Source organism: Balaenoptera ricei, chromosome 3 (genome assembly GCF_028023285.1).
Source record: "Balaenoptera ricei isolate mBalRic1 chromosome 3, mBalRic1.hap2, whole genome shotgun sequence".
NCBI classification, from domain to species: domain Eukaryota; kingdom Metazoa; phylum Chordata; class Mammalia; order Artiodactyla; family Balaenopteridae; genus Balaenoptera; species Balaenoptera ricei.
In genome coordinates, this window is record NC_082641.1 from 130,924,590 (window position 1) to 131,068,768 (window position 144,179).

General features: G+C 42.1%; 2 protein-coding genes, 1 long non-coding RNA gene and 1 pseudogene across 9 annotated transcripts; 2 read left to right on the top strand and 2 right to left on the bottom strand.

The window, feature by feature from the left end:
- Nucleotides 1-1,826: 1,826 nt before the first annotated feature.
- Nucleotides 1,827-40,069, bottom strand: FAM114A2 (family with sequence similarity 114 member A2). Of its 6 annotated transcripts, none has more exons than XM_059917556.1 (14): nucleotides 40,016-40,069; nucleotides 36,498-36,742; nucleotides 36,054-36,153; nucleotides 35,549-35,641; nucleotides 32,156-32,247; nucleotides 30,850-30,984; nucleotides 30,209-30,367; nucleotides 29,473-29,596; nucleotides 25,844-25,923; nucleotides 18,439-18,561; nucleotides 17,809-17,948; nucleotides 14,707-14,779; nucleotides 5,429-5,482; nucleotides 1,827-3,159 (listed from the first exon to the last, which is right to left on the bottom strand). In XM_059917556.1, the coding sequence occupies exons 2-14, from the start codon at nucleotides 36,726-36,728 to the stop codon at nucleotides 3,058-3,060; spliced, it is 1,506 nt and encodes a 501-aa protein (XP_059773539.1). In that variant the 5' UTR covers nucleotides 36,729-36,742; nucleotides 40,016-40,069; the 3' UTR covers nucleotides 1,827-3,057. The 6 variants fall into 6 exon arrangements, with proteins under 6 accessions (XP_059773539.1, XP_059773543.1, XP_059773540.1 ...); XM_059917560.1 differs by having other exon boundaries at nucleotides 36,659-36,742; nucleotides 40,016-40,028; XM_059917557.1 differs by having other exon boundaries at nucleotides 39,995-40,019.
- A 26-nt stretch (nucleotides 40,070-40,095) lies between these two features.
- On the top strand, nucleotides 40,096-59,832 carry MFAP3 (microfibril associated protein 3). The gene is made up of 3 exons (XM_059917563.1): nucleotides 40,096-40,150; nucleotides 49,872-50,335; nucleotides 53,226-59,832. The coding sequence occupies exons 2-3, from the start codon at nucleotides 50,041-50,043 to the stop codon at nucleotides 54,017-54,019; spliced, it is 1,089 nt and encodes a 362-aa protein (XP_059773546.1). The 5' UTR covers nucleotides 40,096-40,150; nucleotides 49,872-50,040; the 3' UTR covers nucleotides 54,020-59,832.
- LOC132363874 (large ribosomal subunit protein uL30-like) lies at nucleotides 46,796-47,547 on the bottom strand (annotated as a pseudogene).
- Nucleotides 59,833-62,855: 3,023 nt separating the features above from the next.
- Nucleotides 62,856-111,453, top strand: LOC132363876 (uncharacterized). 2 transcript variants are annotated; one of them, XR_009502667.1, is made up of 5 exons: nucleotides 62,856-62,969; nucleotides 72,627-72,688; nucleotides 106,058-106,286; nucleotides 106,712-106,830; nucleotides 111,313-111,453. It is a non-coding gene; the product is annotated as an uncharacterized LOC132363876 (long non-coding RNA). The 2 variants fall into 2 exon arrangements; XR_009502668.1 differs by lacking the exon at nucleotides 72,627-72,688.
- The last annotated feature ends 32,726 nt before the right edge of the window (nucleotides 111,454-144,179 follow it).

Here is a 144,179-nt window from a genome sequence, read left to right on the forward strand (position 1 = left end):
TTTTCAAAATTCTCCTCATGTATTAGCCAGAGAACTTGATGACACATTAATTAAGAGGTTTGTTATTTTTAGAACTTCCTCATTTCTCAAATGCTTCATTCTAAATCATTTATGAAAATGAGCTTCACATTGTAAAAACATAATAAGCGATTTCAACCTTTGACATTTATGAAGAAATATCATGCTTACTGAGAGCCCACTGTGGGTACAATTTTATTCTGGGTTTTTCCAACCTGAAGAGTATATTCGCCTTTAAATTCAGAAAACATCTAAAAGTATAGAAAAATGTCTATTTCTCAACTGATGACATCAATAGCAACTACTTATAAAACATCTCTCCCTGAAATAGGTCTTTATATAAAAACAAATTCAAAAGAGAGGGTCCTCATTCAAGCAGAGGAACCCACAAAATCTTGTTTCCTGATTGTAGGACTGGAAAATTTACATTTGCACACATCAGCCCTGATTTCAGATTTGTGGTAATGCCACCGATATGAATTACAAATTCACATTTCAGAGACCTGTCAATCTAGGCGTCTATACCTTAAAAAAAAAAAAGAACAACCTATCAAAATCAAGTAAGGAAAAAGTAGCTTGTCCTTAACATGTTCCCAAGGTACTGTATAAAGGAAAAAAGAACAAGAATTAGTTCATGGACATTTCTATTTCTTTTAGATCAAATTAATAAAGTCTCTTTAATCACAGCCTTTAAAGATCCCAATAGTAGGAAGAGAAACATTTAATCCAGTAATAACTGAACATTTAACCTATCAAGGTGTTAAGTGAATTGGGAAGGGGAGGTAGCACATACTATGACACAGCAGTAAATCGTAGGTACCACCAAAAGAGTAGGTATCATCAAGAAACTACATCATGTACTCACCCCAAATGGAATAATGAAGCAAGCACCATCCAAAAACCATCACCATAATCCAACAGGTTCCAATGAGTCCCCTGAATCTACCTATTCCACCTATCAATGAACGTTTATGCTCTTATTTCCCTAACTCTACTGAATCAAGGAACTTTCATTCTTTTTCATTATATTCTAGGTGAAAGGTAGGCAACTGTTACTCAGAATTCATTGGTCCTTTCATCATTTCATTGGTGGTCTCCTAAATCCACTAAAACACATGTGGGTGGGTGGGCAAAGCTGATGAGAGGGATGAGAGAGAAAGAAGGGGCAGTGACTCACATTGGCCTTTTGTAAGGTCTAATCTAAAACAGGTGAAACTGAGGGCTGCAATCTGGACAGGCATAAAAAGTCACTGTTCTATCCCCCACATCTATACCCCTCTTCTTAAAAGAAAAACCTTAGATGTGTTTCCAGATCAAAGAGTAAAAACTGCAAACTGCCCTTATATAAGAATCTGAACAGGTAGTAGGTAGTGTGGCCAGTTTCTAAACCTTGCTCAAGAAATACCACCCTCAGGGATCCAGGTTCAGACACAGCAACTGGGCCTGAGGCACAAATTAGGGCTGGGGACACCTGCTTTACTTACCACAACACACTGCTTTTCTGAAATTACAGAATTACTCACTTTGGGAAGGGTTAAATGTTTCTATAAAAAGAAATATTCAAAAACTTTTCTCATCATGTTAGAACAGAATATAAGCAGAGTAACATTTTAGGGATGTTGGTGTATCTTTTTAGTCCAAATCTACTTATTTTCCTCCTTGCTAACAAACTGCCCCCTACCCCAAATAAGGTGATCACATAGAAATAGTCTTGATATCAACCTGTTATAGGTTCGCTTTGCTAATTCTGTGGTCTGAGAAGATATCAGGGCTCACATTTGCAAAAGTAAATAAAAGGATCAACTGACACGATTATTATATTTTATTTAAAGGTTTTAAAAGATAAGGGGCAGAGCTCACAAAAGTTTCCTGAATCATTAAAAACCACAAAGTTGGAGAACTTTTTTTTAAAAGAGTGGATACCAAAATAGCTTTTAGGAAGAAGATAACCTATAAGTCTTTTAAATTGTTGAGGAAAGCAAAAGAAGGCTTAAGATATGAAAGATTAAAGTTATATTTATAAACATGCTAAAGAATACATTAAAAGAAACAAAAAAGAATGAGGAAGAATAAACTGTCTTAATCCTGTTATACATGAACATCGTTTCTATGGGACTCTACAGTCCACTTCAACAATATTCAAACAACAAAATCCTCATCACTGAAAGAGCTTCAACACTCCTTTGGAGTTGGCTATTACAGAATTTATCCTGCATATAGGGTATGCATGAAAAACATCCTGGAGACTCAGAATATCTGCAAACATGAAACTGTTTCTCTAAATTGCACTTGTTGGTCTTGAATCCCATAAAGGGGGGGTCAACTACAACTTGAAGCTTGTCATCTTGCGGTGGGAAAGCAATTTGAAGCCAAAGGGAACTTTGCTACAGTTCATTCATGTGGCTCTAAGTATATTCTATAAGCTTCTCCTCAATGCCAAATATCTACTGAGAATTAAAGAGGAGATGAAACTTTCTAACCAATTCCAAGAATTCATGTAATAAAGGGTAATCATTACAGAGTTTATATATACTCAGTTTTCTTAAAGCCATAGATTTTATTATAGAGAGGAGAAAGAAAATGGCATTAATAGATCAAGCACATGAATTCCAGGATACTGAATTCCTTTTCCTCTTGCTTAACAACCAATTACATCCATGGACTGCAAAATTACAGCCATTGCAAAATTTTTAGTGTTTTGCATCTTGTCAAAGAAAGACCAATATTTTTGCCTGAGTGTCCCCTTAACCTTATGAGCTATTATTTTTTAACTTTCTATAAAATTTCTTTTCAAATAATTTATTAATTATAACAACTGGGAAGAGCAGTGTGAGGACCTGAATACTTCAGCCAAGCAGTGAAGGCAACAAACTTCCTTAAACCTGCTCTCCTGCCTGGATTTTTATATACTAAAATAACCTTTCTCCCTCACTTCTCCAGGGGTACCCAGAAGACAGTGGCATTTCTTGGCCATCACAAGTCTCAGGTAGAATCTTCTCTGTTCTTCAGTGTTCTGACAAAGGCCTCTGGGCCTGTAGCTCATGCCTCTGGTAATTCAGTCTTGTTCTCAATAAGAGAGATCTCCAGCACAGGTAAAAGTAGCTGAAAGGCATCCTGAATGTAGGAAGCACTGTTTGATGCCTATAAGGATAAGGATTGAAAAATAAGAAAAAGAAAATATTGCAGTCACTTAAAAGAGAAAATATATTATAAGACAACAAAAAAACAAATTAATTTTTACAATCTAACTGACTCTGTAGCCTGGCAAATAAGAACACAGACTTAACCATTTCACTAAACTTAAAGGGGAAAGAATGATCTAGCTCTTAAAACGATATGACAGCACCAAAAAAGAATGTCACCATTTTTGTCCAACTTGCCCATTAGAATGATAGCCATTCTTTGGCATCTTGCTCAAATTCGGCATTCAAAGCTTATTTATTCCTTGATTGAATGGGTAGATCCTGTCACAGCATTTTAGTCAATTACTCAAAGAGGATTTCAGAAGGCTATGAATCCTACATCAATAGGATTTCTAGTCCATTGTGATTGTTCTTCTTCCATGGACTCAACATAATCAATCAGTGAACATGCGACAGGTGCTCACAAAGATAAACAAGGAATACTGCTTTTAAAGATGATAAATTACAGATATGTTTCTGTCTACTACAAGAGACATATGAAAAACTTGGAATCATTATGCTCAGAGTTTGCCAGACTTCATTTATATCTGACAAGTTCTGACTTTCCAGAAGAATAAGAGTTCATTACATTAAAATAAAAATATATAATTTCAAGGACAAGAGTGTTTCAAATCTGAAAGCAAGAACAACCAACTCAGAATAGCAAAAGGGTATCCATATCAAGTGAGTTTACCTTTTTTTGATTTATCAATGGCAAGAACCCCTATTTAAACTTCAGTGTGACGTTTGATACCAAATTTTGCAGCCAAAAGAGACCTCACAGCACATCTAGTTAAATCTCTTATTTTGTATATAAAGATAACAAGATTGTCAAGAAGGTAAACACCTGGTCCATGGTCATAGTGCAAATCAGGGGAGGCCTAGGACAGGACTGGGCTCCTGGTTTGCAAACTTCTTTCATCTCTACCACTCTGCCATCTATTAAATCATAAACTTATTTTTTTTAAATTGCTTAAGTGATCAGAATAATTTCCCTATTAACGGAAACTATGCAGTTAAGGAATGAAAGGCATTTCTTCATCGGTAATTTTAAAAGAATCTAAAACTAAAGAAGTAACACTCTAGTGGCAAAAATATTTTTTTCAATTCATATTTAAAACCTAACTGATTATTGAATATATTTTCTCCCCTCAGACTTAGATAAATATGTTTTAAACAAATCATCAAACATCTAAATTTTTGCACAATTAATTTACAAGATAGTTTTTTTTTTTGATCTTTCACTTTTTCTGCCTTCTGTGGTTTTCTCTTTTTTTTAATATAAATTTATTTATTTATTTATTTATTTATTTTTGGCTGCGTTGGGTCTTCATTGCTGTACGCAGGCTTTCTCTAGTTGCGGCGAGCAGGGGCTACTCTTCATTGTGGTGTGCGGGCTTCTCATTGCGGTGGCTTTTCTTGTTGTGGAACATGGGCTCTAGGCATCCAGGTTTCAGTAGTTGTGGCACACAGTCTCAGTAGTTGTGGCTGATGGGCTCTAGAGCACAGCTCAGTAATTGTGGCGCACGGGCTTAGTTGCTCTGCTTCCCGGACCAGGGCTCGAACCCATGTCCCCTGCATTGGACCAGGGCTCAGACCTGTGTCCCCTGCATTGGCAGGTGGATTCGTAACCAATGCGTCACCAAGGAAGTCCCAAGATAGAGTTCTTAAATCATGGAATCCAGACAGCATCATACATGGCGGCAATATAATCCACCCATGGACTTAAACCACCTACTTTCTTAAATCTAATGAACTGACACGGATTACGTAAACACAGGTGGCTTTTTGACATAATAAAGCAAATTTCTGGGTAAGGAAAATGACAAAATGTTTTGTTTTCTTTTGTTTTGTTTTGTAACTAATCTCCTCTGCATAAACCTTAGTCCTTTAAGGAGCAGTGCTAGCCTATTTGTAATTTTCAGCACATCATGTTTACTAGCTAGTCTCCAGAAGATGTTTCATTAATGAGAATTGTCCATTAATTACAAAGGGGTAGTACTAAGTAATGACAGCCTACCGTTTCTTCCTCTGCACTTTACCTGGCACCTTCATCTTTATGGTTTGTAATTAATGAACAGGAAATATGATAAAATATACACCATTTTGGTCATATCTGCATCAACACAGCTAAACTAGTGAAAAAACCAAAAAATAAAAACTTAAAGAGTTATTAATACATAATGAGCTAGAAGTTAGAGACTTAAAAAACAATTAGTACTACTAACCTCTAGAAATACTGCAGTGATTAATGGATTAAGGACATCTGCCTTTTCCTTGACCTGAAACAAAGGATAATGCGTTAAGTGAGCATAGCACATTAAAAAAACAATAGGTAAAGTATGATGATGGGTTCAAGATGGCGGAGTAGAAGGACATGCTCTCACTCCCCCTTGCGAGAGCACCGGAATCACAACTAACTGCTGAACAATCATCGAAAGGAAGACACTGGAACTCATCAAAACAGATACCTCACATCCAAAGACAAAGGAGAAGCCACAATGAGAGAGTAGGAGGGGCACAATCACAATAAAATCAAATCCCATAACTGCTGGGTGGCTGACTCACAAACCAGAGAACACGTAACCACAGAAGTCAACCCACTGGAGTGAAGGTTCTGAGCCCCACGTCAGGCTTCCCAACCTGGGAGTCCAGCAACGGGAAGAGGAATTCCTAGAGAATCACACTTTGAAGGCTAGCGGGATTTGATTGCAGGACTTCGACAGGACTGGGGGAAACAGAGACTCCACTCTTGAAGGGCAGACACAAAGTAGTGTGTGCATCGGGACCCAGGGGAAGGAGCAGTGACCCCATAGAAGACTGAACCAGACCTACCTGCTAGTGTTGGAGGGTCTCCTGCAGAGACAGGGGTGGCTGTGTCTCACCGTGAGGACAAAGACACTGGCAGCAGAAGTTCTGGGAAGTACTCCTTGGCGTGAGCCCTCCCAGAGCCCACCATTAGCCCCATCAAAGAGCCCGGGTAGGCTCCAGTGTTGGGTCGCCTCAGGCTAAACAACCAACAGGGAGGGAACCCAGCCCCACCCATCAGCAGACAAGCATAGTAAAGTTTTACTGAGCTCTGCCCACCAGAGCAACAGCCAGCTCTACCCACCACCAGTCCCTCCCGTCAAGAAACTTGCACAAGCCTCTTAGATAGCCTCATCCACCAGAGGGCAGACAGCAGAAGCAAGAATAACTACCATCCTGCAGCCTGTGGAACAAAAACCACATTCACAGAAAGACAGACAAGATGAAAAGTCAGAGGGCTATGTACCAGATGAAGGAACAAGATAAAACCCAAGAAAAACAACTAAATGAAGTGGAGATAGGCACCCTTCCAGAAAAAGAATTCAGAATAATGATAGTGAAGATGATCCAGGACCTTGGAAAAAGAATGGAGGCAAAGATAGGGAAGATGTAAGAAATGTTTAACAAAGACCTAGAAGAATTAAAGAACGAACAAACAGAGGTGAACAATATAATAACTGAAATGAAAAATACACTAGAAGGAATCAATAGCAGAATAACTGAGGCAGAAGAACGAATAAGTGACCTGGAAGACGGAATGGTGGAATTCACTGCTGCGGAACAGAATAAAGAAAAAAGAATGAAAAGAAATGAAGACAGCCTAAGAGACCTCTGGGACAACATTAAAAGCAACAACACTCACATTATAGGGGTCCCAGAAGAAGAGAGGGAGAAAGGACCAGAGAAAATATTTTAAGAGATTATAGTTGAAAACTTCCCTAACATGGGAAAGGAAATAGCCACCCAAGTCCAGGAAGTGCAGAGAGTCCCATACAGGATAAATCCAAGGAGAAACATGCCGAGACACATAGTAATCAAATGGGCAAAAAATAAAGACAAAGAAAAATTACTGAAAGCGGCAAGGGAAAAATGAAAAATAACATACAAGGGAACTCCCATAAGGTTAGCAGCTAATTTCTCAGCAGAAACTCTACAAGCCAGAAGGGAGTGGCATGATATACTTAAAGTGATGAAAGGGAAGAACCTACAACCAAGATTACTCTACCTGGCAAGGAACTCATTCAGATTTGATGGAGAAATCAAAAGCTTTACAGACAAGCAAAAGCTAAGAGAATTCAGCACCACCAAACCAGCTCTACAACAAATGCTAAAGGAACTTCTCTAAGTGGGAAACACAAGAGAAGAAAAGGACCTACAAAAACAAACCCAAAACAATTAAGAAATGGTAATAGGAACATACATATTGATAATTACCTTAAATGTGTGAATGGATTAAATGCTCCAAACAAAAGACACAGGCTGGCTGAATGGATACAAAAACAAGACCCATATATATGCTGTCTACAAGAGACCCACTTCAGACCTAGGGACACATACAGACTGAAAGTGAGGGGATAGAAAAAGATATTCCATGCAAATGGAAATCAAAAGAAAGCTGGAGTAGCGATACTCATATTAGATAAAATAGACTTTAAAATAAAGAATGTTACAAGAGACAAGGAAGGACACTACATAATGATCAAGGGATCAATCCAAGAAGAAGATATAACAATTATAAATATATATGCACCAAACATAGGAGCACCTCAATACATAAGGCAACTTCTAACAGCTATAAAAGAGGAAATCGACAGTTAACACAGTAATAGTGGGGGACTTTAACACCTCACTTACACCAATGGACAGATCATCCAAGCAGAAAATTAATAAGGAAACACAAGCTTTAAATGATACAAGAGACCAAATAGATTTAATTGATATTTATAGGACATTCATTCCTAAAACAGCAGATTACATTTCTCAACTGCGCATGGAACATTCTCCAGGATAGATCACATCTTGGGTCACAAATCAAGGCTCAGTAAATTTAAGAAAATTGAAATCATATCAAGCATCTTTTCTGACCACAACGCTATAAGATTAGAAATGAATTACAGGGAAAAAAACGTAAAAAACACAAACACATGGAGGCTGAACAATACGTTACTAAATAACCAAGAGATCACTGAAGAAATCAGAGGAAATCAAAAAATACCTAGAGACAAATGACAATGAAAACACGACAATCCAAAATCTATGGGATACAGCAAAAGCAGTTCTAAGAGGGAAGTTTATAGCTATACAAGCCTACCTCAAGAAACAAGAAAAATCTCAAGTAAATAATCTAACCTTACACCTAAAGGAACTAGAGAAAGAAGAACAAACAAAACCCAAAGTTAGCAGAAGGAAAGAAATCATAAAGATCAGAGCAGAAATAAATGAAATAGAAACAAAGAAAACAATAGCAAATATCAATAAAACTAAAAGTTGGTTCTTTGAGAAGATAAACAAAATTGATAAACAATAGCCAGACTCATCAAGAAAAAGAGGGAGAGGACTCAAATCAATAAACTTAGAAATGAAAAAGGAGAAGTTACAACAGACACTGCACAAATACAAAGCATCCTAAGAGGCTACTACGAGCAACTTTATGCCAATAAAATGGACAACCTGGAAGAAATGGACAAATTCTTAGAAAGGTATAACCTTCCAAGACTGAACCAGGAGGAAATAGAAAATATGAACAGACCAATCACAAGTAATGAAATTGAAACTGTGATTAAAAATCTTCCAACAAACAAAAGTCCAGGACCAGATGGCTTCACAGGTGAATTCTATCAAACATTTAGAGAAGAGCTAACACCCATCCTTCTCAAACTCTTCCAAAAAATTGCAGAGGAAGGAACACTCCCAAACTCATTCTATGAGGCAACCATCACCCTGATACCAAAACCAGACAAAAATACTACAAAAAAAGAAAATTATAGACCAATATCACTCATGAATACAGATGCAAAAATCCTCAACAAAATACTAGCAAACAGAATCCAACAACACACTAAAAAGATCATACACCATGATCAAGTGGGACTTATCCCAGGGATGCAAGGATTCTTCAATATATGCAAATCGATCAGTGCAATACACTATATTAACAAACTGAAGAATAAAAACCATATGATCATCTCAATAGATGCAGAAAAAGCTTTTCACAAAATTCAACACCCATATATGACAAAAACTCTCCAGAAATTGGGCATAGGGGAAACTACCTCAACATAATAAAGGCCATATACGACAAACCCACAGCAAACATCATTCTCAATGGTGAAAAACTGAAAGCATTTCCTCTAAGATCAGGAACAAGACAAGGATGTCCACTCTCACCACTATTATTCAACATCGTTTTGGAAGTCCTAGCCACGGCAATCAGAGAAGAAAAAGAAATAAAAGGAATACAAATTGGAAAAGAAGAAGTAAAACTGTCACTGTTTGCAGATGACGTGATACTATACATAGAGAATCCTAAACATGCCACCAGAAAACTACTAGAGCTAATCAATCATTTTGGTAAAGTTGCAGGATACAAAATTAATGCACAGAAATCTCTTGCATTCCTATACACTAATGATGAAAAATCTGAAAGAAAATTAAGGAAACACTCCCATTTACCACTGCAACAAAAAGAATAAAATACCTAGGAATAAACCTACCTAGGGAGACAAAAGACCTGTTTGCAGAAAACTATAAGACACTGATGAAAGAAATTAAACATGATACAAACAGATGGAGAGGTATACCATGTTCTTGGACTGGAAGAATCAACATTGTGAAAATGACTATACTACCCAAAGCAATCTTCAGTTCAATTAATCCCTATCAAATTACCAATGGCATTTTTTACAGAACTAGAACAAAAAATATTATAATTTGTATGGAGACACAAAAGACCCCGAATAGCCAAAGCAGTCTTGAGGGAAAAAAATCGGAGCTGGGGGAATCAGGCTCCCTGACCTCACACTCTACTACAAAGCTACAGTAATCAAGACAATATGGTACTGGCACAGAAACAGAAATATAGATCAATGGAACAGGATAGAAAGCCCAGAGATAAACCCACGCACCTATGGTCAACTAATCTATCACAAAGGAGGCAAGGATATACAATGGAGAAGACAGTCTCTTCAATAAGTGGTGGAGGGAAAACTGAACAGCTACATGTAAAAGAATGAAATTAGAACACTCTTTAACACCATACACAAAAATAAACTCAAAATGGGTTAGAGACCTAAATGTAAGACCTGACACTATAAAACTCTTAGAGGAAAACATAGGAAGAACAAATCTTTGACATAAATCACAGCAAGATCCTTTTTGATCCACCTCCTAGAGTAATGGAAATGAAAACAAAAATAAACAAATGGGACCTAAAGAAACTTAAAAGCTTTTGCAAAGAAAGCTACAAACAAGACGAAAAGACAAACCTCAGAGTGGGAGAAAATATTTCCAAATGAATCAACGGACAAAGGATTAATCTCCAAAATATATAAACAGCTCATGTAGGTCAATATTTAAAAAAAAAACAACCCAATCCAAAAATGGGCAGAAGACCTAAATAGACATTTCTCCAAAGAAGACATACAGATGGTGAAGAAGCACATGAAAAGCTGCTCAATATCACTGATTATTAGAGAAATGCAAATCAAAACTACAATGACGTATCACCTCACACCAGTTAGAATGGGCATCATCAGAAAATCTACAAACTACAAATGCTGGAGAGGGTGTGGAGAAAAGGGAACCCTCTTGCACTGTTGGTGGGAATGTAAATTGATATAGCCACTATGCAGAACGGTATGGAGGTTCCTTAAAAAACTAAAAATAGAATTACCATATGACCCAGCAATCCCACTACTGGGCATATACCCAGGATAACCATAATTCAGAAAGAGTTATGCACCCCAATGTTCATTGCAGCACTATTTACAATAGCCAGGTCATGGAAGCAACCTAAATGCCCATCGACAGACGAATGGATAAAGAAGATGTGGTATATATATATACAATGGAATATCAGCCATAAAAAGGAACTAAATTGGGTCATTTGTAGAGACGTGGATGAATCTAGAGACTGTCATACAGAGTGAAGTAAGTCAGAAAGAGAAAAACAAATATCGTATATTAATGCATATATGTGGAACCTAGAAAAATGGTACAGATGAACTGGTTTGTAGGGCAGAAATTGAGACACAGATGTAGAGAACAAACGTATGGACACCAAGGGGGGAAAGTGGCAGTGGTGTGATGAACTGGGAGATTGGGATTGACATATATACACTAATATGTATAAAATGGATAACTAATAAGAACCTGCTGTATAAAAAAATAAGTTAAACAGAATCCAAAAATTCAAAAAAATATAAAGTATGATCCCACTTTGAAACACACCACACACACCCAAATATAAATATAAGCATAGACAAAGTCTGGATGAGACTCAGGAAGGGTTTTAAATTTCCTTCTTTATTTCCTTCTATCCAATTTGACAGTGTATGCCTTTGTAGTTTTTACTGACTTTAAAAAGTATATTTATTTTGGAAGGGAGATAGAAATGGTATATTTGACCACAAAAACTTTAGAAAAATTTTAAAACAAAATATACAGATATGAAACATGTGCTGAAAATACTCAACTGGTTTTTAAGATGGGCTGTTTGGAAAATGTGGAAACAAATAATGCAAATTTAATACTCGCATGTGTTAGCACCTTAGAGTTGACTTGCTGGGTTAAAGTATCTTTATGAAACACATGGAAAACTTTAGCCTCCGAAGATTAACTTCAGGAAACCCAGAAGCTCTTTTAAAGAAAATACTAAGAGGAAAAGAGAAGCTATATCATAGAATTATCCCTTATAGGAATAATCTAAACTCAAAGTGAGAAGAATTAATTTGGGCCATGCTCTTAACTAAAATAAATTTAAGGGCCCAGAATAATTTTGCTGCCACACTGACCCTTACACACTTAACTATGAGCTGATTTTTTTTAATTGAGGTATAATTGACATACAGCACTATACTAATTGCATATGTACAACCTTATGATCGTTATCTGCATACATGGCAAAATGATGATAATAAGACTAGTCAACATCCATCACTATACAGAGTGAAATAATTTTTTTTCTCATGATGACAACTTTTAAGATCTACTCTCTTAGCAACTTTCAAATATGCAATACAGTATTATTAACTATAGGCATCATGCCGTACATGACATCCCCAATGCTGTACATGCTGTACATTATTTACTTTATAACTGGAAATTTGTACCTTTTGATCCCCTTCACCCATTTCACCCAGCCCCCACCCTTTGCCTCTGGCAACCACCTATCTGTTCTCTGTATGTATGAGTTTCGTGTACTACAAAGTGATTTTTATTTGTCCATTTAAAATGCCCTTGATTTTATGCCAATTCATGATTACTGATGTCTGAATCGTCTTCCATAGTTCACACACCTTCAGTAAATTTTTACAATTCCTTAAAACAAAACAAAAAAACTTTAGCTTTAATCATAACTCTCCTACTGGCTGGCAACTGCAAAATATGAGAGTTGCCATAGTCTAAGTAAGGCGCTGCCCCTTAAAACTAGAATCCAACTTTGGGATTTTTATCTTATCAAGGTCTACATTCTCAGTACAGGTCTCAAGAGAGAGCAGCACAAAATATACTGAAGACTGTATAAAAAAGAACAACAATGAGTTGCAAAATTCAGTTAGACATAGACAAACTGATCCTAAAATCCATACAGAAATGCATAGGGCCCCAAATAGACAAAAAAATCTTGAAAAAGAAGAACAAAGTTGGAAGACTTACACTTCTTGATTTCAAAACTTACTACAAAGCTACAGAAATCAAGACAGTATGGCACTGGCATAGGATACACACAGATCAATGGAACTGAAATAAGAGCCCAGAAACAAATCCCTATGACTATGGTCAATTGATTTTAGACAAAAAGGGCCAAGACAATTCAAAAAGGGGAAACTTTTCAACAAATGGTGCTGGGACAACTGGATATCCACATGCAAAAAAAAATGTTGGGCCCCTACCTCACACCATACACAAAAATTAACTCAAAATATATAATAGACATAGAGAGCTGCAACATAAAACTCTTAGAAAAAAACATGAGTAAATCCTCATGATCTTGGGTGATGCAATGATTCTTTAGATACAATACCAAAAGAACAAGTGATAAAAGAGAATATTGACAAGTTGGACTCTATCACTATTCACTATGAAGAAAGTGAAAGGACCGCCCATGGACTGGGAGAAAATATGTGCGTATCATATATCTAGTAAGGAACTTGTATCCAGAGAAAATAAAGAACTTCTATAACTCAATAATAAATAGTAAATAATAAAAAGACAAATAATTAAAATCAGAATAAATAATAAAATAAATAACCCAATTTATAAAATAATAAAAAAAAGACAACCCAATTTAAAAATAGGCAAAGGACTGGAAAAGACATTTCTCTAAAGAAGACATACAAATGGCTAACAAGCACATGAAAAGATGCTCAACATCATTAGCCATCAGGGAAATGCAAATAAAACCCATAATGAGATAACACTTCCTACCTACTAGGTCTGGTAAAATTTTAAAAAACAAAAACAAAAACACAAAAACAGACAATAGCAAGTGTCAACAAGGATGTGGAGAAACTGGAACCCTCATACATTGCTGGCAGGGATGTAAAATGGTGCAACTACTTTGGAAAACAGTCTGACAGTTCCTTAATGGTCCATATTACCCATATGACCCAGAAATTCCACTCCTAGCTATCCACCCAAGAGAAATAAAAACATACATGCATGCTCATAGTAACATTATTCATTACAACCAAAAAGAGTAAACAATCCAAATGTCTATCAACTGATGAATAGATAAATGTCATATATATCCATATGATAGAATGTTATTAGGTAATAAAATGAAATACTGATACAATGTGGATGAACGTCAAAAACATTATGCTAAGTGAAAGAAACCAGACACAAAATATCATAATATTGTATGATCCCATTTATATTAGATGTCCAGAATAGGCAAATCTATAGACAGAAAGTAGATTAGTGTTGCTTAAGGCTAGAAGAATGTGGAGGGGAAGAGAATGGTAAGTGACTGCCAGTGGTATGAGGTTTTCTGGGAGATGATGAAAACGATCTAAAATTAGATTTTGGTGACTGCTGCATGGCTCTGTAAATATATTAAAAACCATTGAAACGTACACTTAAATGGGCAAATTTTATGATATGTAAACTATATCTTAATAAAGCTATTCTAAAAACAAAACAAAACAGACATTAGCCCAATAAAAATAATGAGGGGCTTCCCTGGTGGCGCAGTGGTTGAGAATCTGCCTGCCAATGCAGGGGACACGGGTTCGAGCCCTGGTCTGGGAAGATCCCACATGCCGCGGAGCAACTAGGCCCGTGAGCCACAATTGCTGAGCCTGCGCGACTGGAGCCTTTGCTCTGCAACAAGAGAGGCCGCGATCGTGAGAGGCCCGCGCACCGCGATGAAGAGTGGCCCCCACTTGCCGCAACTAGAGAAAGCCCTCGCACAGAAACGAAGACCCAACACGGCCATAAATAAATAAATTAATTTAAAAAAAAAATTATGAATTCTTACCCCAGCAGTTGTTAGGCAGGTGGTGAACTCTTTAGACAGAGAGGACAACTCTTTACACAACACAACTGTCATCCTAGGAAAGAAGGGAAAAAAGGAGAGTTCTTTTTCTTTTCTCTTTTTTTCTTTTCTCTTTTTCTTTCTTTTATTTTTTTCCTCTCTTTTTTTTCCATAAAGCTACTATCAGAAGAAAACAAATCACTCCTGGTACTAAATGTAAAAGAAGGCAGCTTTTAAAGCCACTAAACACGCCTAAATCAACTACATATTTGGGGACCCATGCTATAGGAAGAGAAGGTTCAGTCCTTAGAGAAATACTTTTCTACAAAATTCTCTATAAAATACTATGCTTTCAAATTAAATCAAAGGAAATAACTAAGATACATTTTAAGGAGACAAGGTAGTACTTAAAAGATCCTACATTCCATTTAGAAATATAGTTAAATTAAATATTTATTCATTCATTCATTTGACAAATACTTACTGAAAGGCTTCTATGTACCAGGTACTTCTGAGCACTGGGGATATATTAGTAAACAAGCAAAGCACCAGTTTTCATGAATACTAACTTACTTGCTGATTAACAGGGATACTATAAATATAGAAAGAGATGGATGTTTGTATATGTTTATAGTTATATATGTATACATTTATACACACACAAAAGTATACATATATTTATATATATAATATGTACTAGATGGTGATATGAAAGCAAGTAAAGAATTCGAAAATGTAACAGGGAAATGCAAATCAAAGCCACATGAGGCAGCAACATGGATGGACCTAGAGATCGTCATACTGAGTGAAGTAAGTCAGACACAGAATGACAAATATCATATAATATCGCTTATATGTGGAATCTTAAAAAAAAAAAGAGTATAAATGAACTTATTTACAAAACAGAAGTAGAGTCATGGAGGTAGAAAACACACTTATGGTTACCAGGGGATGTGGGGCGGGGAGGGGGGGGCGGTGAGGGATAAATTGGGAGGTTGGGACTGACATATACACACTACTATATATAAAATAGATAACTAATAATAACCTGCTCTATAGCACAGGGAACTCTACTCAATACTCTGCGATAGCCTACATGGGAAAAGAATCTCCAAAAAAAAGAGTGGATGTATGTATATGTATAACTGATTTAGTTTGCTGTACACCTGAAACTAGCACAACATTGTAAATCAACTATACACCAACAAAAATTTAAAAAACAAACAAAAAAAACACACAAAGAGATATCATCTCACACCTGTCAGAATGGCTATCAACAAAAAGAAGACAAATAACAAATGTTGGTGAGGATGTGGAAAAAAGGGAACCCTTGTACACTGTTGGTGGGAACGTAAATTGGTGCAGCCACTGTGGAAAACAGTATGGAGGTTTCTCAAAAAACTAAAAATAGAACTACCATATGACCCAGGAATTCCACTCCTGGGTATATATCAAAAAAACAAAAACACTAATTCAAAAAGATACATGCGCTCCAATGTTCATAGCAGTATTATTCACAATCGCCAAGATATGGAAGTAACCTAAGTGTCCATCAACAGATGAATGGATAAAGAAGATGTGGTATATATACAATGGAATACTACTCAGCCATAAAAGAGAACGAAATTTTGCCATCTGCAGCAACATGGATGGACTTGGAGGGCATTTATGCTAAGTGAAATAAGTCAGACAGAGAAAGACAAATACTGTATGAAATCACTTATATGAGGAATGTAAAAAATACAACAAACCAGTGAGTATACCAAAAAAGAAGCAGACTCACAGATATGGAGAACAAACTAGTGGTTACCAGTGGGGAGAGGGAGGGAGGGGCAATATAGGGGTGGGGAAGTGGGAGGTACAAACTACTGGGTGTAAGACAAGCTCAAGGATGGGGAATATAGCCAATATTTTGTAATAACAACATAGGGAATATAACCAATATTTTGTAATAACTGTGAATGGAAGGTAACCTTCAAAAATTTTATAAGACTTTTTTTTATTTAAAAAAAAATTAAAAAATAAAACAAAATAAAAATCCTACCCTTGAGGAGGTTAAACTGATCAATGTAATAGTGAATTACAGTTAGAGAAAAAAAAAAAAGAATGAGAAAATGGTAGAAGATAGTATTAGATAGGGTGGTGAAAAAAGGACCCTCTAAGAAGTAAAGGAAATTCAGTGAAGGAAAGAGCCATGACTGGAAGAGCATTCCAAGCAGTGGAAATAGGTAGTTTTCCAAAGAATAGGCTGCTTTGGGATTGTGAATCCCTCATCCTAAGGATGTTTAAGACAAAACTAGGCCCCTTCTTATGGGATGTTGTAGAGGGGCAGTGAAACCGTAGGCAAAGAAATGGCCCAGAGAACTTCAAGGGTCCCTTCCAAACCTAACACACTAGACACTCTCACTCATGTTTTTTTCTCCAATGAAAATTCTCATTATTTAATTAGGAGATTTATTTAGAAAACAGTAGGGGTTTTTTTCCTCCTGTGACTACCTACATTCTATCATTTTTCAAATTTTTGTTCAAAACCAGCAATATACTGGAAAAAAAGGGTTTGAAACTTAGACAGACCTGGGTTTAAATACCAGTCTGCACAACCTGGGCCTAATTTACTTAACTTCTCTTATGTTTGTGTTTCCTCATTTTTAAAGCTGGACTGATCATTTATCTTGAGGGTTGTTTTTAAAGATTAGAAATGATACACATAAATCCCTTAGCATGGTACCTGGCATATAATTAGCACTCAATAACCAACAACTGTTATTAAGAACTGAGGTTATTAGAACTATTTTCTGTTTTCACTTATGCAAAACTCTACTTCAATTAAGGTCAGTGATCTGAAAAAAAAAAAACTAGTTTTCCGAGTATGAGTTGGTTAATAAAAAAAGGGCAGATTTATAATATAGATTTATGGCTCAATGAAAATAAACAACACCCTTGGCTACTTATTAACTAAAACCCAAAATGAACAAACCTCTAAGATGTGAATGGTACAATGTGAACAGCATCTTACTGTGAGGAAAGTTTCTAAAACTTTGGGAAAAAACTGAGAAAACCCTTTCAGCAAACTGTATCATTTAGAGGGATACTCATTACACTTACTGGGAAAGGGCTCTGCTCCTTTCTATGGCTGTTACTTCCTGCTTCCTGCCATGCAGAACCAGAGCCGCTGTTTTGTGAAACAGTTCAATTGAGCAGGCAGTCAATTCTGCTAGGCTCCGGATTGCAAATGCATGGATATCCTGGATGGAAAAACAAAACAAAGCATAACAAAACAGAGCATTGTTTTTTTTTTATACAAGAGGAAATGACACCACCCTGCTTCTCCCATACTGAAGTATACAATATCTTGAAAGCAACAGAGACTAATACCTGCCCTTCAATAAACCTCCTCTTCTTCCATAGTAGTTATATAATTTTATAACTGGGCTCATAGCCATAAAAACAGAGGCTCCCCTGAAGTCAGGTGTGACCATGTGACTAAGTTTTAGCCAAAAGATTTGAATAAAAAGTGTCATGTGCAGCTTCTGGGAACCTTCTCATGATGCCACATACATGCACCCTTTGTCTCTTTTTCTTCACTCCTTGCATCCTATAGTCTAGAACTAAGATGTTGCGATCTTGGATCACAAGGTAGAAATTATGGATAGCAGTACAACAAAATAGAAGGCACTTAGGTCCCTAATTGTGATACCACATTGAAAAAAAAAAAGCCTTAGTTGTTTTCATTACCTCTATTGAATTGTTATTGATTTGCTCAATTTTTTCTGCTTCCAACTGTTTTTTTCCTTCTTCCTTCTCTTCTAATGGTTTGGCCAGAGGTGTCCTGATCCATTCACAGGCTGTATTTCTTGCCTAAATAAGAAAAAGATTATAGTTGGCCCTCCATCTACACAGGTTCCACATCTTCGGATTCAACCAACTACGGATTGAAAATATTCAGAAAAAAAAAAAAAATCCAGAAAGTTCCAAAAAGCAAAACCTAAATTTGCCAAGTGCTGGCAACTTAAATAGCATTTACATTGTATGTACAACTATTTGCACAGCATTTACACTGTACTAGGTATTATAAGCAATCAAGAGATGATTTAACATATACCAGAGGATGTATGTAGGTTATAAACAAATACTACACCATTTTATATCAGGGACTTGAGCATCCCTCAATTTTGGTATCAACAGGGGGCCCTGGAACCAGGATACCTCTGAGGATATCAAGGGATGACTGTACAGTCCATCAGCAATTCGATTCAGTTCACCAAGATTACTGTGCACCCACCAGGAACATTTTAGCATCATGGAAGTCACTGTTCTTGTTCTCACCCAAACAAACATACCATCTAGCTTTTCAGTACTTAACTTACTAGATCTCCTTACAACACTTAACATTTGTGACCACACATTCCCTCTAATCCTTTGGCTTTTTTTAAACTGAGGTGTACCTTACACACAGTAAAGTGAACAAATCTTCAGAGCATGACAGGTTACATGTGTATATGCCTGTGTAACTGTTACCCAGATCAGGATACAGAACTTTCCCATCACTCTAGGAAGTCCCCCATACCCCTTCTTAGTCCCGAATAGCAGCCTTGGCTCTCTACTTATCTCACCCTACCCCCTCCCCTCTCCATCGATCCTATTTCAGTAATTTTAACTATTCCCTACCTGCTGCTGACTCCTGAATCCTTATTTCCAGCACTAACTTCTGAAAACAACATATTCCGACTCTCTTCTGGACATATGCATCAGGATGTCCTATAGGCATCTGTCTCACATATAACATGTGCAAAATTTAAATTCATCATCTTTCTCTCCCTATCCCTAAGTTTTTCATCCTCTCTTATTCCCCTGAGCTTTAGAAGAACCACCATATACCAGTCATCCAAGCCAAAATACACGAGCCATCCTAGATTCTTCCTTTCCAATCACCAAGATAGTCTGATTTTACCGTACGTATTTCTCCACTTTGCTCTTCCTCTCTATTACCACCACTTGAGTTCAAATCTACTCTATGGCAAGAGCACTCTGATTGGTCTCCCTGCTTCTGATATGGCTCCTCTTAAACCCATCTTCCATAATGGTACCAGTGATCTATCTAAGCCCACAGCTGATCACTCTGCTTTTCTTCAATGGCTCTCCATCCACTAGATCATACTCTTTGACATGATCTAAAAAGTGCCCATGACCTACTCTACCTACTTCTCTAGTTTCATCTCTTACCACTTCCCACTTTATGATCTGATAATAATGACCTGTAATATGCCTGTTCTTTGTTCATGGTATTCCCTTAGTCCAAAGTGTCATTTCCATTTTTTTTTTTTTCCCTAAATCAAGGCAACTCAATTTTCTTTCAATCCTCCACCCAAACACTGTCTGCTCCAAGTAACTTTCAAAGGCATCCCAGGAGATTGGGCACCTCAACAACCCTTTTCTGTACGCCCACAGTCCCCTAAGTACACCTTCAACTTAGTACTTACCAAAATACACTGAAGTTAACTATATGTTATCTCCTAAATAAACTACACTATTACAGAACAGTGGTAGTATCTTATTTGGATTAGTGCACCCAGATGTTCCCTATAGTGTTGAGAGATATCTACTGTTTTTACCTAGCTGGCATGTATATCTCCTTTCTTTTGGTAGTAAGTTTTAGATTTTTCTCAGTTCATGTGGTTTGGATGGGGTTACTTTCATCCTCTGACTCCAAGGCTTGGCAAATGATTCAGGTTTAGCTACCAAGAAATTAATCCCCCTGTCTATACAGTGATTAGTTCATGGATGTAAAAGTGACCCAAGCTAGGTCAATAGGCATCAGCCTCAGGACATCTCATAAAATTACTGGGAAAGGGAAGTCCTCTTTCTGTTGGAGTTACTCAACTGGAAAAAGTCTCCTGAAGCTGCCAGTAATCATCTTACCACCATGTGGAAAAGCATCCTAAGAATGAACAGAAGAAAGCAGAGTCAAGAGATGGAGAGAGGACAAGTTTCTGGGTGGAGAGCCATGCCTGAAGCCAGTGTTGCCCCTTAGTTTTCTAGTTTCGTGAGCTAATAAATGTGCCTTTTTCTTAAGCCAGTCTGACTTGAGTTTCTGTCATTTGCAACTGAGAAGAGTCCTGGTTTCTAATGAAATGTTTACTGTCATTAAATTAAGTCATCCACTTGAGTAACTTTATATACACAGAATGTGCTCAGAGCTGTAACCAGGCAATAGGAATCCAGAGAAGACGTTGAGAGTCATTCCAACTGAAAACTGAGAGAATCACAGGCTTTATTACAGACATAGTATTGGGGCTGAGCCTTTAAGGATCAATAAGTGGGGCTACACCCAAGGATACAACATGAATGAGCTAGAGCAGAACCTGTGAACCCAGACAAAAAACAGACATTGATTTATGTGAGATGGAAAAAAGAAGAAAAATAGAGAGATATAAGGCCACATAAAACAAAAAGAAATCTGATACTATAAATTTAATTTACTTGGAGATATTTTAGTAGGCATAATACATACTCAAAATAACCTCTCTAATAAATACATTAAGTTATTATAACCTATTGTGCCAACTCAATGTAATTGATCATCCCTTTCAAAAAATACCAATGCTTGGGACTTCCCTGGTGGTGAAATGGTTAAGAATTTGCCTGCCAATGCAAGGGACACAGGTTCGATCCCTGGTCTGGGAAGATCACACATGACGCAGAGCAACTAAGCCAATGCACCACAACTACTGAGCCTGCGCTCTACAGCCCACGAGCCACAACTACTGAGCCCGTGTGCCACAACTACTGAAGCCCACGCACCTAGAGCCTGTGCTACATAACAAGAGAAGCCACTGCAATGAGAAGCCCACACACCGCAATGAAGAGGAGCCCCCACTCGCCGCAACTAGAGAAAGCCTGCACACAGCGACAAAGACCCAACGCAGCCAAAAAATAAATAAATAAAATAAATTTTTTAAAAAACCAAACCAGGGCTTCCCTGGTGGCACAGTGGTTGAGAATCTGCCTGCTAATGCAGGGGACACAGGTTCGAGCCCTGGTCTGGGAAGATCCTACATGCCGCGGAGCAACTAGGCCCATGAGCCACAACTACTGAGCCTGCGCGTCTGGAGCCTGTGCTCCGCAACAAGAGAGGCCATGATAGTGAGAGGCCCGCGCACCGCGATGAAGAGTGGTCCCTGCTTGCCACAACTAGAGAAAGCCCTCGCACAGAAACGAAGACCCAACACAGCCAAAAAAAAAAAAAAAAAACCCAAACCAATGCTAGCCACCCTCCACACCCAGAATTCAGTCTGGAACGTCCCACTGATGAGATCTAGAGACTTAGGAATTAAAAGGCACCTTTGACCTTAGCTTCTCCAACAACTTATTTTTTTTTCCAGCTGAAAAAAATGAGGCCTGGAGAACGAATGGGATTTGCCTTCATCACATGTGAGAGTCAGAATAAGAATCAGAACTGTGTTCTCAGACTTTTGCTTCATTGCTTTTCCCCTGCATCATACAGACTCTCATATAAATTCCTGGAAATAATCAGGCCCTGATCCTTAATCATTCCACATCTTAAGTCTCAACACCCAAAATATAAACAATACAAAGATTGCTTTTAGAGAATGACTAGGACTACCAGATAGGTAAGGGGTTACTTTTTAAAAACAATTTCTTTATTATGATGATCTATTTGAGCAGAGAAACTATGTCTCTTTCATTACTGTTTCCCTAGCACCTAGCAAAATAAAGGTTTATTGTATATATGTTTATCGAACATCTAAATGTATAACATACTGAGCTAGCTTCTTTAGGACCATAAACAGTGAGTATTTACTATGGGCCAGGCACTTTTAAGAGCTCTGTGTGTATTAACACATTAAATCCTCACAGGAACCCTACATTATCCCTACCTCACAGACAGAAAAGCTGAGGCACAGAGAGGTTAAGCAACTTGCTTAAGACCGCACAGAAAGTAAAAGATGGCAAAGCTGGGATTTTAAGAACTGATAAAGCACAGATCCAGCCTTGAAGAAATTTAAGTTTTAGAATGGGAGGTAAGATACACACATTTAAAAACAAACAAACAAACAAAAACCAATGATAATTTTATGAAAATACATTTGCACACAGTTAAGTGAATAAAGTGCTAAAGAATACATATATCAATAGTATGTTAACTTTTACATAAGAAGGAGATAAGAAAATATATCTGCTTGTCTTTAAAATATATCTGCTTATCTAAAAAAGAAACACAGGAAGGATATGCTGGAAAACAAGAAAGTTTAATATCTAAAAGGAGAGGGGAGAGTGAAGTGGGTGGGAATTGAGAGGGAGTGACACTTCTGAATATATTTTTTGTACAGTTTTGACTTTTGAAAACATATTAATACTCTATATATTCAAAGATGAAATTAAATTAACATGGGGAGACAATAAATAAATCATAAATTTTTTTATAGTTTGGTTTTACAGTAGTATGGGCAAAGCAAGGAAAACATTTCAGATGCATTACAGGACTGGGGAAATTAGGAAATGCAGTAATGTTGTTGGGAGACAGAGTTCTTACTATGAAAGAGAGATACAAATGTATAATGGGGAGAGGCAAGGAGGAACCTGTAAGAATGGACTGAAACTGGAGTTATCAGTGTGAACTCATGATCTCTAAAATATGAATGTGAGCATACACATGGACACACACACACACACACACACACACACACAGGTGCACGTATGTGTACTTGAATACATTTCCTAGGCCAACAGGGCCTAGAAGCAAAGATACCCCAAGCAAAGAGCACACCTAGCATCCAGGTTTTGGCCTGTAATATCAAAAAGGAACCATGGCTCCTTGAAGAAAAGGTTCATTCTGGAGAGAAATATGGAAGGTACAAGATCTCGTTATGCCAGAAAGTAAGGAAATACTCAAACAATAATGGGGGTATGTCACACAGGAGTCAGCTTGAAGGACAATTTGAACAGCAAAATAATTAAGGACAGTAATGAATTACAAACCAATGGGGAAAAAAACAGAAACCCATGAGACCATATCAATAACAAACAGATAATAAAGAGATAAGGGGAAAAGGGAGAGCTCTTAATTCTAAGTAGAATGCCGAGAGCTCACTGGTAAATGTGGAGCATGTACTGGGATTGAAACAAATCATCATTCAGCAACCATCACAGTAAAAACTGGTGCAGCAAGAATCATGAATAGTTGCTAAATCTAGGACGCTAAATTATGAGGAGCAGGATATTTGTATGGTCTTAAAATGTCTCCCCACAGAAAGCTCATTAGTAGCACAGGAACAAAATCATAACTATGCAGTGAAAAATCAAACAACACATCATCATGTGCCTCTAGATATGATACCCTGTGCAGGATACAACATCACTTACAAGAATGCATAACCTGATTTTAATCATGAGAAAACATCAGACAACACTCAAATGAGGAATACTGTACCTTTATAAAGGGGGAAGGGACTTGTATTTCTCAAAAATGTCAAAATCATAAAAGACAAAGAAAAGCTAAGGAACTATTCCAGATTAAAAGAGACTAAAACAAACAAAAAAACAAAACAAAGCAAATACAGATTAAAAGAGACAAAGTACGTGACAACTAAATACAATTCGCAATCATGTACTGGCTCCAACATTAGAGGAAAAAATTGGATATGAAGGACATTATCAGGTCAATTGACAAAACTGGAATGTGGACAACAGATTAAATAAAGTATGGTATCAATGTTAAATTTATTGCAGTTGATAATTAGTGTGGTTATAGAAGGGAATATCCATATTCTTAGGAGATACATATTGAAATATTTAGGAGTACAGGGCTATAATGCTTACATTTTACTCTCAAAAAATAGTCCCAGGGACTTCCCTGCTGGTCCAGTGGTTAAGACACCACACTTCCAGTGCGGGGGGGCATGGGTTCTATCCCTGGTTGGGGAACTAAAGATCCCCCATGCTGCACGGTATGACCAAAAAGAAAGTCCCAATAATAGTAGTAACTTGTGTGTGTGTGTCTATGGGGGAGGTGGAGAGGAAGGGATAGGAAGAGGGAAAGAGAGAACACATTTGCAAGCACAAATGATGAAGCAAATGCAGTGAAATGTTAATAGGTGTGTCTGCATAAAAGCTATATAAATGTTGTTTGTACTTTTCTTGCAACTTTTTTCTAAGTTTGCTATTACTTCCAAAACAAAAAACACTATGACACAAGCTAGAAAGTGCCGTAAAGTGCTACAGACAAGACAAGGGAGAGGAGCTGCTGAGGCAAGGTTCTGAAAAGCTTTCGTGGAGAATGCAGTGTTTTTAGTGGGCATGGGGAGGAGGGTAACTTCCCTTAAGCATCCTATTCCTTACCGTGGGGTACGCAAGAGGTGACTCTGATGACTAAACAATGGCTATCAGCTCTCCCTGGCCAGGAAGCAATGTGTGCTGCTGCAAACCGATCCTAAGATATTTCTCGAGAAGAGGGTGAAGAAGCAGCAAGCAGCCCAAGACCCAGAGAATACTGTCGCAAGAGCTGGCACTGGCGTATATGTTAGGCGGGTACTACCCTGGAAACAGTATCTCCCGACCCACTCTGAGCTTTGACTGAAGTCCCTCCATGCTCCAGATGGGTGAAGACAGCTCAGGCATCACTACCAAAGACCAAGGCTCAGGCCATGGCCTCTCTCATTTCCACAAGCTAAGTGGTCATTATCTGAGTTACTGGGCTCTGGGAAATGGCAAACTCCAGCTACCTAAAGGCAGGGGCCACATCTCATCATCTCGGAATCACTCAGAGCCCTGAGAACAGTGAGTCCTCAGTAGAGAACTAGCCCATTGGTATCATGATGGCTGGTGAGTGCTGCCAACTTTAACTGACCAATGCTATGGCCTAATTTAAGCTTTCAGACAAGCAAGCATTCCAAATGGAAACAGGTGAGGATGGCAGATGTGTTGGGGGACTGGGGGTAAGGGGGTGCAGTGTGAGTTTAGCACACTAACCTGCGAGACCAAGAGGGAGACAGGAGGTATGGAACTCAGAATATACCCTCGGTTTTGGTGACATCCTTGCCAGGAATTTACAACCTTACATTCTTTATTCACTAAATATATGTATGTAAAAAATTGAAAATCAGCAAGAAGGAAAACTTACCCTAGTAAGTTTCTCCGGTTTGGAGGAGACATGCAGCTGGGAAAATAGCTCTGTTATCTCTCTGGTAAAGTCTTCATCCCCTAGAAAAACAAGTCCCACATAAAACACTGCAGAAAGACTGGCGAGGATCATTGCAGGGGGAGAGAAGAGGAATGATAGTAGCAGCTGTGGCAGTAACAACAGCAGAAGCAAATTATATGAGCAAGGTGCTTTAGTGCTTACAGAATCCTTTTATGTATATTTTACTGATGAATTCTTCCAATAGGCTTCTAAAAAAAATGCGTCATTATCCCATTTTAGAGATGAAGAAACTAGGGCTTGAAGAGGTTAATTTATATCCCCAAATCTCATAACAAATTAGGAGTCAAACCTTGGGCTTCCCACCCCCAGTCCACAGCCTATGCTCTTTGTATTACATCCTACAAGTATGAATGGAAAAGTGATGAAAGCAGAGTACTAAGCGGGTACCAGGCATGTGCTTCCAAAGAAATGGAAATTTAAGCTGGGACATAAAAAACAAGTACAAGTTAGCCAGGAGAATGGAAGAGTTTCAGGCAGAGAAAACAAGTACAAAGATCCAGAGGTGAAAGAAAGCGTGGAAAGAAGTTTAACATGGTTGGGAGTGTCCTAATGGAAGAAACAGAAGAGGGGTAGAATGAAGCTAGGAGAGTAAGCAGGATCCAGGTAATAAAGGGCATCATAAACCATGATGAAGAATTCAAACTTTTATTAAGAGAATGAGGAGCTGCTGAATGGTTTTATACAGAGACAGGTAGGTCCAATTACAATTTTAGAAAGATCACTTTAGCTCCTGGGTGGGAATGAAATAAAAAGAGAAACATGAAGGGAGGCAGGAAGCCTGAGGCAATATTCCAGGATCCAGATAAGAATAAGGGTAGATAATAAGAAAGGAAGAGGATTCCAGAATGTTGGAAGGATAGTAAGGAAGCTGTTGGAATGAGCTTGATGAGCGATGATGTGGAACATGGAATACTTAATACCTGAGAAACATGCAAACAAACAGGTGAGTCAAGATCAAAAACAATCAACACATCCAAACAAACGACAGGAAATGGCTCTTTTCCTCTCTATTCATCTAAATCCTATCCAATCTCCTCTTTGAAGCCCAGCCCAAGTTTTCTCTCCACCAAAGAGTACAGAGAGAAATCCTGTACACAGAAATCTCTTAGCACTTACAATCTATATGAGTATTTCTTAGTCACCAGTTCGTGGTTACCAGGGCAAATTAGTACTGCTTCATACATGTTTTCTCCCCAGAATCCTTAGGAAAAAAATCTGTCTTGGTTCTTCTCTCTCCATCTGCTCTTTTGTCCTCTCTTGGCATTCAAGGCAGAGAATTCAAAGGGTTTAGTGATCCCAGGTATAACATAGTTTGGGAAAAGCTCATCTCACTAAATGATACAACTGTGACCTATATAACTCATGTAAACAACTCCTAAATCATATTCTACTAAAAACCTGACTCTCAGGAAGGCATTTTGCTTTCCCAGCTAAGCTCTAAGTTATTTGAGACAAGGGATGGATCTGAATCCAAGTGGGATGCAAGCACCTCAAAGGGTTCACAAAAAATAGAGTGCAGGAGGAAAAAAATGCAACTTTTACTTATAGTCATTTATCTCATTCTTCAAGAAGTACTTTTTTAGGATGTACTTTAGAATGTAAATAATATATTACTATGGTAGTATATGTGTATAATTTATACACATTCAAATACACACATATTGGGTCTAAGTGCTCAAAAACCTTTTACTGCTAAGGGTTGATCAAAAAATGTTTGCATTTGCAACATGTATAGACCTGGAGGGTATTATGCTTAGAGAAATAAGTCAGATAGAGAAAGACAAAAACTATGTTATCACTTATATGTGGAATCTAAAAAATAAAACAAATTAATATTAAAAAAAATAATAAGGTAAAATAAAATACAGGGGGAAAAAATGGAGACCCTTGTCGTGTAATCCCCACAGACTTGAGCATAAAAACCAGTTGTTGCATTAGAATAAAGTATGTAAGGATGGAAGGGAGACAGGGTTAGTGCTTTGGAGGGACTCAGGAGAGAGGCTGGCACCTCAAGCAGGAAGTCTCCTAAAAAAGTGAAGGCATTGAGTATATAAGATAGAGGGACAAGGGCTAAGGATGCTGATAGAAACTGAAGATGATCAACAGCACCAGAACTAGGTTCTGTGGTTTTCTCTCCCCTCTGCTACTACTTTTTTAAAAAAAACTTCATTGAGATATAATTAAATACCAAGGTCAGTGTTGCATTCTCAACCAAAATCACTGGGGAGGGCCACTGGGAAGGGTGGCATGCAGCACTCCAGTGCTATCTTTGCAGAATCCTGATCTCAGGCAAACAGTTAGGGAATAAAAATATTATAGACACAAATCCATCTGTTTAGAAATTCCCTTAGAGTCCTCTGAATGGTATTTAAAGATCAGGATTTCTGATCACTATGTGAAGCCAGATGTCGACTAAATTAAACAAACCCTGTTAATGGCACTATGTACAAATAACCTTAATTAAGTTCATAAATAACCAGGGATTGTCACACCAGGGCTTAGTTACGAACAATGGAGCAACTTAAGCAAATCAAAATTAATTTATGGGTTTCCTGCTAAGTGAGACTTTGAAAATGCAGATCTTTATTTATTCACTTATGCCATCCTAATAATGAAAATAATAGCCACCATTTGTTGAGTGTTTACTATGAGCCACACATTAAACATAATATTTCATTTAGTCCTTAAAACAAACTGAGAGGAATTAGCTACCTCTGCTTACAGTTGAGGAAACAGACACTCAGGGTTAAGTAATTGCACAAAGTTGCATGGCTTAATAAATGGCAGATCTTGATTTAGAACCCAGGTGTAACTCCAAAACCCATCCTTTTATCCATCATGCTTATTGCCTTCTCAATACCTCAAGACAGCTTTAAAAACTCATATTCAAGGACCATTTCATATCAGGACTCTTTATATAGAGTAAGATACCATTTAGCAAGATATTACATAACCAGACAACTGGTTTAAGAAGATGTGGTATATATACACAGAAGGGACTACTACTCAGCCATAAAAAGAATGAAATATTGCCATTTGCACCAACATGGATGGACATAGAGATTATCATACTAAGTGAAGTAAGTCAGAGAGACAAACACAAATACTGTATGATATCACTTTTATGTGGAATCTTTAAAAAAATAGTACAAATGAATCTATATACAAAACAGAAACAGACTCATAGACACAGAAAACAAACTTACGGTTACCAAAGGGGAAAGGGGAAGGGGGGATAAATTAGGAGTATGGGATTAACAGATACAAACTACTATACATAAAACAGATAAGCAACAAGGATTTACTGTATAGCACAGGGAATTATATTCAATATCTTGTAATAACCTATAATAGAAAACAATCTGAAAAATATATGTATATAATTGAATTACTTTGTTATACACCTGAAACTAACACAATACTGTGAATCAACTACACTTCAATTTTAAAAAAAGAGTTAATGTAATTGGAGAGATTTATTTCAAGGACAATCACTGCATATAAACACACTACATCCCTCCCACTCAGATGCTGGATTTCCATGTTACCTTTCTTCTCTTCCTCCTCTTCCTCACAGAACTCTGCTAGGGAAAATGCTTCTTTGAGTTGCTCCAATTCAAATTTTAGAGTCTCTAATTCTTCTCCACTTAGAGAATTAAGAATAGATTTCACCTGAATTGATATAAAATAGCAAGTGGGAGTATGAGAGAAAAAGAAAAACATTCTCAAATGGAGAAGAGGCTATGGATCATATTAAAATTAAAACTATGAGTTCACAAGCTCTTCCTTAAGAACCTTAACACAAGAGGCAGGTCATCACAGAAAGGTGTGGAGAATTGTGCTTCCAAAAATAATATAAGCCAGAAATGTCTGGAAATTATTAGTGCTTAACAACAGCTTAGAAATTAGGAGGAAATGAAATAGTCTTGAATCAATTAAATGCTAACAGGTAACTGTATCCAAATTGGCAGCTTAAGCCAAAGAAACTTATAAAAAGAAAAAAAAAGAACAAGATGAAGGAAAAATAATAGATGTGCTATTAAGACCTCTTTGTTAATCTGTCCATTTTTGTTTAAATTTAGAGAAACAACACTTGACTCATTCTATTTCTAGCAATTAGTTCAAATATTAGTTTTTTTGTTTATTTTGGTATAGTATTTTCAGAGAGTCTCAAGCCTCTACCTGACATACATTTCATCTTCCAACTGCACAAAAGGAAAAGAGACTATGCAGTGTGCTTCTGCTTAAAGACTACTCCAGTTGAAATTTTTGGTTTGGAATTACCTTTATTTCACTTTCTCGGGAGAGCATCTCCAGAGCTTCTAGATGTGAAAGGCCTTGAAATTCATCAAAGAGTAGCCCATAATGAGTTTTCTTGTCTGTTTCCATGGTAACCTCATTGGCAGTCCATAGCTCTTCTTTCTCCTTTGCCTCTCGCAAAACCTGAAAGAGATCGAGGCATTACACTGCAACAAGTAACAAGAGCTGAAGGGTGAGTTTTGAAAGTTGAGGGAAGCAAACTGAGATGGGTAACACTGCCCTTTCATTCTTGGAATTGTGATTCAAATCGGATAGGCTCAGGAGCTGCAGGGAAAATATGATCACATAATTTGTTCCTAGACAGGGTAAATAACACCCCAGAAACCAGGTGTTTCTGTGACAGTGGTTTTACCATTAATCTAATAAAAACCCTGAAAGGGCTTGGCATCTTATATTGCACTGACAAGAGGCTCCTGCAGAAAGGAAAGAGGAGGAAAAAAAAAAGAACTGGGCATTTTTCTAAGCATTAGAGCTGTGCATCCCCTTACCAAAAGCAAAACAAAACAAAAAACACTGAAAAGTCCTCAAAAGGAAATAATAACAAGGTCCCAAATTACCAAAGGCAAAAATACAGATCAAAATACAAACAGGAATGCAAACAGTACCTGAGACAGTGTGGAAGTCCGGTTCATCAGACCCTTGGTTCTTTTAAATCCAGGATCCCCTTCTGCTATTACATCCATTGTCTTTTTCCCAATGAATTCTAAGGCATCCAAACCCCCACTGATAACACTCTTTCCCTAGGAAACACATGCAACCTCATTACAATAATACTGAAAAAAGACACCTGCATGTTTTGATTTCATAAAATAGTGGCTAACAATAGCAACCACTGGCAAGAACAAGGAGCAATTAAAACAATCATACAGTGCTTGTGGGAATGTAAAGCAGTATACCCACTTTGGAATATTATTTGTCAGTATCTACTATAGCTGAACATATGACTATCCTATGACCCAGCAACTCCACGCATGGTTAAATACTCAAAAAAATGTGTACAGGTTCATCAAAAGACATACAAGAACACTCACAGCAGTACTATTATAAAAGCTAAAAGCTGGAAACTACCCCAATACTTACCAACTCTGGAATGAGTAAATGTTACATAGTCACTCGATGGAATACAACAAAGAAAATGGAATACACCACACAAACTATACCGTGGATAAATTATACAAACATAATAATGAGTGAAAGAAACTAGATACACTAGGGTACATTCTGTATGATTCTGTTCATACAGCAGGGAAAATTAATCTATGATGGCAGAACACTGGATTGTGGTTATCTTAGACGGCAAGAGGGGGAGGCACAGAAGACTGGGAGACGGCACAGGGGAGACATCTGATATACCACCCTGCTGTTGCTTAGTCTGAATGTGCTCATGTCGTGAAAATTAAAACTGAACACTTATGATTTCACTTGTCTGTATACAGATTATACTTCAATAAAAAGTTAAAATTAAAAAGTACTAGCTATCTATCCTCATGTAGGAAAGATATTAAGCTTCCTATTTAATCCTTTCAAAAATGTTTCTAATCATCTATAGTTTTATAAGTATTTATCATAAACATCTCATTTTCCCTTTGCCTAAAAGATATAATTATGACAAAAATATTTCTGTAAAGCAGAGATGTTTTTCTAGGGCCACCAAACTAAGAATTCTTAGTCCATAAAATATTATGTACATTGCCTCTCTACTACTCTTCATTTCCTGCTCCCTCTTTTACTTCTTTTAAGTTTTCAAGTTAGCTCTCACTCTACCCTAAGATCAAAGTGAATGATCTTCAGCAATTTGAACTCCCATAAGAGGAATCAGTCCCCATGACTCTTCAAGGAAAAGAAAGAGAAAGAGACAAAAACCCATTATAATCATGGAAGGAAGCAGGCCACCTTGCAATTTTTACTCACTGTGCTCTGAACAGCAGTAGAGATGGTTGAGAATACCCCAAATGGCCCACTCATTGGAGAGGAGTTTTCATTCTCTTTGGCATTTGTCTCTCCTATAGGGGGGAAGGGATGTGTAAATATGAAGAGATAGTCCATAAATAGTTTTGCTTTATTAGCATCTATATGAATTTTTAAAAATTAGACCTTATTTCCAACACACAAGGCCTTAGTACTTTTTGTTTTATTATTTTAAAACCATTTGCCTATTTTAAAATAAAAGTTAAGGCAGTTTTTTTTTTTTTTTTTTTTTTTTTTTTAAAGACTATTTTTCGAGGGGATGATTTTTTTTTTTTAATAGCTACTTTATTATTTATTTATTTATTTTTGTTTGTGTTTGGGTCTTCGGTTCGTGCGAGGGCTTTCTCTAGTTGCGGCAAGCGGGGGCCACTCTTCATCGCGGTGCGGGGACCGCTCTTCATTGCGGTGCGCGGGCCTTTTCACTATCGCGGCCCCTCCCGTTGCGGGGCACAGGCTCCAGACGCGCAGGCTCAGTAGTTGTGGCTCACGGGTCCAGCTGCTCCGTGGCATGTGGGATCCTCCCAGACCAGGGCTCGAACCCGTGTCCCCTGCATTAGCAGGCAGATTCTCAACCACTGCGCCACCAGGGAAGCCCAAGGCAGTTTTTCATTTTCATTTCAAAAACAAAATCCAGTCTTTTGAAAAACCTACTGACATATATAACAGACTATATACTGTGTGATTCCATTCATATGATCTTCTGCACAGGTAAAACCACAGGGTCAGAAAACAGATCAGTGGTTGCCAAGAGATAAGAATAGGTGGAGGGGAGTGATTACAAAGGGGCATGAGGGGATTTTTTTTTTTGGTGGGGGGTAGGAATGAAAATATTCTTGTCTATACAAATATAAGAAATATTCTATATCTGTATAATCACAATGGACTGTGATTACACAGCATAAACAGGACGGTATGTTTGTTAAGATATGTAAAACTATATACAGTTGGCCCTCTGTTCTATGGATGCTGAACCCGTGAATACTCATTTTATATAAAGAACTTGAGCATCTGAGGATTTTGGTATCCACGGGGGGCTCCGGGAACCAATCCTCCCATGGATATCAAGGGATGATTGTATCTAAAAAGAGTGAACTTTACGTAAATTATAACTCAATAAATGTGACTTTTTAAAAATCCGGTCTACTTTAAACTTTATCCTGGAAAATTATGCTTCTTCACAGGATTCAGACATGCATTACAAAGATTTTTTTAAAATCTGTTCTATTTTATTAACACTAAAATCTCTTACAGGAGATCAACAAATAATCTATTGTAGGGAGGACTTCTGCTTCCAACTATGATGGATTATCTGGTGTCAGACTTGCCCTTCTACCATAGCATCTAGAAAACTGGACAAAATATAAGAAACAATTATCTCCAGACATTGGACTACAGACCGTACTGTACTATGGTTCAGGAGAGAAGAGAAACAAACGATGAGAACTCTATGATTGGCTTGCTTTCCAGACCACAGCACAGGGAGGGGAAACCCAAGCAGAGCACGGCAGTCTTATTAAGTAGAAGAGACAGAGACTGGAATCTAGGAAAGCTGAAGCACCTGGAATTTGCAGGTCGGAGTACAAGCATACCTCATTCTATTGCACTTTATTGTGCTCTGCAGATACTGCTTTTTTTTTTTTTTTCTACAAACTGAAGGTTTGTGCAACCCTCTGCTGTCAGATAATGGTTAGTATTTTTCAGCAATTAGGTATTTTTTTTTTTTTTTTTTTTTATTTATTCATTTATTCATGGCTGTGCCGGATCTTCGTTTCTGCGCGAGGGCTTCCCCCAGTTGCGGCGAGCGGGGGCCACTCCTCATTGCGGTGCGCGGGCCCCTTGTTATCGCGGCCTCTCTTGTTGCGGAGCACAGACTCCAGACGCGCAGGCTCAGCAATTGTGGCCCACGGGCCCAGTCGCTCCGCGGCACGCGGGATCTTCCCAGACCAGGGCTCGAACCCGTGTCCCCTGCACCGGCAGGCAGATTCTCAACCACTGCGCCACCAGGGAAGCCCCAGCAATTAGGTATTTTTTAATTAAGGTATGTACATTATATTTTTGACATAATGCTACTGCACACTTAATAGCCTACAATATAGTATAAATTTTTATATGCACTGTAAAACCCAAAAAAGAATTTGTGAGACTCGTTTTTTGCGATATTCACTTTATTGCAGTGGTCTGAAACTGAATCCACAATATCTCCAAGGTATGCCTGTACTGGAGAGGAGGGAGATACAGAGGTAAAGAGTTCCAACTATCTACAAAGGAGTGCCCTTGAGTCTTTGGCTGAATACTAAGCTGTTCCTGCACTGGAAAACTCCACGATACTGGGCAAAGAACTGCCATGGGGCTATAAACTAAACAATGCCCAAAGCTCATGCTAGGCTGAGAGACATCTGACTTGCAACCAATCAAGTAGAGAGACATAGTTAAACACCTGGAAATTAGGTAGAGACCTCAGAAGGGTCAGAGACTTAGTAGTTGAGCTAAACTAGCATTTAACAATAAAGGCTACTCTAGAATCACCCTCAAGAAGTTTAAAATCGAGACCAAAAGATCAATCTAAGCTACAAATATCTTAACTGCCTTCCAAACAAAACTCACACCCTTTAAAGGACTACAAAATCCACTCAGCAAGGTAACATTTCTAATGTCCAGCATCCAATCAATGAAATGAAAATGTTATCTATATGCAAGACAAAAAATTGGTCAATAGAAACAGATTCAAATGACAGAGATGATAGTCAAGGACACTAAAATATATACATAAGGAGGTGAGAAATGGAAGACAAAAAAAGAAACAAATGGAATTTCTAGAGTTGAAAATATATCTAAAATTTAAAAGTCACTGAATGGACTTAACAGTATTAGACACAGCAGAAGAAAAGATCAGTAAACCTGAAGCCACAACAAAAACTATCCAAACCGAAGCACAGAGAAAAAAGGCTTAAAAAAATGAACCATGGAATAGCACCAAAACTAACACATTAAAACATTTTTTCATGCCACAGTAGATTCAAATTCAGCTAACTCTTACTGGGCTCTTACTCAATTGTGCCAAGCACAAAGCTAGGCAATTTTTACAATCTACATTCATGGCTTTACTTATTTAATGTTTGTAACAGTCCTCTGCAATATAAAATATTATCCCATTTCATAGATAAGGAAAGTAAAGAGACACCTAAGTGGTTAAAGCCAAAGATTCCAAATCCCATTTCTCATCAGCCCCATGATGCCCTGAATATCAGACAGTCAAAAAACATCTACTGAATAAAATGAACTTAACTATTCCATTTCAGTTTATAATTCTAGGCCTTAATGTTTCCATATACTGACCTGTTGCATATTGGACTTCAGATGAAATTTCACTGGGACTAGGGATTCCAAGGGAAGTCTCTGCCTTCTCAATAACATTTGAAATACCTTGTCCTAATAAGAAAAAATAACATTTTTATATTTGAATTTATTTGCTACTAGTCACCAAAACTGAAGAAACAAACTGAAAATTAAAACCACAGATTTTCAAATTCATTACAACCACAAGACATGTTATTTTGACCATATATAACTAATCTTTGGGAGTGTATCCTTACCAAAGGGAAAAAAAAATTGATTCATTATCACCAAAGAATAGTTTTATATTAATTCCTAAATGTCAACCTTCTAATGAAAAATGTTACCAATTCTAATGGCAGTATAAATCAGCGCATCATTACTAATGTATCTTCAAACAATAAAGCCTTTGAGTAATCATGGAAGAAGAATGATTAACAAAGTCGTTTTGAACACAGATCCGTAGCAAAATGCACACAAAAATTAATAAAATGACTGATGACCTTACCTACTGTGGCTACTGTAGCTGAGGCTGAGGAGAGCAAAGACTTGCCCCAACTGCCCCAATAGCCCCAGCCGGTCTGGGGTACATCTTTGGAAACAGTCTCCTATTTTTCCCAGTAGCCAGAAAAACAAAGGCAAAGAAAAATGGAAAAATTAGAGGAAAATAAGAGTGTATATACAAGGTAGCTAATTATTGGCCAAAAGTATGGGTGAACAAATACATATTATTTGGCTCAAGAAGTGTATTGCTTGACTGACAGATGTATGTTACCTGCAATGTAAGCATCACATAGCAAAGGCAACTACTCATAAAAGCATTTATAGAACTGAGAAAATTGTTTTATGGTTATAAAAGGAAAGAAATGGGTGCAATCCCAATTTGGTATTGATTCCATATTCCTTTTAACCCTAATACTTTTTAATCTCAGTGTTTTAATAGATACTCTACTTTGCCTGCAGCCTGTGATATCTGAACAGGGAGAACGTCTGAAGTCTCAAGGTCACTGGAAGGTTTGGACTCTGGTCTTTTCCGAGTAGAAGCTACAGGTTCTGATTTACTCTCTGACTTGGCACTTTGGTCAACTGACTCAAAATTCTTGCTTGGCTCACAGTTCTCATCTTCAAGGATGGAGGTTGCTTCAGTTATCACCTCAGTCTCAATATCATCTTTATCCGACATGATTAGATCATTGCCTGGTAAAATAAAAGTCCCCCACCCCAAAAAAGTTAATTATATAAGCTTGTTTTTGGTAAAAGTTACTTGAATAAACTTTTTGAGATTATCGAGTCACATGCAGGTGTAAGAAATAATACAGAGAGATCTAATATACCCTTCACCCAGTTTCCCCCAAGGGAACAATTTGTGTAACTATAGCATATCACAACCAGGATACTGATAGATACAATCTCCCAACATTACTCAGATTTCACCAGTTTTACACGTACTCATTTGTGTGCGTGTAATTAGTTCTATGAAATTTTATCACATGCACAGATTCATGTGATACAGAATAGGATTACCACAGTCAGGATTCAGAATAATTCAATTACCAAAGTCAGGATACAGAATAATTCAATTACAAGGATCCCTTGTGTTATCTATTTTTAGCCACGTCCCACCCTCCTCCTAACCCACAGCAACCACTGATATTCCCCATCTCTATAATTTTGTCATTTCAAGATGTTATATAAATGCAATCACACAGTACGTAACCTATTGAGATTTACTTTTTTCACTCAGCATAAGTCCCTCAAGATTCATCCAAGTTGTTGTACCACTAGTTTCTCCCTTTTTATTGCTGAGTAGTGTTCCTTGGTATGGATGTATCTCAGTTGTTTCACCATTTACCTGTTGAAGGATGTCTGGGCTGTTTCCAGTTTAGGGCTATTACAAATAAAATGGCTATGAACATTTATATACAGGTTTTTATGGGAATATAAGCTTTCATTTCCCTGGAATAAATGACCAGAGTGCAATCGACAGTACTTGCTTAATTTTGTAAGAAGCTGCCATACTCTTTTCCAAAGTAGCCGTACCATTTTACATTCCCACCAGCAATGTATGAGTAATCAAGTTTCTCTTCATTCTCACCAGCATTTGGCAGTGTTATTTTTTATTTGAACCATTCTGATATAGGTGCACTATGACAGCTTAATATGGCTTTAAGCTTTAAGTTGCATTTCTCTAATGGCTAATAATATTGAACATCTTTTCATGTGTTTATTTGCCATCTGTATATCCTCTTCAGTGAAACAGCTATTTTTATCTTTTGCTCATTTTCTAATTGGATTTTTTTTTACTGTTAAGTTTTGAGAGCTCTTTTTATATTCTAGATTCAAGTCCTTTGTCAGATATGTGGCTTGTAAACATTTTATCTCAGTTTGTAGCTTACCTTTTCATCCTCTTCATAGAGTTTTTCACAGAGCAAGTTTTTAATTTCAATTTATCAACTTTTCCTTTTGTTGACATTTTTAAAAAATCTTATAACTTATTAATCATTCATACCTCAATTTTTCAGAGAGAAGATTATGAAATTTAGGCTACCAGAATAAGATTTACATCAGACCAGCTTTTGAATAGCAATGTTAACAAATTCAATTCCTTCCAGAAGTACGGCTCTTTGACAATTAAACCCAAGATATTACTGGTGGTTTTACAAGGAGGATATGCTGGTTTCCAGGATAACCAAGTATTATCAGGGGAGAAACAAACGTGTCTCACACATACATACACACACAAACACACACCCAGACCTCGGTATGTATAAGCACACGTTTTTACCAATGTATACTAACCACAGAATTAGACCCAATCCATCAATGCCATCAAAACATTTCTAACATACTAAAAAAGAGAGACATACTAACAACTAAGGCAGCCTGGAAGTAGCACTATAACTGAGGTACACACAAAATGTTAAAAGAACAGAGAGCAAGAAAAAGTATGCTAGGATCAGGAAATAACACTCATGAACTTTAAATACTTGAAAAAAGCATAGAATAGTGATCACAGACTGGGATGTTGAGTCCCAAATCCAGCCTACAGATTTTTTCGTTTGGCCTGCACAGTGCTTAAACTTTTTTCTATACTAATTGGCAACATTTAAAAATCAGAGTTCGTTTACAAATAGAAATTTCCAACTTCCCTTGTAAAACTGAAAGATGTGGCGACACTGGGCCCACATTCGACTTGTTAATAACTAGCTCATGCCAGATATTTGCTGGGGATCTTTTAGACAGGGTAGAGTAGTGTTCTCTAGTTCCCCATAATCTCCACCCAAATGCACTTGACTCGTTTATGTTACCTGATTAGCCCCTGTAGGCATCTGAACTTGTAATACCTGCCTTAAAGGGCACTTAGGATTCTGACAGATGAAGATGCCAATGAGAGAATTCAAGGGTGTGTAAACAACACAGGGGAAATCTCAAAGGTCTGAGGTATGACAGCGTGGAATACAGACAGATACCACGAGTAGTTAATACGGCAAAGAGAATGATGGGGAGGTGTAAGGCTAGAAAGGCAGATTTATATAACATCCTTGATCCTAGACCATATGGTATATGATATACATATGTTTCCAAAACACATAGAAAAAAACAATCTAGATACAACTATCCATAGACATAAAAACCAACTGTGAAACACTCATTCGTTTACTTGCAAACATTTTTTTTGACTACCTGTTGCATGCCAAGCTCTGGAGGCTGAGAACTAATTTAAGACACAATTTCTGCCCTACTTACTCCAGGGGCCTAATAGGAAAGGCTACACAGTTCTTGCACAAAGTTCCATCAATGTTTTGTGTAGCTGAAACATTGATGGAATATCTTTTTGCTCTCCTTATGCTCTCTCCAAGCTACAACACACGGTAATATGCATGTAACATACACATTATATACTATATATAATATGTAGTTAGGCTGACACTCTTCCAACTCTGTACTTTAGTGACTGTGGGAAGTTAGTTCACCTATCTGAGTCTCCGTTTCTTCATCTGTAAAAGGGGGAGTACTACCTACTTGCCAGGATTCCTAGAAAGACGAAATGACCCGGTGGATGTGAGGGATTCGGAACAGAGCCTGGCCCGTAACCCGTCACGGGTAAAAGCTGCTGTTAGTACCTGGTGGTTGTCTGGAGGAAGCATTACTATTTTTACTAATATAACGATTTGTCTCGAGATGTACAAAATCCGCTCTCCCTTCTTCCTAATTACAATAACAGGTGCCAAACCAGAGTTCTGGTGTAAGCCTGCGCTCCTAAGTTCTCCGACGCTGACAACGACGAGAATTCCTCACCCAAGCGGAGCGCTTCAATGACCAGAGCGCTTCCGCAGCCTCAGCGTCCACCGCGAGGCGCCCGCCGCCCAGCCCCAGGCCGCTTCCTTCCCTTCCGCGGCGACCCCGAGACCCCGCACCCGGCCCGCCTCCTCCCAAGAAGCCCCGTACCCAGCCCGCCGCCACCCTCACCGCCTCCTCAGCCGCAGAGAAGCCGCTCCCTACTGCCCCGGAAGTCCTCCTTCAGGACGGAGAAGGCCTTGCCTACCCGAGAGAACTTCCGGGCCAAGCAGCCGCTCCAGCCGGAAGAAGCTCGGCGAGGGTCTGGTGAGTGAGGGTTAGTTCGCGGTCGTTGTCGAGGGCTGGGGTGGGGCGGGGGTGGGTTACTAGCGGTGCCGAGGCGTGGATTTGAGCCGGTGGGTTGGGGTACGAGGTGAAGGACGGTGGGGTATCCGCTGCCCTTTTGCAAGCCTGGCCTGGGCTGCAGGAGTTCGGTCATCGTATATTTATGGAGCTCCACATACCTGCCAGGCACTCCTCTGGGCGTTTGGGACACACTGGTTTACGAGCGACTGTGGCTTTGCTCACAAGTAGTTGACAGCCTAGCGGAGGAGACCGACTATAAACAACAAACAAACACGATTATCTAAGACTGTAGTGAGTGCTTTAAAGAAAATTAAGCAGAATAAAGTGACGGAACGAAGCGAGGGAGTAAACCTTTTGAAGATCTGGTGAAGAGTATTAGAAGCAGAAGGAATAGCAAGTGCAAACGCCTTATTGTGGGAACAAACCGAGCCAGGTCAAGGAAGAAGAAAAAGGCTACTGTGCGTGGAGCAAAAAGAGGAAGATGAGAGCAGAGACTTAAACTGGCCAACCCTTGTAGGGGCTATGACCCAGGACAAGGATTTTGACTTTTATTTGGAAAGCAATGGAAAAGCACTGAAGGTTTCTGTGCCCAAGAGTGACATGCTGTGATTTATGACTTTAGGTTACTCCTGACCCTTCATCAGAAAGATGCACCTCTTCAGTTGCCCTTGGACAGTGGAATGCATGAAACCCAAACTGACAGCCAGAAAAGCATTAGAGACACCCTCCCTGTAGAGATGTGAAAAACTAAGTCCCAGAGAGGTGACGGCACCTGGCCTTTTAAGAACCCACGTCTTCCAACTCCATTTAATGCTTTCAGAATGACCATTTTAATGTCTCTACATAATAATTGTCACTTCCTAAAACTCTTCAGATGGTTCCTTTTGCTTTGATGGTGCTTCTCTAAATTTAGGGGCATCAGTATCACCTGGGAGCATGTTAAAAATGCCTATTCCCAAAAAAAACTAGAACACTTTAAGTATAAAATAGGTGTTTTCCTCTGATTTTCTGTTGTAATGGAAATGCATAGAATTGGGGGTTTAAGAATAGAACCTTGGTAAGCCACTTAACTGTCTTATCCTTAAAATACTGCTGATAATAATTATAATAAAAAGTGTTCAAACTTTTTGGTCTTAGGATCCCTTGACACTTTTAAAACTTATTGAGAACGTCAAAGAGTTTTTGTTTGTGTGCTTATATCTATCAATATGCCATTTTTCCCCCTCACCCCTTCCCTCGCCCAGAGTTCCCTCATACCCACCCTCACCCAGCACTCCCTGACACCCTCCCTCACCCAGAGTTCCTCAGTATGCCATTTTATATATCAAAACAGCTTTTCAAAAAGCTGTTAATTTATTTAAAATGATATGTTCATTACATGTTAACATAAATAGCATTTGTATGAAGAATATTTTCCAAAAAAAAATTATTGAAAAGAATGGCATTGTTTTACATTGTTACAAGCTTTTTTTAAATATCTGGCTTAATAGAAGACAACTAGATTCTCATATCTCTTCTGCATTCACTCTCTTGTGATAGCATTCATTATGTAGCCTCTGGAAAACTGCACCATATTGTGTGAGAATGAGAGTGAAAAGAGCAAATAATTTTCTAGTATTAATACGAAAATCATTTTGAAAAAGTCTCAGGGACCCCCAGAGGCCCCTGCACCACACTTTGAGAATCGCTGAATTACAGTAAGGTTATGAAAATCAAAAGATACATGGGCTTGATTTGTAAGTCATTAAAACTACATGCACAGCAAAGATGCAGATGCCCAAGAAATCTGCATCTTTATTTTATTTTATACATTTATTTTATTTATTTATTTTTGGCTGTGTTGGGTCTTCGTTGCTGCGCGCGGGCTTTCTCTAGTTGCAGTGAGCGGGGCTACTCTTCGTTGCGGTGCGCGGACTTATTGCGGTGGCTTCTCTTGTTGTGGAGCACGGGCTCTAGGCGCGCGGGCGCCTAGTAGTTGTGGCTCGCAGGCTCTAGAGCGCAGGCTCAGTAGTTGTGGTGCACGGGCTTAGTTGCTCCGAGGCACGTGAGATCCTCCCGGACCAGGGATCGAACCGGTGTCCCCTGCACTGGCAGGCGGATTCTTAACCACTGCACCACCAGGGAAGTTCCGCATCAGGCACTCTAACGCCAGAGTCCGTGCTGCTGACCACATAGCCATGATGACACTGTAACTTTGATCTTGCAAAACTGGAAGAATTGTATTGTGTGGCTATCATTCAAACTATGTATATACTGGACAGGTAGACCTGAAGGTGAGAGTGAGGAGTTCTTTTTTAGTTACACTGAGTTTGAGATACTGGGAGGGTGGGGGCAGGGGGAGGTTCAGACTATAGAGAAAAAAAATGGGCAAGGAGATCATAAGCCTAAGCTTGTCATATCAATGTCTTTGTGTAGCTTCATAAGCAAATGCTTATGGCAAAAATGATCAAAGTCAAGGGCATAACAAATAACCATGGTTTGAAGCACAGCTTCAGCAAATACAGAAGGTGTTCCTCAGTGTGCCAGAAAATACGCTGACGTTTGAGCCAAGTGCCCAAAGGCCAGTGATGAGGTGTGTGATGGCTCTAAGATACTGTCGGGAGCATAAGGGCTATTCAGAAGCTTTTTGGAAAATGGCCCTCAAAATGATGATTTCTGCTTGCGTATTACTAACCTTTTTATGTTATCTGTAGCAGTGGTCAAGTGTAAGCACAACAGCTTTACGTTTGTTCTCTGAAAGGATAGAGGAGTGCTAACAGTCTGCTCTTCATTTCCTTTTTCTCCCCTCTGCCAATTCAGAATGCCACTCTGACCATTTGTGTGCCTCATGTAGGGAGCTTCTCCATTTTTCAAGTGTAACAGTGCAGGCTGAGGAGAGTGGATGAGCTGTAAATACAGCCTTGAACGCAGTTAACTATGGAGAATGAACCGTTAACATCCCAGTATACTTGGAGCAAAAACCAGTACCATCTGGGCATCAGTGTTTTTCCTTCCTTTGAATTATCCCAGAACTATTTCTGCAAACAGCTGTTTCCTCAGCCAACTTAATATTGAGCCACAAGAATGGAAGTCAGCCACATTACTTCCTTATTTACTTCTGTTGAGAATTGGAAGAGAATGGAAATATTTCTTCTCTCAGAATTTGGCAGGAACAGCAGCAAGGCAATCTGTTAGGGATGATAGCTTAGGCACTTTTCTTTTCTTTCTTTTTCTTTTTTAATGATATAGCCAATATCCAGAATGATTCTGGAGGGTAAAATCATCTACATTTCTGATTATTCATGATCCTAGAAAAGCTAACATTTTACTGTACCTAGAAGATGAAAAAGGAGTTAGATTAAACTTAAATATCACACTTTTCAGTTATCCTATTCATGCTGAAGAAAGGTAATAAAACATTCTACCAAGTAACTTCATCCACAAGCATAGCGTAGCCCTTTTTAACTGTTTACAGGAAGGTGGCACTTTGGTTTTCCTTTTTGAACTCTTTCTTCTTGCCCTCCAAATGTCAGCTGCTCCATTGAGAACAGCAGGCATGATATTATGCAAAGCCCCAAACTTTTAAGTGAGTTGCATTTCTAAAATTCATGAAGTCCTCCTTTCTCTTTTGTGTTCACAGCACAATTACACTTCTCTTCAGTACTTCTCTTGTATATAGTTAGCTGTTTCTGCCCCTGCCTTCCAGGTTTTGCTGAACTCAATCTTTTTTCTCCCACCTGACCGTTTCTCCATTTCCTTCATTGTTTGCACAGTCAGTCTTCATTTTTGTGGTTTTAATTTTGAATAAAAGTAGATAAAGATGTTTATTTCTTTTTTAAAAAACATCTTTATTGGAGTATAATTGCTTTACAATAGTGTGTTAGTTTCTGCTGTATAACAAAATGACTCAACTATACATATACATATATCCCCATATCTCCAAGATGTTTATTTCTTTAAAAAAAAAAAAAAAAAAAAAAAAAGTCATATTGAAGCCAGGAAGTAGAATTCTGTCAGGAGCCGGAGCAGCACGTGTGAGTCCCTCTTTCTCTTCCCCTCTGCAGCTCTTCCCACCACCAGCAGCCCCCATCTCCTGTCTCCTCTCTCTTTCCCTTCTCCACCACTGTTGTCCTTTCTCTAACCTGATTGCCTCAGCTCCCTATAAGGCTTCTCTTCCTCAGATGGCCCTAACCCACGGTGTCTCAATCCAAATTCCAATAACAAGATTCTTCTTAGCCAGTGGGTTGACTTCCTCCTGGGCCCAAGAAGGCAGGGCTCCAAAAAGGGAAACACGGGCTAGGTAGATCACAACAAAAACTCTCTACCACAAGCTCAGGACACATTAAAAACAATGTAATATAATGGTTGGGCTCCAAGGTCAGTTTACAATTCCTGTTTGATCCATATCATTGTAAAATTTTTTTTTGCAATGAGAAAAAGAGGAGTGTGAAATTTAAAGACTGAAATTACCTAGTGGTGGTTCCCCTCCCCGCTCCATGTTTTTTAAATGGTTGCATGGTATTCCAAGTAAAAGTGTTTTATTTATCTTAAATAATGGCTTTGCTGTAAGGTGTAGATTTTAGCACCTGAAAGGACCATCAACAATAATAATATCTAGAGCTTATTCAGTGATTACTATTACCAGACTCTGTGTTTTTTATATACTGTCTCATTCAGACCTTGCAATAGTCCTATGAAAATAGATGCTATTATTTTCCCTGTTTTAAAGTTGAGGGGACTGAGGCACAGAGAGATTAAATCATTAACAGAAATCGTAAGGCTGGTTAGAGTCAGAGCCAGGATTCAAGCCCAGGAAACCTGGTTCCAGAGTCTGTACTCTGAACTTCTCTGCTACCCTGCCTTTATCAGAGGCCTGCAAGTATGATGTTCCAGGGTAAACAATCCAGAATGTAATCTGAGTAATAGTTCTGTCGTATTGGAAGTGTTCAGACAGTCTGGAGCAGGGCTGTTGTAGAGGAAATGAGGAAGTATATTAGTGCTTGCTAGTCCATGGACCCTCTGCCTCAGAATCACCCGGGGAGCTGGTTAAAAACCATGAATTCCAAGGTCCAAACCCAGAGGTTCTTATTCACAAGGTCAGTAGGTCTGGGGTGGAACCCAGTAATCTATATTTTTAACAAGTTCTCTAGGTGATTGTGATATTCAGCCTGGTTTGGAAACTCTGGACTTGGTAATCTTTTATTCCCACCATTATCTCCTAGGACAAGATGGTAAATGAAGACTTTGAGGGTTAGTGGTTGGTTCAAGGACTGCATTTAGGCATTATGCCTTTAGGATCTTTCGAGATTACAACATTGGCTCTTTTTGTCTCAGAGAATATAACAAGTGCTAGTAAATGCATGTGGGCCTGAATAATTATGATCCCTGTCGTATAACATCCTTCAATTTACAAAGATCCGTAACATACTTGATCATATTCAGACTATTCTCTATCAGTGAGTATTTACTGAACATGTGCTAGTTACGAAACATAGCATTAAAAAAATACAGTCCCTGTGCTTAAAGGGCTCATAGGTGAGATGGTGTAGACTGTCTGGCAGTACAGAGCAGCGTGTACCTGAGCCAGGTGAGTAGTGTAGTGGCGAGGGCTACAGGGGTCAGGGAATAGCCATCCTGCATCCAGGTATACTCTGGATCCACGTGGGAGGAAGAGCCAGGCCTTGAGGGGAGGCTCAGGGAAGCTGCATGAAGAAGGGATTCCATACAGCAGTAACACTGCCAGGACACTGTTGCCCCACAGCCCTGTCACGTGGAGGCTGTTCATTCCCCTGAAGCTCCTGCATCTCAGAGCAGGGAGAGTGAGTCCATTTCTTCTATTTCCAATGTCTTCTACCTTAGCTGCCTTGATCCTGGGGGGACATCAGCACCCCCATACGTGATCTGCCCCACTTTTTGAGCCTCTCAGTTCTTTGACTGCTTCACCTTGGACAGTTATCTCTTTCACGCACTTCAACCTGCCACTCCAGTTTCCAAAGTCTACCTCCAGTTTTGCTGTTGGTCGAAACTGCTCCCCTCCAGAATCAGGAATCAGACCCGTTACTCTCTGGCCACAACTTGTAGCTCTTTTTCCTGAACACCTTCTAACCAGTGACCCCTCTGCTTTTCCCCTGCCCCCTGTCCCTTTACCTAGATGGCTCTCTTGCATTCTCGATTCCCATTTATCCTCAGGTCCTATTGCACACCTTAGTTTCTCAGGGAGGCTTTCTGCGACATGGTTAGCTGTCCATGTTGGGTGCTCCTGTAGCATCCTGTACTTTCCCTTGGGTAGCATTTAGTGTATTTTGTATGTACTTAGTGTCTATGTCCTCTACCCGACTGAGCTCCATGAAGGCAGAGATAGTGTCTGTGGTAGAGTAGGTTGGCACAAAGTAGGTGCTCAGTAGACGCTGTTGAATAGATGAAAATGTATACCTCTGGTCTAAAATAGTAGGTTCTAAACGCTGTAGTAGGAAGCGGTGGGGAGGAAAGGAATGGCAGAATAAGAAATGAGGTGGTATTAGAATAAAGTGGAGTTCTGGGAGGTTTGTTTTGTTTTGTTTTTTTCAGTTTGAAAGCAGTCACTGTTTATTAACTGACCAGATTACAAAAATAATCATGGTAGATACCTTAGTTCATCCTTCAAATAAGCCTGTTGATCTGGTCTTCCCTGTTGCCAGCATCTCCACCTTCTACAAAATGGGTGGTCTTTTTCTTCATTCCACCTCGTGGAGAAGACAATTTGAAGAGCCACAGGAAGTTGTTTGCTTCTTTGAAACGTTTTCCAACAGTATAGATCTCATGAATCAGACCCTCCATGCAGATAATACCATATTCGCCGAGAGATCGAGCAATCAACACGTTATCCGTCAGGGCAATTCGCTTCTTGTTGATTTTGCCATAAACACGCTTGTAGATCAGTTCATTTACTGACTTCAGGTTTGGGTACCCCCATGCAATGTACGGTTCCACAATTCTCAGCATGTTAATTGAAGCCTTGTCGTGCTTTTAATGGCAAAGGTGCCATTGAAAATCTGACGGAGGCGAAGAACCTGCAACACCTTTCGAACCTTTGGGCTCACACCATTGATACCTCTGATCCTGATGACAAATGCCAATTTGGGTTCCGCGGGTACGTGGAAGTTGTCAGCTTTTCTTGCCATCCCAGCCATTCGAATTTCAGTTCTGTACATCTGCCGGTATTCCCTGTGATAGTGCTTAGCGTTTTCATAGATAAGCTTCCTCCTTGCCTTTCGAAGCATCTTTTGGGCAAATTTCTTCCTCAGGCACTTGATCTTAAGCTCTGCGAAATTCTTTCACTTTTTCTTAAGGGTTTCTGGCACAGCAGGAACCTCCTTTTTCTTCTCTTCTGCACTCTCCATGGTTCCAGCCGGGAAAGAGCTGTTTTGTTTTGTTTTTGTTTTCTCCACAGAGAGCAGGCCTCCAACTCAGAGCCTTCAACAGATGGCAGTATCTCTAGAAGTTAATAATATGACTTTGTTGGCATTGTGCTTATGTGTATAGTTACTTTTATCTACAGATGTGATACAGACTTTCCTTTTAACAAAATGTATGAAAGAAAAATGAGTTTTTTAAAGAAAAGCATAAATAATAATTTGGTTCATGGATATAGCAAAAAAAAAAATCATAACAGTAGAAGAGATGAATGAAATTTGGGAAATGCCAACTTGGATGAAGCCACAGATACTCCTTATGGAAGTCCTGGGGAAAACTTGGAGCACTTTTTCAGCACACTCATTTCCTGTCGCTGTTGAGAGCCACGAGTCTAGAATAAAGGACAAAAATCACATCTGCCAATTGTAGTGAAAAAGTTGGGAGCTTACATATATCAAGCCCTAGCACAGTGCCTGGCTTACTTCAGTCATTTAATAAATGTTATTTCCATTGTTTCCACCCTCTACTCCCTCCTAATAGAGACCAGGATTCTCCTGCTAACATATAGTATACTCTTAAAGAGCAAGTCACAGTGAAGAGGTTAGATCAGATCACTTCTATAATCCCCTCCTATGCCGAAGTGCTTTGTTTCCTTTAGTGTCATTTTAGTGGGGTTTTGGAAAGAAATGGAAACAAGCACATGTGTTCATCTGTTATGTATAGCAAACTCTGAAGTTCTTTGTTTTACTCTAAATAGTCCATCCTTAAATTTGAAAGAGAAAATTATTGTCATCATCCAACCATCCTTTCAAGGTCTAATGAAGATTAAATGATATTTACAACTTAATGTAATTTAGACTTTGAGTAGTTTAACGGCAACAATGATCAATTGCTTTTTATGTTGTATGATCAAGCAGCTTTCACGTGAGTGAAACAGGGGAGTAAATGTCATTTCCAAAACTAATTATTTTGGGCCCTTATAAGAAATAAAGCTAGGTGTATCATCCCATATTTTATAGAAATAGAATTTGAAATATTTCTTTAAGAGTCACTGATTTTAGGGGCTTCCCTGGTGGCACAGTGGTTAAGAATCCGCCTGCCAATGCAGGGGACACGGGTTCGAGCCCTGGTCCGGGAAGATCCCACATGCTGCAGAGCAACTAAGCCCGTGCGCCACAACTACTGAGCCTGCGCTCTGGAGCCCACGAGACACAACTACTGAGCCCACGTGACACAGCTACTGAAGCCCGTGCACTGCAATGAAGAGTAGCCCCTGCTCGCTGCAACTAGAGAAAGCCCGCGTGCAGCAACGAAGACCCAACGCAGCCAAAAATAAATAAATAAAATAAATTTGTAAAAAAAGAGTCTGATTTTAAAAGAGGAATCAAATTACCAGGAAGTTCATCATAATCACATAGATTCTTAGACTGGGATATCATTTTGCTTTTATTTATGATATTTTACTCTTCTTTTAAATGGGTCTGACAATCTTCCCTGTAGTTTACATCTGTATTTCTACCAACCAGACATTTAAGGTGTCAGTTCCTCCCTTAGCTAATTTTATAGACTTTGAGCTAGAAATCTGGTGTTTTACAAACTTAAACATACTGAATTTTGTTTCTTGATATTGAAGAAATTATTAAAGGAAAATTCTTTTGTCTAACATTCTTGACCAAGAGGGAGGTTCTATAGTCTCAGAAGTCAGTAACTATTTATGTACATGTAGTAGTGCAGTTTTCTTTCTAATGTTAAAACAAAAAAACTACTTCAAGGAGCCCTGTATTATTTATATCTTATATGTCTGTGTACTTGAATTACTCAAATTTTGAGCTCCATAGTTATGATTATAATGTACCAGTTGATTTAAATTATTGATATAACAGCAGATGGTAATGGGGCAGGTTGGAATAAAAGATCATTAAGCTAAATATTTTAACCTTCATTGGCTCCCTGTTGCATGGAGTTTGTCAGAGTGAAATAGAATCACAGCAGTTCAGAAGTAGAAGAGCCCTTAGAGATTGTCTCATCCAGTCCCTCATTTGACACATGAGAGAACAAGCCCAGCTATTTGCCAAGGACCTACAGCTAGTTAGTAGCAAAGCTAGTACCAGAATCTAGGTCTTTCCTTTCCCAATTCAGTGCTCTTTCTACCGATTCTGTTGGGATTTTTAGATGGCGTTCTCTCTATTTCACTCCCTAATGTTGATGCCAATTATTCTAATCAGTATCACATCTATTTATTTTTAGGACATAGAGTTTCACCCCATTATGAGTCTTTCTTGGTTAAACTTTATATCTGGCTTTCTTTTAGGTTGGTCTCCACTCATCTCTTTTAATCTTGAAGACTTCAAAATATACCTGGATCTACCATTTTTTTTGAAATCTCCAATACCAAGCAATCAATGACCCACCGTGCTCTTGTTATAATATAGAAGCTTTTCAATTCTTCAACTCTAATCAAGATTTTCTCCCATTTTCTCATGAAGCCACATTGTTGTCTATTCACTTTAGTGGTGAGTGTTACTGTGCCAGCTGCTTTTGCTTTGGAAGATGTAGGCTTCAACCAAATGACCCCACTGGGAGCAAATCATAGTTCTTTCAATGCATCATTTCTCCCAAGTTTTGAACTCTCAGCAGATTCCCACTCAGGTGATGATGTCATCATAGCCAGAGAGGGAACTAGTGTTTCAATCGAGTGTCTTCTCACAGTCGACCACTATGAAGGCGTCTATTGGTACAACTCAAAAGGACAGCAGCTGGATAACAGAGACAGAGGTAACTATGCCGAGTATAATTAATCAAGGTTACTCATTTCCTATTACTTCTTTCTTCTTGGTTTTAAGGCATATTCAACAAGAAATCTCTAAGATAAGGTACTACAGTAAATAGTTAAAACTTTGGAAGGCCTGGAGTATTATACCTATCAGAAAAAGCAAAATAATGGTAATTACTTAACCAGAAGAAAATAAATAGAGAATAGTTATAAATTTAAAAGATGTTCACATAATGATGGTGAGCTATTTTCTCTCCTCTTGGTGAGCTGGTTTCCTTCTTCATTCAAGGTAGACTCCATCAGGGTTGCTGCATACAGCTGTGCAGGCTACGCACTGCACAACTCCAGGGGCACCATTCACCTAGACTGTAATGTGAGTAGTACAGTGTGCTGGCCCTGTGTGAATACAGCAAGAAGGATTTGGGTTAGACTTAGAGTCATAAGTAAAAATTTTTTGCTCAGAAATGAGTTACTAAAAATGTTGGAGGAAATCCAGGATGTTTTTTAAAAATAGTTATAAAGATCTGTGCATAAAACTTTGTCCCTCAGAATCAGAAGGGCACCGAGGAGGAACTCTATAAGCCCTTTCTATTCTATACCTTAATTTACATGAAAACAGGAGAGTTTCCCTTGTATTTTTTTTTGTCTGTCAGTCTTAAAAGATCACACAAACATCATAATAATGTGACCAAGGTCTACTTTTTGACAGGTTTTTATTTGATTTTGCTGTTTATGAACCCGTAAACACATCTTAATCAGAACACTATTTCCTTTAATTAGTGTTCTGTTAGAAAGATTTTTTTTTGAAGACTACTTGTGTTAAAACACCTTAGGAAGAAATCTCCATGAAATATCAATGGCATAAAGATTAAATTCTGGGATCCTCACAAGCTACACTTTTTGGAAAAGGCCCGTTTATATTTTTTGCTAGAAAGATAGTCTAATCTCTTGGAATATAAGAATATTTGGCTATTCATATTAGAGTGGAAAACAGAAAAGGAGACAGATGGTGCTTCCTTCTAAAGTATACGCTAAACATTTTAACCTTCTACAAACTGAGTAACTGGCCACCAAGGGATTGAAGAGTTTGGATGTTAGAAAGAACAGAGCTTCTTAAGAATATAGACCTATTAAATCAGAATCTCTAGAGTGGTGCCCAGAACATGTATTTTGAACGTGATTTGGGGTTCCCTGTTTGGATCCACTGAACTAGACTCTTATCTCCTTTGGCTCTAGGGTCCTAACAAACCCATCTAAGATGTGAATTAATCAATGTGATTATTACAGACTGACTGTATAGACAAAGCTTAGGTTAGGATGAGACCAGCCAAGTGGAATGGCAGTTTTATTTTCCTATTTTGCCCTTACTTTGAAAACCACTAACATCTGTCATTGATGCTTTCAGCAGCAGCTCTGGAAATTATATTAAATTTTATGAATCTCAAGTGAGAAGTTTAAAGAGCATCTTAGTCTAGTATAAGGTTCATAAATCTTGAGCTATTATCAGCAAGTGAGCTAGAGAGTTTAGATTGTGGTTATAGTGGTTGATGAATGGAGTCTATGTAGTTCATCATACCGTGGATTCACAGGGTATCCTTTTCATAGCTCCAAGTTTATAGAACAGAAGCATATAAAATAATGACTATATTCATAACTACATGTTTTCCTCTTTTTACTTTAGTAAAAATATAACTATAGAATTTAGATAAATTTTGATGATGTTAAGAATGGGCACAATCCACAGTACTTACTAATTGATGTGCCACCCAAATAATCCCGAACCATAGAATCTCAGGGATGAAAGAGATCTGGAAGATTAGACATTGAAATGGTGCTTAACAAGCAGTCACCCAGCCTCCTCTGGGACACCACCTCTAGGCATTGGGACTCATACCTACACCGCACATTAGCCCATCTATCCCATCTTTGAATGGCTTTCATAGTTAAAGCCCAGAGTACACTGAGAACTTACCACAAAGGTGAGAATTGTGCAGGCAGAGCCAAGTTGTTGTTTTTTTCCAGGTTATTAAAGGATGTTGAATCACGGTGGGTGGTCAGTGTGCTTTGTTTTTCATACTCATGTGCTTTTGTATACGCGTTCCCTGAATGAAGATACCTTCATGTATGGAAGAGAGGCAGCATGTTTTAGGTTTAAAACAAGCCTAGACATCTTAAGGGCAACTTTTTTCTCTCTCCCAAGCTGGTCATTTAGCCTCGCTTGTGAAACATATCTTTTGGCTTGTGCTTCATTTACTCTTGCCAGAAAAACAAGATATTATCATCAACCAACCTTTTCTAACAAGACAAATTAACATGTGCAAGGCATGCCAGATTAGCCAGTTAGTAATTGAACAAATGCATTAAATTGGTAGGGTTTTTTAAAAATAGTTTTTGTCTTAAATAAATAAGTTCATTATTGAAAGTAAACAGTTTAAAAGGAAGTAAAAATTACTCATAACCCGTTATATAAATAACCATTGTTTTATATTTCCGAGGCACATCCTTCTAGTTTATGAGAAAGTCTCGGTAGAGACTGTGATACAGACACACACACACACATACATATTTCTTTTTAAGTTTAGTCATTTAGCATTATGTCGACACACCTGTCTCCCTGAAAGGCTTCTTACATCTAGCGGTGAAAAGGTAGTTATGATAATCATTCGTGTCAGGAAGATCTTGATTCCCTTTTTTAAGTTCCAGGCTGTTTAAATTCTGACTCTGAACATAAAAAGTCTGCCCTTTCTTACATCTTTTAAGGAAATAGCAGAACCTAATAGAAGAGTTGACTTAAAGTACTCTCATGAAGAGGTGGAATATTGATAAGGCAGTTGGCATATTTAGTAATAGTATTCTTTATGCTGTAATTTTTTATTTCTGTTGGGTTATCAGGTGGAAAATGGTTGGTTTCTGATAACTTCCTGAATATCACCAACGTAGCCTTTGCTGACCGTGGGCTCTATACATGTTTTATCACCTCTCCGATCCGTGCCTCCTACTCGGTCACCTTGCGTGTTATCTTCACCTCGGGAGACATGAGTGTCTACTACATGGTTGTTTGCCTGATTGCCTTTACAATCACTCTCATCTTGAATGTCACACGGCTGTGCATGATGAGCAGCCATCTTCGTAAAACTGAGAAAGCCATCAATGAATTCTTCCGAACTGAAGGGGCAGAGAAACTTCAGAAGGCCTTTGAGATCGCAAAACGCATCCCCATCATCACCTCAGCCAAGACTCTGGAGCTCGCCAAAGTCACACAGTTTAAAACCATGGAGTTTGCTCGTTATATTGAAGAACTGGCAAGAAGCGTCCCTCTGCCACCCCTTATTCTAAACTGTCGGGCCTTTGTAGAGGAGATGTTTGAGGCTGTGCGAGTGGATGACCCTGATGACGTGGGAGAAAGAATTAAAGAGAGACCTGCCTTGAATGCTCAAGATGGCATCTTTGTCATTAACCCAGAGGTGGGCCGGAGTAATTCACCAGGAGGAGATTCGGATGATGGTTCCCTGAGTGAACAAGGCCAGGAGATAGCAGTTCAGGTTTCTGTCCACCTTCAGTCAGAGACCAAAAGTATTGACACAGATTCTCAAGACAGCAGTCATTTCAGCCAGCCTGATGATACAGGATCTGCTGACTTGAACTCTAACTACAAAGATGGGGCATATGAAAGCTGCCAGCTGTGAGCTACCCCAGTACCCACAAAAATGGCTCTCAGAAAAGGAACCTGTTTCATGCAGGAAATCACATTTTTACCAAAAGATAAGTAGGACTTTCCCCTTGCTAACATTAAGCACATCAGAACATGAATTATTACCAGAATCTTTCTAAAAATTCAGTGTTTTCCCTATCTGATCTTTCTCAATCATTTACCGTGAGCTTGATTAAATGACACATGTTGAGATTTAAAGGGGCCCGAGACATCAGCGTGATGGGGAAAGTACCACACCCAGAATCACATGGCTTCTCTTCTGGTCATGGTTCTTCCATTGTTAGGGCTGACACTTATCTTTAGGCCTCAGTTTTCCCACTAACAAGATGAGGGATTTGCACTGTATGATTCCTAAAGTCATTTCTGGCCCTCTAACTTCTTACCTACCACCTTTAAACCAAAAGAATCTTCATCCCATTTCTGAATAAACCCTTCCCTAGACTTTGAGTCCCTTTTTATGGAAAGGACCAAGCTGAAACTTCTTTCTGTGATTTGGATTCCCACACCAATGCTAGGCATAGAGGTGTGGGTGTTTTTCAGATGTCTTGCTGGTGGAGCATACAGTTGTATATGCTAGGTTGAATGTCTCCAGTGTAGCCCATGTCTGTATTATACAGATATCAGGGAGCTAACTGCTCATTAGTAAGCTACTTTCCATGAGTAAATTGGAACTTGTGGGGGTGTATCATGTCCTTTTAACTTACTGAGGCATCATTTAGCTCGTTGAGCAGGCAGTGATTTCCCAACTGCTCTCCAAAAGTGAACAGTTCGTTCCTAAAGAATAATGTCTTCATTGTTTTTAGAATAAGAAACAATGTCAAATCATCTGTGTCTGGTAAATTAATGGATTTTGACGTTTCTGTTCATAGAATTTCTCAGGCTTTCCCTTTTTAAAAGTACTGGACTCTATGAGATGGTTCTGTGTTTGGGATCCCGTTCCAGGAGAAAACCCACAGCTGAATTCCTCTTTAGACCTCTGTCAACACTCTTGCCTTCCGTGGTCTTAAATACGGTGCTAAAGGTTGCATGCCTCCTTATCTTGTTCGTCTTGTTTATATTTTATTGTTGAGGTTTTTATTTTTGTGTACTTCAGGTGTAGAATTTTGAGCTAGGGCTGCTTTTGTGGCCTTTCCAAGAAGCACTAACCTGAAATAAGATTAGATAATGGTGTGTGGTGTGTGTTACTATATTAAATATATAGATACTAATACAGATGGATATATATACACACACATACAGGTGATCTAGACATAAAGAGGGAGAAAAATTATGAGGGATGCCACCTGATTCAACTGTGTATAATAAACACTTAGGACAGTATTTCTTGCCTGGCTGAGATCTGATATAATGGAATTGTACATACTCTTCAGAATAATTTCTTCAGCTACAGTAAGCTTGGCATCATATAATTTTAAGAACTTGGCAGTGGAACTCCATGTGCTTCACGTTTCTTCATTTGGCTTCTGATTACTGAAGCATTACTTGAACAGAGGTTCCTGAGGGAAATGTTCGGGGGAGGTTTTTATCAGGATTTTAATTCAAGGTTTCAAATGGAGGAAGGCAGGAAATTCAAAGTGTGACCAGATAGAACTCCTTTCTCCTTTGTGAAGGCTTATCAGAAGTAATACATCTGCTCTGGATAGCATGAATGAATCGATGTGCAGTTTTATCGGATGGTATTACAGATAATGATAATGCTGCCTTTTCTGTCTCTCAGGCTGTTTCCATGGAAACCTCCAGAGCCAAACAAAAGCTACCCGTCATTTAGCCGAAGCTTGTCTTGGCTCATAGACCTGTATTTCTTTAAAGAACACTGTTTTCATACATTTGGGTATGAGAGCAAGGGCTCTTGAACATGCCCTAGATTATAGAACACTTTTTCCCTTCCCAGAATGTTTCTCTTGAAAATGTAAAAAATTTTAAAATCCCTTGTCTGAGGTCTGTTCCCTGAATGCCCCTCAGATCTTTAGATAGCACCTTGCAACCTGTCCCAATATAGCAGGTTTGGGGTCATTTTTAGAATGTAGCTTGTCACATTAAAGAGAATGGATTTACCCCACATGTTCTCATAACAGACATGGGCGTTTGGGACCTTAATGTAGACATATTTAATGATCAAAGTCCTGAGAAACAGGGCGTTGGAAAAATACAAGAAATATTGGGAAAAAAATAAGTTTGCACAATACTATATAACAATTAAGTATAGGCTACTCCAGTGTATCCTAGATAAATCACTTTAGAAATGTAATGGTGACTTAATTTGGTGGCCAAAGTAACTGGATTACTTTGAGTATTCCAGGTTAAGGTGCCACTGATAAGGAATTAAAGTAGGTCAGAATTTAAGTGGAGCTGATATTACTTTCTAAATCTAGTTGTTCAGAGGAAGAAAACCACACTCACTAACATTTTCTGTAGCTAATCAAATACTCTTCGTATATAATTAATACTCATGTTATCTTTTTGTAAAATCCTTAACCTTTTGAACTTAGACTCCAGTCTAACAGTCTTTTGACAATAGTGGTAGTGTAATTATCCTTCTGTCTTGCTAGATTTTATGGTTAGTAAAAATGCCTTTACTCAACAAACTATATTTGAAATAGTTATCATCTTATTTACAAATTTTGTCTTGTATTGTGATTTAATGAACCTTACTGTCCTTATGAAATGAAATGGTGGCTTTGTGAAATAAATTTACCAAAAATAGACATGTGAACATTTTTAGAGATTCCTTACCAGCTGAAATCAGACAGACAGGCATCTTTTGAGCTGATAACGCAACTAGTTTATAGGCAGTTTGATAAGCCTGTCCTCAAAGTCACATCTGTTCTGATAGTTTAGTTCTTGAGTCTGGCCCAGTGAGCGTTTATATTTCCTACCAACTACCTTGATATAAATATCTTGGGAGTCGCTGACCTGGAATGGTTGTGAGAAGGCTCCCGGCTCCTTCACCTCACTTACCACGTATTTTAAAGTCGAAATACCCAGCTTCCCTTTTGTCCTCCAGCCACAGTGAACCCCTTGGCACAGTCCTCTCCACGCCCTGCATGTAGTTACACCCTAAATCAGACTTTGTATTCTGTGTCACAGAGCAGCATGGGAGCGTGAATGCTCGTTTTCCAGGGCCCGGCCAGTCATGGGTGCTAGCCTTGCCTCCGCGCACCAGCTACGGTAGCACAAGTATATCAGATTTCCTGAATCACCATTAAGAGAACACAGTCTTTTGTCACCTAGGCCAGCAATGTTAAAAGTGCTAAGCCTTATGCATAAAATCCTAGGTTCTCAACACATTTCATAAAAGTAAATGAGTTGTTTAATATGGTTCAGATGATGTTTAAATGGTTACCATGTTAATGAATACTTACGTTATAATTTTGTCCTTTTTTTAAAAAAAGTTGTACTTGAATGTAATGTATTAAATATTCAATGGAGTATATTTCATTTGTCTAAAGTCTTCTATAGAGATACATTCATTTTTATGTGTCATGGAATTTGATGTTAATGATTTTAAACAGGAGTAAATTTGAAGTCTATTTGGTTTCTACTATGGCTACCCATTTGATTTTACAAATATTTACTAAGCATCTATATGTTTTTGGTGCTATAAGCCATACTGAGATGGGTGTCCTGCCCACAGTTTACCGTGAGAATGTAGTTACCAGACCATCCTCACTAGGCCTAAATACAACAGTTTCCCACTTCTGAGGTAAAGTATTCCTAGGAAAGGGAGAGCTTGAGCAAAGCCTAGAGATAGGAAGATTTAGCACATGTTTTAGGGAATCTGTGATTAGTTTGTAAAGTTTGTGATGAGGTGTGGCATTGGGAGGAATAGCAGTGGTAGAAGCAAATGTCTGCAGTCCCATGGGTGTGAAAGCAGGCATGGAAAAGCACAGGCTCTCAGGAGACAGGCAAAGAGAACAAGTAGAGGTGCAACTCATTACTTAATTGCCACAGGCTCCTTAGAATGAACACCAACCCCTGTCTCCCTGTGGCAGAAGAGCACTGGACTTGGAATCCTGACTCCACCAACTAGCCATGTAACATTGGAACTCAGCCTCTCTGGACTTAAGTAAAGTGGAGTTGATAACACCTACCTCACAAAATGTGAGGATTAAATATAGTGACATGTAAGCAAACACTGTGCAAGCTGTAACGTGCAATAGCATGAGGGGCTGGTAATCACGTAGCCATGGTGTTATCTTTGTTAGCAGCCATGTCCAGCTGATGACTGGTTGCATTTGGACTCAACTAAAACTTCCTCCAGATCTCTCCCAGTTACAACTGCATTTGGCTGCATGCCCTGGAAACCCGATTGTGGTGGCCTACCCAAATAAGAGGTTTATTTTTCTCAAATAACAAGTCCAGAGAAAGTCAGTCTGAGGCTGATGCAGGGGCCCAAGATTGGCATCAGGGGCTCCATTCAAGTCTTTTTCATCAAAGGACTTCTAGATTCCTTTCCACCCTTAGCATGTGGACTTCATCTGCATAGTTGCAAGATGTCTTAGATTCGGTTCCCCCAGGAGTCCCTGAGACAAGAAATCATGTGCAAGCAGTTTATTTGGAAGGTGAACCCAGGTGGGTAGGAGAGTAGGGAAGTGAGATGGAAAAGAAAGCCAATACAGGGTGCATTAAGGAGTGGGTTATTGCTGTGGGCAGCTGGGGCTCAGTCCCTCTGGGGACCTCAGGGCACTCTGTCTGCCCTCAGTGTCTATAGCTCATGCCTCAAAGTTGTCCCACCCGAAGGCCAAGGAGCACAGATGTTTATGCACCAACTTCCATCTGTCATGGAGGGCTGCTTCCAGGGTCACTAACTCTCTGGCACTTCTGACTGCCACATACATACACACAGGTTAAGCATGATCCTGTAGCCAGCAGAAGCCCTCTGCTAGAGTCACAGGAGCTTTCAGTAGGAAGCCTGTGATGAATATAGCAATGGTGAGTGTCAAGGGATTATGGGCAGAGCACTGACGGCACCTGCTACACAGGACAGCTGCTTCCCCTTCAGCATCATGTCTACATTCCAGGCAGGGAGACAGGTAGACAGTCAAAGGGCAAAAGACATAGCAGCTGAGTCTGTACCTTTTTATCAAGAAAGCGATAGCTTTCCAGAAGCCTCACCTGACTTCCACTATACAGCTGCCAGAACTAGGTTACATGACTACCTGCAGTAACTGTAAGAAAGCTTGGGAAGATGAAATTGTATATTTTTTCACTGGACACATTGCACCCAAGTGTTTTATTATTAAGAAAGTGAAGAATGGAAGTTGTAGGCAACTGGTAATGTGCAACAAGGTCAACTTCACTTGAATTACAGGAGCAAAATGTGGTTGTGTGGTGGATATAGTTGCAAACCATGTTCCTTGAAGATACTCACAAGTGTGGACGAAGAATGTTGTGTACCATATCAGTAAACAAAGGATGTTGCAGCCATCAAGCCATCAGCCATTACAGCCACCCTGACTGTTCACCCTGAGGGGATCCAGGATGGAGAAAAACAGGATACCGGCCTAGATAGTTAAGGTGCGCATCAAAGGAATGGTTTCGATGAGCCCAGGCTCTTACATCTTCCCATACATAGAGAAGTATTAAGTTCATTAACTTGAGATGTCTGGTTTTTCTTTCATTAACAGTAATCTTTTGCTGTTCTGACTACCTGTTTTTTGTTGCAAAAATTCATGTATATCCTGGCTACTCCCTTACCTCTTCAGAACAGTCCCTCAGAACTATCTGAAAGGCTGCCTCCCAGGCTTAAGTCCTCAGTATGTCCACCGAATAAAACATAATTCTCAACTTTTAGGTTGTGCATTTTTTTCAGTCCACACATGCATGAACAAAGCAAGAATCAGAAGCATTAAACCTTAGGTTAAATCTTCAAGCCATCACTTATATAGTCTCCAATACACGAGGCTCAAACAGCAGACAGACAAGTTATGGGATTCTGCTGGGGCAGAATTGGCTTATCTTAACCTATTTATTCATTATCAGATATGTACTGGCCACCTGCTATGAGCAAGCAATAACAAAGTTCCTAGGGGACAACAAGGTTGGCCTATTGGAGAAAGAGAAGAAATAAGCCTGTGTGGCTGTGAGGGGAGAATGTCAGAGAAGCAGGCAGGGGCCGGGAATAAGGTTAAAAGATTTCAAAGCTCTTTTTGGCTGCCCCCAGAAGTGTGTTTCTTAGAAGAAATGCTAGCAGTGCCTAATTTGGAAGAGGAGATTTACCAATTTAGGGAGGGAAGTTTGATCATTCAGTAGTACTATTCGTTTTGTCCTGAAATCATCTGCAGCTAAAAAAACAAAACAAAACTCGACTGTCCTAATTTTCTTTAAGGAATCAAACTCCTTCAGAGCCCCTTAAATTCCAGTCATGTCCTTGAGTTTTCATGTTTTCACTGGAACCTATTGATTAGGAAATATATATGTAAATATACATATGTTGCTCCATCTGCCTGGATGATCGTGGCTGCTGCCAGCGTGCTGCTTCTTCCTGACAGTTGGAAACACTCTGCTTTGCCTCCGGCTTAGCTGTGTGAGAAGGAGGACTCAAGTGTCCTAAGTGATGATAAATCAGCCTTCAGGGGGGCCTCCTCACCATAGAAGAGCCACCCCCTGGGAAAGAGTTTGTCCCTAAGCAGAAGGGAAGTTTATCAGGAGGAACTCCCTCTGAGGGGTAGTTTTGCCATGTGAATTTCATTGCTCTTTCAGAAACTACAGGCAGTTGGACCTTGCCTGAGTCTACTCTGCTCAAGTCCCTTGACCCTTTGAACACCTAAGGCTATGCCTATTCAATTTTTCAACAGATGTTTGTTGCACATAAACGAGGGACACTATCCTGAGCAAAATCAGAGGTGGTCCCTGCTCTTTGGGAACTGACAGCCTATGGGAAGACAGATCCTATTCAAAAAGTCACATGTAGGGTAGATAATTAAAAACTGAGAAGTGTGCTAGAAAATGATTCTCTGAGAGCTTGGAACAAAGGAATCCGATCTCATCAGAGGTCAGAGAAGAATCCCCTGAAGAAGTGACACTAGCAACAGCAGGCATTGCTTGAGGGCTTATTATGTTTCTGTCCTGAGCCAGGGACAGAAACATAATTGAATGCTGCTTAGAAGGAATTTATAGACCTGTTGAAAAAGTAAGATGTTCCTACAAATAAACCATCTGAAAGAGACAGTGTGGCATCAAGTGCTAAATGGATTAGCACTAGATAATAAAAGCTTAAGGAGTTAAAGATGAAAAGTGAGTGGTAGCAGAGGGTGGACAATACCTTGTGGATTGGGTGAGATTTGAGCCAGACCAGGAGGATGAATAAGCCTTGGACAGGGAAGGAAAGGTGTTAATCTGGTCATGGAACTCAGAAATCTTCAATGGTGTCCTGCTGTCTTAGCAGTAAAAAAAAAAAAATAAATCCAATTTCTTGACCCTCCATGATCTGCTCCCAGCCTATCTTCCCAAGTTTACCTTTTAAAGACCCCTCCACTCTCTTGGAAATACACTAACATTCTACCTTTTATATTATAGTTACTCCTTCCTTACAAGTTTATGAGCAACTTGAGAGATGGCATCATGTACTAGTCACCTGTATTTCTAGCCCCTTATTCCTTAGGGTAACACCTTTTGTATAGAAGAGACAGTAAATGTTTGTTTAATGGGATGGGAGGGGGGACGAAACTGTTGTGCTGTGGTATATGACCACATTGGTTAATGTGGGACTTGGGGGTGAGGGCTCGGGAGGTGTGGTTGCCCCTTTTCCAACAGCACTCTCTTCCTTGGAGACATCACTGACTTTTAAATTTAAAACTTTTAAAAAGTTTTAAATACCATCTTCACGCTGGTGACTCCAAATTGATATTTCCAGCTCTAAATACTCTCTTCCAGACCTGTGGATCTAACACCTCCCTACTTGCCATCACCACTTGGCCAGGCATCTCTAAAAGGCATCTCAAAATTAATATATCCGAAACAGAATTTTTGATTCCCTGACCTGATAACAAAAGCGTACATCAGTTTCTATCTCCACCATCTTCTCTCAGTAAATGGCACCACCAGCTAGTCATTCGCTCAAGACAAAAATCAGTTTCATCCTGGATTCAATTTACCTTACTCTCAATGTCCAATAGATCAGCAAGTTCTCTTGTTTCGCTTCAAAAACCATATATCTAATCCATCCACTACTCTCTTCCTCCATTGATGTCATCCTGTTTCAAGACACCATCATCTCTTGCTTGTACTATTTGATGTTCCCCGCTATTGTCCCCAGGTGATCCATTCTTCGCAGTGCAACCAGAGTGAACTTTCAAAAGCATGTCACCTCCTGCTTATGTTCTATAGTGTCTCCCGTCACTAGAAGAAAATTCTAGAAGAAAATCCATACGCCCCACCATAGCCTATAAGACTCCCTATGAGCTGCTCCTTCCTGTGTCCACGCTCATCACCCACCACCCACCTCACTCTACCTCCCAGCCACCCTGACCTCCATGCTGTTCCTCAAACACACCAAGCTTGCTCCCACCTCAAAACCTTTGGTCTTGTTCTTCCTTCTGCCTAGAATATCTTCCCCCAGATGTTCCCTTCACTGGTTTCTTCTTGGCATTCAGATCTCAGCTAAGCTGTCACCATTTCAGAGAGGCCTCCCTGACCATACAACAGCAGGTGCCCCCAGGGTTGGGGTTAGAGTCAGGGCTAAATAACTCTAATAATAACTGTTAATTTTACCATAGTGCTTGTCACTATTTGTCTTAGTCCACTGGGGCTACTGTAACAGAATACCATCAGCTGGGTGGATTAAAAAACGGAAATTTCTCTCTCACAGTTCAAGAGGCTGGGAAGTCCAAGATCAAGGTGCCAGCAGATTTGGTATATGGTGAGAACCAGCATCCTGGCTTGCAGATGGCTGTCTTTGCTGTGTCCTCACGTGGTGGAAAAGGGTGAGAGAGCTCTCTGGGGTCTCTTTTATAAGGGCACTAATCTCATTCATGAGGGCCCACCCCCATGACCTAATCACCTCCCAAAGACCCCCACCTCCTAATACTGTAACACTGGGAATTAGATTTCAGCATATGAATTTGGGGGAACACAAATTCAGTCTATCACTCTATTAGATATTGGTTATTTATTATTTATTTACTTGTTTATTGTATTATTTCCCCCATCTACAATATCAGCTACATGAAAATAAGGACATTACTTTATTTCCTATTATATTATCAGCAACTAAACAGAGCTTGACACCTCTAAATTGACAATCACTAAATATTTGTTGCATCACTGATATAGATAGATGGGTGAATACTGGTTAACTGTGTAAACTTAAAGAAATCATTTAGCATCTTTGCCTCAATTTACCTCCTTCCCTGATGTAGATGGAAGGTAATATACTACTTATCTTTTCTGGAACACAAAGAATGTGGTTAAGATAAATGAGAAGGCTGAAGGCTTTACCACTTATTATGAGAAAAATATTGGAGTGTATGGGCAAGGAGCCATTTGAAAGTGGCGATGACAGGCTAATGGAGAAGAAATTCATTTGTTTTATTACCCGTGAACCTCCTGGGGATTGAGTAAGATGGAGGAAAATGAAATGTACCCATTTGTAATATAAAAATTCATAAATACAGCTTTTATTAATTCAAAGTAGGGTAATGCTTTGTTTTTCTGGCATCAATAGGTATTTTGCTAAGTGTTTTGTTTTTTCAGATAGTTAATGTTCCCATTGTAAGAAGATTTTTTTCAATTTGACTGTTTTAATGGAAATAGTTTTCAAATGAATTTCAGTGACACTTTCTCTGGCAGCACACTGAGCAGAGCCTTTTGTCAATAACTTGGGAATATCATTACAAGCTTACATTGCATACTTGGGTATAAAATAGTGATAAACTCTGAAATCACAGATGTGTAGACCTTTTATACTTCCTGAGATCTTTTATGTATATTGCATAGTTTGTTTGTTTTTTTCTCTTCTCTCATTTATTTAATCAATAAGTAAGACACATAGTACTTGCAGGCTGGCCACTAAGAACTCTGCCCAGAGTGATAAACAAGAGAAATGTGATTTCTGCCCTCTTGAAGCTCACAATCTGCTGGGAAAGATTACAGTGACCAAGGAAGTACAAGTGTGACAAGAATCTCAAAGGCCTACCCTGGGGCTTGGGAAACACCTCCCCAAGGAAATGGCCTTTAAGCTGATTCCTACAAATTGCTCCGGGGAAGAATGTTCCAGGCAGATGGAAAAGCATGTTCAGAGGGTGTGAATGGTGGGGCAAAGGTGCATTTGAGCAGAAAAATTAAGACCAGCAAGTCTCCTGATGATGCTGTAGTGTCAGGGGACCAGATTGCAGACCCCACCTCCCATAAGCCCAGGCTAGGAATCTGAGACTTCATTCTAAAAACAAATGAAATGCTTCTTTTAAAGAGGGGAGTAACACGATCAGCATTACCCTTCAAAATATGTGTTAGAAGAAAATAACCACTAAACCTATGCTTTCACACATATTTTTGGTTTAAATGAAGTTAAGTGATGCCACAGTTATCAACCTTCCACAAAGTATGGAATTGACAGGTGATGCTCAGGGCCATAGGAACAGTGCAAAAATCGAGAAGAGGATGTTCAAGTTTGGGAAAGTGTGGGTTTCAGAAAGGAACCTCATTATTGGAGGCCTCTTACAGTACGGTATATGTAAGAGCCTGATTTAATTCGGTTCGACATTATCTGAAATACCCGCCATATACCCAAGAGCTTAAGGAAAAGTTTGTTCAGTGGATGAACATGCATTAGGAGCAGATGCCTGAGTTTCAGGCCTTCCTTGGCCACTACCAGGATGGACCCTGGCCTTCGGCAAGTCTCTTCCCCCATGGACCTTAGGTTCCTCTCCTGCAGAATAAGATGATGCCTGTGCAAGCCACTCCGCCTGGAATGCTGAGATGTGCATAGCTTAGCAGGCAGGAAGCTCAACGGGGGGCTCCATCACCTACTCACCAAGTGACTTTGGACAGGTTACTTAACTTCTTTGAATATCGGTTTACCTATTTGTGAATGCCCTACCTCACAGATGATTGTGAGGGCTAAAACACCTGGCACAGACAATGCAGTCAGGAAATATTAGGATCACTCTGTAATTTTACAGCTTAATATCTGCTGGCTCACATATTAGCCCACTAAAGCAGGAAAAAGAATTTGGAAATGAATGTTTCCTTCAGGAAAAAAGTGGCCCCTTATGAATTAAGAACTCATTCCACATATTTCATTTTTCTGTATCCTTTTGAGACTTAGTAACATTTTGGGAAGCATCTTGCACCACCCATCTGTCCAACATTTGTGCTCTGGAATATCTTTCCTCTAACAGCTTGGCCAAACTCTGTTTTGAATGTGTTCAGTGCCACTGTCCCTAGCCTATCTATTCCGAGCATGTTATTAACCTGAGCTTGCATGTATCAGTATAAATTCTGCTAAGAGCCAACATTTCCTTAATTTCTGAGCATCCATGCAGAAATAAGCTTGCATGGTTTCTTTGTGGTCTCCTTGTAGACCCCAAGGGTATTAATAGCAAGTCATACACCCTCCATTTTTCTTATTATTTTTAAACAACTCGGTTTTAAATGAGTTTAATATATGCACATTGTTTAAAAATATGAACAGTATAGAAAGGTTTTAGGTTAAAAAATCTTTTCTTTGCTTCCCGCCCCCTGATCCCTAGTTATGCTCCCCATATATGAACAGTGTTTTATACATTCTTCCAGAAATGTTTTCCCTCCCTTCCTCTCTTTCTATATATATTCTACATAATTATCTTTATTTTACACAAATAAGACAATAACATCCCACCTTCCTTTCTCTATGTATTTTATATCATTGTAGTTATTTTACACAAATGGGACTGTACTGTTCAGACCTTATGTCTTGGACATTTTTCCATAGGAATACCTATAGATCTGCCTCATTCTTTTGAGTGGCTTTGTGGCATCCTATTAATGGAATGTACCCTTTAACCAACCCCTGTTGTTGGACTTTTTAGATGTTTCTAATCTTTTGCTCTCACAAACAGTTTTCTAAAAAATATCTCTGGACATACTTCTGTGCACACTTGAGAAACTTTATCTGTAAGATAAGTTCTTATAAGTTTTAAAACCCAGAAGAGCATCCTCCTGTGTGTTCACCAAGCTATCAGCCTGTCTCTGCCAACGTCAGACCTCCAAAAAGAGCTCCTTCCAAGGCTGGTGGCTGCCTTATTGGACAGCACAGGTACAATCAATACCTTGAAAGATGTTATCAATCTTTACTGTGAAGACAGGTGATAATGTAGCAGAGTGCCTAACGAATATCCGAATATCTGACACACCACAGTTACCTGTAAATGGTGGCTCTTAGTCATATTGCCTTTATGCTTGTGAACAACCCGTGAGGAATTTATCTCCAAGGCCCGAAGCTAAATATAACTAGTCAATGGGTTGGTATAATATTAGCAAATTTAGGTGGCACTATTTTTATGAAACAGCCATTTATTGAAGATGAATGTCCAATGGAACAGGAAAGTCCTTCTTAGGTAGTAAAGGAAAACCTATGAGGCATTATGCTTCAATTTTAGAAATTTACTCTGGCTGGATCTCCAAGAAGCCTTGACATTTTCAACAATAAAAATCAATTCATAGCTGGTAGGTATTAATCTTAGCATTTTGGGAAAAAGAATTGCCAATTTAAACAAAGTAGTGTTGATTTTGATCTTGAGAACATGGTCAGGCATTTGGGTTCCATTCATTCATTCATTCAACAAATGTTTATTGAGCACCTGCTAGGTACAAGGCAGGGTTCTAGGTTACAGGGGATGCAGTGTAAACCAAACAGATACGGGCCCGGCAATTAAATAGCCATGTGACGTTGGACAATCCTCTTGCCCTTCTTGGACTTTATCTTCCACATCTTTAAAAGAAGCTGGCTGAACTACATTGTCTCCAAGGATCCTCCCAGATGTATCATTCTGTGCCTCTCCTTAATGCGTTCTTTTTTTTTTTAATTATTAGCATCTTTAATTATTTATTTGTTTATTTATTTATTTTTGGCTGCGTTGGGTTTTCGTTTCTGTGCGAGGGCTTCCTCTAGTTGCGGCAAGCGGGGGCCGCTCTTCATCGCGGTGCACGGCCCTCTCACTATCGTGGCCTCTCGTTGCGGAGCACAGGCTCCAGACACGCAGGCTCAGTAATTGTGGCTCACGGGCCCAGCCGCTCCGCGGCACGTGGGATCTTCCCAGACCAGGGCTCGAACCCGCGTCCCCTGCATTAGCAGGCAGACTCTCAACCACTGCGCCACCTGGGAAGCCCGTTAATGCGTTCTTAATGGTGATCTCAATACAGTGCTGCACTAATTGCATAGCACATGGGGACACCACATAATCCTTCACAGGAGTACTGCCAAGTTTTGACCAATGGGCACTGTATTAGTTTCCTCAAGCTGCCACGACAAATTACCACAAATGTGGTGGCTTAAGACAACAGGAATTTATTCTCTCACAGTTCTGGAAACTCAAGTCTGAAATCAAGGTCATCAGGGCCATGCTCTCTCTGAAGGATCTATGGAAGAATCCTTCCTTGCTTCTTCCCAGCTTCTGGTATTGCCAGCAATCCTTAGTGTTCCTGGGCTTGTAGCTGCATCACTGCAATCTCTGCCTCAGTCATCACATGGCCTTCTCCCTGAGGGTCTGTGTCTCTGTTTTCTCTTCTTATAAGGACAACAGTCAGTGGAGTAGGGCTCGCCCTAATCCAGCATGAACTCAACTAGTTACACCTGCAAAGACTCTATTTCCAAATAAACTCACATTCCTAAGGTTCCAAGTAGACATAAACTTTGAGGGGGACACTATTCAACCCAGTACAGATACTATTTCCTTTTGCTTCTACCAAAGGTATAGACTGTTACAGCAGTGTCCACCAGCGGACACTGAGCTGGGGAGGTCACACAGCCTAGTGCAGAGGGATGCTCTATGAGGTAGAGGTAGGGAGTACATCTGAGCCATCAAGGCTGGCAACAAAGGACGGAAGCTTGTTTAATGGAACCTGTGAGACTGTGCCTTGCAGACAGGTACAACAGGACGAGCAAGGCCAGCTTGTGTGCCCAGGACGTTCCACGCAGTAAACAGCAACATCGTGTTGGGGGTGACAGTGTAAAGGGAACGATAACTGAAAGCTTTCCTCCCAGTTATAACTAGGAGACTTTATAACAGTGCTGTAGGCATGATTACTTCTAATTAATTGTTGGTTTCTTTGGTACCATTTTGAGTCATTTCTTCCCTTCTAGTTGAGCACCCAAAATGCAGGGATTTAAAAGGGTGGCCCACATGCAGGAAAGCCGACAGCTGGGCCTTGCAGAGCAAGGGTGCAAGGGTCAAGAGCTCTAGCTCTGGAGGCAATTCCAGGATGGAACCTCTGCTCTCCCCTCTTACTGGCTGTGTGTCTTTGGGAACATTAGTTCGTTTCTCAGAGCTCAGACTCCTTGGCTGTAAATTGGGGATAATAATAGAAACGTCTCATAGGATTGTGGTGAGGAGAAAATGTTATGTTGTGAGGAGAATAATTCATGTGCAACATTAAACAGTGCCAGGAGCATAAAAATGTGCTTAATGTATGTCTGTTGCTATTAAAATATCTACTAATCTTTCCGTGCGCTGGAAGAGCTTTCCCAACAAAGATAGAAATATGTTGTTACTTCTCTCATATTAAAAAAAAAGACCGGGCTTCCCTGGTGGCGCAGTGGTTGAGAGTCTGCCTGCCAATGCAGGGAACACGGGTTCGAGCCCTGGTCTGGGAAGATCCCACATGCCGCGGAGCGACTGGGCCCGTGAGCCACGGCTGCTGAGCCTGCGCGTCTGGAGCCTGTGCGCTGCAGCGGGAGGGGCCGCGGCGGTGAGGGGCCCGCGCGCCGCGATGAGGGGTGGTCCCCGCTCGCCGCAGCTGGGGAGGGCCCTAGCGCAGAAACGAAGACCCAACATAGCAATCAATCAATCAATAAATCAATAAATAAATCTTAAAAAAAAAAAAAAAAAGACCTTTCTAGACTGTGTCTTCCTCCAACACCTTCCGTTTACAGCAAAATTTCCTAAAAGAATTGTTTGTCCTGTGTCTCCAGTTCCTCTCCTCCCATTCCACAAACAGACCTCTGCCCTTCTCCCAACCCCTCCACTGACACCGTTCTCAGTCAGTGTGGTCCCCCGTGACCTCAGTGCTGCTAATCCCGGAGGTCCATTCTCAGTCCTCACGTTACTTGCCTGGTCAGCCGTTTGTGACAGCTGAGCAGTACCTTTCTCTTGAAACACTTCACCACTTGGGCTCTTGGGACACCACTGGCTCTTGGTTCTCTTCCTACTTCCTTCTGACATTGGAGCGCCCCTAGGGCTCCCCTGAACTTCTCTTTTCCATCTACGCTCCCTCCCTAAGTAATCTCAGCCAGCCTTTGTACCTTAAACACCATCCCCGACAGCTCACACACCTAGATGTCCAGCCTGGGCATCTCCCCTGAACCTAGTCAGCATCTCCATTTGAATCTCAGATAGACATTTCAAAGTCAGCATGTTCAAAATCAGATTCCTGATCCCCCTCCACGGGGAAACCTCTTCCTCACACCGTCTGCCCCACCTTAGCAAATGGAAACCGCGTCCCTCCAGCAAATGGAAACCACGTCCTTCGGGTTGCTCAGGGTAAAAACCTGAGAGTCATCCTGACTTTTCACTTTCTGTTACACCCTGCATCAAATCTATGAGAAAGTCTTGATAGTTCTACCTTCAGAATAGATCCAGAATCTGGATCTATTACCTCCACTGCTGCTGCTCTGGTCTAAGCCCCCTTCACTCCTCACCTGTATTACAGCAATAGCCTCCCAACTCAGCCGTATTACATCAGTAGCCTCCCAGCTGAGCTTCCTGCGTCTTCCCTTGACCCCCTGCAGCCTATTCTCGACCCAGAAGCCAGAGGGACCTCACTCTTGGCTGCACATTAGAATCACCTGGAAAAGTCTTAGAAATTTCAATGCCCAGCCCATATCACACTAATCAAATTAGAATCTCTGGGGGTAGGACCAGAGGGCACAAGTGTGGTTTTGTTCTTTTATGTCAGATCATGTCACTCTTCTGCCCCAAAAAACTTCTAATGGCTTCTCATCTCAGAGTAAAAGTCAGAGTCCCTGAGATGGCCCAGGAGGCCTCGCATCAGTGGTTCTCACACTGCGACAGCATCTGACTCAGCCGGAGGGCTGGTTCAAACACAGCCCGCTGGAACCCATTCCCAGAGTTTCGGACTCAGTAGGTCTGGGGCGGGGCCCTATGATTTGCATTTCTCGCAAGTTCCCAGGTGACACTGATGCTGCTGGGCAGGGGGGGGCCACACTTGGAGGCCCAGTACCTTGTGGGATCTGGTCCCACACCTCTCAGACAGCATCTCCTGCTGCTCTTCCCCCACTCAGTCTGTTCCAGCCAAACTGGCCACCTTGTTATTCCTAAAACGGCCAGGTGCTTTCTCACTTCAAGGCCTTTAATCCTTGATGTTGCATGTACCTGGATTCCCTCCCTCATCTCTCTCAAGTCCCTCTTAGATGTCACCATATCAGTGAGGCTTTGTACCTTATTGAAAAGGGCTATCCTCCTCCCCCTCCCTAACCCTCCTCCCTGCTTTATTTTTCATATAGTTCTTCTGAACATCCAACATACATTTACACATATATGCACGTATGTTTTCTGTCTCCCACCCCCAACTCACACAAGAAAGCTTAAACCTCATGAGGGAGAGGACTTTGTTTTGTTCACTGATATGTCCAGGGTGTCTAGAACCGTGGCTGGCACGCAGTAGGTCTCAATACATCTAAACAGAAAAAAAATGCAGAAAACCCAGAGACCAGACAGGAGTGCCTTAGTTCTGTTGATAGCCACGAGGGGCCGCTGTTGCGCCGCAGAACGGACAGGAAGGCTCGCTGCTGCTCGGCCTCCCACAGCCAAGGGCTTAACGTAGACCCTGGGAGGGAGACACCTGGGTGGCCAAGCGGGCCCAGCTGGGACATGGGGACAAGTTTGTTATTGCCTCAGCTTCGTGCCCAGCACCAAGCCAAGCTGCTCCTGGAGATCCGCTGCAGCCCGTATCCAGTAAGCTTTTGGAAGGCGGACTATCAGGGTGAAAGCATTTGAACAAGCCCCCAGTGGGGTTTGATGGATACCAGGTCCTGGGGAAAGGCTGAGGGGAAGGAGTGAACCTGGCCTGGTCAAGGTAGACACAGCCGAGGGGCAGAATTAGACAGAGTTGGGTAGTCACTCCAAGTTTAAATCCAGAAGCCAAATTCTCAAGAATTCCAGAGGGGAGAGGTGAGCCTAGTTTGAATGTATCCCTCCCTGGTTCTGGGATGTTCCAGGGCTCACTCTTTCCTCCTTCCTCATTAGTATAGCCATATATCTATCCAGATGTACATGCATGCATATACCTGAAGGCTCTAAGAGAATTCGTTTGCGTTCTCCGTGACATAGTATATAAAAGCTCTGGGCTTAGGAGTTTAAAAAAAAAAAGCTTTAGTTTCACCTCCAGCTGTGTGACTCAAGTCTTACCTTATCTGTGTTCCCTACCTCATGGATTAGTTGTGCTGAAATATTAGTTGAAATATTGTGAAAGCTCCTTGTGAACCATCTAAACATCAAAATGTTTGTGTTTTTTTTTTGCATGGGGGTGGGGCTGCTTTCACAAATGGCACTTGAATCCAGCAGGGATTTATCAGAAGATCCCACCCAGCATAGAATCCAAGTGAGCCACAGATTTATTTGTGTGTTGGTTTGCATACAATTTAAGGACAATATTAATAATAATAATAGCTAAAAAGTATGTAGCATTTGCCTCAGGCCAGTAAACCCATTACACACTTCATCTCATTTAATCCTTACAACAAATCTAAGAGGTATGAGCTATCCTAATCCTCCAGTATACAGATAAGGAAACTAAGGCTCAGAGAGGTTAAGTAACTTGCCCTAAATGACAGGCTCGTAAATGAGATTTGGACTCAGGCAGTCTGCCCCCTCCCCCTCCTACACCAGAGCCTGTTCGGTGACCTGAAGGGACAGTGAAATCATCCTGGTGGACCAGCCTTGGACCTTAGACCTGGTGTGCATCCCAGCTTTGCTACTTCTCAGCTGTATAAACTTGGGCAAATGATTTATCTGCTCTAAGCTGCTGTTTCTTCCTCTGTAAAATGAAGATAATATTTCCCTTGAAGGGTCATTGTGAGGATTAAATGGGATAACACGTAAAGCACCCAGCCAGTCCCTGTGAGACTAGATGTCCATTAAACATTACTCCGCCCCTGACTCCTCATTCAAGATGAAAAAGCAAAGCACTGAGAAGCTAAATGTCTTAGCTGACATTTTCCACTGTGTTTTCCCAGACTTTGTGGTCAGTCCCTGGGCCATCTCCAGATAAGGTTTTCTCTTTGCTGCAGTTGGTAGTCAAGGATCTTGACTTTTCTCAGTTCCCTCTTAGCCAAGGTGGGACCCTGGCAGATAGGGCCCATCAGAAGCCTTTGCCCAGCCACCCTTCCCTCTTGCTGGCCCTTCTTTTCTGCCCTCTCCCCATAGGTTGAAAAGAAGAATAGGACAAGGAGAAGTTAAAAGCTCCCTTGGTCATCGAGAGAATTAAGGTGAGGAGAAGGGATAACGTGGAGGGGAGAGATTCGTGGTTTGGGTCATGCCTGCACTCCAGTCAAGAGCCTCTTAGCTCTAAGCCACCCACTTAGGCACAGCAAGATCCACTTAGCCACGCCATCTAGAATCGCATTTAGTATTAAAGCTGAAAGACCTCGGAGATTATTTCATTTTCAGCCAAGCTTCGTGCTTGGTAGATGAGGCATCACAGGGTGACTAACTTGCCTGGCGTCTCACATTAGCAGTCTCCCCAGCCACCCAGGGGCCTAGTTCCCTGGCCTCTTAACCTTTTACCACTTTGACTCCCATGACCTCGCCATTCTCTGTGGGTTCATTGCCCTGGAGCTTTGCGTGGTCAAGGCTGCAGTGATAGACTTTACCCACCTAGTGCCATCTTCTCCCCCAACACTCTTGCTCTGCTGAGCACCACTTAGTCAAAACCTTTTTTGCTGCCTCCTGGCTACCCAGGACCCCACACTAAGGTAAACTCCTTTGGCAAAATCCCATGTCCTGAAGCTTCCCCTATGCCCATTTCTCTGTCACAACTTAGCTTTCTTACATCCCAGCCAACAGTCAAATTCAAAAGGAAATCTGATATGTAATAAGTTCCACCATGTTTACGACTGATAATGAACTCAAATGGTTCTCAGGTTGTTTATTTTTAAAACTGGGCTCCTAGAGGAATGAAATGTTTACCCAAAGAGGTAAGGCCCTTAGGGTAGAATTTCAGGAATTCTGATGCAGAAAATTCTCCCCAGCATGCCTCCAGGTGTCCAGTGGAGACAGCTACAAGCACTGACCCCATGTGATACTAGCCTTGAGTTAGAGGTATGTGTGGTTTCAAGCATTAGCCTGATAATGGTCTGGTCTCTTTTCTGAATCTAAGAAATTCCCTGGTCTTCTTATCATAGCAAATCTAAAGTCATTTATCATCTCCATTTCCTTGGAACATTCTTTTAATCTATCTCTCTTTTTCACCCAGTGCCTGCCGTCAGAGAGTGAAGGGAAACGGGGGTCTGTCAGAGGAGGGTGCCAGCTGGTCTTTGACTACTTCTTGTAGCAGCTCTAGAGGCACCCCTTCCAAAAATCTCAAGCACCAAACCCCAAATGCCTTATTTCCACAGGACTTGACCTCTTTCCCAAAATGCTTCCTAAGATCAATATAAGTGTTAATTGTAACGGTTAAAATGGTGGTGCTGCCAGTTGTAGTAGATTTCCTCTCCATGTCATCATGATTCGTGGTGGTCCTGAGGGATGCGGAGAACCTAGTGGCCAGGAGCTGGGATGACCACACACCCCTGTTTCTGCCTGCTATCCTGGCGTAATTATTAATAGCGCCTTTCCCTCTCAAAAGTGTCCTGGGTTGAACGATAAACTCTATTAAGATCATGGGCTTGGGAGTGAGTTTGACCTGAATTCAAAGCCTACCCTTGCCTCTTAGTAGATGAGTGACCTTGGACAAGTTTCATAAAGTCTACGAACCTCAGTTTCCAAATCTGCAGAAAGAGGATGTTATTAGCCACCCCCCGCCCCCCACCCCACCCCCCATTCGTAAGGTCGTTTGGCAGGACTGGCTTTGCACAGTGCCGAGCACATGCTAAGAGTGCAACCTGAGTTAGCTCTGATTCGAGAATTATAGAGCATCCATGTACATCCTCCTCATTTGCGGACTCACCGCAGAGAGGATGTAGACTCCACTGAGGAATATTTTGCACTGGAAAAACTTGCAACCAGACAGACTAGCATCCAAATCCCAGCTGCACTATTTCTAGTTCTGTGACCCTGGGCAATTGAAACAAACTTTTTGAGCCTCACCTTACTCATCTGTGCAATGGGGATAAAAATCTCAGGGTTGTTGAAAGGAGAAAATGAGATAAAGGTATTGGAAAGCACTGTGCCCTGCGTACGAATAAATGCTGCTGCTTATTATTACATTTGGGGGAAGTGAGGCACAGAGAGGTAGGAAGAACTGCCCACGTACACAACTAGGGTTCCCCAGTGAGAGAGGGCGCATGTCGGGCCCCGTGCACTTTCCACTCTATCTTATGGTCTCTGAGGACTATATTCTCCCTCCTCCCAAGGTTACAATCATGCCCTAAGCCATCAGCATCATTTCCAAAGCTATATCAATCCTTCACACGCTCTCCCCTCCCTTATCATGGAGATTCGAAACAGGAAAAGGAAACCTCATGATGACATGCAGCTGGCCCTGGGATTTCTGAATTAGAACCAAATTTCATGTTTGTGGAAGAGATGTCAGTCTGCTGGCTGTGTGACATTGGGCAAATAACTCCACCACGCTGAGCTACAGTTTCCTCCTGTGTAAAAAAAAGTGACACCCCTTGCAGGGTGAGCAACAAACTAAAGTCATTCTGACTCCCGAACCTCTGCTTTTAACTTTGATCCTAGCTCAAGTTCATTGGCTGTCCAGTCCCCTGGCCGTTTGGGGGACAGTTAAGATGATGGCAGGTAGTAAGAAAAAACCTACATTTCAGGTGTGTAAGGATGACTTCAAAAATTGGGATTTGGGCTATGGTATGAGATAGAATGCTACCTTGTGTGGGTAGGTATTTTATTCAAAATAGTCCAAAAACAGTTGATTAAACTGTCCGTCCCATGATAAAGTTATTTTTATTTATTTGTTTTTTTTTAAACTTTCGGTTTATTTATTTATTTATTTATGGCTGTGTTGGGTCTTCGTTTCTGTGCAAGGCTTTCTCTAGTTGCGGCAAGTGGGGGCCACTCTTCATCACGGTGTGCGGGCCTCTCAGTATCGCAGCCTCTCTTGTTGTGGAGCACAGGCTCCAGACGCACAGGCTCAGTAATTGTGGCTCACGGACCTAGTTGCTCCGCGGCATGTGGGATCTTCCCAGACCAGGGCTCGAACCCGTGTCCCCTGCATTGGCAGGCAGATTCTCAACCACTGTGCCACCAGGGAAACCCCCTTTTTTTTTTTTTAAACATCTTTATTGGAGTATAATTGCTTTACGATGGTGTGTTAGTTTCTGCTTTATAACAAAGTGAATGAGCTATACATATACATATATCCCCATATGTCCTCCCTCTTGCATCTCCCTCCCACCCTCCCTACTCCAGCCCTCTAGGTGGTTACAAACCAACGAGCTGATCTCCCTGTGCTATACGGCTGCTTCCCACTAGCTATCTAGTACATTTAGTACATATTACATTTAGTACATATTACATTTAGTACATATTACACTACATATTACACTACATACATTTAGTACATATTACACTACATATTACACTACATATTACATTTAGTAGTGTATATGTGTCCTTGCCACTCTCTCACTTCGTCCCAGCTTACCCTTCTCCCTCCCTGTGTCCTCAAGTCCATTCTCTACGTCTGCATCTTTATTCCTGTCCTGCCCCTAGGTTCTTCAGAACCATTTTTTTTTTTAGATTCCATATATATGTGTTAGCATATGGTATTTGTTTTTCTCTTTCTGACTTACTTTACTCTGTATGACAGACTCTAGGTCCATCCACCTCACTACAAATAACTCAATTTTGTTTCTTTTTACGGCTGAGTAATATTCCATTGTATATATGTGCCACATCTTCTTTATCCATTCATCTCTCAATGGATACTTAGGTTGCTTCCATTGTCCTGGCTATTGTAAATCGAGCTGCAGTGAACATTGTGGTACATGACTCTTTTTGAATTATGGTTTTCTCAGGGTATATGCCCAGTAGTGGGATTGCTGAGTCGTATGGTAGTTCTATTTGTAGTTTTTTAAGGAACCTCCATACTGTTCTCCATAGTGGCTGTACCAATGTACATTCCCACCAACAGTGCAAGAGGGTTCCCTTTTCTCCACACCCTCTCCAGCATTTTTTGTTTGTAGATTTTTTGATGATAGCCATTCTGAATGGTGTGAAGTGATACCTCATTATAGTTTTGATTTGCATTTCTCTAATGATTAGTGATGTTGAGCATCCTTTCATGTTTGTTGGCAATCTGTGTATCTTCTTTGGAGAAATGTCTATTTAGGTCTTCTGCCCATTTTTGGAATGGGTTGTTTGTTGTATTTTTTTTTTTTTAATTATTAGCACCTTTAATTATTATTTATTTATTTATTTATTTTGACTGTGTTGTGTCTTCGTTTCTGTGCGAGGGCTTCCTCTAGTTGCGGCGAGCGGGGGCCACTCTTCATCGCGGTGCGCGAGCCTCTCACTATCGCGGCCTCTCTTGTTGTGCAGCACAGGCTCCAGACGCGCAGGCTCAGTAGTTGTGGCGCACGGGCCCAGTTGCTCCGCGGCATGTGGGATCCTCCCAGACCAGGACTTGAACCTGTGTCCTCTGCACTGGCAGGCAGACTCTCAACCACTGCACCACCAGGGAAGCCCGGTTGTTTGTTTTTTTAATATTGAGCTGCATGAGCTGCTTGTAAATCTTGGAGATTAATCCTGTGTCAGTTACTTCGTTTGCAAATATTTTCTCCCATTCTGAGGGTTGTCTTTTCGTCTTGTTTATGGTTTCCTTTGCTGTGCAAAAGCTTTTAAGTTTCATTAGGTCCCATTTGTTTATTTTTGTTTTTATTTCCACTTCTCTAGGAGGTGGGTCAAAAAGAATCTTGCTGTGATTTATGTCATAGAGCATTCTGCCTATGTTTTCCTCTAAGAGTATTATAGTGTCTGGCCTTACATTTAGGTCTTTAATCCATTTTGAGTTTATTTTTGTGTATGGTGTTAGGGAGTATTCTAATTTCATTCTTTTACATGTAGCTGTCCAGTTTTCCCAGCACCACTTATTGAAGAGGCTGTCTTTTCTCTATTGTATATTCTTGCCTCCTTTATCAAAAATAAGGTGACCATATGTGCATGGGTTTATCTCTGGGCTTTCTATCCTGTTCCATTGATCTATATTTCTGTTTTTGTGCCAGTACCATACTGTCTTGATTACTGTAGCTTTGTAGTATACTCTGAAGTCAGGGAGCCTGATTCCTCCAGCTCTGTTTTTCTTTCTCAAGGTTGCTTTGGCTATTCAGGGTCTTTTGTGTTTCCATACAAATTGTGAAAGTTTTTGTTCTAGTTCTGTGAAAAATGCCATTGGTAGTTTGATAGGGATTGCATTGAATCTGTAGATTGCTTTGGGTAGTATAGTCATTTTCACAATGTTGATTCTTCCAATCCAAGAACATGGTATATCTCTCCATCCGTTTGTATCATCTTTATTTTCTTTCATCATTGTCTTATAGTTTTCTGCATACAGGTCTTTTTGCCTCCTTAGGTAGGTTTATTCCTAGGTATTTTATTCGTTTTGTTGCAATGATAAATAGGAGTGTTTCTCTTTCAGATTTTTCATCTTTAGTGTATAGGAATGCAAGAGATTTCTGTGCATTAATTTTGTATCCTGCTACTTTACCAAATTCATTGATTAGCTCTAGTAGTTTTCTGGTAGCATCTTTAGGATTCTCTATGTACAGTATCACGTCATCTGCAAACAGTGGCAGCTTTACTTCTTCTTTTCCGATTTGGATTCCTTTTATTTCTTTTTCTTCTCTGATTGCTGTGGTTAAAACTTCCAAAACTATGTTGAATAATAGTGGTGAGAATGGACAACCTTGTCTTGTTTCTGATCTTAGAGGAAATGGTTTCAGTTTTTCACCATTGAGAATGATGTTGGCTGTGGGTTTGTCATATATGGCCTTTATTATGTTGAGGTAAGTTCCCTCTATGCCTACTTTCTGGAGGGTTTTTTTTGTTTGTTTTTTTTTTTGTTTATAATACTCAAAATGTTTAATAAATGTTCATGTGTGGGAAAAAGCAAAAAAAAAACACACACAAAAATATTACTAGGAAAAAATATAAAAGAGAACAACAAATTTGTCAACAGAGGAAGAGCACTTATTATAAAATATAATAATGGAGAACAAACATATATGAAAGTTGTGACCTGACTTTTTTTTTTTAAACATCTTTATTGAAGTATAATTGCTTTACAATGGTGTGTTAGTTTCTGCTTTATAACAAAGTGAATCAGTTATACATATACATATGTTCCCATATCCCTTCCCTCTTGCATCTCCCTCCCTCCCACTCTCCCCATCCCACCCCTCTAGGTGGTCACAAAGCACTGAGCTGATCTCCCTGTGCTATGCAGCTGCTTCCCACTAGCTATCTATTTTACATTTGGTAGTGTATATATGTCCATGACACTCTCTCACCCTGTCACATCTCACCCGTCCCCCTCCCCATATCCTCAAGTCCATTCTCTAGTAGGTCTGTGTCTTTATTCCCATCTTGCCACTAGGTTCTTCATGACCTTTTTTTTTTTTTTCCTTAGATTCCATATATATGTGTTAGCATACTGTATTTGTTTTTCTCTTTCTGACTTACTTCACTCTGTATGACAGACTCTAACTCCATCCACCTCATTACAAATACCTCCATTTCATTTCTTTTTATGGCTGAGTAATATTCCATTGTATACATGTGCCACATCTTCTTTATCCATTCATCTGATGATGGACACTTAGGTTGCTTCCATGTCCTGGCTATTGTAAATAGAGCTGCAATGAACATTTTGGTACATGATTCTTTTTGAACTATGGTTTTCTCAGGGTATATGCCCAGTAGTGGGATTGCTGGGTCGTATGGTAGTTCTATTTGTAGTTTTTTAAGGAACCTCCATACTGTTCTCCATAGTGGCTGTATCAATTTACATTCCCACCAACAGTGCAAGAGGGTTCCCTTTCCTCCACACCCTCTCCAGCATTTATTGTTTCTAGATTTTTTGATGATGGCCATTCTGACCGGTGTGAGATGATATCTCATTGTAGTTTTGATTTGCATTTCTCTAATGATTAATGATGTTGAGCATTCTTTCATGTGTCTGTTGGCAATCTGTATATCTTCTTTGGAGAAATGTCTATTTAGGTCTTCTGCCCATTTTTGGATTGGGTTGTTTGTTTTTTTGTTATTGAGCTGCATGAGCTGCTTGTAAATCTTGGAGATTAATCCTTTGTCAGTTGCTTCATTTGCAAATATTTTCTCCCATTCTGATGGTTGTCTTTTGGTCTTGTTTATGGTTTCCTTTGCTGTGCAAAAGCTTTTAAGTTTCATTAGGTCCCATTTGTTTATTTGTGTTCTTATTTCCATTTCTCTAGGAGCTGGGTCAAAAAGAATCATGCTGTGATTTATGTCATAGAGTGTTCTGCCTATGTTTTCCTCTAAGAGTTTGATAGTGTCTGGCCTTACACTTAGGTCTTTAATCCATTTTGAGTTTATTTTTGTGCATGGTGTCAGGGAGTGTTCTAATTTCATACATTTACATGTATCTGTCCAATTTTCCCAGCACCACTTATTGAAGAGGCTGTCTTTTCTCCACTGTATTTTCTTGCCTCCTTTATCAAAGATAAGGTGACCATATGTGCATGGGTTTATCTCTGGGCTTTCTATCCTGTTCCATTGATCTATATTTCTGTTTTTGTGCCAGTACCAAACTGTCTTGATTACTGTAGCTTTGTAATATAGTCTGAAGTCAGGGAGCCTGATTCCCCCAGCTCCATTTTTCGTTCTCAAGATTGCTTTGGCTATTCGGGGTCTTTTGTGTTTCCATACAAATTGTGAAATTTTTTGTTCTATTTCTGTGAAAAATGCCAGTGGTAGTTTGATAGGGATTGCATTGAATCTGTAGATTGCTTTGGGTAGTACAGTCATTTTCACAATGTTGTTTCTTCCAATCCAAGAACATGGTATATCTCTCCATCTATTTGTATCATCTTTAATTTCTTTCATCAGTGTCTTATAATTTTCTGCATACATGTCTTTTGTCTCCTTAGGTAGGTTTATTCCTAGATATTTTATTCTTTTTGTTGCAATGGTAAACGGGAGTGTTTTCTTAATTTCACTTTCAGATTTTTCGTCATTAGTGTATAGAAATGCAAGAGATTTCTGTGCATTAATTTTGTATCCTGCTACTTTACCAAATTCATTGATTAGCTCTAGGAGTTTTCTGGTAGCATCTTTAGGATTCTCTATGTATAGTATCATGTCATCTGCAAACAGTGACAGCATTACTTCTTCTTTTCTGGAGGGTTTTTTATCATAAATGGCTATTGAATTTTGTTGAAAGCTATTCTGCATCTATTGAGATGATCATATAGATTTTCTCCTTCAATTTGTTAATATGGTTTATCACATTGATTGATTTGTGTATATTGAAGAATCCTTGCACTCCTGGTATAAACCCCACTTGATCATGGTGTATGATCCTTTTAATGTGCTGTTGGATTCTGTTTGCTAGTATTTTGTTGAGGATTTTTGCATCTATGTTCATCAGTGATATTGGCCTGTGGTTTTCTTTCTTTGTGACATCTTTGTCTGGTTTTGGTATCAGGGTGATGGTGGCCTCGTAGAATGAGTTTGGGAGTGATCCTCCCTCTGCTATATTTTGGGAGAGTTTGAGAAAGATGTGTGTTAGCTCTTCTCTAAATGTTTGATAGACTTCACCTGTGAAGCCATCTGATCCTGGGCTTTTGTTTGTTGGAAGATTTTAAATCACAGTCTCAATTTCAGTGCTTGTGATTCATCTGTTTATATTTTCTATTTCTCCTTGGTTCAGTCTTGGAAGGTTGTGCTTTTCTAAGAATTTGTCCATTTCTTCTGGGTTGTCCATTTTATTGGCATATAGTTGCTTGTAGTAATCTCTCATGATCCTTTGTATCTCTACAGTGGTAGTTGTTACTTCTCCTTTTTCATTTCTAATTTTATTGATTTGAGTCTTCTCCCTTTTTTTCTTGATTAGTCTAGTTAATGGTTTATCAATTTTGTTTATCTTCTCAAAGAACCAGCTTTTACTTGTATTGATCTTTGCTATCATTTCTTCTTTTTCATCTATTTCTGATGATCTTTATGATTTCTTTCCTTCTGCTAACTTTGGGTGTTTGTTCTTCTCTCTCTAATTGCTTTAGGTGTAAGGTTAGGTTGTTTATTTAAGATGTTTCTTGAGGTAGGATTGTATTGCTATAAACTTCCCTCTTAGAACTGCTTTGGCTGCATCCCATAGGTTTTGGGTTGTCGTATTTTCATTGTCATTTGCTTCTAGGTATTTTTTGATTTCCTCTTTGATTTCTTAAGTGATCCCTTAGTTATTTAGTAGTGTATTGTTTAGCCTCCATGTATTTGTATGTTCTACAGATGTTTTCCTGTAATTGATATCTAGTCTTATAGCATTGTGGTTGGAAAAGATACTTGATATAATTTCAATTTTCTTAAATTTACTGAGGCTTGATTTGTGACCCAAGATATGATCTATCCTGGAGAATGTTCCATAAGCACTTGAGGAGAAAGTGTATTCTGTTGTTTTTGGATGGAATGTCCTATAAATATCAATTAAGTCCATCTTGTTTAGTGTATCATTTAAAGCTTGTGTTTCCTTATTTATTTTCATTTTGGATGATCTGTCCATTGGTGAAAGTGGGGTGTTAAAGTCCCCTACTATGATTGTGTTACTGTCAATTTCCCATTTTATGGCTGTTAGCATTTGCCTTATGTATTGAGGTGCTCCTATGTTGGATGCATAATTATTTACAATTGTTATATCTTCTTCTTGGATTGATCCCTTGATCATTATGTAGTGTCCTTCTTTGTCTCTTGTAATAGTCTTTACTTTAAAGTCTGTTTTGTCTGATATGAGATTTGCTAATCCAGCTTTATTTTGATTTCCATTTGCATGGAATAAGTTGACCTGTTTTTGTTTTCCATACCTATGAGCCTCTAGCAGAACCTGTATAGCCTGATGACTACTTTTGCAAATAGAGTTCTATTGGAGCACAGCAGTGCCCGTTTGTTTATGTACTACCTATGGCTGCTTTTTCTCTGCTGTGCCAGAGATGAGTGGTTGCAACAGAGACCACACAGACTGTAGAGGCAAAGTATTTACTATGTAAACCTTTACAAATAAAGTTTGTAATCCTGCTAGACAGTAAATACCACTTCAGTTTTAATAATGATAATTACAGTAATACCTGCTGCTATCACGTGCTTGCTCTGTGCCAAGTACTGTTCTAAGGCTTTATATGTACTGTCTAATTTAATACTTGCAACAATCCCATGGCACACACATACTTTTATTCCCGTTTTATGAGTGAGGAAACTGAGGCAGAAAGAGGTTAAGTAACTTGTTCAAGGTAAATGACAATTGGAATTCTAACCTGGGTAAAGTATTAGACCTCCTTAGAAAGTTTCACACCCATTTTCTTTCCTGATAAACTTAGTCACTCATCATATGAGAGAGAATTTTAAGTGGTCTACGGCACATTAAAAAACATCCTCTCCTGGGAATTCCCTGGCAGTCCAGTGGTTAGGACCCTGCGCTTTCATTGCCGAGGCCCCGGGTTTAATCCCTGGTCGGGGAACTAAGATCCTGCAAGCCACGGTGCGGTGCAACCAAAAAAAAAAAAAAAAAGAGTCCTCTCCTATTTAAAAGGTATTCCCTTGTAAATTCTCTTTAACATTACGACTCTCCCTTTTAAAAGAAAGAATGAGTGGTCTCTTCACATATAGCGGTAACTTGCTAAAATTTGTATTGCTTTGTTTCATAGCATTTATTTTTATGGTTGCCTTTTATTTGTGGCAAACGATCCTTGCTTTCCCTTTGCAGCAGTTTCCTTTCAAAATTAATTTATTTAAGAATAAAAAATAGAGTCAATTCAATTACTTAAAAAACCATGTTAATAAATGTACAGATGGTGTGTAGATATGAAAAAAATCATGACTACGGCACAGAAATGAATGAGAGTGCCCAGAGCGCTGGCCCCTGTCCCAGCCAGCAGTAATTTGGTTTGTGGCCGTGGGCACACCAGCGCCCCCTCTCCACCCCCTGAGCCTCGGGTTCCTTATCTATTGAGAGAAGGAGTTGAATTAAATTATCTCTAATGTTCTACGGCATGCCAGTTTATTCTTCCTGGCCTGGAATTCACCATACCTTCACTTGAGCCAAGATTAAATTAGACTTGTTAGAGCTCCATCCTTTCAAGCGCTGTAAACACAGAGGACTCGATGGCACTCCTTACGTCTCTCCCTCTTAGAGTGAGCCCATTAATCCCCATCTAGATTCTTGCAGAAAAGGGAGAGACAACAAATGCATATGGTACAGGATTCAATTTGTGCTTCTGGCCTAGAAATTGAACTGGTCCAGGTTCGTCCAGGGCATTTACCAGGAGAAAGAGAAAGCCTTCAACATTACCTCATTCATAGTTATTCCACCTGGGCCCAGCAGGCCTGGCCTGATGGGCTTGCTCACCCTCTGGAGGGCTCTGTGTCTCCTTACCCAGAGACAACCATGGTCACAAGCTCACAATGGCTGGAAGGAAAAGAGTAGGATTTCTATTAGGAAATACAAGATGCAGCACTTCAAATGGGCTCGAAGTCTATATGAAAAATATCCTGATCAGTAGTGGCAAGAGTGGAAAGACCCATTCTTCTTCCCTTTCAGGAGACTTAGGGGTGGAGGGGCACCCGGGATGGGCCAGGCACAATAACCTATTTACAGCGCACTGCTATACTTAGTACTTTAACACGCCCCTCCTCCCTCCCACAACATCGGTTCTGAGAGGTAAGAGTGATCACCATTGTCATCATCATCATCATCGTTTATCATTCATTTTATTGCATTATATTGTATAGATAAAGAAATTAAGACTCAGGAAGGCTGCAGTCCCCTCTAACTTCAGTATAGTCCTAATAGGTATAGGTGTTATCACTCCCTATTTTATATTTAAGGAACTTGAGATTCAGGGTAAGTGACAGAGTCAGGTTTTGAACCCGGGTCGACTCTCTTCAAGTCTTTTCCCTGTGCTTCCTCTCATGCAGGCCTCGGGAAACTTTGAATTATGGCCTTCTAGCCCTTAGCAGGAGAGAGGGAGGGAGAGGGAGAAGCACGCAGGCTGGATTCCAGTGGAGATGATAGTAAGAGAGGGCAAGGGGGTTTCCCCCTCCGGTCACGTCTTCATAAGGGCACCGACCCCACCCAACAACACTTTTCATTTTTCATTCCTCATGTATGTCAAAAATTCCTACATGGTCAGTACAATGCACACTTCCCCCCAGCCACTCATGCAGATTTGAAACCATCTGTCAGTCCTTCCCACTGATAGCTGACGGAGGTATCTGTGGCCAAAAGCCACAACTGTCCTTCCCACAACTGCCAGCAAGGAGCAGGATAAGAGCCATGTTGTCTATCTTGACTAAAGTTCTTTCCCACGGGCTATTACTTAAGCCCCATACACAGTCTGTGAAGCCCAAGTTATCTGAAGTGCCAGGACCTCTGTCTGCAGGGAGTCTCCATCCGTAGTGGGCACTGTCAGTGTTCCACCCAGAGTCCTCAGATCCCCTTCACCATTTCTCTGATCCCTCGGCCAGCTTCTGTGTGCTCTGCTTCTGATGAATGACACCTGCTACTTTCTGCAGAGGCCTGCCTCAGGCTGTCGGATTTGCTCTGCCCTCACTTTCAGAGAGCCAGAAGTGCCTGAGAGCCAATGACCAACTAGGGCAGGAGTCTAAAAACCCAGCTCTCTTGCCGCAAGTCAGGGCCAACTCTAAGGTGTCAATTACATTCCAGAGATCCCCCTGGGATCAGGCTCGGATTGAGCCTGAAATCACACCTTTGCCTGGCCTCTTCCTCATCATGTTTTACTGCCCACACTCCCTCACCAGTTTCTCCTTGGAGCACTCCCTTAATAAATCACATGCAAGCACACTATCATCTCAGGGTCTCCTTCTAAGAAACCTGCCCTAAGACACCATCTCTCATCCCTCATCTACCTTCTTTTCCTCCAGGCCCACAGACTATATTCCCTTGAATAAATATTCCCTCCCCATGATCATCTGCATCAGTCTCCCTTATGGAAATTTGTCTCATGAATATAAACATGGTAAATGGGAATGTCACTGTTCAAAATTATCTACTCTATCAGCATATTTCTAGGCAACAATAAACTCAACTTGGTGGTGTTCATGTCCATCTTATATATAAAGCCTTTTCAATAAGGAAATTTCACTACATATAATGGTGATCTCATCCCATTCCTTTTATAGAAAAAAAAAAGGGAGAAATTTACTTTCTTTTTTTTTTAAGTTGAATATTCTTTTTTAAAAAAATTTTATTGGAATATAGTTGATTTACAATGTTGTGTTAGTTTCAGGTGTAAAAGTGAGAAATTTAGAGTTGGGTTTTTTTTTTTTGATCCATCCACTTATTAACTTGTCCATTCATTTATTAACCATTGGTAAGTGGTATGACCTTTATTTTATTTTAAAAAGTAAAAGGTTTTTTCTTCTTATTATTAAGGTAATATACATATATCCTTTATGAAAAAAATTTTTAAATTTAGAAAAGTATTATAATTCAAGCATGCTAACATCAATCAGTGCTTTTTGGTAAATTTCTACCCAATTGTTTTTTCTATGCAGATATTCTTAAATAATTGTGATAGACATTACTCACGCCCATCACCTGGTTCTCTTCTCCTTCTAAATACATGGGACAATTATACTTCCTTCCCTCCTTGATATTAGGCATGGTCATATGACTTGGTTTGGTCCATGAAATGTGAGCAGTGTATTTAAGAGCTTGTGTGCCGTTCTCCATGCCCTCTTCTGTCACTAAGGTGAACCCTGAAGCTTCAAGTTGAGAGGGTGGCTCCTCCAACATTCTGGGTACCTGCAAGATTACAGGCTCTCTGATAGCAGAGTCCCCTGCCAACCCAAAATGGGCATGTAGCATATGCAAGAAATAAACTGTTGTTTCAAGCCATTGGAACTCAGTAGATATATTAGTTTGCTAGTGCTGCTATAACAAAGTACCACAAACTGGGTGGCTTAACACCAGAATTTACTGTCTCATAGTTCTAGAGGTTAGAGGTTCAAGTTCAAATTGTTGAGGTGGCCTGGTCCCTTCTGAGGGCTGTGAAGGAGAATCTGTTTCATGCCTCTCTGCTAGATTCTGGTGGTTTACTACTGATCTTGGGCATTCCTTGGCTTATAGAAGCATCACCCTGATTACTGCCTTCCTCTTCACCTGGCATCCTGCAAGTGTACATATCTGTGTCCAAATTTCTTCCTTTTAATAAGGACACCAGTCATACTTGATTAGGACCCACCATAATGACCTCATCTTAACTAATTATATATGTAATGACCCTACTTTCTAATAAGGTTACATTCTGAGTACTAGGGGGTAGGACTTTAACATATGATTTTTAGGGAGACACAATTCAACCCATAACAGTGGATGTTTGTTACAACAGTGTATCTTAGCCTAAACTGACCAATATAGAGCTCATTCTTCTCATGCTCCTTTTTTTTTTTGGCTGCATTGGGTCTTCGTTGCAGTGTGCAGGCTTCTCATTGCGGTGGCTTCTCTTGTTGCAGAGCACAGGCTCTAGGCACATGGGCTTCAGTAGTTACGGTGCACAGGCTTAGTTGCTCCGTGGAATGTGGGATCTTCCCAGACCAGGGATCGAACCAGTGTCCCCTGCATTGGCAGGTGGATTCTTAACCTCTGTGCCACCAGGGAAGTCCCTCATGCTGCTTTTTAACTTCCTATTTTCAATTTATGAGATTAAATAATTTTCCCAAAGTCACAAAACCAGTAAGAGGGAAAACTGGAATTCTAATACAGGTTTTTCTGATTCAATAGAGTGTACTTTCAACTAGTCTCCAGAGGTTGATCCCTGACAGTCCAAGTGCTTTGCAGCTCAACACAGTACCTGTTATATCCCAGACATTGAGGGTCAGTACTGTTTGTCTTTGGGCTTGGCCTGTTGAGTTTCCTACATGAATCAATTTATTTGTTTATGTTACCTGTTTTCTCCCTGTGAGCATTGCTTTTGCAACCTTGCACTATGCTATAGTTCCTCTAAAATAAAGATTAAAAGTGTAACACATGACCTTCCAGGTCACCAAAAACCCTAGAGTCATTAAGACAATCTGAACCACTCTCACCCTAAGCTCCCCTTGTCCCTGACTCTCTCCTCCCATGAGCACAGACCCATGGACTAGGTCCCCATTACCCTTCTTGTACCTGTTTTCTGCCAAGCAAATTTCCCCTCAAAGGAATGAGCCAGGAATAAAAATATTTGATTGATTAAAGCAAACAGGTAGTCAGGTTAATGGCAGCTCCTCCTGTGTACGTCCTTTATAAAAGAATCACCCTATTACAAGGGACTCAATCAAATGGCAACTTTTTCTCATTCCTGATGTTCGCATCTCCCAGTGAAGAGAAAAGAAGAAACCCTACTTTATGAAGCTTATACTCAGGCAGAGAATCACAGAAGCTCTTCAATCACTTATTGCTTTTTCCCTCTTGCCATTCCTATTGAGCATGATGTCTTTTTTATCCGACACTGAGAGGCTTTGTGTGTGTGCTACTCCTCATTAATTTGATCACAGAGGGCAGATCTAAGATGTGATTCAAGTAAATGAAAGGTTCTCCAGAAGCTATCCAGGTATAGGCATTCTTTTCTAAGCCCTTATCCGTGCCTTTGAATTCATTAGCTCGGAGAACACAGCACTTCCAAAGAGGCACGTAGACCACATATACACACCCCGGAGAGCCCGACTCTGCAGACTGGCACCAAGTCACCTTCTCCTAGCCCAAGTCGACGAGACACACATCGTGTTTACTCCAATTTTCTCATTAATTTTGCTGGCTGCCTGACAGCCTCTGCCTCCCCGGATTAGATTTCTGGAATTAGGCTGATCTTCGTGCTGCGACAGGCCCAACCGCCTCCTTGCAGGCAAAAAATCCCCATCCCCATTTTGGCAACTGAAGCTCTGCCAGGAAAGACCTGTCTGAAGTGGTAAATGCTGGGGAGGCTTGCCTTCGTGTGCAGGTCAAGTGATTTGCCTAACCAGAAAGAAAACCTCACCAAAACATCTCTCAGATGCCTGCCACTATGCTGCAGTGTACAGCATTGGTCCAAGATTTAGATGAGGTGTTTTAAAATGCAGCACTTACCCGGAAGGATTGCTATAATAAGCCATTAATGCTTTAGTGCAGATGAGTTTGATCAAATTGACTTTAGCCACCTGGCAGGGTCAGGAGGGACACAGCGAGATAAATTCTAGTGAGAGAAAAGGATTCAAAAAAGGCAGCAAAGGCAGGAGGAGTAATAAGGTGCCCAGGACCCCGGGAACATCAAATGTTCATTGGGTCCATGAAATGTGAGCAGTGTATTTAAGAGCTTGTGTGCCGTTCTCCATGCTCTCTTCCGTCACTAAGGTGAACCCTGAAGCTTCAAGTTGAGAGGGTGGCTCCTCCATCATTCTGGGTACCTGCAAGATTACAGGCTCTCTGATAGCAGAGCCCCCTGCCAACCCAAAATGGGCATGTAGCATATGCAAGAAATAAACTGTTGTTGTTCCCCCACCAGGTGGGGGAATGAAATGGAGAGGCCAAGAGAACGTAGGGAGATGGTGCAGACAATCCTTAATCACCTAACGGTCTTGGTGGGGTGGAGCGGGGGGACTTGAGATGATGTCAAACAAGCTGTGACCTTGAACGAGCCCCTTAAAAGTCTCTGACCCCACTGCAACTATCAGAAGCAGAAAATAGTGGTTTATCTACCCAAAGGCAGAGGGGCGAATGAAAAGATCCCTTTCTCCAGGAAGATTCTGTGAGTCAGAGTGAAGTCCAGTCAGTGAAGAAATCCTCTGGTTTCATCCTTCCAAGCCTTGGCATCATCGTTAGAGCCAGGTAGACTTGGTCTCAATTCTGAGCTCTGCCACTGCACAATTCACTGGGCAACCGTGGGTGAGTCTAAATCTCTGTGGGCTTCAAGTTTCTCATCTACAAATAAATCATAAAACCTACCTCACTGGGTTGTCAGGAGGTTTCAATAGGACAATGTATGTACAATCACTTAATAACAATGATGGGCACAAAATAAACCCTCAGTAATAACAGCTTAGCTTCCATGTGTCATCACCATCATCACCACCACCACCACCATCATGCCACACCCACCAGTGATTGTGTGCCTCCTGGTGGGTGGAGTTCAGCAACATCATGGTGAAGGGAGTGGGTTCTGGAGTCAGACCATCCTAGTCTCAAATCTGGGCTCTAATGGGGACCAGATATCTGATCTTGGGCAAGTTATTTATTCTCAGCTTCAATTCCCTCATCTGTAAATGGGAATAATAAAATTCCCTACCCCAAAGGTGAGGATTAAGTGAGACGATACATGTAACTTGCTGAGGCTGGTGCCTGGCACACAGTCAGAGTTCAATAAATGGGAGATAGGGACCCCAAAACTCCCTTTCTCATCCTCTGCCTTTCTCTGCAGTTCTTTTTTTTTTTTTTTTTTTTTTTGGTGACAGATGTGGTTGGGTAGGGATTATGAAATCCAGTTCTATGGATGATCAGAGTAGATGCAAAAAACATTGCTTTCAACCAGAGAGACAAAGAAGACCCCCGTGAGCCAGCTCAAGGAGCCAGCTCAAATCTGGTTTCATCCAGCTCCCATAGTATTCTGGCTTTTAGGCTGCAGTACAGAAAATTAGTTCCCCTGAAGCTGTCCCCTTCAGAGTGGAACTGGGGAAGATAAAGAGTGGTGAAAGAGCTCTGAACAATGGCTAATCTTCTAATTAACACTTCAGAGAGAAGTGATAATAGGAATCCACTCTCAGCCATAAGCCACAGGGAACGGCAGGGTCTGATCAACGTTTTCCTGGAATCTGACTCAAAGCCACTGAGCTCCTGCCTTCTAAGTTTGTGTCTCCCTCCTGGAACCTTACCTTCTGTCCCTCTCTTTTATTATCCTCTCCTTTTTCTTTTTCCCGTTTTCTATCTTCCTGTTCCCTTCTAACTCTCAGAACTAGGCAACCCCCTTCCATCTCTTTCTCTCATAACTACTGTAATATGGGGTGCATGTAATCAGATGTTTGTTCCTTCATTCTTGAGACATTTACTGAATACTTACTAAGTGCTAGGGATATAGAAAAGAATAAGATGGTCTCTTTGTCCACAAGGAGATAGACTAACAAACAATGGACAGCGCTTCCAAACAACCTCAGTTGCTTCAGCAAGTGCTTTTTCAGAAGTATAAGTGGGGTTGGTGTATATACGAAGTGCTAAATTCTGGCTGAGTGGGGCGCAGAAAACTTCTAGAGGAGCAGGTCCTGAGCCTGAGACATGAAGACTAAGTCTAGGCTTTTTTTTTTTTTTAAGATTTTTTGATGTGGACCATTTTTAAGGTCTTTATTGAATTTGTTACAACATTGCATCTGTTTTATGTTTTGGTTTTTTGGCCCCGAGCCATGTGGAACCTTAACTCCCCAACCCGGGATCGAACCCACACCCCCGGCGAAGTCTTAACCACTGGACCGCCAGGGAAGTCCCTAAGTCTAGGCTCTTAAACAGTATAATCATTCAATCAACTGCAGTTCTTGGTCTTCATTCAAACAGCTGTGACTTAGATGTGCCTTTGTCTGTCACACAGGAACCATATTCCTAAACTAACCAATTGAGTTGTTTCAGACACTTGTATAACCCTCAGTTTTTCCCTCTATATGGCAGTGACCCAGGAGGAAAAGGAACTTCCCCTCCTTCTGGGCTCCTTAATCCCAGTGAGCATAAAAGGTGAGGTGAGTGGGGAACTGACCAGGAAAGTCATTAATAAGGCTCCTCACTCATAATATCTGTAGAATGAGGGTCCTGTACTTTTAAATCTCTAAGGTTTATTCCTTGTGATTAAGGCAAGGTTTTCAAAATAACCCAATGCCTTCTCTCCCCCATCCCTCTCCAAGGCCAGAGATAGCAAGAAAGAGAAGCATGGACTTGAAAGGCAGACCTCTCCCTACCCAACCATTGATTCATCCTCACTCTCCCCAGATCAATGCTTGGAGCAATTTCTGAGTGACAGCTCACAGAGACAGCATGTTACATTTAAGCCATTTGGGTTTTGAAGCCATTTAAGTTTGTCAAAACAATGCCACCCCCTGCTGTGTCTCTGGCATAATAATAGGCCTGAGCAGGCCAAATCTTGACTCAGCTTCCCTGTGACCATTTGAACATATGGGGATAAAAGGAGAGAGAGGGAGAGAGCGGGAGGGAGTTCTTTTTTCTTTTCTTTCTTTCTTTTTTAAATTCTTAACAAATACAGGGAACTTTTTGGTCCAGTTTTCCCTCTGATTCAATGCCATGCACCAGTAAATCTGGATCTAAGAAGAGCCCAGTTTATCTTGGAGTATTAAGAATTTAGGGAAGCAAAGAAAATTCACTCCCAGGGTTTAGAGGAAGTTGAAGAATATCCATTTACCTCTATCAGGGTGGGGACCCTAAATGCCTTATTCACTGATGTATTCCACAGATTTTCCCGGTGCCTGAGGTGTGGTAGATGCTCAAAAAATATTTGTTGACGGAATCAATGTTTTTACCAACACCAGCTCTACCACCCGCCCCCCGCAATGCCATACAGGCTTTCTCCCCATTAGTCCATTCCTGGTGGTGTTGCCATTCATGCCACTGCCTTGTGTTTCTAGGGAGCTGCTCTGAATGATCCATCTTCATCTCATATCTGAGTAGTTTTCTATCTTGCAGTTGAAACCATTTGTTTGTCAACCCTATATTTGTATGGAGGGATTATTTGGGTCAGGCTTCCAATTAGTGACAGGAATGCAAAGATAAGAGACATGGGAGAGGCCCTTGAAGAGATGACAGTTTGGTAGAGGAGACAGGAATATGGATATTTAAAATCAAGGGAATGAGCCTGGGCAGGGATGAGTAAAGATGGAAACAGGAAAAAGAGGACAAATCCTCAAGGCAACCTCATCAAAGGGTTCAGAGAAATGAGAGATGTCTAGTTTGTGGGGTTTGGAAATTAAGAGTGTGGACCTGTGAAAGAACTATAAAAGGAGTGGCTTTGGAGTTGGGTACGTGTGTTGCCTAGAAACAAGCTAATTAGGACCAGGATCACTCCCCATTCACACAACCAAAGGGGCTGCACCCAAACTCAGCTCCCCACAGAACTGATGGTTTCCTTCATCTGGTAAGGAGAACTCTAACTTTCTATGGACCCCAAGTTCAAGTGCAGGGTAGCTAGTATCCCAGACTATTCCTCTAAGTGGTTGGCCCCCCACGTTTGGACTAATGGCACAAAGTAGTCTGTGTGTTCCTCTACCAAAGCTGTTTTCTCACTTTTGCCCTATAAATGGGAGAAGAACAGGGGCCAATTTTTCCTTGCTGGAAATCACACCTTAGCTGTGGGCCCCTCAATGGCTTCTCTCTGTGGGGTATGGAAGCACTAGCTATGTAAGTTTTCCATTTCCCCAGTAAAGCCTATTTCTTAACCCACAGCCAGTTGAACCCAAACCCTGATGCACAATAGGCAGAGACCAGGAAGAGGTTCCCTTTCCATGATATGGGCTAGGGGAACATACAGAGGTAGGCAGGAAGGGCATCCCAGAGTGAGCAGGACACAAACCAGAAGAAATGGGGAATATGGTAAAGAAGAGGGGACAGCATGTGCTGGGAGTCTTGGGAAGTAGGCCAGTAGGGTGGCTGGAACCTCTTCATGCAGGGCCTTTGTGCAGACACCTGCTGTCTCTGCCTGCCTTCATCCTTTTTTCTGGTAGCAGTACATCAATATTTCTTTGGGGAAACCTGCTTCCCCATAGCATGCAGACTGGTGGGCCTGTCAGTCCCGACACACACTGGGCAGGAGAGAGCTGACCTACACCATAAGAATCTCTCAGGGATTTAAATCCATGAGCAGAATGACGCAGAGACTGAAAACCATTGCACCAACTCACCAGATGGTGTCCCCAGGGAGTGAGTTCATGTTCATTGCTGCCCTGGATCTCAGAGCTGCCTTTGCTGGCCCTGTCCAAGGTCTCAGCCCTTTTTTGTTTTGTTTTGTTTTTTATTCTGTCAGCCGCACAGTCTTCCATTAGGCCCCCTTTGGGCCTGAGTTAGCTGTTAGCCTGAGTCAGTCTGGGCTTGCAAACAAAGAGCCTTAACAAACAGCCTTGAACACCAGGCTGAGGCAAAAGAACTCCAGCCCAGGACCCGAGTAGCATCAGAATCCGTGCCCTCCATCTGTACAGTGCTGGGCAGTTCCCTCACATGGTCCCCCTAAAGTGGCACAGTTGGAGCATTTTACCCACCCTAGAGACACTAAAAGTTGTGATTCAGAGATTCAGGTAGACCTCCCAGCCTACCACTGTGACTGCAGCCTCCTGTTGGGGAAGTTCAATTAGAGAGAGATGTGTTGGTGATCAGACATGGCTCTTTATCTTCCCAACTCCAAGCTGCTGGTGAAGCTTGATAAAGAAATTAAAGTTCTGGGTGAGTGTGTAAATGTATGCTGAAGTGTCCTTGGATAGTATTCCAAGAAGCTGTGCAATTTATTTGTCATTGCCATTTACAAACGTTGATCTTACTGATAAAATTCAAACCTGCCACATCCTCTGGTGATCAGCGCTCCTCCCTGGAGCTCTGCCTGGCATCAGGCGTGCCCTGACTCTGCTCTGTGCCTTTCTGGGTACGGTCCTGAGGGTGGGGAGATATCTGATGTGGTCCTGGGAGGAGGCCCTCCTGAACAAAAGCCTTCAATCCTCAGGTTCACCTGCCTAGAGACAGTGACCTGTACTTGCCTATACCCTCCCCAGATTTTACTCCCCTGAGTAGAAAGAAGGAAGGAAGCAACCCAGCACCCCAGATGCCCATCAACAGACAATTGGATTAAGACGATATGGCATATATACATAAAATAGAATGTTACTCAGCCGTAAAAAAGGAAATACTGCCATTTATAGCCACATGGATGGACCTAGAGAATATTATGCTTAGTGAAATAAGTCAGACAGAGAAAGACAAATACTGTATGATATCACTTCCATGTGGAATCTAAAAAATAATACAAATGAATGTATATGCAAAATAGAAACAAACTCACTTATATAGAAAACAAACTTGTGGTTACCAAAGGGGAGAGAGAAGGAGGAACGGACAAATTAAGGGTATGGGATTAACTGGTACAAACTACTATATATAAAATAGATAAGCAACAGAGATATACTATATAGCACAGGGAATTATACCCATTATCTTGTTATAAATTTTAATGGAATATGATTTGAAAAATACTGAATCACTATGCTGTACACCTAAAACTAACACAATAGTGTAAATCAACTATACTTCAATTTAAAAAAAAAGAAAAAAGGAACCACATTTGGAGTTTCAGAAGCTCAGGAAGTGTTAATTCCAAAACTCTTGAGAAAATTGAGCAGATACTGGGGCTTGATTGCTGGGGCTCTTACTCCTTGGTATTGTGCATAGTCAGCAAGAGGGGCCTTTTTCCTGACCACAGTGGTTTTTGCCATCAAGTATAGTTGTCTTGGAGCCTGCTGTCATCATACCAACCATTCATTCTGTGTGAAGCATACTGGGTAAGGAAATTAAATCCAGGTGAGGGAAGGCAACTCAGGTCTCCTGCTATTAAATATATGGTCTGATTAATGAGGAATCTTTTATCATCCTAGAATCTCAGAGCCAGAAGCAATTTTAAAGGTCATCTATTTCAAACCTTCGTCTAATCCCCTCAAATTAAAAAACATACATACATGGGTACATATATAGTGAATGCTTCCAGGCACGGTACTAAGTATTTTATATGGATTCTCTCAATAATAGACTTTGAATCCATTCAACCCTCTGTAGTAGCCACCAGTATTCTCTCCACTGTACAGACTGGGAACCTGAAGCCCCGAAGTTTCCATCTTTCACTCCAGGTCATGCAGTGAGTAGGTAGCAGAACTTCTTCAGAGATGGTGGCCTGGCAGGTCTCAGCCAAACCTTACTTGTATGTGTGTTTTTTTAATTTTCCAATATATTGTCAGTAATATAAAATAGGGAGTTTGACATTAAAAGTATCCAGATTTCCAGCTTTGCCTGAGAAGTCAGAAGAGCTGGCCACACTGAGCTGTGTGGCACATTTCCACAAGGCAAGTGTGGGCTGCAGCTGAGAAACCATCGCCCCTTCGGACACGAATCAGATCACGTTAGCAGCAGGCTTCGACTTTCCAGTGGCTCCTGATCACACTTGGAGTAAAATCCAAAGTCCTCATAATAGCCCGCGGGGCCCAGGGGCCCAGCCCCTGCCATCTGCTACACCCTCATCTTGTCTACTCCCTGTGCTCCCACACGCCGGGGTTCTCTCCAGTGCTTGGGCTTAAAAAGCTCTCTCCTCAGGGTCTTTGCCCTCGCTGTTTGCTCCATTCAGAAAGCTGTTCCTTCTACTCTTACCATTTCTGACTTGTGCTGCGTCTTTAGCTTGAATGTTATTTCCCCAGGGAGGCTTTCTTGACCCCGTGCTAGGCAGAATAATGCCTACTCCCCCCACCCCACACAAGATGTCCACATCCCAATCCCTGGAACCTGTCAACACGTTACCTTACACGGCAAAAGGGACTTTGCAGGTGTGATTAAGGATCTTTTTTTTTTTTTTTTTTTTGGCCACGCTGAGTGGCTTGCAGAATCTTAGTTCCCTGACCAGGGATTGAACCTGGGCCCTCGGCAGTGAAAGCACAGGGTCCTAACCAGTGGACCACCAGGGAATTCCATGATTAAGGATCTTGAGATGGGGAGATCATCCTGGATTATTTTGGTGGGCCCACACAGAGGTTGGCCTGATTCCAGGAAAGGAATCAGGAGCCAAGGAATGTGGGTAACCTCTAGAAGCTGGCAAGGCAAGGAAACATTCTCCCCTAGCACCTCCAGAAGGAAAGCAGCCCCCAGACACCTTGACCTTGGCTCTGTGAGACTGATTTTGAACTTCACATCCATAACTGTAAGAGAATACATTTGTGTTGTTTTCAGCCACTAAGTTTGCGTTGATTTGTTATATCAGCAATAGGAAACCTGTACAACCACTTATCCTAAAATACTCCCTTCCCCCTCATTAGTTTCCAACTTAGGCCTTTGTTAGTGTCCTTCCATGAATTTATCACAACTTGAAATTACTTTGATTGTTTGCTTAGTTTTGGTGCCTTTGGCTGCTAGCCCAAAGTCCCAAGAGGACAGTGTCTAGCACATTCTAGGAGCTTGACAGATATTTACTGAAAGACTAAATTGGTTATTGAATAATTGGCCTCATTATCTATCCCAGGTGCCTTCTTCTGAACGCACTGAAGTTGAAAATGTCCCTATTTAATGGTGGAACTTAGGATCGAACTCAGCCAGGTACAAGTGTTTCTCTGAAGCATAAGAAATAATCAGAGTTTTAAGGAAATTAGGCAGCAAGCCCAATGACAAAACAGGCAATGAGCCCAATATAAATTCATTTTCTGTTTCCTACATCCTTGCTACTCTCAGCATCACCTGGGAACTTGCTAGAAATGCAGACTATCAGACCTCGCCTCAGACGTACTGAATTAGAATCTGCATTTTAACAAGATGCCCAGGAAATCCACATGCATACTAAAGATTCAGAAAAGCTGCACTACATAATTGGTTGGGGGGGGGCACTTTTGTGAAGGACAGGCTACAGGTCTGTTTGCCACAGGCAGGTACAATAAGCATTAGCTACCCCATCACAGCATGAGCGAGCCCATGAGCCAACAGCCCTTTGCTGCCACATCCCATCACCTGCCCCATGTGCTGAATTCTCTGACTCTGCTGATGAAACTCTCGGTCCCCTCTCTCCACCCCCAGCCACCTGCCGAGTCTGTGGAGACAGGCAAACAGATCCTGAGTTTTTACCCACAAGCCCAATAAGAGCCAGGCCTAATCAGAGGAAGAAGCCCTTCCCACCAATGGTGGCGACGGTGGCGTCTGGCTTTGTTGAATCCTACCCTGCATTATTGTTCCAGGGAGTGAAAGAAGCTAGAAACTACTGAGGGCCTCTGGGCAGCTGGGTCTGCAGTTGGAGACAGTAAAAATATCAGTAATTGCCAAGAGTTGGGGGAGAGGAATAAATGGGTGGAGCGCAGGGGATTCTTAGGGCAGTGAAACTATCCTTTTGATACTGTAATAGTGGGTACATGTCATTATATGTTTGTCAAAACCCATAGAATGTACAACACCAAGAGTGAACCCTGAGGTAAACTATGGACTATAGTTAGTAACCATGTATCAATATTGGCTCACCAAATGTACCACACCAATGCAAGATGCTAGTAATAGGCGAAACTGTTGGGGGAGGGACAAAGATAATGGGGCATATGGGAACTCTCTATACTTTGCACTCCCATTTTTCTATAAGCCTAAAACTACTCGAAAAAATAAAGTCTATTAAAAGTAGTAGTAAAAGAGGGGGGAAATGCAGACCACTCCAGTTTAGATCTGGGTTAGGCACTTAAAAACTGGGAGATCTTAGGCAGGTTGTTTAATTCTCAGCCTCAGTTTACTCAGCTGTAATATGAGGCTGTTAATACCCACCTCACAGGGCTGTTGTGAAAGACAAATTAATGCATGAAGTGCCTAGTAGAGTTCCTGGCATCACGTAGTAAGCACACAAAAAGTGTTAGGCTTGGAGATTGGGCAGTAGAGGTGTTGTTTGTTTTCTGTAAACACTCAAGAAGCCTTGGAAATTTTGTAGGCTGGGAAGCTGCTGCTCAGAATTCCCCTTCAATAGTCTTCAAATGGCAGCTCCCTACAGAATGGATTGTCATACAGAGACGTTAGAGGGAGGAAGATAAGTTAGGACATTATTCCAAAAGGACGTGGCAGTGGAGGAGGAAGAGAGGTAATGATAGTGGAGGTGTTGATCAATGGTGGACATGGAAAGGGGCTTTGGGAGGGGAACAGGGTGCCTTGTACGAAGACTGGGAGAGTGAGTGTGGAGGCAGCCCGCACTGGAATCTTCAGCTGGTGGAAGAACTGGCTGGATTCCTGAGATTGTTTACCTCTTCCTCTCTGGCTGAAGGCAGTCCTCATGTCTGACAGCCATCAAAGAATCTTACATAATCTCCTTGCTCTAAAGCAGAAAGAGGATTTTTACGCAGAAATTTACCTGCCAGTTGCACTGCTGCCTTGACATTTTAAGTGGTACCTGCCCTTCTGTATCAGACGTTTCCCGCAAATAAGAAAGTGACAGGCTTCCCTAATGGGCATTCAGCGTTCAACCCAGTGAGAACCCTGCTAGGGATGGGGAAATGTGGTGCCTGCAGAGACAACGGGAGCACCAGCAGCAAACGTATTCTGAGCAATTATCTTGGTGCCCTCCCACCCAGTCTCCCGTGCTCAGCCAAGCAAAGGCTTCAGGAGGACGGCTGAGTGGATGGGCGCCTCCTCCCCGCCTCCTGCTGAGCCACCAGAGCAAAATACAGCAGGCAAATAGAACTGCCTTGCAATCGGCACGACCAAGCTTCAGGGAACACAAATGCTGGCCTCTTAGATTTAAAAATAGATGAAAAAACGTATTGGCATCAGATTCTCATAGGAGAGAGAACCATAAGTGTCAGGGCGACCCATCTCACCGTCCCGTGATTGAATCCCCTCTGTGACTTTGTTGCCATGGACTTCCCTGGCTATGACTCAAGCTTACTTCCAATGATAGGGGGCTGACCACTGAACCAAGGCTACCTGGCCCATTGGAGGATTTAGAGCCGATCCACTAATTTAGCTGGAGAATTCAAAACCCAGATGAGAAATTTTGCTTGCCCTAAGTCACCCAGTGAGCTGGAGGCTGACCTTCCTGGGTCTTCTAGAATGCAGTCTTTTTTTCCCCCCGACCAGGGATCGAACCCGTGCCCCCTACAGTGGAAGTGCCGCGTCTTAACCGCTGGACCGCCAGGGAAGTCCCCTAGAATGCAGTCTTGAGCACGTTCACTAGGCCTAACATGGTAGCTAAAAGGTGGGTTATGAGGTCAAAACTCAGCCTCTGCCCTGGGTCAAGCCATTTTTCTTTTCAAGTTCCAGTTTTCTTGACTGAAAAATCAGGGCAATAATAGTACCTAACTTACTGGGTTGTTGTAAGGATTAAATGAGAAAATTGATACTGAGTACTTGGCCCGGCATATAGCAAGTATACAGTACTAATAGCTGCTAAATATAATTAATACTGATTCTTCTTATGTTTACCTACAATCCCAGTTGAACGTTAAGGAAGTCATATTTACCATCCTGACTCTTTACTGCTCATCATTTGGTTCCATTTGGACCCCAGCATCTCAGAGAGTCAAGATGGCTGTGAACTTCCAAGAAAACATGCTGTCAGGAAACAGCCCAGGATGGCCAGGGGCGTCCCCTCTTTACCGATCTTTGCAGCCCTGCACCCCACCCCCCAACCACTCATCTCTTTGAGATTGAGATCTGTGCACAATGCATTCTGTGAGATCTCCTCTGAGATTTCCATAAGAATACCAGTTATCAACACCTCGGATAGTGTACAAGTGATTCCGCATCTCTAGATATCAGGGAGGTGTCAATTCTTTGACACGATGCCAGCGCGGCTAAGATATTTGGGAGCCAAAGGTTTTTTTCCCCCCCGGAGACCAAATTCTAAGGGAAATTGTACAGACAAGGGAATAAAACAAACAAACCAAGAATAAAACCTCCCAGATATATAGCTTTCATTCTCCTCTTTGCACAGAAAGCCCACTGCTTATTAAAAGTTTGAGATGGAAAAACAAAGTTGGTAGCCATGTCGAGGAAAGTGATTGGAACAAAGTAGGCACATTTCATGGGACAGGCTGATTTGCCAGCTCCATCTCTGCGGCACTGTTACAATTACAGCTATTCTTGTGGATGCAATTCATATGGACCCATTATTCCCAAGAAGCAGAGAAGAGCAAAAATCAAAGATTTATCATCTGGCTGTGGTACGTAGAACACAGCAGGCTGCCTGCTGGGCACATGCTGGGTGGCAATCAGAAACCAGAGATCAGGGACAAATATACACTCCACTGAGCTCCTGCATCCACCCAGATGAAATGATACCATTTGCAACAAGGAAAGAAGGCTGTTGGCCTTCTGGGCAATTTCCAATCATCTGGCCAACAGAGGAGAAGCTGCTGCCTGCAGAGAGAGGGGATACTACCTTCACTCCCAGAGCTCAGAGGAAGGAGGACCATTACCAGTGTGGAGCTCCCACCCTGTGCCAGCGCTGTGCTAGACATCTTACATGTGTGGGAGAGGTACTGTTAAACCTTATTTAGCAGAGGACAAACCTGAGGCTGAGAGAGGTTCTTTAGGACTCTTTCAGTGACAGAAACCCAACTGTGACTGGCTTAAATAAAAAAGGGAAGATATTGGCTCAAGTAACTAAAAGGTCTAGGGGTAAGTTGGTCTTCAAGTTCAGCTGGATAGAGGGGCTCAAAGATGACACTGTCCATCTCCTGCCTTGGCTTTTCCTTTCCCTCTGTGTTGCCGTCACCCCAGACAGGATTTTCCTCTTGGTTGCAGGATGGAGGCCACAAACTCCTGGCTTCATTCTTCTAGTCTGGCAATGTCAACAGAGAAAGAACTTCTCTTCCTTAACAGTTCTAGTAAAAGTCCCAGAAATGACACCCACTGGTCTGTCATGGGTCACGTGCCCATCTCTAATGCAAGCCCTGTGGTCACTGTAGGTCAAGTCTCTCCGACTTGAAGTTAGTGTTCTTGACTCTGTGCAAAAATCTTTAGGAACCTCCGTTCTTGCCAGGAGATGAAGTAAAGTTTTTTGGAGAAGGTAGCATTTGAGGAGTGCATCTGTCAGAAATTTGGGTCTGTAAATGACAAAGATCCCACTCATACTGGCTTAAACAGAAGTAGAGGATTTTTTTTTTTTTCTGTCTTATGTAACCAAAAAAAAAAAAAACCAGGGAGAGATGGAACTGCAGGCACAGGCTGATCCAGGGACCCGTGTCGGCAGGACCCACTCTCCGTCTCTTGGTCCTTCTCTTTTCTGTGGGAGCTGTGTGAGCACTCAAGGCTGACCTTCTCCTGGCTTAGCCACCCTGCTGGAAAAAGAGCATTTTTGTTTCAGGAATTGCAACAAAAATCCCAGATCTGAGTCTTATTAGACCATTTGAGCCATGTGCCCATCCTGGTGGCCAGAGATAACACTGACTGACAGTCCTGCAGTCAGAGGAGCAGGTGGACTAACTTCACCAGAAGCATGCAACGCAGAATGGAGGAAGGTGTTTATCACTATAAAAGCAGGTTGTGGGGCTTCCCTGGTGGCGCAGTGGTTGAGAGTCTGCCTGCCAATGCAGGGGACACGGGTTCGAGCCCTGGTCTGGGAGGATCCCACATGCCGCGGAGCAACTAGGCCCGTGAGCCACAACTACTGAGCCTGCGCGTCTGGAGCCTGTGCTCCGCAACGAGAGGCCTCGACGGTGAGAGGCCTGAGCACCGCGATGAAGAGTGGCCCCCGCTCGCTGCAACTGGAGAAAGCCCTCGCACAGAAACGAAGACCCAACACAGCCAAAAATAAATAAAATATATTTAAAAAAAAAAGCAGGTTGCTAGCACCAACAGAAGGGGTAAGAGATTAGACTGATCAGACCCATCGATGGCTGCATTAGCTATCTATTGTGTTCAAGAAACCACCTGAAAAGTGTTACTTAAAACAACGACTGTTTATTTAGTCAGGATTTTGTGGTTGGCAGTTTGGGCTCACTCATGCATCTGTGAACAGACACACGGTCTGCTTGGGGCTGACTGGTCTAGGGCCCTTGGTTGAGCCATCATTTCTGATTCACAAGGTCTCTCAGCTTCCAGCAGGCTAGCCCCGGCTCATTCACACAGAAGCAGAAGGTTTCCAAGAGAAACAAAAAGAGTACAAGCACTTTTCAGGCCTCTGCTTGCATCACATTTGGTAATATCCCATTGGCCAAAACTAATCACATGGCTGAACCCAGAGTCAGAATGGGAGGGCACGCAGAGTTATAGGTGAGGGGACGTGGATTCAAGGAGGGGAAGAATTTGTGGCCTTTTTTGCAGTCTGCCACTATGGCCATTTCAAACAGCATCAGAATAGTCTCTGCCACGTAATAGACACACCAGGCAAATAAACTCTTGTCTAATAAGTGACGTGATTAGGATGAGGAAAGAGCAAGGAAGGCCTTCAGGCAGAGGAAATAGCATCAGCAAAGGTCCAGAGGTAGTAAATAGGGGTTCATTTGCAGTGAGCATGTATGCTGTGGTTAAACCAGGGAATAGAGAAAGCAGTGGGACTTTTGGGCCATATCAGGGTAAGCCGCCTTGGGTGCTGCGTTTAGGGTTTGGACTCTATTCTGTATGTCTGGGGCAGTTGTTGAAGGTGTTTGAGCAGTGACATGATTCATCTAGCAAGTCCAAAGCAGGGTTTTGAAGGGTAGCTGTAGGTGGGGGACTCCTCTGGCAGACAAAATCCTGGGGAAGGGGGAGGAACAGTGACGTCCTTGAAGGCACAGAGACAGAGCAGCTGCAGCGTCTACTGTGCTCCCGTGGGCACCACGACTGAGTTTTGAGCTCATTTCGCCTTGGCATATCCCAGATAGTGAGCTTCCTCCTGCCTCCCTCAGGCTGTGAGAACTTGGAGGTGCTCTGTATCCTGAGTGCCAGACAAATACTGCTTGCTTCCCATATCACCTTGTATGCAGCAACCCCCAATATCTGGAATCAACTGCCTGTTGATCCTCCCACCCCAGACGTTTCTTAGTGGGGTTTTAGTGCACTAGAGCCTCCTTGGGAGTGAGATTTCAGCTCTAAGTTCCCAGCTACTGCTCCGTTCTGAAATCCAAACTTCCAGTCACAGCTAACTTGTTCCTGTCTTTGCCAGCCCCTCCCATGTGATGCCAGCAAATACCAAAGACCTGAGACCCAATTAAGCATGTAGTTTCTGTGCAGAACCTCCCCAAGCGCAGCCACAAGCGCAGCAGGCTTTGAAACTGGCTGTGATGGATTGTTACTATCTCCTGATTTGCCTAAACATGTGTCTCGCCTCTCAGTGCTTTGCAGTGTGGACTTTTTGTTTGTTTGCGTGTTTTAGCAAAGGAAATAAATGTTGGCCTGTGGCCAACAAAAACAAACCCACAGGCCACGTGGTTGTCTTTTGAGAAATAATAAGCCTCACGTTCCTATACCCAAACGATATCCCACAGCAATCCTCACAGCAGCGCTGCAGATTAACCACGGTATAGGCTGCGTCCACAGACCCCAGCTCACTGAGGCTGGACGTGGCTCCTGCAGCTTTCAGGGGCAGGATTCGGAAACTGCAGGCGTCTGGATTGCTGCCGTGGCTCATTCATACCCGATTTCCACCTAATGGTGTCCTCTGGGAAGGAAGGCAAGAATCATAGCATATAGTGTAGGGCCTCGTTCTAACCACTGTGTATATTTTAACTCATTCAGTCTTCCCAAGCCCCCTTTGAAGAAGCTGAGGCACAGAGAGGCTTGAGGATCTGCTAAAATTCACACAGCTTTGATGATAACGCTTTCTTCATCATTACATATTCAGACTTAAACAAAACTGAAGCTAAAAATAAATAAGTGAATTTTTTAACTTTTAATAAAATGAGTTTATGCAAATGGAAAATTCGAATAACTTTTACTGGAAAGAGCAGGAGAAAGCTCAAGCATGACCTTTGCATTAGACCTTCAAGACCCCACCCACCTGCCTCCCCTCTCTACCACTGCAGAAGTGTAGATTCCCTACTTTGGGGACCCCCAGAGGTCACCCACACCTTTTCCTATCACATCACTTCTAAGGTAACGCTCACAACTGTTCATGTTTCTTTCTTTCTCAGAAGATGTGAGCTTATCAGCATTTAGTACAGCACCTGGCACATAGCAGATACTCAACACTTGGTTGAAGACCAAGACTTAGAAGGGTCCCTAGGTTCTAGCCAGAACTCGTAATTGCAAATGACTATGAGTAAGTCATTGCCTGGTCTGTGCCTCCATTTTTCCATAAGGAAAATTTTAGACAGCAGGTACTACTGATTAGCTTCGAGTGGTGGTAAACTCAGAGACGTTATATCTATGGAATCCTGAGCTCAGAAGCCAAAGACTGAGAAAGCATGTGTGCTAGGCTGCACGTGGGAACCAGGCTGCCTGGCGCCCCCGCCCATCACTGGCTCTGCGTCTGGAAGTGAAGGCCCTCCCTCAGGGCTCATGCTGTGGGTCTGTGGCTGCCACCTGCGGCAGGGAGGTGTGATTGAGTTAGCAATGGCGCTCCCCTGAATCACTGCATCATCCAAAGGCTGCCAGGTGACAGCTGGCATCTTTGGCTGCCACAGTAGACCAGGCAGTGTGTGCTGCTCCAGGCACCCAGCTGTCTCTCTTAGGGAAGGACTGGTGAGGATTGCCTTCCTCCTGCTGGGTGTATTGGCTGGTAGCACTGGGCAGGTGGGTCGGGGGTCATCAATGACACTGCCTTAAAGACGGTCATATCCCCAACATGGGAGCTGGGGGTTAGGGTGGGTGAGGCAATCACCTGGATTCCTGACATCCTCATCTGAGGTCTTCTGCTGCCTGGTGCCTTCTGGGTAACCTCCAAACAACTGATTTTAAGTCCCAGTTCCTTCCTCTGCTACGTGGGGCATGGTATCTGATTTCTCTGAACCATGGGTTCCTCACTGGAAAAAAGGAGAGGAGGGGTGAGAGAAATAAGAATAGGTACCTGGCAAGGTTGTTATAAGATTCCGAGATAAGGGGCTTCCCTGGTGGCGCATTGGTTGAGAATCTGCCTGCCAATGCAGGGGACACAGGTTCGAACCCTGGTCTGGGAAGATCCCACATGCCGCGGAGCAACTAGGCCCGTGAGCCACAACTACTGAGCCTGCACGTCTGGAGCCTGTGCTCCGCAACAAGAGAGGCCGCGATAGTGAGAGGCCCGCACGCCGCGATGAAGAGTGGCCCCCGCTTGCCGCAACTAGAGAAAGCCCTCGCACAGAAACGAAGACCCAACACAGCCATAAATAAATAAATTAAAAAAAAAAAAAAAAAGATTCCAAAATAAAATATGTCACCTCCATACTCTAGCTAAACACCTGAACTCCTGGGTACCTATTCTCTTTGCAGTCACTGGCCCTGATAACCCATCTAAAAAGTGCCCTCAATCCTTCCCTGTCACTTAATCCTGTTCTGTTTTCTCTGTTGCACTTACCACAGTCTGTTTAATTAAGCCCTTATATAATTACTTGCTTGTAAAATATGTACTTTTAAATATTTGTTTAGAATATTAAGTTAATTAATTGTTAAGTTGTGTGGTCCTTCCTGCCTGGAACACAAGTCTCATGAGAGCACAAGCTTTCCCAGTCTTGGTCACTGCTATTTTCCCAGCACTTTCGGCAATGCCTGGCATATAGTGGGCATTTTAAAAATAAAATTTCAATAAATGAATGCTGAATGAATGAATTGTAACTGATTTCATAAGCTCTAAAATGCTCCTTAGAAGTTATGGATTATTATTACTATTAAGGTCAAACCAAGAGCTGCAAATGAAACAGATATCCCTGAGTTCGGGTGTTTAAGAAACAAACTAGAAGAGTCTACCAAGAAGATTCCTGGGGTACAATGCCAAGGGCACCCCAACTAAAGTGCACAGAGATTGCCCTCGCCAGAGTTATCAACATTTTCATCATGGTCACCATTTATTGAATGCTTGCTGTCTACTTGGCACTGCATTAAGAAGAGGAAAAACTATGATGGTAAGAAAAAATATTGACTTGCTCTTTATATCATCTATATGTTTGTACACACTTACACATGTGTTTGAAGTTGAGTTCCTTGGGAGTCGTGCAGACTGAACAAAGCAGTGGTATACGGAGATGCCAACAGCCAGGGTAACACGTGCATATTCTCAGTTAATCCTCAGTGTTGTAACTTCTCTGTATCAGTCAGCTATGGCCACAACCGTGGTAGTTTGTGCATAACAAACTACCCCTCAAAACCCAACGGCTTATATTAAAGAGCATTTCATGTTCTAGTTTCTGAGTCTACAGGCCAGTTTGGGAGGGGCTCAGCTTCAAGCCATAGGTAGTCTCCAGGCTGATGATGGTCTCTAGTCTGTTCCACCTGTGTCCTCATTTTCCTTAGACCAGACACTATAATGTTCATGTTCTTTCCATGGTAGGTCATAGATGCAAGAACCAAACCAAACCTTGGAAGCACATTTATGGCCTCTGCTCACACCAAGTCCTTATCATTCCATTGGCCCAAGCAAGTTATATGGCAAAGTCCAACATCCATAAGGTAAGAAAATATATTCCTGTGCACGTGTGTGCCCTGCAAGGTCACGTGGAAGACTGAGGGTGTGAAGAATCAAGAACAACAATCCCATCTACTACAGCCCAACTTTACCCCATGACGAAGCCGAGGCTTCAAACAGTTAAGCTATTTGTCTAAAGTCACAAGTGTGTGTGGGATGCATCTGGGTTTTGGATCCAGCTATGTCTGACACCAAAGCTTGTGTGTTTAATACGCTGAACTCTGCTAAATGCAAGGTGAGCTAAGCCCCGCAGGGAAGAGGGTCCTGGAGTTCAGCCTCAGAGGCTTCTCCTCCAGCCAGCACAGTGTAAGAGCCCCCAAGTTAAGCAGAGATCACCTGGCTGCTCAAGGTCATGCCATGGGTCAGTGTCAAGGAGACCCTGGAACCCTTTTTTCCTGCTCCTTGCACCATTCTCCCTGGGTAGAATCATGTGCTCTTGGCTTTAAAATATTACCTAGAGGGGTCCCTTCTCTCTGAGAAATGTTACCAGAGGCTTTCGAAGCAGGCCCAGGAGACTCCGAGGTGACAGATAGTTCCCTTTTCACTTCCTGGACATTTCTCCTAAATGTGTCTACTCTGCCAACGGTACCTGCAAAAGGAAGAGGCGAAGTTTACACCATTCGACCCCCAGCTGTTACCATGGAGCCCATCCAGACACCAGCACAGCCGGGCAACTCTGGCTGCTTTTGCAATGGAATCAAAGAGGGGGGAAATAATCAGCAGGGGAGCAAACTCTTGTTTAAATGCAAATACCTTTGAGGGGAAGCAACTGAGGGAAAAGAGATTATGAAAACCCCAGTTAAGAGCACAGAGTTGGGACGAAGGCTGATAAACCACGCCAGTCCCCCAGCGGGATTGTCCCTGCTCCATCTCCCGTCAAAGTGGGAAACTCGTTTCCAGAAGCGATTTGCCAATGGTACACATCCCAGTCACCCCTAACAAGACTCTTAGAATGGAGCAGAGCGGACTTCCTGATGGGCAGAGAGCCTGTCAGAGCCGAGGGATGCTGATGGGAGGGCTGAGCTGGTTTGCACTAGAATTTAAAGTGAAGGAAATGAAGGTTGAGAATTGGGGCCCGAGAGGGAGGTTTCAGAAGGCAATGTAGGTACATCTGTCAGGCTCCCCAGAGAGGAGGATGCATCAGGGGATGTGGATGGTGGGGAGGGCGTCTGAAAGCTCAATCAGAGGCAGCAATGCTTTAGAGCTTTCTAAACAGAATTATAGTAGATTTTCATTTGCTAATCTTGTTTTTATTAAAAATAAAACTATCCATTTTTAGCTTAAAATTTGCTGAAGCTCAAGGATTTAACCACAAATGAGATGATATTTTATAATTATATTGCATCAAGGATTATTTTGTCCTGTAACCTTTGAAAAAGATGCATTCCAACTAAAACTCATTTTGTAGCTGATCTCAGGGAAAGTGGGCAGAGATGGGAGGCGTGGAGTGAGGGGAACAGCTGCGACCACTCGGAACCACCCCTGCCCCGATTTGAGCCACTGTTGGACTGTGGGTGTTACGCAGGCACATAGGTAGAGGTTCTGTGCATCATCTCAAAACACAGTTATCTGTAAGCACTGCAGGAAAAGACATGGGAGAAAAGCAAGGATTGTGGCTCCAGGGCAGCTCACCATCCAGGCTGTGAGTTTCTAGAAGGATTCCTGTGACTTGGCAAAAGGGCACCAAACTAAGTGTCAAAAGACCTGAGTTAGAGTCCCATCTTTAATATAATCAAGCCGTGCAACACTGGGCAAGTCATTTCACTTTTCTTAGCCTTGGCCTCAGTTTCCATATCTGTAAAATTGGGTGGTTGAGAATGCTTGAGAGTGCTAAATTAGATGACCAGGGTTTCCCCCATCATTCATTGAGCGCTTAATGGTTACAAACTGAGGTTACCAACTGAAAAACTGTGGGCCACAACCTGGCGGCAGCCATGTCTTATTTGCATGTTTGAAAAAATAAATGTGAGCCAGTATTTTAAGATTAGGCAATCTCACATAAAAATCCAGATTTCTGGTTTCTCTTGAAAAAGAAAAAAATCAGATCTGGCAACACTGAGACCTACAGTGTTACAGTCAGCTGCAGTAGACTGACCCATTTGGCCTCAATCCCCACTACTCCATGTGTCCCTAATCCTAGGACCAAGCGTCATTTGCCCATTTATCAGAGAAACTATGTTTTATCTTACTGTTATGATAGAAATTTGGAAAGCACTGTGTATTTAATCCTCACAATGACTCTAAGCAGCAGGCATTATCTTCACTCCCATTTTACAGATAAGGAAACTGAGACTTCTTGCTTTTCTGCCTAAATAGAACTATCCATGCTTCATGTTGATTGGCACTTGCTCAAGGCCACACAGGTAGTGATAGAGACCAGATTTGATTCCAGACTGCCTGCCTGAAAGCCCATGCTTATAACTACTTTGCTACCCTGCTGATCTACAGAAGACACCCTTAAACATGTTAACTTTATTCAGATCACAACAATGAGGTTCAGGGAGGTGGTAGCCCACCTGAGTTGCTTTTTCCACATCTCACTTGTTGCTAGAGATAACTGACCTGAACAAGGATCAAAGCCATGAATGAAAAAGACAGAGAAAATGAGAGCTGAAGGGGCCCAAGGAGATGATTCAGTCAGAGGTCTGCATTTTAAGAAGGGGAAACAGACACTTGGAAAGGTTAAGTGACTTGCTTGTGGTCACATATTGCTTAGAAATATCAATGCTAGGACTAGATTAGGAAAATGAAGTGAGGAAATTATTTAGCTTGCCAGATATATTTTAGGCTCCCAAACTCACTTAGGTTGCAAATGTGTGGATTTTCCAGTACAAATATGTTGAGAGGGAGTGAGAATTACTGGGGAGTTGCCTCCATTTTCCCCTTTGCTCTTGATAGAAATCGTCCCCAGAATCTTACCAAAGCAATAATGTAGCCTTTTGGAGACAAAGAATGTCAGAAGAACAAATGTCATCATTTACAACAATCATTTCGTTTTACAGGTGAGAAAATCAAGACCCATAGGTGAGGGGACTTGTCCAAGACTGTTGGCACAGAGCTAGACAGGAACCATTCCCTGCCTCACATTCCGAGCTACATCGCTTGGTGCTGGTTCTGCCGTTAGATTCTCACCTGCTCGGCTTGAGTTTCTTCTTGGGAAGCATTTTAATGATGTTGTTCAGAGGCTCTGCACCTCACTCCTCAGGGGCTCACGATGGTCTAAGAAATGCTCACAGCTGGATTAATAAGAGAAGCAGCACCTCTGAATTCCTTCACCTCGGCAGGAGGGAAGGAAACTCAGCTGTTTCCCTCTCCGCATCCCAGATGCTCCCAGGGAGGTGAAGATGGTCCTCGCTTTCCTTTGCTTTCCCGCCTGACCAGAATTATGTGTTGGGCATCTAGATGCTTTCCCCTCAAGCAGCCTTCCCGGACTCCCCACTGGAGTCAGCCTTCCCTCCTCTGAGTCCTGTCGGCGGAGAAGCTATGGCACACTTGCAGACTAGATATTGCTGATCCCCTCAGGGATGTTAGAAGCTGCTTGAAGGCAAGGACCAAAGCTGATTCATTTCTGTCCCCAGCTCCCAGCAGCGGTGCACCTTGCCCAGTCATAAAACTAGTTGCTGCCATTTATTCCAGGATTGCAATAGCCCAAGTTCTGGGCTAAGCACTTTATCTTAAAATGGCATATTTTATCTCAGTGAATCCTCAAAGCCACTCTGCAAGGAAGGTATTTCTATACACATTTTATGGATTAGGACACTGAAAGTCAACCAGTTCACAGACTTTATTACAGCATTAATAAATTCAAAGCTCCCCAATTATGTGTTGCTCTCCTTCCCTCTCCCTTCACCCTCTACACTCCTCCAGAGTCCTCACACTTACCCAGCTTCCTTCTGCCTCAGGGCTTCATCTGAGCAGATTCCTTTGTCTCCATTATGCCCCCATTTTCCACCCAGTGCAGCCTCTCCTAACCCTTAAACTAGTTCAAGCCCTCTTGGAATTAGCTCTCATAGCTTCCCTGACTTTTGGATCATGGCATTTACCACAATTTGTAATTCAATATATTGTGGGATTATGCAGTTCCCCTCTGTCTCCTCCATCAGTATAAGCTCCTTGGGGACAGGCCCCATATCTGTTTTGCTTGTCATTTTGTCCCCAGTGCCTGGTTAAGTGCCTAGCATAAAGTAGGCGCCCAGTAAACATTTATTGAAGGAATGACCATCTGACTTTAAAGCATATGCCCTAATTGCCATGCAAAGTAGAAAAAGTAGATGCTCACTAATGACTGTATCAATGAGAGAAGAGATGGAGGAGATGATCAGCCACAGGGTGCCAGCTGGGAAAGATCAAATACTTGGCTAGTAGAAAATACGAAGACCCAACAGGCGGCTGGTTCACTTTCAACAAAGTAGGCTTCCTGTTTGGCAATCATGAAAATGATCTGGTCTCCCACTTTCTCTTTTCAGTAACTGCTGGGAGCCCACGACTAGAACAGCCATCAACTGCAAATGAAGGGACAGCTCAGCTCACGTCAGAACGGAGTCTTTAAGGGCGGCTCTATCACTTCCTCCAAGCACTTCACACCCAGCCTCCTGGAAGGGCTGCTCCATCAGCCCAGCCCCTGAAATCACGTGGGTGATCTTTTTCTTTTTTTTTTTTTTTCCAAATTGGGTTCTCAAACTTTCACTTAAAGGAAGATGACGGGTGGGAGTGTATGACCTGAAGTGACAGGAAGATCAATAGCAGGCTTTCAAAGTCATTCTGGATGAAAGGCCCAGGGGTCACATGATAGAAAGGAAGGAGAAGGGAGGGACAGTGGGGGATCCGCTGCAGGCCTCCCAGGTCTTCTCAGAAGGTGTGCTCCCTTTGCCCTGGGGGTGGGAAGAAATCGGCACACGGATGAAAGGGGTGGCTGGATAGAGCCCCAAGCCTAAAGCTTATGTATTGAGTCCTAGAACGTGGAGGCTGGGAGGCACCTGTGAAATGGATCACACCCTAGCCCTTCGTTTTATTCAATATATCTGCCAAAAGCCCAGAAAGTTCCCACAGTAAGTCAACCCAGGGGCCAGACCAGGACCCTGGGTTCCTGATTCCCACACCAGGGTCTTACCATTACATCAGGAGAGTCCAGTTAGCACAATAATGGCCCCCCAAATACGTCCATGTCCTAACTCCAGAACCTGTGAATATGCTACCTGACATGGCAAGACTTTGCAGATGTGATTAAGTTAGGATCTTGAGATGGGGAGATTTTCCTGGGTTATCTGGATAGGTCCAATGTAATCACAAGGGTCCTTATGAGAGGGAGGCAGGAGGGTCAGAGTAAGAGGAGATGTGATGACAGAAGCAGAGATGGACCCAGGCAGCTTCCAGAGGTTGGAAAAGGCAAGGCAAGGGATTGTCCCCCTACAGCCTCCAGAAGAACCATAGCTGCCAGCCTATTTTAGACTCCTGACCTCCAGAACTGTAAAGTAATAACTCTGTGTTGCATTAAGACACTAAGTTTGTGGTAATTTGTTATAGCTGCAATCAGAAAGTAATACATCCTGTGATAGCACTCAACCCACATGCTAATCCTGCAAATCCCCCAGAGGCAGGAAGCGTCAGGGAGTGCATCCATACTTGAGTGGCAGTATATCATAGTGATTATGAGCACACTCTGCGGAAACAAGCCCAAAGACCATCCACAGGAGAATGGATAGATACATCGTACATACTCACACACTGCAGAAAAGCATACGACAGTTCAAAAGAACAAACTTCTGAAACACGCAACGACATGGATGAAGCAATGACATTGGAGGGAAAGAAGCCAAGACACAAAAAGATTATGTACTGAATGATTCCAGTTGCATAAAATTCAAGCACAGACTGGGGACTTCCCTGGTGGTCCAGTGGTTAGGATTCTGCTCTTCCATTGCAGGGGGCGCGGGTTTGATCCCTGGTTGGGGAACTAAGATCCCACATGCTGTACGGCGCAGCCAAAAAAAAAAAAAAAAAATTCAAGCACAGACAAAGCAAATCTATGGTGATAAAAATCAAAAATGGTGGTTACCCTGGAGGGAGAGTATCAAAGACAAGAGTGATAAAAAGAGCCAGCTGGGACGGGAAATGTTCCCTATACGATCTGCTTACATATGGTACACATACCTAAAAATCCACTGAGCAGTGTGCTTAGGATTCACTCACGTTCCTGTAAGTTATACTGCAGTTTAATCTCAGCTCCATCGTTGCCTGTGTGACTTTGGGCAGGTTACCAAGCTCATCTGTGACTGCATTTCTCACCTGTGTAATGGGAATATTAACAGCTCCTGCCTCATAGAGTTGTTGTGGGTTAGTATATATAAAGTGCTTACCACTGGGCCTGACACATAGTAAGTGCTTCCTAAACCCTGGTCATTGTTCCTTGGGTGTGAATGCAGTGGTGAGCTGGAGCCAGTGCCCACCTGCACATGGGAGCCGATCCTGTGCCTCACCTCCCAACTCCACAATCACACGTTATGCTGGAAGCACAAAAAAAAATCAGCCATGGTGGGAGTATTTACACCCCCACTACTGGCCAAAGCGACAAGTCAGTGCCTTTTGTGTTGCCTTGTTTGGAGAGCCCACATACCGCTGTGTACATGGCTGACACCAGACCCTCTCTGGACAGTGTTTCACTTTAGGAAAGGGGGAGAGAAGATGGGGGACCTGTGGTGATGAAAGCAGAACCTGCCACCTCCTCTCCACTCCTCACTGGCCCAGGAGGCTGGAAGGCGCTCAAAGAGCCAGCCTCTAGAGACTTGAGTATGGGCCTCACGATGGCATCAGAGTCCCCCACCAATGTCTCTTCTCTTCTCTCACCCCTGGGCTTTAGCCACTTAACCCAGACTTTCAGACCCCATCTCCCCTTAATACGTGCCTTGTGAGAGGCCTGGCCCACCTTCCCACCCATCCCCTAGCACCAGGGACCCCTCCAACCAACCCCTCCCCAGCCCTCAGAAAACTTGCCCAGAGTCACACTCCCTGTTCCTTCTCTGCCTGGAACCAACTGCCCTCAGATCCTCTTTGAATCAGCTCTTTCTCATCCTTAATGTCTTAGCTCAAAGGTCATCTCTTCAGAGAAGCCCTCCTTGGCCTCACTCTCTCACTCTCCATCACGCTACTCATCACTGACTGAAATTCTTGTATGTGTGACTGCCTGCCTATTTAGTGTCTTATTCCCAACTAGGATGTTAATTCCAGGATACACACTATTTTCACCATCCCTATTCTATATATCAAGAAACTGAGGACTGCAGAAGTTAAATAATTTACCCATATGGTCACAAAGCCAAGAAGTGACAGAGTTGGGATTTGAACCCACACAAGCCGACATGCTTCGCTGCTCTGTCATGATGGACGGCCAGAAAACCAGGGCTGTGTAGGCAACTGGTGAGTCCAGAGAGAAGACAGGTGAGCAGGAGCCTAGGTTGGGTGTAGGGGGTGAGTAAGGGGCACAACTGCCAAGCTAAGGAGTTTGACAGTCTGGCTGGAAGTAAGTTTAATTACTTGACGTCCCAAGGCCAGTGAGTAACAAGGTGTAGAGAGCAATAAAAGGCCCAAAGGAGGCGTCGAAGCAGTGCGTGCAGAATGTGCCTTTATTCACTTATTTATAGAGGATGAGAAATTAATCAAGGGCCCATGCTTTGAACTACCAGCACCTTCTCTTCTCCTACAGCAGCAGGTCAGCTGGTGCGATGAGCTGGCACCGGGGAAGGAAGCCAAATCCTCTGCTTTTCTCTAAGACTCCCAGACTCCCTGCTGCAGGACCTTCGCCAAGCCAGGAAATCAGTCCTTTGGCCAGAGAAGCATTGGCTCCATGCAGGAAAGCGGGGATCAGGAGTGGGAGTGGGGGAAGCCAGCTGGGGCAGTGGAAAGAGTACTGGACAGGAGGAATTCTCAAGCCCCATAGGACCACGTCGAGCACTTAGCACAGTGCCTGACACGTGCTGAGCACTCAGGGAATGCTTGGTGGCGCTGGTGGTCCCAGGTCTCTGTGACCTTAGGCAAGTCATAGTCTTTCTGTGTTCCCCTTCTCTCATATGCAGAAGACAGCTGAAAAGAACTGCCTGCTGAGTCCTCCTCTCAGAGAAGCTGGGGGGTGCTCAGCACGGTGGTAGCAGCCTCATAAATGCTTATTGAATGACTCTAGTGTGTGTTAACCGTAAAAACCTTTAAAAATCTAAGTTGTTATTTCAACAGCCATCTGAAAATACGGTAAGATGTCTGGGCAGGTGCTGAGGTCCCCTCACTGGGTTCACTCCGAGAGCAGCTGGGAGGGGAGACGCTGGCATGGAGTGCCGGCTCAGGCTCCCCTCTGGGGACAGTGCTATTTAGAGAATTGGCTGCAGAGCCCAACAGTGAGAGTTCAAATCCCAGCCCAGCTACCTGTTAACTGTGTGGTTTTAAGTTCCTTCCTCTCCCGGATCCTTGGTTCCCTCTTCTCAAAAACTGCAATAATAACAGTAACTGCCTTATATGATTGTTTGGAAAATCCCTTGATACAGCGGACAAGTAACTGACATATTGGGCCATTAACATGAAATGGCTTTTTTTCTTTCTGTTTCTGCCTCTAGTTGTACCCAGTCAGATCCATCATCTTACCCACTTGATGATGATCACTTCAGCAGATGCCAAACATTCTGGTCATTTAAAGCCCATTTCTTCCCTCCTCCTAGTGTGGGTTGGACCGATGGCTCAAGAAACAGGACCAGAAGTGGGCAGGGGCTTGGCCTGCTCATTCATGCCCCCTCCTCCCTGCACCTCCCTCCCTCTCTGAGTCTGGGTCTTTCCTTCCTCCTCTGACATCTAGTGTCCAAGGTGGGTAGCTGATGTGTCACCTATCTGACCTCCTGGGGGTGGGGGGAAGTGTCCCTGGCCTCCCAGAGGGTCAGCGACTTTCCACGAGGTGCTGGTGGTCTCTGCGGATGTGGTGGTCCTTGTTTTGGTGGTGCGTCTTCTTTTCTTAGGGTGGTATTGAACTTCACTTAACGGCAGCTCTGCGGACCCCGCAGAGAGCAGCAGCCTACTCTTCCTCAGCCCTGCCCGGAGTCCGTGATGGCCCCTCTCCTCTCTTGCCAGCTTCAGGCCCTGCCATGTGAAGGAAGCCTCCAGGATCCTTCACGTGGAGCTGCAGGACCGAGGCCTTTGGGTCCTTAGGCATCTACAACACACCAGCTCCCTACTCACTGTAGGGGAGGGAAAAATCTTCCTCAACCCTTTTAAGGTCCCTAACTGGGTCTGAAAATTAAACTGACAGCCAAATTAACAGGAGAAAAGCATACAAATATATTTAAGTAAGTTTTACATGACACGCAATCCTTCAAAAGGAAATGAAGACCTGAGGAAATGATTAAACCCGCATCTTTTCATGCTAGGTTTGATAAAGAGTGGACGTCGTGGAGGAATATGGCAGGTCGAGGAGTACGAAGCCAGTGTAGGAAACTGGAGGAAACTTAGCGAGGCCAGTGCGTTTGGATTCTTCTCCATGATCCTCTGTCTTCCGAGATGAGGGTGCCCCTTTCCTCTGGGTGCAGGCAGGCAGAGGCCAGGTCAGTGGCAAACAGCTAAATTGCCACGAGCACTCAGCACCTGGTCCATTGTAAGCTGTAGCAGCACTTCCGCGAGGGGCTGCAGCCAGCAGATGGGGGACTCGGGGCGCCCTGAGAGGAGAAGGGCTCTCACATGAGTGTCTTATGACCCATCTCAGGGGAGGGAGGATGGGGTCAGAGTGACCTTCCTGCTTCTGCTGTCTTCTCAAACCCCTTCGGCCTAAAATGTTCAGCATGCCAAGGTGCTCTCTATGGGGGTAGGTGTCCTGAACCCCCCTCATCACTCAGTTGGGCCAAGCCGCCCCAGCTGTCCTCCCTGCCTTCCTCAGCACCAGTCTCCACGTTCACGACCGCCCCCAGAATCCGGGGACCCAGGCTGAGTGCACCCACACTGGCTCACCACGTTCACGGTGGCGTAGACTCTGCCGCTCAGCAAATGTCCACCTGTGAAACTCTGTCCACCAGAGTGACCTGTCAGTCTCGCCTTCTTGCAGGACCGCCCCCATACTGCAGGAGGGATTCCCTGGGAGTCCTCCCACCCTCCACCCTTTGACTGGCCTCTGGGGTGTGTGGTACGAGGGAGGGGGAGCCGGGGGAGCTCTCAGGGGAACACTGCTCCCCACGAGGCCGAGGCCGAGGCCGAGGCCGCGGCCGCGGCCACAATTCTGCCTCTCTCCTTGGTTTTCAATTACAAACCAGAAGGGGAAAGAGGGGCTGGCGGGGGGTGGCTGGACTAATCTGCTGCCTTCCAGCGGGCCCTGGGGCAGGGGGAGTCTGGACACTGCTGCTGGCAGCCCTCATCAGAACAGGTAGAAAGCAGCACTTCTGGATTCTCTGCTCTGAACGCTAGGCGTCAGTTCAAGGGGAAAGGACGAGTTCCCTCATCATCCTGTTACGCGGAGAAGCGTTTACCGCAGCAAATAGCAAGTGCTCACCTCAATTCCACTGTCAGCCGCTTGACCCTCCTCTGACTGCCTTCTCCTGGGCCCCTTGTCCACACGCCCCGGCCTACCAGCTTCCTCCTGCTCCTCAAATCTGCCTCTGGGTCCTCCCACCTTCCGTCCCCTCTCCCTCTTCCCCTAGCTCACTCCTTCTCGTCATTTAGGACTCAGCTGGAGGGTGGCACCCTCAGGGAAGCCCTTCCTGACCATCCCTGCGTGAGGCACTCCCACTAGGTATTCCCATACCCGTCCTGTCCTGTTGGAATGCATTTTTCCAGAGAAAGAGAGCTTATATGAGGAATCTAAAAAGAAATGATACAAACGAGCTTATTTACAAAACAGAAACAGACTACAGACTCACAGACTTGGAGAATGAATTTATGGTTGGGGGGCGGGGCGCAGGGGGAAGGATGGGGAGAAGGGATAGTTAGAGAGTGTGGGATTGACATGTACACACCGCTATATTTAAAATGGATAACCAACAAGGACCTACTGTATAGCACAGGGAACTCTGCTCAGTATTACGTGACAACCTAAATGGGAAAAGAATCTGAAAAAGAATAGATACGTGTATATGTATAACTGAAATACTTTGTGGTACACCTGAAACTATCACAACATCGTTAATCAAGTATACTCCACTATAAGATAAAAAGGTAAAAAAAAAAAATGCATTTTTCTCACAGGCTTATTTTTCAGTTTCTGCTACTAGAATGAGGAACATGTCTATTGAGTTCTCCAAGGCCTTTACTGCTAGCACAGTGGCTGGTACAGAAAAGCTGCTCAATACCTGTTTGTTGAATGGAAAAAAAAATTAATTAGCTGTTCTTTTTTAAGGCAATTTACTGGTAAAGCTCCCATGTCCTGGGGGGTTGGGAGGCCTAAGGCCTGGACAACTTGAAGCCCTCTACTCTTCCGTTTAAAGAGGCAAGGAAACCCCTGAGCAGAGGACACAGGCTCCCCCTCGCCCTGCCTTTCTGCAACTCTCCCCCAGGGTGCTCGCTGTCAGCAGGTTTGATGAGGCCTAGGGGAGCTATGTGGAAAGAGAAAGAAAAAGAAATAGACTCAAACCTAACTCTATGAAGCTAAAAGGTCACCAGGGCCCATTTCTCCCCTAAGGTTTGAGGCCTCCCTCCCTCCTGTCTGTGTTAATGAGGCAGTTACTAACGTTCCATCTGAGAACAACCCAGTTGGTTAAGGGCTTGGGACCAAGTCTGCGGCCATTAACCAGCTAATAGGTGAGAAAGAACATGTGGGCCAGCACTTGGATGGCTGTCAGACACCGCTGGGCTGTGCAGCAAAGTAGATCCTCCTTTTAAATCCCTTCCTCGGTCACCCTCTGGTCATGTGACCTTTGCTAAGTCAGGGAGACTCTCAGAACCTGATCAGCCAACAGGGATTCATTCATTCCGCAAATACCTGCTGAGCACCCACTGTGTGCCAGGGCCAGAGATTTCACTCTTTCCATTTTCCAGTGGTTTTATGGAGACGAACTACGGACTCAAATGCTTCCAGGGCCTAGACAGATCATGGAAATGAAGAGGCATGGGGAGAGATGTGATGTGCCTGCCTGGTCTAAAGGGACAGCAGATACTCAGCTCCAGCTGGTTGTTGCCATGAACTTCCATTACTTTGAGAAAATCTGAACACCTGTATTTTTATGTGAAATCTTATAATTTTTCATTGTTGGCAACTAAAACAAAATTTTTAAAATTTCCATGCAGGTCAAACACATGGGCTAGATTTGGCTTGCCAGATGCTAGCTGGTGACCCCCGGGAAAGGCTGTGAAGTAACTGATGTGATGCACCCAGCTCAGAGTCTCTTGCCTTAGCTTAGCTTTTATCGGTATACCTGTGATTTATAATACATACCCAGTTCCCAGAGAGCTCTTAGCCCGGAAGGGGAAATAGGGTACACATATGTAAACGTAGGAGCTATAGTCGAAAATGTTCATGTGAATCACAAGATATCTGTAGAGAATGGAGAGATCATTTCCCTAGAAAAGAAGACAGGCTTCCTGGAAGAGGTGGCATGGGCTGGGCTCAGGAAGACTTGTGAAACCCAGTGGTCCCCAGCCACATGATCATGCAGAGAATTTCATCAACTCCCTAATCTGAAATGTAATCAGAAATGTCACTCGATACTGTGTTTTTGACTGGGAAGACTCAGTGTCATAAAGATGACAATTCTCCCTAAAGTTAATGTATAAAAACTTGGTAGTCCCAATAAAAATATCTTCAGAATTTTCCTGCAGCTAAACAAGTTGGTTATAAAGTTCATTTGGAAGAACAACAAATAATAGTGAGAAAAATCCTGAAAAAGAAGAACAAAGAGCGGGGGCTTAACCCTACTAAATACTAAAACATGCTATGAAGCCTCTATAATGAAAATGAAACAGAACAGGAAAGTCAGAGAAAGACCCATTCATATGCAAATTTAATATGCGATAAAGACAACAGCTCAAATCAGAGGAAAAATGATGGACTTTTAAATTATATTCAGATCATTGGAGAGCCATATAGAAAAAGATAAAATTGCATCCGTTCCTCTCACACATCAGGATAAATCCCAAATGGATCAGAAATGTAAAGGTAATAAAGCAAATCATACAAGCACTAGGAGAAAACGTTGTTGAATTCTTCTGTAGTCTGGGAATGGGGAAATCATTTCTATGACTTAATAGGGAAAACATAGCTACATTGATTAGAGTCCAAAAAATTTTGGGCGCGGCAAAAGTTGTTATATGCAAAGTGAAAAGATAAACAACAAACTGGGAATAATATTTGCAACTTACATTGCAAAGGGTTTATGTATCTAATATATAAAAGAACTTCTAAAATTAGAGAAGAAAAAACCTATAAGCCTATAGAAAAATAGGCTAGAGAATTCTACCAACGGTCCACAGAGAAAGAAGTGCAAGTGGCTCTTATTTTGAAAGATGCTCAAATTTGCTCATAAGAGAAATGTAAATTAAAACTATACTGAGGTATAATTTCTCACCTGATATTCAACTGGAAAAAATAAAAGTTTGACATTCTCTGTTGGTGCATCTCTGGAGAAACAGGATCTCAAGCTTTGCTGGTGGAAATGCATATTGTACAATCCCTATGGAGGAGAATTTGACAATATCTGGAAAACTTACACATTTACCTTTGAACCAGCAGTCCCATTTCTAAAAATATAACTCAAATATACACTGGCAAAATATGAAAAGATATATACACAAGGCTATTCACTGAGAACTGCTTGTAGCAGTGAAAGATTGGAAACAACCCAAATATCCATCCAAGGAAGACTGATTAAATAAATTACAGTACACTCATACAATGACAGGGCAACCAACCAACCCGGTTTGGGACACATGGAACTTTCAGTGCTAACACCAGGAGAGTCCTAGGCAAACCGGGACACGTTAGTCACTCTTACAATTGAGAACTATGCAACTGTGATGAAGGAATGAGCAGTATCTCTTTATACTAGTATGGAGTGATCATCAGGATACATAGTTACATGAAAAAAAGCAAAATGGAGGAAAGTATCGATATGTAGAGTATACTACTACTACTTATTTAAATAAGGGGTGAATACAACACACATACACTGCTTACGTTAACAAAAGAAAGAATAGAAAATAAACCATGAATATTATTTTTAATTGTTACATAGAAGGGAATGGAGGGAGTAAGGTGGAAGGTATAGGAATACCAGCTAGACTTCTATGAATAAATCTTATTTGGTAGATTCGATTTGGAATCTTGCAAATATTCTATATAATTAGAAAATAAAATTATAAAAAGAAACTCCAAAAAATAAAAATATATGATCTCTGTTTCAGACGACAGAGTAACTGGGACTGGACCAGCCCTTCCATCATGGGAAAGCATGTACAGTAACTACTGTTTTTAGATGTTTCTCAACAGGCAGTAGAGGACTGTAATCCATAAGAGAAATTGCCCTGACTCTCTGCCTGGAGGTCCTGCTCCAGACCATGCAGCACAGGGAGGTGCACTGAACGCAGAGCACAGAAGTTTTGCTTGAGATGAGGGGGCAGATATTAGAGTTCAAGGCTACTGAGGCAGTTGGAGCTGCAAGACTGGGTACCAGATAGGAGGGACTTGTGTATAGAAAGAGTTGTGAAATCTGCATAGGGTGCCCTTAAGTCACCTTAAGTCTTTAGCCAAATGTAAAGAGTAGACACACAAGACTAGATTCTGGAAAGCCTGGCAGAGAACAGCTACAGAGGAACTGTGAGCTGAATGCAGATTCCAAAAGTCACAGCTCTGGGATACATATGAGATCTGATCATCCAGGGCAGAGGGACCTGCTGAACACTCTAAACATTCAGCCGTGATACTGGAAAAACCACGCCTTACAGTGTAGGGCTATTATAGCTCCAGAGTAAAGACTACTCTAGACATACCTTAAAGAAGCTTAAAAACAAGCCTTCAAATGATCGAGCTGGCCCACTAGTAAATTAAGTGCCTGCCAGAAAAAAAATTCAAAACCCTTTAAAGGAAGACACCACCAAATCCCAGACTCAACAACGTATCATCCACAATACCTATCATACAATCAAAAATTATGAAACCTGTGAAGAAACAAGAAAAGAAGACCATAACCAGGAAAAATAATTAATAGTAATCAAGAGAAACAGATCCAGAGGTGACACAGATATTGTAATTAGTAGACAATATCTTTAAAATGTCTATTATAAATACATTTTAAAGATTTCAAGGAAAATATAAATATAATGGGTGAACCTATAGAGGAATATCAGTAGACAAATGGAAACTATAAAAATAGAAATTCTAGAACTGAAAAGTATAATATCTGAAATGAAAATTTCAGTGGGACAAGACAGAAGATTGGGCACTGCAGGAGAAAAGATCAATGCAGTTGACCATATGTGACAAGAGAATCAATTCAAAATGAAGCACAGAGAGGAAAAGGGTGTTAAAAAAAATGAACAGAGCCTCACTGACTGTTGGGATAATATCAAGCAGTCTACCACATGTGTAATTGGGATTCCAGAAGTAGAGGAGATTGAGAATGGAAAAGAAAAAATATTTGAAGATATACTGGCCAATTTGTTTTCCCCGAATTTGTTGAAAAATTCCAGTTTCCTTCAAAGAACTCAATGAACCTCAAGCAGGATATACACAGGGAACAAATAAGCTACATTATGGTCAAATTGCTTAAACCAAAGATAAAAAGAACATCTTAAAAGTAGCCAAGGCCAAAAGACACAGTATATGGTGGAGAAAAATGGAAAACCACCCACTTTTTATTAAAAATAATGTGAGGCAGGAAAAAATCTAAAGACATATTTGAAGTGCTGAGATAAAGGGGGGAAAACCACCCTGACAATCTAGAATTTTATATCTGGGAAATAACCTTCAAAAATAAAAGCAAAATAAATTTTGCTTTTTGACATTTTCAGAACAAAAGCTGGAAGGATTTGTCATCAGAAGATCTGTACTGCAAGATATAGTAAAGTTCTTCAGGTGAAACATGAATCTAGCTGAAGAAATGGAGAGATGAAAATAGTAAGTATGTAGGGAGATATAAAAGGTTTCTCCCTCCTTGCTTCTTAATTTTTGAAAATATAATGGGTGTTTTAAAGCAAAAGCAATAATGTATTGTGGAGTTTATAACATATGTGGAAGTAAAATGTATCATAGTAACAGAAAGGATGGGTAGGGAGTAAATGGAAGTGTACTGCTGTAAATTTTTCATATTACATGTGAGTTAATACAATATTAACTCTAAGTAGACTATGATAGGTTAAGGATGCATACTGTTTCCATAAATCAACCATTAGATATAAAACAGGGAAGTCTAGCTAAAAAGCCAACAGAGGAGATAAAATAGAATACAAAAAAGAATTCAAAAGAATGCAGGAAAGAAGGCAAAAAGGAAGAAAGAACATATGAACAAATATAAAGCAAATAGCAAGATTGTAGACATAAAGCTCACCATATCAATAATTATATGACTTCACATTAAATTTAAATAGACTGAACACTCCAGTTCAAAGGCAGACATTTTCAGACTGTATAAAAAGGCAAGACCCAAGTAGAGGCTGTCGTCAAGAAATGCTCTTTAAATATAAAAGCACAGAAAAGATTGAAAGTAAATAAATGTGAAAGGATATGTCATGCATTAGTCAGCATAAGAAGGCTGGGGTAGGCAAAGATTCCTTGGCTAGGACACAGAAAGTACTAACCATAAAATATTGATCAATTTATCTTCCCCAAAATCAAAAATTTTGCTTATCAAAAGACATCAATTAAGAGAATGAAAATGTAAGCCACAACTAGGAAAAACTATTCACAATTACATAAGTCTGACAAAGGATTTTCATCTAGAATATATAAAGAACTCATATAACAATAACCAAGACAATTCCATTTTTTAATGGCAAAACAATTGGACAGACACTTTCCAAAAGAAGATATACAAATGACAAATAAACAACTGAAAAAGTGCTTTATGTTATTAGTCGTTAGGGAAATGCAAATTAAAACCATAATGAGATACAAGTACAAATCCTTCAAAAAGGTAAAATTGAAAAGATGGACAACTTCAAATGTTGGCATGGATGTGTATTGCTGACAACACTGTAAAATTGGTCAGCCACTTGGGAAAATGGTCTGGCAGTTTCTTATAAGGGTAAATATATACCTACCAGCAATTCCACTCTTGGGAATTTACATAAGACTGCTCAGAAAAAGACTATGTACAAGAATTTCCTGGATGCAGCTTTATTCATAATAACCAAAATGGGAAGCAGTTTAACTGTCCATCAATAGGAGCTTGGATAAACAAATGATGAGTATTCGTCAATGGAATACTATTCAGCAATACAACAGAACAAACTACTGATACACACAACATGAATGAATCTCAAAAACATTATGCTGAGTGAAAGGAGTCAAACACAAAAGAGTTCATACTACAAATCCATTTATATACAGTTCCACAGGCAAACTGATCTATGGTGAAAGATATCAGAGGGGTGGCTACTTTGGGGTGGGGTATCAGGTGGGGTAAAGGCTGATAGTGACTAGGAAAAATGCACTGTGTTTTCTTTTATTCTCCCACTCACAGTACTTCTGAAACAAGATGTGTGGGGTTTTCCCCACATGGACCAATTCTCCAACACGAGCGGGATGTCCTACAACTCAATTCATTTCTGATACTATCTACCTAGAGTTAGTATCAGATGATCCCACAAGTTAAGGGCTCAGTCCCGCAAGGCTGCCTCCACTTCAGATGCCAATTTCAAGTCCTATGTTGTCACCTGTACTTCTGACAGAATGGCTATAAATAGAGTTCCCATGACCCCTCCTTGGGCTTAATAATTTGCTAGAATGGCTCACAGAACTCAGGGAAACACTCACTTATGTTTACCAGTTTATTATAAAGGATGTAATAAAAGATGAATAGCCAAATGAAGAGATACAAAGGGTGAGATTCAGAAGCACAGGAGCTTCTGTCTCTGTGGAGTTGGGGTGTGCCACCTCCCTGGCACATGATGTGTTCATCAACCTGGAAGCTTTCTGAATCCCATACTTTTGGAATTTTTATGGAGGCTTCATCACGTAGGTGTAATCAATTATTGACTCAATTTCCAGCCCCTCTCCCCTCTCTGGAGAATGGGACCTGGGGCTGAAATTACCAAGCTTCTAATCATGACTAGTTCTTTCTGGTGACCAGCCTCCATCCAGGATCCCACCAAGAGTCACCTCATTAGAACAAAGAATGGTCCTATTATCCAGAAAATTCCAAGGGATTTAGAATCTCTGTGTCAGGAACTGGGGTCAAAGACCAAATATTAGAACAAAAGATGTTCCTAACATCCCTTTTCAGAAGGGATTTAGGAGTTCTTAATCAGAACTTGGAGGCAGAGACAAATATATATATATTTATTATTTCACAAGGAGCTTTCTGGGTTGTGGGCAATCTATATCCTGATTGGGGTGTGAGTTACATGGGTATATGCATTTGTCAAAGGTCATCAAACTGTAAAACCATTTATAATGTAAAAACTTTAAGATCTGAGAATGTCACTGTGAAAATTATACCTCAAAAAACAGAAATAAAACAATTAAATGGACTTAATTATGTATGTATTTGTTGGCATAACCATACATACAGAAGTATTCCAAGTGACTTCAAAACACAATAATTTGACTGTACATCCTAAATAGTATGTACTCTAAGGACAAAAATATTTGCAAGAAAAGATCATAACTCTTTTCAGTAATCACATCACATTGGTGATGGTACTGTTGGTGGTGTTATTTTCAGACTGTATTGTGTGATAAAGAAAATGAATAGTTCAGTGATACTCTAATGCTATCACTGTCATTGTCATTGAGAAGCTGGATTCTCGTCTTAGGAGAAGGGAGATACAGATAGAAGATTTTTAAAAGTTCAGTAAAAAATTCCTCAAGTACTGAATTTAAAGAGAAAGAATTGCTATTGAACACATGACATACTTTACCCTTAAAATAATTATTAAGCCCTGTCGACTAAAAAAGCCTAAAAATAATAACCAACCAGTGTCAGTGAGCTCCCTTAATAACTATATTACTGTCTTGAAATATCATTTCCCACCAATAGGAACTAGGGGTTCTTGGAGAAGTGGCTGATTCAGGTCAGATGTAATAAAAAGAAAATGTACAAGGTGAGCCTAGAACATCTTATTCTCGATAACAAAGAGACTATTGACAACTACAAGGACATGTCAAAAGGACTTCATAATCAACTTGAAGAAGATGTTCCCACTGGTCAAATATGGGATAATTTGAGCATCAGTAAGGACAATAACTGCAAAGGATTGAAACATTCAGTATGTTTAAATTCATGAATTCATTATGATATTAAAACAAAATAAGACTAGTTGAATGGCACAGAAAATGCAAGATAATCAACTTTTGAAAATAGAAAATTGGTGAAGAAAGGGAAAGAATCAAACATTTATTCTGCATTCTCTTTTCAAAATATATCACTGGAAACCTAATAATAAATGGGGAGACATTTCTCTCTCTAGAAATGTTCCACCTACTAAATGAGGAAGAATATTACTGCCTTGCAATCCCTAATGAACTAATGAATCTGGCAATGGTCAGCAACAGCTAACATCACAAGCAAGTCAATCAGACATTATGAACCTCCCAGTGGAAGAACACAGCACCACCTAGGAAACAGTTTTGCTGAAAAAAATTGAAACTGAATCTGATCAAGCCTCTAGATCTAACTACAGAGAACAGGAGAGCATGTTAAACAACACCATGAGGATGCAATCTTAAAGTTCACTTATCTGTGAGCTACTCTACAAGACAATTTGGTTTCTTCCTCAAACAAATTGCAAGGCAGAGAGAGAGTGAGTAGCAATAGATTAAAGAGGTCTAAGTGACATTTCAACCAAACCAAATATGTAGAGCTTATTTGGATCCAAATCCAAATAAACAAAGGAAAAAAAATACATTATGAGGCAATTGGAAACAGCAACACTGACTGAAAATTTAATAATATTAAGGAAATATTATTAAATTTTAGACGTGGTAAGATATTGTAGTTTTATTTTACTTTTTATTGAAGTATAGTTGATTTACAATATTGTGTTAGTTTCAGGTGTACAGCATAGTGATTCAGTATTTTTGCAAACTATATTCCATTACAATTTTATAAGATAATGGGTATAATTCCCTGTGCTATATGGTATATCTTTGTTGTTTATCTATTTTATATACAGTACTTTATATCTGTTAATCCCATACCCTAAATTTGTCCCTCCCCTCTTCCCTCTCCCCTCTGGTAACCACAAGTTTGTTTTCTATATCTGTGAGTCTGTTTCTGTTTCGTGTATACGTTCATTTGTATTATTTTTTAGATTCCACATTTAAGTGATATAGTATTTGTCTTTCTCTGTCTGACATTTCTATTAAGCATAATATTCTCTATGTTCATCCATGTTGCTGCAAATGGCAGTATTTCAATCTTTTTTATGGCTGAGTAATATTCCATTGTTTGTATATGTGTATATAGCTATATAGCTCCCATATCACATCTTCTTAATCCAATCACGTATTGATGGGCACTTGTAGTTTTTCAGAGTTCTTATTTTTAGAAATACATACTGAAATTTTTACAGATGAAATAATTGTAGGGAGTTCGAGGGATTGGGGTAATGATCAAGGAAAAACATAGGACCATACGAAGCATTAATGTGCAACAACCTTTACTGCATGATGCTTGGACAGTTGCACGAGAGGGGAAGTCCATCATAACATGAGACCATCCAGAGCTTAGGGCAGGGAGGGGGCAAAGGTACACTCAGGGGAGACGGGGATCAGAGAGGGGGTGTAGGTGTCTAGATGATGTCTGTTTGTCGCTCATCGGTGCGATGGGAGTCTCTGGGTCAGGGAACTTGGAGGGCAGCTTGGGGTTTCGTAACTACAAGGCCCCATCTTATCAATGGTCAGGAGGTGCTGGGTGAGGTTTCCAGGGTGTGCAAAGCAGTCTCTAAGTGCCTAAAGATCTGCTTGCTTGTGATGTTTTGAAAACAATTGGATGTGTAAAAATTTGGGTTTGGCTTTTAAGCTAATGGGTCTGAAGTGTCAGTGAAGAAATAAACCTAGGAATCAATACACAGAGGCCATCTTTGGCTCATTTATAACAATGTATAACAAGGTATGATTTCTGAGATTTCCTTCAAAGTAATCTGGGAGAGGGGAAGTGGCTAAGAGCAATGAAAGAAGACTGGCTATGAGTTGCTAATTGTTGAGGCTGGGTGATGAGCGCATGAGGGTTCATTAATAGTCACTACACGTTTGTATAGGTTTGAAATTTTCTCGATAAAAGATTAAATACTCCATGGTTTTTTGTGACCCAGGAAAGAAGGAACACATGTCTCTCTCTCAACACAATCTAGGTCTGAAAATCCTTCCCAAGAGGCTTGGTTTTCCTCTGGGGCTTGAAAGAGTTGCTTTTCTGGAGACCTCTCCTAAATTTCAGGGATCTAGAAGAGCATTTTGAGCCCCTAGTCCCTCGGCAGGGATTCAGCAGGCCACCAGGAGAGAATGAAAAGGGTGGCAACAAGCAGAGGACCAAATAGGGTGTGGGATTTAGGTAGCCAGAGGGGTGAAGGAAAGGAAGGAGGCCCAGGAAGGTGAAAGACCCCACCCCCCCACACACACCAAAACCAACTTTTCTTTCATTATTCTGTTCAACCACAAACCCAGGCAAGGCACCATAGGAAACCATTCCTTCCAAGTAATCTGGGAGTGGGGAAGTAGGTCAGAGTAATGAAACACGAATGGCCATGAGTTGCTACTTACTGAGGCTGGGTCTTGGGTACTCCAGGGTTCACTGATACTCTGTCCTTTTGTATAGGTTCAATACCAGTCATCCACTTGCTGTGTGACTTTAGGCAGATTCCATGCCCTCTCTGGGCCACCACCTCCTTATCAGTGTTCTAAGCTCATTTACAGAAGCTGCAGAAATAGCTACTCAGGGTGCAGGGCAAAGGGCTTGCTCGAGTCACACATTTTATCAGGAATGTTTTTCATTGAGCTTTGGGAAAGAGGAGAGAGCTTATGGGAGAGAAAAGGAATAGGGAGGGAAGCAGTGCAGGGGTTCACAAAAACAAACAGAGAAGTTGCCCAGTGTGTTCCCAGCTGGATAAGGAGGGAGAGATGGAGGCATGGGCATAATTTAGAGAAACACTTCAGTGCAACAATGTAATAGAAATCACCCCAGCACCTCCTGGCTCCCGGAGCCTGACTCTTGAATCATCAGTGAGTCATGATGTGGAGCCCTGGAGGCTGACACTCAGATTTGGATTTGAGCAATCAGTCCTCTGATTTGTTTTTGTCAAGACTAACAGTATCTCTGCAGATCCTCCACTTCAAAGACCTGAGGGTTTGGCAGCTGAGGGCCGGCGGCAGCTACTGCACAGAGAGGAGGAAAACAGCTGAAAGGGGTTTTTGCCCCAGGTGCCAAGGTGAACTTTGGCTTCACGGCCAAGGCTTCAGGCTGTGGATTCAAATCCTAGCTTCACTGCTTCCTCGCTGTGTAACCTTTAGCAAGTTTCAGCACCTGCTCATCTGTTAAACAAGGTTACTTACAGTTCCCAACTCAGAGTGAAGCTTAAAAGAGCTAACCTACATAAAGCACTTTCTTGACGTTAACTGTTATAAAAAGGTAAACAAGCCATAGTCTCTGCTGGCAAGGAACTCATAATCTAGTAGGAAAGATCAAGCTAGGGATAGAAATGGCAATATTGGACGCATAAAGTGCTAATGTCTCAAGGGTGGGAAAGATAAAGTGTCAACGTGAATACAGAAGAGAGAAACAATCATTCTTGTGGCCAAAGACAGGACACGTTCCCCGGGGGGCAGTGATATTTTAGCTGGACTAAGGGTGGATAAAGTTTGGGCAGCAGAGGCCAGATGGCAAGAGCAAGAGAGAGAGACCAGGAGCCAGAGGAGGCCTGGCAGAGGGAGGTGCGTATGAAGAGGTCAAGAACCCCATTTGGCTGAAGAGTAAGTTTCCTGATGAGACATGGGGGAGGTAAAGATGAGAAGGGGCTGGAACTCTGGGTTGGGCTCTTCTGGGGGCAAGGAGCAGAGAGACACACTCAAGCTCACTTTGAAAACCAGAGATATTTTAAGGGAGAGATGCAGGAAAACCCCGGGAACTGGGGCATAGGGATTTTAAGAGTGTTGGTGTTGGGGGCTGGGGTGGGATGAATTAGGAGATTGGGATTGACGTATATACACAATTGACACTATGTATAAAATAATTAATGAAAACCTACTGTATAGCACAGGGAACTCTACTCAGTGCTCTGTGGTGACCTAAATGGGAAGGAAATCCAAAAAAGGGGGAATATATGTATACGTATAGCTGATTCACTTTGCTGTACAGTAGAAACTAACACAACGTTGTAAAGCAACTATACTCCAATACAAATTAATAATAAAAAGAGTGTTGGTGTTTTGCACAGGCTGGGTGGTAGGCTTGTTTATTCAACAAAGGATGACTCAGCATCACTGGGTCCCCAGTCTAGGTCCCTGCCCTTGTGGGCAAATAATAAGCATGGAAACAAATCAGTGAGACAACTTCACATAGTGATAACTTTTGCAAAGAAAATAAAAAGCAGTGTACTGGGACGACTGGCAGGGGCAAAGGGATAAGCATTGATTGGGCGTGGGGGTGGGGATTAGGAAGGAGATCTCTGAGCTGAAACCTGAGTGCCGGAAAAGCTAGTTAGCAAAGATCTAGGAGAACTGTGAGTGCAGAGGTTCTGAAGTGAGAGTGAATGATCTTGGACCGGCAGCAGAGGAAGCCAGAGGCAGCCAGATGTAGGGCCCCATCATGGAAATGCCAGTCTTCTTAGGCTATGGTAAGGGGGTTGGAATTTATCCTAAGAGTGAAGGGAAGAGATTCAAGGGTCATAAGCAGAGGAGTGACATGATCTGTTGGGCATGATTACAAGCCAGCCCCGGCTGTGTGGGGACACATTGTCACGGGAAGGCCTGGAAACAGAAAACTAAAGAGGAGGCTGCCCCAGTGTGCAGGCGTGGGAGCGTGCGTTCTGGGTCCAGAGAAGCTCTGGGGACCTTGACGGGGAATTTATGTGTCTTCCCAAGAGGGGATCTGATAAGTAATTTATGGAGCTTCCATGGTATCTTCTGCAGCCACAGCCATGGTGCAGATCTGAGTACACTGCCAGGAAAAGACATCCCTGGACATGCCGTTTGAGAGAAAAAAGCATATTGCACAACTGCACAGATATTTTATGAGCCCAACTACGTAAAATTAAACAGTCATTTCTGTACCAGTTTATCTACATATAAAGAGACCTCTGGGAAGATGCTCACGGAATTGTTACCAGTGATTTTTCTGAGGAGCAGAGTTTTTTGTTTGTTTTCGCTTTTGCATTTTTATTACATTCTTTGAACTTTTCTGAGTTAAATTTTTTTTCAGTGAGTATGCATCATTTGTACAAAAGCCTAGTAACTTTTGTAAAAAAACAAAACAAAACAGGAGAAGGAAGGAGAGAGGGTGGAACAAAAGAAGGAAGGAAACTAAGAAAATAAAAGAAAGTCCAATCTCTCTGTGCCCCTAACCCTGCCACACATAGACACACACACACACACACACACACACACACACACACCCCAGGGGATGTGAAAGGCAGCCAGACCAACTCCAGATGTGACTGTCCAAGGACATCACCATAGCCCTGGAGAGTTCCTCTTGGAGAGCATGATTAATCCTGCTACAACAGGGCTCAGTGCCCAGAGCAAAGATCCTTCACTCCTTGAGAAGCCAGCTTTGAATTTCAGAGGCAGGAAGCAGAGATGGCACCTTTGAAGGCTCCCCCTGGACACACACACGCACCACATACACTTGGAAGCTGACAAGCTGCCTTTAACCACCTATAGAGAGTTGCCAGGGCATCCAGGTGTTACCGACCACAGTTCTTGGTTTTCCCCAATCAATAGAAATTGACTAGAGGCCAGACAAGAAATTCAGGCAAGGCTTTATTGGGGCCCGTGCTGCAGCAGCAGCTGGGAGCAAGAACAAACAACAGGTTCCCTTGCTTGCTCGCTCCCTGAGTGCTGCGGGCAAGCTTGTTTCTTATATGGGGTGAGGATAGGGGTGCGTCCAGGGGTCGGGCCAGAGGGTAGCTTAGGTGTTTTGCTCACCCCTTAGGTGGTGTTGTGTGCAGGGGGCGTGCTCCCGAGCTTTTGCTCCTGACACCCTGTTTTTGCTCCAGGCTCTTCAAAAGTGGCAGTTGGGTTTTTTGGTGTCTTTGTATCTTTTGGGTGCAGAATTTGCCCCAACTGCAATGCACGCAGTTATTTTCAGTCCTATATAGTTTCTTTGTATTTTGTTGCTTGAGGAGAGGTGTGTGTCCATGTGCAAGCACTGCAGCACTGCAGCAAAGGGTCTCAGGTCCCAGCAAAGGGTCCGAGGTCCCAGGCCAGTCTCACAGGGGCAGGAGGGAAGTGTCTGAGTAGAAATAAACCAGAGCATGGGGTGGGCAGGACCTGCCGTCTGGAGACGCAGGCTCAGCGGGGTGAGCTTGCAAATCTCTCTTGATCCTCTCAGAAGGAAAACTCGGAGCTTACCAGGTGATGGGATGGTCAGGGCAGAAAGGAAAGGGGAGAAGGTAGAGCAGGTGTGCTGGTTCATGGAGCTTAGTGAGCGACTCCTACGTGCTACTTTTTGTCCCTTGGTATCTATGGTTACAAGCTCCTGGCCCTCCAGATGTGTTTTATTTGACCCACAGTGTTTAAAAACTTTGAATTAGTTGCCAAGTTCTAAAAATTGGGATTTTTTACATAAAGAGCTGAATTTCTGTTTTTTTCCTGGAAAATTAGGAAAATCCATCCCCTGGGCTCTCCTTCCCACAGGGGAACAATCAGGTGGAGCCGAGTGGCGGCTTCCCCTTCAGGACTATGCACTGCTCAGTGACCTCTCATCTCAATTACTTTCCTGGGCCACGTAGGCCTGTGCCTTTGCTACCCCTGATATTTATAACAGCTCCTTTACTCCTTACACAAACCTGTGATGGAGGAACTATGTGCATTTTATGGAAGCGGAAACAGGCTCAGAGAGGTTACGTGACTTGCTCAAGATCACACAGCTTTCAGTAGCAGAGCAAGGATTCAAACCTGACCTCAGAACCTATACCCTCGGCAGTGAAGCAAAGTCACAGAACGAGGAACCGAGGAACCAGTGAGTCATCTCCCAAGTTGCTGGCCATAGTCTCTTTAAGGTTCCTCTTTCCAGAAAGAACTGGTCCTCCAGCTTAGGACACAGTGAGCCCCGGGTGGTAGGCAGCAGGTCCCTTTTGAGTACAAAGGGATGTGGGCACAGCAGCAGGGAGCCAGGAGGGTTTTCTACCTGTAAAGTGGGGAAAGTGAGGGAGCCAAAGGGTTTTTAATCTGGGTTGAGACCTCTGTTGCCTGAGGTGTGGCCTGAGTGAGGGGGGGTGGGCATAACCTGAGTGGGAGGGGCACTGTGTCCCCATCCCCATTTCCATACTTGAACTAGAGCAGCTTGCCGTTTTCTCTTTTCTATGTCAGGGTTCTATTTAAAACCTCCTTTAGGCAAAGGGGGATTTTGCTGCTCAAAAATAATTTGAAAAAAATTTGACATTTTGAGTTTGTGTCCAAAACCCATAGATACATATTTCATGTGTGGCTAAGAAGCTATCACTGGGAACTGTCAAATGAGCCCCATGGGCCATGGCCAGCCTCTTATCTTCAGCTTTCAGGAGGGGCCTCCTACTAGATTCACCACCCTGCCACAGCTCCTGAAATGGAACCCGCCCTCCCAGGACTCCAAGCAGGGCCCAGAATTTGTTTGCGTGGATTTGCATAAAAATCTTCACTGAATGAGATTCACTGAGATTCACTAAAAGCAGGTGAGATTTACAGAGTCCCCCAGGGCAGTGATTTTCTCTTTGAATTTCATTTTCTCTTGAGAAGCACACACTTCACTTCTCTGGCTTTCTCCCTCCACTGGACCTGCACTCCCTTCCTGTTCCCTTATTTCGATATACCACACACTCGTAGACACAGATGCACATGCATGGCATGCACACGTATACAAACACGTGTGTACGCATGCACGCACACACATAAGTGCTCATGCACAGGCACCCAACAAGCTTTAAGTCACCGAACAAGTGACTGTGTTTTTTCTATCACAGGCGATCCTGGAGTTTGGCCTAATGTCCGGCTGGGGTGCAGAGAAGAAGCTTCCAGCCCATTACCTGAGAAGCACCTGTCATTGGTTTGGGTATGGCAGTGTGGCTTCCAAGGAGACATTAGTGAGACCCCACCCTGTGTTGCTGAGTCAGCCCTTGGGGACTAAGGCTCAGGAATCTGTACTGGAACCTCAGGAGAGTCTGAAGGCTGGCCAGCTTGGGAACCCCTGAGGAAACCCTCTCTTTCTGTTCCTAGGTTGCATCTATATTCTTGGCAAAGATCTTCAGACACAATGTCACCCAGACCTTCTCATCTGCCCTGTGCATGGTGAGCTACTCTAATAGTAAGGAGTCAGGCATCACCGCGGGATGGGGTGGAAGCTCTCAGTGGACCCTCCCAACAGCCTGTAAGCCTAACATGGAGATACCTGCCACTCAGAGACCCAGCCCTGCCAAGAAACCCAAATGGCTCTGTCCCTGGGCACTGAGGATGAAATGAATGGACTCCCCCCACCAACCTGCATGCCATTTCCTGGCTAGACCAGGCACCCTGGGGGAGCCACGTGGGGCTCCCTGCTGGTTAAGGCTGCAAGCCCACTTCTGTCTTCTGGACTGGGTCCCTCACACCCTCCTCTCCTTCTGTATCATCCCACCCTCAGTGAGCCCAGTTGGTGCACTTCTTCCTATCTCGCCCACCTGCTCTGTCTCCCAGGTGTCTGCCCACCCCCACCCTACACAGCTCTTGGCCATGTCCACTCCCCTCCAAACCCTTCCCCCAGTAATAGTAACCAAAATGATAACCAACATTTACCAAACCCCTATTATGTCCCAGGTACTGTTATTCACTCCATTTCATTTTCACACACAAGAAACAATGGAGCACTATTGCTGCCATTTTATAGACGAGGAAACTGAGGATCAACAGGGTGAAGCAACCTACTCAAGGTCAAACAATTTGTGGTGAAAAGCCAGGCTTCATATTCAAGTCTGTCTTGTATATTTCATGCTCCTTATTGCTACCTGGCATTATATTACACACTTGACTGGGCTATTATCAATCTAGAATGTGGGCTTCATGGGGGCAGGGACTGTCTTACTCACCACCTCCTATATCAGTCTCTGCCACCTAACTGGTATTCAGTAAATATTTGTTAAGTGAATAAGTGAATTGACGGCAAAGTCCGTGCTCTATTTTTAAAACCATTTATTAATTTTCGAAGCAGCAATGCACGTGGTTTAAAAAATCAAGAAATACAAAAAGTGAAATTTAAATCTTCTCCCTAGACACCCTGTTCCCTTTCTCCAAGCTCGCATGGCTCTTATGTATCCTTCCAGAGATATTAGAATATTCTATGCATGTGTGTGCTTGTACAAGCACGTGTGTAACATACCAGTGTGGTATCATACTATAGAAACCACTCTGCAACTTGATTTTTTTCACTTAATATGTCTTGCAAATGTTCAAATCAGCATATATCTATACACACACAAACCCCTGTGCTATTAACTGTCATGCTAAGCTTCATACCCATCATGTGGGTTCCACAAAAGTCCCTGGAAACTTTTTAAGGCTGGAGTAGTGTGATCTGGCATCATGAATGACCTAGAATTTTGGAGCAGAGGAGGGACCTCTGAGATGGTCTGGTTTAACCCCCTCATGTTACAAATGGGGAAACAGGCCCAGGGGATGGTGGTGGTGGGAACAGACATTCCCAGAGTCACGCAGGAGTTAATTGCAGATCTGGGGCAAGAACAAGGCCTCGGGAATCCTTGGCCAGGCTCCTGCTACCCTAGTCTCCTCTCTGCTTGGCAAGCTCAGAAGAAATCATAGCCAGTTCCCAGCAGAGAGAGGGCCTGATTGGGCTTTGTCAATGGTAGTGCCCTCCCAGGAAGGCTGGGGTGAGAGTGATTATGTAGGTCGCTTGGTAATCAGAAAAGAGAGCTGGAGCCCTTTAAATGCCGGCTGTTTCATTTGGTCCCAGAAGACTGGATTAGCATCCATTGTCTGCACTGAGCTAGTAGATAAAAGGCCCACACCAAAAGGGAACACCAGCCTGCAAGGCTGAGCCAAGGCACCACACTCTCGGCGCAGCCCCGCTCTGGCATCTGGGACTTCCTGAGCCCATCGGCAGCTTCCAGGAGCCTGTGCCTTTCCTCCAGTTGGCAAAAGTGTGTGTGGGGTGGGTGGAGAAATAAATCAAGAAGCACAGCTGGGGGAGCAAAAAGTCAAAGAAAGGAGTCTCTGTTGGGATGAATGCCCTTATCTTCATGTGCATTTCCCAATGCCTCCCATCCCCCTCCTTCACCTTACCCTACACACACACACACACACACACACACACACACACACACACACACACTCTCTGTAAGCACCATGAGGGCAGGGACATAGCACACCTTCTTTGCTGTGATTCCCAGTGCCTACTGCAGTACCTGACATGTTAGGTGCTCAATAAATATTTGTTAAGGCAGTCAACACATGCACACACACACACACACACACCGTGCACTCCCTCCCTCTGGATTACTGTTTAAACTGTTTCCACTCCCTCACCTGTCCTTTTCCTGCCTGTGGCTGCAGGTCCAGCCTTCTCCAGGAAACCTTCCCCTCTACTCCAGCTATAAGGGCCTCTACTTTCCCTGAAGTTCGTGTAGGTTCAATGAATAAAGCAATAGCATCTTCCTGCCCCCATACCAGTCATAGTCTGATGGGTATGCATGATTTACAGGACCGATGGGGACAGGTGGTTTAAAAGCCAGACCATCACAGAAAAATCTGTGTTGAAAATATAATTGATACCGTACAGGCAATAATTAATTCTGTGTTGCCTTTTGTATAGCGGTAGGGTGGGGTAGTGAAAGGAGCCTTGTGTATATCATCACGGAGACTTGGGTTCAAATCCTGCCTCTGCCACTGGCTAGCTTCCTGATCTTGGACTAGTTGCTTAGCCTAGTGTCCAGTCCTCATCTACAAAATAAGTGTAATAAGACCCTCCTCACAGGGTTGTGAATATGAAAAGAATAAGCACTAATAAGTAACCCTGCAAGAACAGTGATTTTTGTCTGTTTTGTTCACGGATGTATCCCAGCACTTAGAACAGTGCCTGGCATGTAGTCGGCACTTGATAAACAGTTGTTGAATGAATTAGCATGCAGTAGTAATAAAGGTAGCTGCAATTCATTAACCACTCACGGTGTGCCAGGCTGCATGCTAAGCAGATAATGTGTATTATCTCATTTAATCCTCACCATAGTCCTGGAGGTAGTCCCATTTTTTTTAGATGAAAAACTGAGGCTAAGCCCCAACTTCATAGCAAGTTGTCAATGAGGATTTATTCCCTTCCCTCCCTCAACACACTGTTGTTTCTCTCTTTCCTCATGTTAGCTTTGCCCCCTCATTCAACCCTCAGCTTTTCAGCAACTGCAGCCTCACTCAGTCTTTTCCCTTGAGGATCCTGGCCTTGGGCCCTCTGCTGAGGCTGCAGGGTACAGACTATGCTTATATCCAGACATAGGCATGGATGCCCATTTACCCCTGTTCCATTTTCCTCACTGGCTACAAAGCAGCTGCCTGTGCTCCAGACCTCATTCTGCGCTCTCCTTCTCTGTTCAATCACTCTAGTTATTTGCTGACCTCCAGGACTTGGGCATTTTCTGCCTAGACTGAACCTCTGCCTGGAACACCCTTCCTGTCTTCTTCCCTCACAAATGACCAGATCCCTCAGGTTAAGGGTGGCATTCTCTGGGTACCCTTGTCTGACCCCTCCTGTACCATGACAGGGACACTTTTTCTGTTCCTGCGCATCCCCCCACCTCTTCCCTTTGTATAGTTATTGCCTGTTTGCCTGCCTCCCCCTACTCACCCTTATTGACTCGTAAGTTCTTTTTTTTTTTTTTTAAATAAATTCATTTATTTAGCTAGTTATTTGGGCTGCGTTGGGTCTTCGTTGCTGCACGTGGGCTTTCTCTAGTTGTGGTGAGGAGGAGCTACTCTTCGTTGCGGTGCACAGGCTTCTCATTGCTGTGGCTTCTTTTGTTGCAGAGCACAGGCTCTAGGTGCACGAACTTCAGTAGTTGTGGCAGATGGGCTTCAGTAGTTGTGGCTCGCGGGCTCTAGAGCACAGGCTCCGTAGTTGTGGCGCACGGGTCTAGGTGCTCCGCGGCATGTGGGATCTTCCTGGACCAGGGCTCAAACCCGTGTCCCCTGCAATGGCAGGCGGATTCTTAACCACTGAACCACCAGGGAAGTCCGACTCGTAAGTTCTTATTCGAGACCAAGAATCTTTCCATCTGGCCTGTGGCTGTATCCCCAACACCTCGCATGTTATCTGGCGCAGAGTAGGGCTGACTGACACTGTCAGGGAATGGTCTGCTCTATTAGCTGACTTCACACTCTGCCAGGACCCACAGTTCTGCTTTTTTCTTTCCAGTCCAGTCTGCAACCCTGCCAGCAATCCCTTCTTACTGCTGAGCCAAACTTTTGGATTTGGCCCTTCCTCACCAGGCCAGGCCAGTTTCCACCAACCCCGGGAAAATTCTTCTTTACTAGTTTAGAGTTTTTCCAGGCTGTTGGGAAAAAACAGAAGTGTCTTCCTGGAAGGACTATAAAGATCATGTAGTCCAGCCTGTTGACTGTACAGAATGGAAGTGGACTGAGCAGGGGGCAGAGGGACTGCCCAAGGTCACACAGTCTATTTAGGGCAGGGACAGGAACAAAGCCGGGCCTCCCAGCTCATCATGAAAAATCCTTTCTCTACATTTAGCCTACGGCACATAGGAAGCCAAACCATGAGACTTGTTTAGATGGGATTTTACAATCATAAGAATCAGGAGTACACTTTGAATTGGGGATTTTGTACGTCATCAACATTATGTCTCCTGCTCTGTTCCTTGTTGGGAAGCAGGATAAAAAAAGCATGGGTGGGACTTCGGCGTTCTTGCTCTGGCCTCAGCCCTGCCACTGATGGGCTAGCCGTTTTCCCACTACTCTTCTTACTGAACAGTGAACCTGACTATAGCATTAGAGGAAAATAAGGCTGGAAAGAAAGGATGCAGCCCAATCAAGGAGAGTTGGGAGTGTCCGGGTGAGCAAAACTTTGTTGGGAAAGCAGTGGGGAGCCTCTGAGGGTCTTTTGATGACCTGATTGGCCACAGCTGAGCCCCTAGGGAACTCTTGGCTAATAAATTTGGGTAGAGAAGCAATCTTTTCACATGAGGCTGTAACCGTACCCACCTGCTGGGAGGCTAATGTCTCAGTATCTCTGCCTCTCAGGTAACAGCCATCTCCCCTAACGACTCTCATTTCACAAGCTCCGATTTCCTGAGGGAGAGACTTGAGCAAAGCAGAATGGTTCCCCAGGTAAGTCATTAGCGTAGTGCCTGGAATCTCCATCGAGAGCATTGATGAATAAATCTGTCCAGAGAGGCCAGTCCTGGGTAAAACTTGTCATGAGGCTCTAGGGAACTCACCCAGTTTGTGCTGTGGATCCTGGGCTTCCAGGAGGGGCAGTGAGTAGCACCAGAGAAAGGCCCCAGCAGGACCATTTCTTTACCGAGCCCTGACTGCAGGGAAAAAAATCATGGTTCCTGTAGGAGAGCTCAGTCTAAACTAGAATGTTGCAGCACCATTGATGCTTCTGCTGCCAACCTAGGTTTTTAAGAGCTGACACAGAGGAAAAAATCTTGGCATGCAGAAGACAGGCCTGCCACTAATGGGTTGCACGTCCCTGGGAAAGACTTCATTGCTCTGGGCTTCCATTTCCCTAACAGTTGAAGGAGGCATTTGGCCCAGTTCAAACGCAAAATAACAACAAAGGGGCTCCAGCTCCCTTTTCCAACTCAGATCTGTTCTTAGTGATTGCCAGATGTGTTGTGTTAATGACTCTGAGGTTTCATCCAGAAAGAGTACAGCTTTCTGTCAGCTTCTCCAGAAGAGGGAGTTGCCTCATATATTAGTTTCCTAGGGCTGCTGTAACAAATTACCTAAACTTTGTGGCTTAAAACAACACAAATTTATTCCCTTATAGTTGCCGGGGTCAGAAATCTGAAATCAGTTTTGGTGGGCTAACGTCAAGGAATTGGCAGGGCAGGTTCCTTCTGGAGTGTCTGAGGAGAGAACCTCTTTCCTTGCTTTTTTTTTTCGGCCGCGTTGTACCGCATGCAGGATCTTAGTTCACCGACCAGGGATCGAACCTACGCCCCCTGCAGTGGAAGCACAGAGTCTTAACCCCTGGACCACCAGGGAAGTCCCTTTCCTTGCCTTTTTCAGCTTTTAGTGTCCCACTTCTATTTCTTGGCTTGTGGCCCCTCCCTCCATCTTCAAATCACATCACGCCAACGTGTGCTTCCATCATCACATCATCTTCTCTGCCTCTGCCTCTTATAAAGACCCCCTTGTGATCATACTGAAGCCCCACTACCCAGATAATCCAGGATAATCTCTTCATCTCAAGATCCTTAGCTTAATCACATCTGCAAAGTTCCTTTTGTTGTGTAAGGTTAACACAGTCATAGGCTCTGGGGATTAGGACATGGATATCTTTGAGGAGCCCATTAGTTAACCTGCCACACCTGACACATGGCACTCATTTGCTGTCCCTACAATCAGCCTAGAATTAGAACTGGGATGGAATAATGGAATTATTCCAAGTTAGCATGTGAGGCCTGGCGTATGGGAGCTGTACCAGAGACAGAGATTGCACATGGCATTTTGTGTTTCAGGAACCACGCCAGCCTCATTGACATTCCACATCCCACTGCCTTCTCCTGACACTGTATCATTTACAATGCTCCTGAAGCTAGTACAGTGACTCATTATTATTAGTTAATGAAACATCTAAGGCCTAAACCCACAGTCAGCGGCTGGGATAGAGTGAGGACAGAGCTGGACTGAAGGGAGTTCTGTAGCTGGGATGTAAACCGGAAGAGACAGAGGCCATGCTGTCCTCGTGTCTTCATTTCACAAACGTTTACTGAGCACTTAGGGTGTTCCAGCAACTATGGGTACAATAAGAATAAGGGCCACAGGGGTGGTCCTGACCCCCAAGAATTCACAGGCAAGTGAGAGAGACAGACAGGTACATGAATACACCAAGACACTAGTGAAAAATGCTCAGAGGGAGGTGGGTGTTGGGGAGCCCTGAGGACAAACTCTGCTTCAAAGAAGGAGGAGAGGCCTTCCAGCGGAGGGGGCAGTTGACCTGGGTCTTGAAGGACGACTAGACATTCTGAGGTTGGAAAAGGGAAGGGAAGGGGACTTGGGCAGAAGAAACAAATGCTAAGGGGAGTAGTGAAAAGGCGTAGTTTTTCACTGTGCCTTGAATGACATGCAGAGATATTCTGGCAGGAGGAGAAGAGAATCTGGAAAGTTTGCCTTTAGACTGCAGTGGAGGCAAAGCGGTGACAGTTGGCTGGAAAAGGGAACTGGGCAGACCCTGTGGGGGAGTCTGGCTTTGGGGATAAAGAGCCAGACCTCACCGCTGTCTGAATAAATTCGGGGGGTTGGGCCGGTGGCTGCAAGGAAAGGCCAAATGCTGACGTGGTGAAGACAGACTGGGGTTCAAACCTCAGCTCTGCCGCTTACCAGCTCTGTGACTCTGGTGAGTTTCTTAACCCCTCTGGGCCTCAGTTTGCTCATCTATAAAATGGGAAAGCTCGTCACCACCTATGAGGATGGTTGTGTGGCAAGGGCCTTGTCTCTCTTGTTTTCTGCCGTATACCTAGCATCTGGCTCATGTTTGTAAACTGAATGAATAATGTCTGGAAATAAACGCTTGGCAGGCTGCCTGATGAATAATAAATGTTTAGCGAATGAGCTGATTATTAATTTTAGGGGAGAAAATTCAGTGATGATCTGGGCCAGCCCCCGTGTCTCACTGTGTGCTCTCTAATGCTCCTGATAAATGCTCATTCCCTATGGTCCTGGCAGCCTGGAACCACAGAAAAGATCCCTGAATCTGGATTGGGGGAACAGGTGGGCTTTAGTTCCAGTCGTTTTTGTTTTTTTTTTAAATTTATTTATTTTATTTATTTATTTTTGGCTGAGTTGGGTCTTCATTGCTCCGCGCGGGCTTTCTCTAGTTGTGGTGAGTGGGGGCTACTCTTCATTGTGGTGCACGGGCTTCTCATTGCGGTGGCTTCTTTTGTTACAGAGCACGGCCTCTAGAGTGCAGGCTCAGTAGTTGTGGCTCGTGGGCTCTAGAACGCAGGCTTAGCAGTTGTCGTGCATGGGCTTAGTTGCTCCGCGGCATGTGGGATCTTCCCGGACCAGGATTCGAACCCGTGTCCCCTGCATTGGCAGGCGGATTCTTAACTACTGTGCCACCAGGGAAGCCCTAGTTCCAGTCTTGACTGTCACTCATGAACTGTGATTCTGGGGACACCCATGTCCTGGTTTATGCCCTGTGGCTTCCTCCAGGGCACACCCTAACTCAGCTCTGCCTCATCTCAGGCAAGGTCACTGAGGGCTGAGGAAGGACACCAGGCCATTTGCTTCTTGATGAGCTCCATGCCTTTTCCCTCCCTTCTCCATCAGCAGCCCAACAGAACCTCCAGATCTTTCCCTGAGTCTCACACCATAGCAAGAGCATGGTCTCTGGAACTATGTCACCACTCACAAGTTGTGTGACTGGGACAAGTCTGACCTCTCTGACCTCTGTGTATTTATCTGGACATAATAGCTACCTGGATTTGAATCCTAGTTCCACAATTCTTTAGCCGTGTGAAATAAGTTTAGAAATCACTTTAGAAACCTAACATCTCTGTCCTTCAGTTTCCTCCTGGCTTCTATGTGGATTATAGCTCCCCCTCCCAGGGTTACGGTGGGGATTGGTTCCCAAAGCTGGTGTAACCACACTCCCACCTAAAGATTGGGTCCCACCTCGGGCTTTTGGATGATTCCTGCCTCAGGCAGTCCAGCTGCTGATCCCACCTCTGCTGAGTCTCTTGACTCTGGGTACCAGCATTTGGGACCTGGAGGCTGGGTTTTCCATCCATTCTAATGATGGAACCCTGTCTCCTTCCCCAGGGCTGGGAGGGTCATTCTGGAGGAAACCTGAAGACTGACACTTCCTACTTCCTCATCAAGCTGGGATGGGGATGGTGGTCCTGGCCCAGTGTCACATGCCTCACGCCAGAGACCAGCGGGCCCAGAGGGACAATTAATTTGAAAGAAAGGACTTTGGAGGGAATCCTCTTAATCTCTCTCTGTCTTTGGACTTCACTTTAATACACTATCACTAATTTTTGTGACCCCTCAAATAAGAGAAGGCAGCAGCTTTCCCTTCAAATGTCTCAGGAGACTGCTCCCTTTACAGCACCAACAAGCGCACGTGACCTAAGGAGAGGGCGTCTCCTGGGGCTGCGTGGAGGGAGACTTTTCACCTCTCAGGAATCCACCACCACAATGTGCTTTCTCTTTCTCTCTCTCTCTCTCTCTCACACACACACACACACACACACACACACACGCTCATACACACTTACACACATTCATTCTGACCCCTCCACTAGCTGTGCATGACCTCGATTCTAAACCAGAATAATATCTTGGGGAAGTGTTCAGTCTCCAGGTGACCAGCCCAGGGCAGGAATCCCAGCCCTGCCGTTTCCTAACTGGGCAACCTTGGGTAAGGTCCTTAACCTTCTATGAGTTTCAGGGTCCTCATCAGTAACAGGGGAAAACAAGAGTACCTACATGGTCAGGTTGATGGGAAGGATTCAATGAAATGAGACACGTCAGTAAAGCACTGAGCACATGGTGGGTGCTCTTTAAATAGAAGTCACTGCTCTTATTGTTGTTGTGTTATTGTCATTACCTCCATGAAAAGGTAGCTCTTATGATGACAAAGTCATTGTCTGCCTTGTTTACCACTCTATCCCCATCACCTAGGACAGTGTTTGGCATATAATTGGTGCTCGGTAGATATTTGGAGAATCAGGTAATGATCATACTTCTTCTTGCAGTCACGGCTATTCTCTCCCCATGTGATTTCAAGAGCCCTTCTCTGGGCTCCCACGGCACCTGGACACAAGAATTATCACAAGAGCTTCCTGTGTGCCAGGCAACCAAGGTAAGGGCCTT

Excerpts from the sequence above, each read along its gene's own strand:
- FAM114A2 (XM_059917556.1), bottom strand. The coding sequence starts at position 36,728 with ATGTCGGATAAAGATGATATTGAGACTGAGGTGATAACTGAAGCAACC. Across the intron at positions 30,985-32,155 it reads CTACTGCTGTTCAGAGCACA|GGAAAGAGTGTTATCAGTGG; the intron begins GTGAGTAAAAAT and ends TGTGTTTCCTAG. Across the intron at positions 25,924-29,472 it reads AGAGGAGGAAGAGAAGAAAG|GGGATGAAGACTTTACCAGA; the intron begins GTAACATGGAAA and ends TTGTTTTTCTAG.
- MFAP3 (XM_059917563.1), top strand. The coding sequence starts at position 50,041 with ATGAAGCCACATTGTTGTCTATTCACTTTAGTGGTGAGTGTTACTGTG. Across the intron at positions 50,336-53,225 it reads GCTGGATAACAGAGACAGAG|GTGGAAAATGGTTGGTTTCT; the intron begins GTAACTATGCCG and ends TTGGGTTATCAG.